Source organism: Pipra filicauda, unplaced genomic scaffold (genome assembly GCF_003945595.2).
Source record: "Pipra filicauda isolate LSUMZ 115617 unplaced genomic scaffold, ASM394559v2 scaffold344_size1527164_pilon, whole genome shotgun sequence".
NCBI lineage: Eukaryota > Metazoa > Chordata > Aves > Passeriformes > Pipridae > Pipra > Pipra filicauda.
In genome coordinates this window covers 1,148,192-1,292,370 of record NW_024104470.1, presented here as the reverse complement: position 1 = coordinate 1,292,370, position 144,179 = coordinate 1,148,192, and the positions used below count along the sequence as shown (strand labels likewise).

Here is a 144,179-nt window from a genome sequence, read left to right as displayed (position 1 = left end):
AGAACAGGACAAGAGGGCAGGGGAGACTAAACTGCCTGCATATCTTTGAGCCTAAACAAGAAACAGAAAAACACATTGCTCTAGGGAGATGTGCAAAAGAGCCTTAACTACACCAAAGAATGGTTCTAAAAACAGAAAATGAAAGATTGCTTTCATCTGTGAAAGGTTTCAAGAAATAGGGGGAGGGGAAAAGAAGGAAAGAAAATAGCAGGGAAAACTGAAAATGATAGTTCAGGTCAGGTCTAGTCCCCGTCTGTTCGTACCTCCCACCATCACAGCCAAGATGTGCTGCCAGTTGGTGGGCTCCTGAGCATGGAAAACATACAAGCTCCCTCCTTGAAATCACCCCTCCCACAAGGAAGAATTTACTGGACAAAGGTGGGAAGGAGATTGAGGAAGAGATACAGCTTCACTCTGAGCATCAGACCTTCCTCCATACTGTTCCCAGATATGGGATGCATTAATCCAGCTAACCCCGCCACCCCCTCCATTTTTGTCAAAGCTTTGTCTGGTTCTGTCTCTACCCTGTTTCTCCAAAGACTCTCAAGAGCTTTATATGGTCCCCAGACTCCAGCTGCAATGTGGGCTTTCTGGCACCACAAATATGTAAACTGCCTGTTCTCTCCTCCTGCCCTTTGTTTCCCCACCTTCCCTGGACTTCCTCTGCCTGGCTCTTATTTTCATAGATTCTAGAGGTAATATTTTATTGTAATGGATTTTATTATGATGATGTACAACACCCTTAAGTGCTTTGGTGAAGGAAGAAAGAAAGGTTGTGCTATAAATAAAATTCTCATCTGCGATCAAAGGCACACAAATGATGGATGCCTGTGGGTGACTGCACACGTGTACCTACAGGAAAATCCTCCATTGGGTGGGAGCTGCACTGGAAAAAACCAGGGTCATTGTGAAGATGAGGGCATTTGGCAGTGGCTTGCTTCCACGAGGAGTAAGCCAGCTAGTCTGGGAGCCAACAAGTGAACAGGAAGAACCAGCTACAAACAGGCTGTTTGTGGTGCCTTTTCTGCTGGGGATTGACATAAATGTTTCTGTTTCCATGGCATCTTTGAGTCTGTAGTTCACTGGGTTAATTAACTCTTGTCCCCTGTCTGGGTTCTTCTGCCCATTCAAACTGGTCAATACACCTGCTAGAATCATTCCCCAATGTTACACCTCTCAACATGTTTTTTAAAACAGGGGTAACTGGTTTAAGAGATGGAAGAAATTCCTACAGCAAGAGAGGAAGAGAGCAAAGAAAGCTTCCAACTTGTGAAATTGTCCTTTGAGCTACACTATGAATGAAGGGAATGAGGGAAAGATCATGACATGGAAAGGAAACAAAACAAAACAAAGCTAAAATAGATACTTAATAAAGAAAAGAAAGGGTACAGAGAAGAACAGAAGATGGGGAGGGTTATCTATCCTGCAGCTTTACGGACAGTATTAGCATCTTGTTGTCTAATGAGCCATAGATGTAATAGACACACCATGAAAATAAAAGAGGGAGGGAAAAGCAAGCATCAATAACACAGAAAAACAGCCACAGAGGCTGCTGTTAAGCAAATGTCACTTCCCTCACAGTCTCTGAGCCTTCCCAGTCAGCTGCCCTCCTCCCTTCCCAGATGTTTGTTCTCTCTCCTCTAGCACTTTATCTCTGCAACCATTTGCTTTTCATTATGTCCTGGGGCTGGCAGCAGCCAAAAGGCAAAATTCAAGAGCAGCTCCTCAGGGATCCTTTGCAAGTGTTAATGTCTCTTTCTCACAGCGCAGAGGGATGGTCTGGCCTCACTAAAGTTGGGAAGAGGAGGGACTGGAGTGCAGGGACACAGTGATGTTGACCTCTCAGTATGTCATGGGTGGGTTTTCATGCTCAGGAAAAACAAAAAGACCCATCCCTGTCATCTTGGGTCAGCACAACCATGTTTGGTAAGACAACCCTCTGGGTTTGCTAATTCACAGAAGCACCACCAAAGGTTCCAGAACAGCATCCACCATCCTTAGCAGTTATTTTACTGGCACAGTTTTTAGGCAAGAAGCTGGGGCAATGACAGGAGTGCCAGCCAGACAGAGGACTGCCACTGCCCCATCTTCTTACCTAGAAACCTTTGCCAGTAAATTGCACATAAAATGTAGCTGGTTCTCAGTTAAAACTACCTTTGCTGTCTTTTTGGACACAAAAGGATATGCCCTAGCCTGTTTCTTCCCCTTTCCTATTTCTTTCTCCTTCGTTAACCCATCAGTCCCTACTCCTGTCTTCTTTTTCATCTGCAGCTCTTGCACCTGCCTTCAAGGTTTATTCCTTTCCTGCAGGATTATTTGGAAGTTTGCTTGTGCAGGGTGAACAGCATTTCTGTAATAAAGCCTCAGCCACATTCCATTAGTGTCATTTCCATCTGCAGAAGTGAAGTGTCAGCTAATAAAAGGTAGCACAGACCCCTTGGGCAAGATAAAATGAGAGAGCAAGAAAGGGGGGAAAAAAAAATCTACTGTCAGAGATGGAGAAATGATAAATGTCTTTTCAGAAGCAGAAGAACCTGGAATATGAATTAGGGAGCACTGAGGGAAGGGGAGGGGAAAGGAAGAAGGGGGGTATATTACCTTTGCTAAGAAAGCTTTGTTTTTGAAAGGTCTCATTAACTTAAAAATCACCTGCTACCCATCTTCTCTGTATGCCAAGGGCAACATCCAGCCTGGCTGCAGGGAGATGATGATGTTCAATTATTGTTTTCAAGCAGCAAAGGCCTGGGGGAGCCATGGGGGCAGCACAGCAGGGTCCAGCACAGCAGGGTCCAGCACAGCTCCCACAGAATCCACCCAGGCCATGCCCGGGCAGCTCTGCTGAGCCTCGTCCCTCCACGGGGATGAGAGCAGACAGGGGTGTCACTGGCTGTGTCTGAGCTGTGAGACCCAAAGGCATTTCTCAGCAGCCAGATACAAGTTTGTCTGTCTAAGCCGTTCCCTGACCCCACGTCAGATGTCCAACAGGGTCCTCTGTCCAGATGATCTGAGAACAAGCCCCTCAGGGTCCAATCACAGGGTGCACCTCCCCTGCAGCTCAGGGGCACATTTATGACCCATTTGGTCCCTGTCTGCTCCCATTAATCAGAAGGGAGGTGACTGCAATGCTGCTGTGGCCTCAGTGCTGTCCACCAGTCCTCACCAGCCCCACACGCTGTGCAGTGAAGCAGACACATCACCCGTCTCTCCATAGCACCCTTCCCTCTGGACAAGGACAGAGAGGCCCAAATACCACAAGAAGGAAAAAAAAAAAAAGAAAAAAAGAAAAAAAGATCAAGTTTAGTCAGAAACAAGGGCCCATTTTATTCCTGAGACTAGAACTCATCTCCCTGAGCTCAGATTGTCTTTGTCTGGGCTCAGGCTCCAGTTTTGGAGGAGTCTCAAATCTCTGCTGACCTTATCCACAACATACAAGCTTTCCAGGACCAGATCAAGTACTACTCAATGCAAGCAGCTCCCAAATCCATTAGAGAAACACAATCATGAAAGAGCATCTCTAATTAGAGTTATGCCAGTGCAGCAGCTCTTAGTGCCATAATCATGTCAGCACAGGCAAACATGATCCCATGAAAGGGGTCAAGTGTGCCATACCCCAGAGCTGCCAGGTGTCAGTTAGGCCACTGAAGCTGTTGGCAGCTGGATGACAACCTTCAGGCTTTTTCCACTACCCTGAGGAACATGATCAGTCCAGACAAAGCTGAAAGGTTGTGCTCATGAGGGTTTCCTGAGCAGTGATGTGCATGTCAGCCACAAGGCATTTATTTGTTCTAAAATATTCAATACACATGCATGCACATGTGTAGTTTTTCTCCAAGTATGGATGTACCTTGTTCACTTCTGCCCTCTGAAAAGAAGCTATTGCTCAATTTGTTCTTAAACCTACCAGTAGTATGTTATTGTCAACATTTTGGAAAGCAGTCACCTCAAACAAAACCACCACATAGGTAAATACAGAAAGCTGTAGTGTTTACAGTCCTCAGGTTCTCATAGTTGACCACCAAAAAAAATCCCCTAATGATGAATTAATGACTTTCTTTTTTATTTTAAATGGAAATGCTATCACCTGGTAGCCACTGCTCCTCTCCTCACCACTTTGACTACATATGGATTTTTTTCCTGCATCTGTATAGAAGCATCATCCCGGAGGGGCACTAGGAGGGTTTTTAAGCCTGTGACAGATAACCATGTCCCTCCAATTTCCTGGCTAAAAGCTTCCTAAATTCACGTAGCTGAGCACTCCAGGGAGCCAACTGGATAGCAGTTTGCTTAATAAAAGTTGCTTTCATACAAAGATCTAAATCCTATTTTCCAAGAACTGCCAGGGGATTTTCAGGGTGTAATCCACCTACTGCTGACCCTCCACAGCAAAGAAACTTCTCTGTTCCTGGGTGGGATTTTTTTTTTCATTTGAGAACAAAAGAGGCTTTTTCTGGTGGTGCTGGGAGAGGGGAATGTGGGAGCACCTGAGGACTCCCTCAGGCAGAGGAAAAAGGTTGGGCAGTTTTTTCTATGTCTGCTGCGCAGCCAGTTATCAAACAGGATAGAGAAGGGATCGTTGAAGTGGCTGCAATTCTCTGAAATTTTGCTCAGGGAAATGTTTGCCAGGTTCAGTGTGGAAGTTTGAATCAAGAGACAGGTATCTGAAGGACCTCGGGAAGCCCTTTTTGCTGTTTCAGAAGCATTCTCCTATGATCCTATCACTGTACAGAGCATCTGAACTGCTCCCAAGCAAGCCCTGGGGATTCCTACCTGTGCTGAGATGCCTCCATTCTGATGTGAAAGTGCCACTATCTCACCCTCCGGCCACCAGAAACAGCCACCTGGGTAAAAATGAGGCTGCTGAGACAGAAATTATTGAAGCTTGGAGCAAATATCCATCAATGATTCAAAATATTTGAGGAAGATTTGCTCGTCTCTGGGGCCTAGAAAATCGTCTTGTACAAGGCTCCTTTTCCCAAGAAGAAATTCACACTGGGCCTTTAAGCCTTCAAAACCCATGCAATGGATTATTAACAAATGTGAGTGGAAGGGTAGCTCAGTTTAATGTCACCTTTGTATATACACAGGCTTCCATCCTTTCTTCACAGAAAGATTATCCTCCCCACAGATAGATGCTGGCAGTCATCCAAGAGTTTAAGAACATTCTTTCATTCACAGGTGTTTTTGGAGCTTACAGAAGCAGTGCTTATTCTGGAAGATGATGAGGGAGAGAATTGCCTTGGCCCTTCAATCAGCTTTTGCCCATTTCACATTAAATTGCTATCTGATAATACTCAGTACAAACTGGAATACTCTAATGCAAACACAAATGGCTCCAGCAGCCAGAAGAAACACTAATGACACAAATTAAATGGAAATACACTGAAGCATGCAGTGCCCATCACTGTCCTGGGGGACAAGTTGAATGTGAGCCAGCAACGTGCCCCCGTGGCAAGGTAGTCAGCAGCACCATGGGCTGTGCCAGGCAGGGATTGCCAGCAGGTCGAGGCAGATGTGGTCACTCCCTTCTGGTCAGCACTGATGAGACACATCTGGAGTCTTGTGTCAGTGCTGGGCTCGCCAGAACTAGAGAACCAGGAGGGACATATTGGATGGTATCCAGCAAAGTGCCAGGCAAAGGGACCAGAGCACCTGATGCACAGGGAAAGGCTGAGGGAGCTGGATTTGTTTAGCCTGGAGAAGAGAACGCTCAGGGAGACCTTATCAGTGTGTATCGATACCTGATGGAGGTAATAAAGACAAGAGGGCCAAACTCTCCTTGGTGCTGCCCAGAGTCAGGACAAGAGGCAAAGGACACAAATCTAAATGCTGTAAAGGAGCACCTGCTGTGGCTTTGACCTCCTCCCAAAGCAATATCCCGTGTGGCAGCATGATCATGGCATTAGCACTGGAGACAACATCTCCATTTCTCACCAAGCCATTTCCCTGTGCTCAGAGACAGGGATGAGAAAGTCCCTATTCTCCTTGCTCAGAGACCCAAGGCATGAGGTTGAATACACCAACAAAGCTTCAGCAACAGCAGAAAGAGAGGGAGAATATTTGAAAATGCATTTAGCTGCTGACAGCAGCCTAACAAAGGATCACTACAAAGGCATGCAGAGACTGTGACAGGGATGCAGTGAGTTAGTCAGGGACTGAGAGGCCTTAGTTACAACAGTGGGGTGGAGAAGTGGAGCAGGAATCTATAGAAGGAAAAGAAAATATGACCTGACTGAGTGATATCTATTCTGGAGGGACTGAGGAAGGAAAACAAACTACAAAGCTACTTAAAACTGTATCAAACACACAGAATGAGGACCATGAACTTAAAGATGTGGAAAGGTCATGTCACAAAGGAGCAGAGGTGGAAATCAAGAGAAGCAAAAATAAAACAAGTGCAATGGAGAAAGCAATAAGAGAGAGAAGGATAAAAAAGCTGGACAAGAATATTGACAAGTCAAAAACATTGATTTTGTGCTTCCTTAGCCAATAAGGTTGGCACCATGGGATCTGGGGAGATGGAGAAAGTTCAGAGAGGCCATCCACTGCTCCCTCTCTTCCAGACAAAGGCAAGGGATTGCTCACACATATATAAATACTGCAGTGACTCTGCAAACCAACTCAGGTTTCTTACTGTCATGATGACTTTTTAATGGCAAAGAAAGATGGTCTGTGTCAACAGGTTTTTTTGATTTCCTCACTTATTCAGCCCCAGCAGAGCCGCACTCAGTCCAGATACACCCTCAACACCTTTAGCAGCCCATGTTTCCCAAGTGAGTGCCTACACCAAACAAAGAAGAAGAAATCCACAAGATTTTCTTCCCTGGGACAACTATATTGTCTTAAGCCAGTGTTGAGTAAATGACATACGCTGCCTTTTCCAGCCTGAGAGATGACCTCCTCTTTCTTCTTCATTTATTTCATTAGTTCTAAATTATTCCTGTTGCCAAGACATTTGAAAGCAAATTGCCAAAAAGCTTCAACTGCTAACCCCAGCATTTGATTCCCCAATAGGACTCAGTGCCCAGTCTGATTCTCATCAAGACATGACTTGTAGGCACAACATCCTAACCAAGAAACAGTGAGAGGGAGAGGCAGTTCATAATCCAGCAGACAGTTCAGAAAAAAACCCTGACTTAGTAGCGTAAATTCTTTTCATTCAGAGGCAACTTCCATATTCATTTGGACCCAAAAAGTAGATGGGAAGCAGCAAACACAGGGTGTATGCAGGGGGTGAGAACATGTGCGTCTGCTATCATCCCATGTCAGTGTCTTTGACAGGACAAAACTTTGGAGAGAGTTTTAGCCACAGCTGGAGAAAATGCTGCCCCAGCAAATCCCAGCACTGGGAAAAATTAATTAGCTACTGTTAAGTCAGCTATAAGCACACATGGCCCCATGCACACCCAGCCTTCTATCATTATTACTGAATCACAGCATAATCTGCCACCATAGTCTTCCCAGACCAAGGCCAGGACTGAAATAGTAGGGCCTCTGGCTGTGGCAACTGAGCTGCCACTGTGAATGTGCACAAGGAGGCTGAGACAGCCAAGAGGAAACTCCACAGCCTGGTCAGAGGGATCACTGCTTCCAGAGAAGGTTTTTGACTGGAGTAGGTGCAATGGAAGGACTGTGAGGGCAAGAGGTATCCAGTGTGGAATAGTGAGAAGGAGATGAGTTTCAGGTTGAACAGAGTATATTTTCAGGAGAGCCAAAGTCAGAAGAGCCATACATGCAGGTCAAACCCAGAGGACAGTAACTGAGCTGCAGGCTGGCTTTGACTTGCAGATGCCCCAGGCTGGAGCTGAGACATATTTGCAGACTTGATCATGAGGTCAGAGCACACTGAGAACTTGGCTCAAGCCCTTTTCAGCTAAGGGAAGATAAATCTCTCTTGCCTATGACAGTACACTACATGCTATAGTTTTGAGCCTGACTACAGAAATGCCTCCTCTTTAGAAGAGAGAGACTGACAGTCCTTCTGATTTGGACTGCACTGGATGGGGATCACCTGGCTGTTCCCACCCACTGGCAGCCTGGACTGCACAGTACCAGGATGTGTGTCCATTCACTGTTGGGTAACGTGAATGTTGCTCTACCTGGAATTACCTCCAAGATCATCATGTCCAATCTTTGACCAAACACCACCATGCCACTAAACCACAGCACTGAGTGCCACATCCAGTCATTTCTTGAACACTTCCAGGGACGATGACTCTACCACCTCCCTTGGAAGCCCGTTCCAATGCTTAACCACCCTCTCAAGTGCAGAAATTCTTACTGATGTTCAACCTGAACTTCCCTTGGACATCTTGACACGCATCAGGAGTCTTCCAGACTCACAGTACATTACTATTGGGCCCATGGAATCATAGAATCATAGAATCAGTCGGGTTGGAAGGAACCCCTGAGATCATCAAGTTCAACCCAAATTTCCAGCTTTTTCCTGTTGTGTTACTGAGGGCATCTAGTTGAAAAGTTGTTTGGGGTTTTTTTAACGCTTCCTAGGCAGGTAAAGATGGGCTTCAGGAACAGCAGTTCACCATGCCCTGCCCTGCCCCTCTTCTTCCCTTGCCGTCTAACTCCGTGCACCTCCGTTGGAGGCAGCCATCCAGCTCGGCCCTCCACCGGTGTGTAAATACGCTGACATGCGAAGTGCACATTCCCCCCGCTCGCAGGAAACATGCTGTGTAATGAAAGAGTCTCCCAGCAGGAGGAACAGAACTTGCCAATTACCTTGGCACGCACCATGGGATCAAACGGGGCAGGAGCATAGCGGTAGGTACAGCGAAGCTGAGCTCTCCTGCCAGCCCCTGTGCTCCGCTGGCTGCTGCCTTGTAATGAAGTCATTTTGGCCTGCAAGACACGCAGCAGATGGGCTGTCATTCAGGGGCTGCCGTCTGCACCATCCGTTCCTTGGGGTTTGAACTTATTAAGGTCGGTGTTTTACAAACGCAATCAAGGCAGCGAGCTCGAGAGGTATTATGACAGCAATAAAAGTGTGTCCTGCCTCATCAGCACTTTTGAAAAATTACTTTAAAATGTCCTCAGCGGCAAACAGCGTTTAGTGCTGCTCAGTGGAAGGAGAGAGAGGCAGGAAAAAGAGACTACACAGGATTTTTAAAAATAAAACTCAGAGTAAGTTTGGCACAACGAGTAAATCACAAGCAACTGTCTTCCCACAGTGCCCCACTGCATGAAACTCCTTCCTGAGATAAATCAGTGCCATATCTAGGCAAATACAAAAGCTGTGCCAGCTCTTGCTGCAGAGTGTACCTTACTCCAAGATATTAGAACCAGTACCTCCATCTCTTCAGAGAATTGCAGTATCTCACCTTACACTGCACCATGCAGACACAGTGGGTTTGTTGCTTGCAACACAACCACAGCCACCCACCATATTCCAAAGTGCCTGATATCACTGTATCATCATTCCTATTTTGCATCTTTTTTCCCTGCTCCTCTCAAGCCCTCACTGCAGTGCAAACTCCATGGTAAACCTTAAAAATCAATTCCAATTATAGAACTTCATTCTCCCTCCACCCAAAATATTTTGTTACCAGATAGACATTCAAATTCTGCTCCAAAGCCTTTTTTCTCTTCCTTTCTTCTTCCAAACAAAATTGTATCAGATGATTTACAAATCTATATAAGGGTCTGGGAAAGAAGGAGAGAGGAACAATATCTATTCTCACAACTTTTCTTAAAATAGCAAAACAGACAAGAAATTAATAAACTAAATAGCATCATGCAGTGAGAAAAATACCTTGAGGCTTGAAACTAAGCAGTATGGCCACAAAATACCAGTTTGATTTGGCTGGGAAAAAAAGAGCAGCTGAAACACAGAGAAAATAATTCTGCATCAGGTCTCCAGAGCATCCTTCCACAGCAACTGATCCAGTTCCCTTCTTGCAGGGAGGAGAAATCACACCCCCATATTGACCTCACTGTACACTCTCCCTGCCAGCCCTTATAAGTTCATGGTCTACTGTCCCTGGGCTGCTGCTGGGCCAATTTGCATGAGGCAAACTGTAAATGTCACACAGAAACACTCACAGTGGTATTCTCCCAAAGCAAATAAAGCATAGGACCAGTAAGCAGAGAAAATTACGCCCACAGAGCAATCATAAATCAGCCACGTTCCAGACCTTTTGCAAGCTTTATTGCCTTACAAGTATTTCACAGATTCAAAGGTTTGCTTTAGACAAAATCTAGTGTTTTCTTACCTCCCCACCATGAAGTTAAAACCCTCGTGGTACAAAGGATACTGTCACCCTGATAACACAGGACAAGGGACACCTCCCTCTTGAGGTGGAAAATAAAAGGATCCCCTTCCCTCTCAGTAGTAAAAGGCTGGAAAGTTACATAATCACAGAATATTCTGAGTTGGAAGGGACCCACAAGGATCATGGGGTCCAACTCTTAAGTGAATGGCCCACAAAGACTGAAACTCTCTCACAGTGGCTCAGGTAAGGGAGAGTAAGAAGGGAAAACTGTGTATCAATGCCTTGTGACCAGTCTCTCAAGACTACACACAGCCAGAAAGAAAGAAGGTGTTTAATATGACTCTGCCAAGGGTCAAAACTACCTTTGATAAATCCTTTATTCACCTGCTTCCTGGAAGTTGTTCTTCCAGATTGGTGATGTTCTGAGTGAGGTTTACAGTGGATATTTTTTCCCTCTCAGTGCAAGATCAGCCAGCTCTGCCAGACAACTCCAATAAAAGACACAGAGCTAAGGAGGTGGATGCACTACAAACTTCAGCCTGGTGGTCTCAGGAACAGGCTGAGACAGTGAAAGGACAAGCTGGAGTATGGTAGGATGGGTTCACACCATCCCTCATACAACAGACTAATTTCCCTCTATGCATCTGAGCAAGCCCAGAATGTTAATCAGCTTATCTTCTCATCCATTTCTTCATTAGTCTTTTTCCTCAAAAAAATCAACTCTACCTCTTTCATACCAGCCTTCCTTGCTCTGCTGTCCCAAGGCTCAGTGTGTACCTAAGCTAAAAGCCCCTGGGAGCACATAAAGGCACAGGATTAGATTTCAGCAAGCAGTAAACAGAGATTGCGACCAAGATGCTCCACTTTATGCAACATATACTGCTGTATAAGTGATCACACAAAGCCAATCCCACACTATAGTGCATATTATGACAGTGCTATTCGGGTAATGTTCTGCTTTTATGGCCTTTCCCTCCACAGTATTCTGATGTCCAAGCTAAAGAAACAACACAGACAATAGGAAAGTGAATTTCAGGGTAACTGGACAACAAAAGAAATAAAGAAGAGGGAAATATGTATATGTGGCTTGGAAGCTGCTCACCAACCCTTCAATCTTTTTGGTGTGCCTGAGGTTCCCAAATATTTATTTCAGGAAAACAAACAAACAAACAAAAAACAGAGAGCAACTAATCCATTCCATTTTCCCCAGAAATTCCCAACATATAAATTTGGCACAAACCCTCTTCATGGAGCTACTGTACTGCCTTCAGCAACCTCCTCCTGTCTCTGGAGACATTCAGCTGCACCAAGGCTCTTCCAGCACAAGAGCCTCAGCCAAGGAAAAATAATTTCCTTGTGTCCTTCCTATCCCTCACTGTCACACTCCAAGCAAGCAAAAGCTTGGCCCAGAAGATGTTGCTGTGAGGAAGGAGTTTAGGCAATACAAGACTGATTCAGCAGCTTGGCACCTCACACAGAAGTACTGGGCAAACATGACCTGTATTTGTTGGGAGAGAGGAGACTCGGAGGTGAATGAGGTAAAACAAATCTAAAGAGAATTCGTGAGGTGATACAAAACTATTTAGGGCTATGTCAAATGTAGGAAGCGGGTGGCATAAGTGAAAAAGCTCAGGAAAGGTCAAGCCTGGGAGGAATTGCACGAGAATCTCTTCATGTAGGGAAGAACTGATCTGAAACAGGCTCTTGCCAGAGGCAGCAGGGAAGGAAAATCAAGTAAACAGTTTTGAAGGAATTGGAAGATAGAATTCATCTCATTTTAAGCATCAAAAAAATGAAGTATGTACCTAGGCTTGTCATCCAGCCTCTCTCAACAGTAGAGAGAGAGAAAGACACTTTAGAGGGCAAGCAATCCTGGCTACCTGTGAAAGTGCCTGTTAGCATGGATCCAGGAACTGGCTCAGAGATGAGGTGAGGAAAATCCCAACCTTAATCACTGCAGAGCTCCTGAGAAGGTGACAAACATTTGCCAACATGAATTTAATGATGTGTCTCCTTGGAGTGGCACCCCACCAAGCTTTAACAGAGACGGTGTGGATGTGAGGCTGGCCACATGCCAGGTTCAGCTAACTAGGCAAAACTCAACAAAAAACAAAACAAAATGGTCTTTACTAGCCTTTAAATACCTGGGGTTTTATTGAAAAACAGATGGAAAAAATACAAGGAAAGATGATGAATGCTAATGCAATAAATGAAGAAAATATATTATCTTCGATTCCTCTTTGCCTGGATCTATAGTAATTTCAGAAGGAGATTAGGTTATGAGATAAATTTCATTTTATTCCTAATAAAAAAACAATGCTACACTTTTTTTGACAAGTGTTCTTCAATATGCCACCTGGGTAGTTCTAGTAACAGGTAATAAAAATGAAATATGATAGGATTCCTAAGAAGATCCCAGGAGTTAACAAGGGAAACAATTTCATAGCTCTTCCTCAGGAGGTAGCCAGATTTCCCAGGGATAACAAGAAAGCTTTAATCAGTCCCTCTGTGAGTTGTGTGGGGTAAGTTTTCAGGATGTGGCTTTATATCTCTCTTAGCTGTAGCTATTATTTAAGAACCAGCAAAGTAAAATCAGAGCCTATAGTTGAATGAAGGCAAACTGCCTCTAGAGCTGAGCAGCAGTGGGAAGTGATGGAGAGGGGATCACAGAGGGGAAGACAGGGTGACTTTTATTCTGAGCACCAAAGGCTCAGCAGCTGCAGTTATCCTGGGTCCAGTTCTAATTTAATCTACACAGACATAAGCATGGTTTTAGCTCTCTCTGACCCATGGACTGAGCCTGGTTGTAAACCCACACTGTTCCAAAAGCAGCCTGATCTTGCACAGCCTAAATTCCCTGTTCTCCATGGATTTACAGTTGTACAAGGCCTTTTATGGGATGTCATGAAAGCTGGTTGTGAAGAAGCAACATTCTTGTGATGCTCAACCAAACCATCCTTCTGTGTATTGACTCTACATTAAGGCATCAAGCAAATAAAATGCATCAGGTCTGCTATTTCTTCCCCTAGATCAGTTTTTGTTGGCCTCTGCATTTTGTATGGGTTTCTCCCTGCCTTTCAAACATATTTCCACCAACCTAACAGAGCTTCTCCATCACTAAACCCCCAGTGTAATGAGACTGCAAAGGAGCCAGAGGGAACCTCTCTTTGCTGTTATCTGCAGCTAAGAGAATAGAAATGCTGTAGAAAGTGGCAGTGACTATGCAATGCATAAATCATAGGGAAAATATTGTCTCTTTCCTTTGTTCAGATCCCATATATCACCATGACTCAGTGCAGTTTTCCCAGTGGGGACTAATTCCAACTTTTAAATGCACTTTCCATCTGACTCCTCCACGACAACAGATGGGTCGCTGTCCTAAGATATTGCATTTTGAAAATAACATATTAAGCACCTCAGTGTCTTAGAACAATTTGGTTTGGGGACCCACTACTAATCCCATTTCAGTGTTTTGAGTTGTGCCTTTTACCACTGATGAAAGAAAGCCCCTCCAGTCCAATGGCTGTCATCTCCTCCCCACTCCTCTAGTTTTTCTGGTTGTTTCGCCAATCTTCCTAGATGTGATAAATCATGTAAATTTAATTTAGAGATTATACCCCTGGCTTTGAAGGCAGACAAGGTTAGCTCTCTGCTTGTAGCCTGCAGCCTGCTAATCTTATAAAATTCCTCCGTTCCCAGTTGGCTGGAACTGCTGTTGGGGAGTGGAGGGAGAGCAATATCCAGTCTATAAAGCGTTTTGAATTTTTGTTGGGCACTTGCAGATGGTATCCTGGCCACTGTCCAAACTCATACTGCTGCATAAGGATAAATCCTGAAGGTTTTCATAAGCCCACTGTATTACAAACTTTATCTCTCAAAGCTGGTGCTGCCATTTCCAAACTCTTCCTAGTCTTTCTGATCCATTACCAATTTCTCTCAGGTACATTTTTCCAAAGACTGAACAGCTCCCAAGTCTATTGCACTACCTCCTTGTGCATGTTTGTCTGTGATCATTGCTGCCTCCTTTCTGTATGATTGGAGGCCAATACACCTTCCCTAAAGCACTTGCAGATCTGCAGAGGAGATGTAAGAAATAGGGGAATTCCTGCCATCTACAAGAAAGCACCATTCCTTGCCTTCAAGGAGTTTTTGGCCCCAGGCTGAGGGTTGCAAACACTGACCAAGTACATTATCCATGCAATCTTTCCTTTATCTATAAATTCCCTTTCTAAGGAAACATGTAGCACCAGCAGGGGATTAAAATCAGTTGTTTCATGAGCATCCCAGGTGGTTGTCTTTCATCTCCTTTCCTAATATTTCTGTTAGGCTTGGATAGTTTTTATTGGCATTTTTCTCTTTGCTCTTTCACACGCCTGAACAGTTCTTGGCTTCGGCAGGCACAGAAACAGCAGTTTTATGACATGCATTTTTTAATGTATCAAAACATGTTCTTTTGATTCATTTTTTAAAAAGCAAACTCTGCTCACCCAAGGTTAATAACTTTCCCCCATCAGCTGGATGTAAGAGAGTTCCAGATGTTGCTGAGAATTTTTAAATAAAACTCTCATCTTTAGAAATCAGCAGGGTAAAAACAGCAGCTCCTCACATACTGCCTAAGCCACAAGAAATTGCTGGACCCTCTGAGAGCTGGCCCAGTGTTCCATAGTGCTGACAGTTTGGCACATCTGATAGAAGTTTATATGAAGTTATGACAGCCATATGAACTCAATAGCAGCTGCCCAGGCAATTCACATTAGCAGCTTTCTTTAGCTTCCAGTGTCACACACACAGGGAACGTGCTGAAAGCAAACAGACCTCAGACAACAAGCACATAACACTCTCCTTAAGTAGCAACTCAGTATTTGCACATCCAACACAAGGAGGAAATTGTCTCCACTCAAAAGCCTGTGTTCTCTTTGCTGGGAGACTGTCTGAGGTGGCACATATGAAAAACATAAGGGAGGGAGGGAACCATCATTTCAGTCTGCCCTGATTCCCCGGGACTCCTCCAGGTGCCAGGTCAGGGCAGTGCCTACTGCAGCTTTGCACGGATATCAGAGGAACAAGGTGATTTGCAAGCAAATGGCATGATATCTTTGGTCTTTCACACAAACTGAGTAATGTCACAGGATTTTAATCAAGTTCTTTAGAACCTTAAATGCCTGATTTTGGCATCCCAGCTTGTTTCAAGCTTTACACAGAAGAAGGTAAAAAATTCCTTACTCATTATTTTTTCCCTTCAATTCGATGAAGAAAATATTGAATGAGCAAAGCACATTTTGTTTTACTGTTCCCAAAGTAGATTTCCCTGGGATCTACCTATCTAATTTCACAGGTATCATGACTTACTTGAATCTGAAAGGAAGGACTTACCAGACAGGACTGGAAGGACCATCCCATGGATGGGAGAAGGTTGTGATGAGAAGCAGTAGATAATTTTGCAGGTTTTGTGACTTGGTAGATTGCAGAGCACCCAAGGAACCCCGGTCAACAGCATCAGTAAAAGAAGAAGGGTGGAGGGCCTAGAAAGCAAGAGGAGGGCATTTTTCATTTAATAACAACAAAGCAGATGGGAACTGGACACATATATCAGAATTTTAAACCAAGCCCAGGACACCACTCATAGAATTGTTCAGGTTGGAAAACACCCTTAATATCATGAAGTCCAACTGTTAACCCAACACCACCAGATCCACCACTAAACCATGTCCTAAGTGCCACATCTACATGTGTTTTAATCCTTCCAAGGATGGTGACTCCACCACTTCCCTGGGCAGCCATTGCATCAGAAAGGCAGCTCCTGACATCTTCACACTGCACAGTGCACAGCACTAGTGATCCAGATGCTCCCTGAACTAGGCTAATCCCAGATTTGTTTCAGAAAAGTTTTATGGATGTTGTAGTTTATTTACTAGCAAGGGAAGGATGATGCAAAAATCCCAATGCCAACAGAGACTGACTGGACACTGCACTACTACCCAAGCATGCCAAGAAATAAACGTGACAATTTTTATCACAGCACGTCATAACTTTTCATGGTAGTGCTTAGAATTCAGCTGGTTTTAGAGCAAAATTGCTCTCAGCTCCTGCTTTCTTGACTCAAAGCAGTTGATCTCTCACAGAATCCTTTGGAAAACCACTCAACCTTGCAGCTCTCACTGCTTCTTCTGTCTTCCATCCTCCTCTCTTTTTCCAGTGAGGAAAGTAAGAGCTTTGCTATCTGGGGAGAGCTTAACCAGATCATACAACTGAGTCAAGTTGTATTCTTTTCCCTTGACTTCACATTCAGCTCACTAGCAGCTGGATATGATGTCACCCATGAGGCAAACTGAGCAACAACTGAAAAGTGGCAGCAAACTGTAAGGAGACCAACAGGGCTGGAAAAGCCACCGTGCCCCAGGCTCAAGGGAGGCTCACAGGGGACTCAGAATTCACTCATGATGCCACCACTCATGTGCAAGGAAAATAACCTTTCTTCTCCTAACAGCCTGAGACTTTTTATTGAATTCAGTGTCAATAGAGGCAGAGAAATGTTTAAAATCAAACCAAAGCAGCCTTGCTGCAAAATGCTGTTTTCTAACACAGCAAATCACAAACTTCACAGGGGACTAAACAAAGGAAAGGTCTCTATAAAGAAAAATATCAGAAAATTGCAAAACCATCCTTTACAAAAATATTGAAAAGAAGACAGCAAATCACATTAAACAGCCAAAAATTACTTTTAGATCCCTTACAGAGAGGGTACCACGACCTCAGCACTAAAGATATCCACAAACCTGAAAGCAAAGTTAATGACTGCATGTTATCCAGCCACACTGAATTCCAAAGGATGTTTGCACAGGTAGATACAGAAGGAAGGGGAACAGCATAAGCAGAAAAGAAATTTCTTGCCTAAAAGGCACCTCATATAGAAATATAATCTTGAAACTAACTCATGTTAATTTTTAAAGTGGACCTTTAAATAAGTCACTTAAAAAGTCTGGCATAAATCTGCCTCTTTCCAATTCAGCATTTAGAGGCTTTCACCTATCAGAAAGCTCTATTTTGAATAGTAGCCCTTACAGCAATGAAGTTGAATAAGGATAAATTTAAATTAGTCAGAAAACCATCATGCCTAGATGAGAACAAGGTCCTCCCAGGAGGTGGTGTTTAACAGCCTCTGAGATTTCTGAAGGAAGGACACTGCTCTGCATTGTTCTTTATAGGAAAGTCAATAGCCCGAAGAAAGGCAGATTATCGTTCGTTACATGTATAAGAGCTTTTACTTTAAAAGTATCATATTCACAGGGTATTTCAGGGTAAGTTGATGGTTTTAATTTCCCCTCTAACTTATTTCCAATTGCTGGTAAAGTGTTTAGAGAATAGTGTACATGTGGGTGCATGAAAGCCGCAGAGCAAAGGAAAGGGAGTAGCACTTTCCCCCTCTGCCTTGAAACGACTCAGCCTTACAAAAAACAGCCTCATCCAGAATCCTGCATATAGCCATGACTTGTCCACTTGCTATCTGATGGGAACAGAGCCTGTTCTAGGGCAAAGCCCACAGAAATCAAGAACACTTTGAAGTTGGGTGTCCAGTGTTTCAGAGAAACCAGCACATGAAAGTGCCAATCTTTCATGCTGTTCATCCCTTCCAAAGAGCTCCCTGTGGCCTTTAATTCCCCAACAAGGAGGTACCAGAGGCTTTGTTTTAGCAATGACACAAACAACTCACCCAGCACAGCAGTTTCAAGCAGAGCTTCAGAGCTTAGAGCCCTCCTGGGAACCGAGAGCAACGCTCTGGACCAGGGGGAGAACAGTACAAAGAGCCAGGTGGATGCTCAGCACAACAGCAGCGAGCAGATGGTGGGTGAGGGAAGGCAAAAGGGCTACATAAGGAAGAGATCACCTTCCTTTTGATTTTATTTTCCACTCAAACTTGCTGAATTTACTGATTTGTCCCATGGCAGAAGGATGCACTGTCCAGGCACAAGCTTCCTCGAGAAGAACTCTTACTGCTGAGAGTCAATTCTGGATGAGGTTATTTAGAAGCCAGCAAAAATTGCCACCCCAATGGCCACACACAATTCCTAAAAACCTCTACTACATACGAACGTTTCAATAACTTAACACGTGATTCTTGTAACAGATCAAAATATTTATTTTGCCAAAAACAATTCCCTCAATTTCTACCCTTAAAACACTGGTGTAAGGAAACAGTGCTTAAAGTGCCTGTAAATGTTTTGTTGGTGGGGAAAACTAATTGCCACAGGAATGAGGTGCAAAAAACCCCTCAGATGTATAGAAAAACTCAGCTCAAAACTGTGATAATTCTTAAAGATACTACAGAAATGTACATTCAAAAAAATGCATTTCTGTAGAAGCTTCTACCCTTATGAACAGTCACAAATTGAACCCCAAAGTTAAATGGAGGAGATATTTTTATGTATTTTTACTGCTAGGGATGCTGAGGCACAGAGCAGTGAAATGCTCATCATCATATCTTGTTTTCCCTTGTACTCATTTCTTTCCTCTCTAGAAAGCAAGGTGAGGACAAGAAACACTCTTCCCAGGGAGGCTGTGCCTCTGGATCAGTGCAGAATCAGTGAGGCAGAGATATGATGCATGGAGCACAACCAGGAGTCCCACAAGACAGCAGTGAAAGGAAGACAGAAGCCAACAGCTGCTGGGGACAAAGCTCTACATGTGGGAACACACAAAAAATCTGCACAGGGCAAGAGATACGACATGTTCGTTACCCTGGAACACTCTCAAGACATTGTGTTTCAGGAGGAACAAGTCCTTCTTTTTACTTTGTGTGTTGGATGAGACGGAAACGGTTCTGAGAACATAATTATCTGGATCTGGACTCCATGGTGGCATTTATCTCCTAGCCAAGGCACATCGAAGCTCCTCTGCTCAAGTTGAGTAAGAACCAAATATTTTCATTTGAAGTTATCTTATATTCTCCTCTCTCTGATGGCACAGCTCAGTCTCTTAGTCCTCATCTCCACATTCAATGACACAGAGCCCCCTAACAGCCTCCTTAAGGGATCACACCAACTGTGGTCAGCAACACCACATCTCATGTGAGGGTAACAACTTTGCTCTGCCTAACTGCTACGGTTTTAACTCGTGAGACAAAATAATCCCCACAAACTTCATTTTCCTCCATTCCAGGAGGAATTGGTTTGGCCTGGCCTTTTTCTAGCAAATATTTAGCATCCTATGTGCACATATTTAGAAAGAATTCCTAACAAATCACTCGACTGAAAGTAATTTCCCCCGAGGAGGGATGAGAGAACAAACACGTGCCAGCTGTGAGTCACACTGTTCACTGCACTCCTGGAAGGCACAGAGCTCAGCACAGAGCTGAGAACAGCGGAGGAATCAAGGTGGGACACAATTACCCATTTACATTAAATTAATTTTCATTCTGTTTTCCTATCAGGTTCACTGCTGCAAAAACAGAAGGGATGAGGTCTCATGAAGGTGGTTTACAAGGTGAGAGAGGACAGCAGAACAATCTAAAGGGAAGTACTAATACCAGTTTTGTTGTTTATATTCGTCTTTGCTCTGTTTCAAAACTTTTGCATGCCAGCAGCTTTGTACCAGAATTTCTGGTTATGACTATGAAATATTACTGCTACTTTTTCCTACCTAATTTGTGGGAGTTTAGCTGGTCTCAGATAACATTGGCTGCAATATTTTCAATTCAACAGATTCACTATGGGAAAGCTATTTGCACAAAACTGATTTCTATGTCTCAGTAATATTGTGTTAATTTAAATTTTAAAAACACTGAATCTTTTTGGAATTTGTGCTTTTGGATTTTTTTTTTCATTTTGTTTTGGAATGCTGACAGTTAGTTGATTTATATTACTTTCACTTTCCTATTTTCACATGGATATATCGTGAGATCAACTACAAATAAAACTTTTGTTGAAGATGATGATTTGGGACAAATCATGAAGTTGCATTAAAATATTGTTTCATTGTAAATCAAAATTACAGTGCAACAAATTCACAATTGGAAATACCATGGATTAATAAAAAAATGGTAAGAAAACCCGATTGTTTAAAAAAAATAAACTGAAACTCCAAAATGCCTAATTTACTACAAGGAACAATTATAGAAATTATTTCATAGGAATTCAGATAAAAAAAATGAAATGTCAACACTCCCTGAGAAAGAGGCATACTAAAATCATCCATCTCTTCCTTGTGGCATGATAACAGGGAGGGAAGATGTATGTTTGGGCCCTGGCCTGGAATACAGAACATTTCTATTCAAATTCCCAAATGGACAGACATTTCTGGTTAGACTATGGGCTTCTCTGTGTCTCAGCCACTGAAGTGGTGAAATGCAAAAAGAAAACACACCGTCTATGCTCCGACACAGTTACTATGATAATAAGGTGGCATATAAATTCCTTGGATATATGCCAGTTCCTTCTAGCCACACTCACCTGCTCCCAACAGCAAAATGTTTACTGATAATAATTACAAGCTGAGAATATCAAAGCTGCCTGGGGGACTGGGGTGCCCAGGGGAACTGGCAGCACTGAAAATCTCCGCCTATGGATTTTGCTGATACTCCGACTGATTGATTTCTCCCATCACCCCAACATTGCAAGTGCAAGCATGCAGAACAGCAAGAATATTTACAGAAATAGCATCTTCATGTCAGCTAGGCAAAGAATCCCTTTGTGCCAGAGACTCTATGAGCAGGCAGTAAATAAGAATGTCCAGTTTAAAAAAACCCACACTATTGCAGTTCTAGTACACACCTTTGAGGAGGGACAATTCCCCACCACTATGCAGAAAATTTGACATTTGAAAGCACTTGAAGAGTCACACAAATCCAAGAGCCTGCTCACAGGCCCTTTTGCACCTAAGGAAATAACTTCTTCCTGCTCCTTTCCAAAAATCAAATCTCAATCAAAATTCTCTATGCAGAAATATGGCTTTCTAGATTATCCCCTTCCTAGTACAGCATCTTCTCCTCCCTATCAACAGGATTGTTGATGTTGTTTTTGTAGCTGGAAAATAAATCAGTTGCTGTCAAGTCAGATAAGGCTTTCTATCAGGTGGAGGTATGGAGAGTTTTCTAGTGGGGAGTAGAAGTGTGGGAGAGGCAAGGACTCAATGCACTCTTTCTTTTATTTGCTATATTTCTATTTTATTTATTAGAATAAAGGCTTCCTTTAGGAATAAATGTCAAAGACGCCCACAGGTCAGGTGGAGAAAGTATTGTTGCACCTTGTGTTTTTATTCTGACCCTTTAGCCCTCCTTCCCCAAACTCAATGGCTACAGGCAGAGCAGAGTCCGAATAAAATCCTTCCTGGCAGCACTGAAGGGAAGTGCTGAGAGGGGCCAGCAGCACATTCCCAGCTGAGACAGAGATTTTTCACTTTTCACGTGCATGGAACCTGGTTCAAATTTTCAGCAATACTTCAGAGACTGATTTCCTACCAGTCCTAAAAGAAATAAGGATGCTGGGGCCCCTCAGAGAATGAGAGGGTTGCAGGTTTATAAACCCATTAGTTTGCAGGCAGCTTTCACTGCTGTTCCACCAGAGAGCCTCCCAGTCAGGATGACCTGGATGCTACATCAGGTGTAATTAACCCTGTGCCCTGAGCACGGGCACCACCAGTCTCACTATTCACAAAAGCCTTCGTCAACATGAGGCTGATGGAGTTTTGTGCTGCTCTGACTCTCATACGCTTTCACCCTCCTTTTGCACTGTGACTCTTCCAATTTAATGGAGAGGGAAAACGCTCTCCCACAATGGAAGATGTCTTTTGATCCAATTTTTCTTTTTCCTATTCTTTTGGTATTGCTATGGGCTTTGGATGTTTCTTGCTGCAGTTACAGAGTCCTCTGGTTCTGGAGGCAAGAAAACCTTCTCTAGGACAGCAAGCAAACAAATAAATCAAGTGCTTCTTCAGCCAAAGTTGGGGTGAGAGGGAGAAGACTGGAAGGTGTTAGATTGCCCACTCCAGCCTTGTCTCCTTCTTTGCTTCTCCTCCCTCCAAGCCGGATGCCAGGGAAGGCTCGTTCATCATCTCTCCTCTGCTTTTCTTGGAGAACACACAATGGCTACTAGGAAAGGGAAGAAAACCCTCCCCTTCCACATAGGAGAAATTTGCTTTCACTTCCCAGGCTCTCAGAAGGTTGGCAGGGGATGAGACCCTCTCTTTGTTTTTTAGTGCTTGGGACATTGGCATAAAAAGAAACCTCATCTGCTCCCACTGCTCAGTCTCATTTTGAAGTTATAATCCTCTATCAGTTCTGTGAGGAGGGAGGCCTGGAGCTGGACTCTGCAGGGCAAGAGCCCAGGTTTGAGCCTCCATGTGCACGGGAAGCTGCAAGTGTGAAAGTCCTCCCTTTTCCAGGATTTGAAGCCTGGCACCAATGTTGGTTGTGCCAGAGCTAAGAAGGTTGGTGTGGGGGTCAGCAAACCCCCAGAGCTCTGTGGGATTTCATTTTCCTCACAGGTAGGCAGAAAGAGGAGCAACTGCTCTGAAATCAATGGCATGAAGTCAGCCAGAGACACCAATCAGACCCCCTGAGTGCTGATGGAAGGAGCAGAAGTTTCTACATTACCTTTTTAAAATCTAGTAAATATTTATTCTGTATTTCATTTCACACAGGAACACTGAATAAACTTGATTTTCAACATACAGCAGAAACAGACTCAGTCTTGCTAAAAGGAGATGAAAGGGCTTTGTTATTGTATCCAGGATTCCTTTGTTCAACTAAGGAAGGAGCAGAAAACTTAATTAAATGCATTAGTAATCACAAGGTAGTTAAATACCAATTGGTCATTAAAATACAGAGTGCAACCAAAGCCTAAATAATTTCTGAATTATAAACATAAGTGTATGCATCAGAATGGTTAAAGTATTTTCTGTTATAAGATGTCAATTTTCTTCTAGGAAACTACCCCTATTTTATATTTTTCTGGGTTTTTTTCTTTTCACTAGGATTTCTATAGACTTTGGCCAAAACTATTTTCAGAGTCCTGATTTAGCCCCTATAACTTCAGAGCTGTGGATAGCAAGAGGCTCCTAAATGGGGGCTATGGAAATATAGAAAGAAAGGGATTTTAATGACTGATGGATATTCTTTCCTTTACAGTTCTACTATTGACACACAGAGGGGATTTTGAGGAACGGTAAATTAAAAAAAAAACAAAAAAACAAACCAAACAAACAAAAAAAACACCAAAAAAACCCAAAACAACCAACAACCAGAAACATGCTGGCATTTTAGGTGATTTTTAGAACAGAAAAAATATTGCCAGCCTGGAATTGACCTCTTCTAGCACTCTGCAAGCAAGCACAACACGGGAAATGCCAGTACAACACATGGTCCCAAAATGCCCCTTTATCCATGAGTCCAACTTTGTAGAGGACACTTTTCCTCATAAGGGGAGGTACTTGTCTGGTCTGGGTGTCCCCAGGTAACCTCAGAGAAAACACTCCATCCTTGTGGTGGATTTGAACAAGCTGGAGTTGGAGCAATGGTTTAGTAGCACCAGTCAATGAAGAAAACCTGTTCATCCCCTTTCATTTTTGTACTTTAAATTACTTATAATCTTTTGCTGCTTTTTAGTGAATTTGCCATTTGTGAGGACTTATTCCTATTTTCAGGTAGAGTATAAATAACATCTTATTAGAAGGGGTTAGGCAAAAGAATACTTAAGGCAAAAGAATACTTAAAAGACCAGATAAAAGGTACACAACATGTCATGATTTCTGATTCACTATCAGCTGATCTAACCACTCATGTTCACTGCCTCTGAAATACCAAACAAACCATGAAATTAAAAATCCCCTGTGCTCTACCTTTAGTACACTGAAGAAATCAAAGGATCCCGACAGGGGCTTAATTCCTTACTGATAAATGAAAAATTGCCTTTATTCAAAAATTCTTTTTGAAGGAAAAAAATCCTGTATTTGGCATGAGGAGGAAAAAAAAAGAATAGCATTGCTGTTGTGATTTAGCTAAAAATATATTGACTCATAAAAGGTATAAGCTTGGCATTGCTCCTTCAAAAGTTAAATATTTCTGTCCCCAGGGAAAAAAAAATACAATCTAAGAACATCTTGATCCCAAGGTTAGTTCTAAAGTATTTTGAAATTTAAGACTCACATGGTGGCAGTAAATTTCCAATGCTGGAAAGTGTCTAAAATGGAAACTTGAAATATGACTAAATTTCCCATCAGCCAACCCCAGGCAGTCCAGACACAGTCCTTCTTTTTGACAGTGTGGCTTATCCACTTTCATCAGTCATGCCCATTTCCATGTTCAGTCTGGTCCAGTAATGAAGAACAGGTTTCCACCTTCCCACAGTGTTGTTCTGTTTCCCTGCATCTGGTTTCATGCAGGAGGCCCATGTGGTGATGCTGGATGCCAAACCTGTCTAAGTGTGGGGCTGCAGCTGCTTCTATTCTCATTAAGTCAAACCTGTGTCCTGGCCTCTGCTGATGTGCACTGCACACGGGCAGGATGCTCAGTAAACAAAAATAGCCTTTTTTGGTACCTTCTTACATAGAAGGAAATAGAGGGGTTTTTTCACACACACAGAAAAGAAACAATTAACAAGGTAAACCATCTGAGTCCTTTGTGGAAGGTGGCAATAAATGCAGATCTCCAGCATCCTTTTCTGGATGAACAGGTGAAATCAACTACCCACTGAATTTGGAAGTGCCTGTGACTGCTCTGCAAGCTCTGCCTTCCATGCCACCACTAACGACTGACAGGCCGAGTTTCATCTGAACACCCTTTGTCTAACTTCATCTCACTCTCGTCTCTGAATAAAGTAGGACTCTTTAATTTCCCGAGTTCTGCTGCTATTCAGGGCTGGTTCACCACTTTGAGCCTTCAGTTCCATGAGTCTGCATTGTAGGGGCTGGACTTAACACATCTGAACGACACACAGAAACCTGGAAAGGACAAGGCTTCAAAAATATCAGATCAAGCTGATTTAATTGGAAAGGAAAGGGGACACCACCACTAAGTTGAGAAAATTCAGGCACAGAAGCTCAGATGTTGGCCGCACAGTAAGTAAGGATAAAGCAAGCAGCAGAATGGTGGAACTGATGTTTCACAGGTGCCAAGGGAAGAGCCATTGTCTTGCAGATCCTGCCCTGGGATAGCCCTTTCACAGCACTGCTTTATGTGTATCTGTGGGATTTAGCCTGTACATTTAACTGTTTGAAGAGCAGCTTTGGGATCTCCCAGGGAAGTTTCATGACACCAGAAGTCATTTAAAGAACTACTCAGCTCACCACATCTCAGAACTGCACAGTAAAAAGCCCAGTTGAACTATAGACAAGAAAAGAAGACTTACTATAAAACCTTAGTACTTTTTTTTTTATCACAAACACCACACAAATTTGCATGCAGACCTGGCCATTGTCTATTGCAGTTATATTTCCTCCATCCAAGTTTAGGAGATCTATCATGTCGTCCATTTGACAAGTCTGCAGTTTGCTTGTAAACCAGGGTGTGTTTGTGACATGCTTATGATTGAAAAGCAAAACCATAAATCCCCTCTGCTGACCAACTCAGCTAAGCACAAACCAAGCCAAACAACAGGCTCTCCAGAGAACCCCACTGAGCTAAGGACAAGAATTAATACTGAAACAAATAACAGAAGTCTAGTTTAGCTATGTAGTGTTGAAATATTAATATTGTTGGCAGAAAGAGTACATGAACCTATTATTTTGAAAAATGTGGCTGGATATAGTGAAGGCAAACACTGAATAAGTAACTAGAAAATCCAGTTCTTTAACTGGATTTTCTGATGCCTGTAGCCAGACACACAGAGTTTATTCCATTCTGCTTCTATGGCTGGAATGGATTTTCTATTAAAAACTGCCTAACAGGTTTTTTAAGTGTAGAGAAAATGTATTTTAAAAACCTATATAATTTCATTTCCAACTATGAAGGCATATATACTGAGCTGAGAAGTAGGTGACATGGTTGGTATCATCAAGGGGAGAGATTTGACTCAAGGAATTCAGTGAGAGTAAAATATGGCATAATTATTCTGAATTAACTTCTTACAACAGTAATGTCAAGAGAGTTTGAATAGAGACCCTCAAACTAAACTAGTATCAGAGTAGCTCCACTGCTACCATGGCAGAGACTATTTTGCATGTACATCTTCCTGCCTGTACTGCTTGCATATAAAATCTTTCATGAAGGGAATCTCTGCAGAGTATCCAAGAAATAAGGCATGTTTGTCATTCCATTCCCATGTTTTTTGATAATCTATGTTCCTTTAGAGGAGGGAAAGTATCACTTGCAAAACAAGGAAAAGTAGAAAGCCAAATCTCATTATGCAATCACTGAAGAATGTCTCGATCAATGCAACAGAGCCCTAAAAATTGTGTAGAGTTTAATATTGTTCAGCATCTCAGCAACTGCAAATACTGAATTCATTGAAATTAAAAAGGATTCATGAAAGACAAGAACAGACACAACACTGGACACAGCTTCTCAGTTGATCAAGGATTCAAGCCATATCCTTTAGGTAGGCTCTAAAAGCCACATACATCAGACAGTAATGGTAATATTTTCTTTTATGCCCTACACTGCAGGAAAACACTGGGATTCAGCTCCCTATTTTACCTAATGGCATTTGAATTCACATTTCTAGAGACCTGTCAAGTCACCAAACAAGCCAAAAATTCCCCAGGGCTGTTGCCCATCAGATGTGGTACCTGGCCTGCTCAGAATATGCAGGACTGCCCGACATGGGACGGAGACATGCTCTCTACCTTGCTGAATATTGAAGAACTGCACATGAAGTACAGCTACTGAAGCAGTTCTTGCCTTCATGCACACACACAAACCCTGCCTACAACCTTTATTGCCAGGGAAATGTTCTGTGAAACAATTAAAGCAGGTTTGAACCCAGTCAGACAGAGGAAAGGACTGAATTCGAGTCACTCAAATCATAGGCAGGGGGGGCTGTAACAAAAAACTTTTTTTTAAAGTAATATCCTACAACCATGAAGATAAATCCTCAAGTAATTACATTATGATCAAAGTTGCATTTCCATTTTTTCCCCTTTTCTTACAATGACAGTGAATAAAGGAGGATTTTTGTCAAAAGTGGAATTTTGTAAATTTGCATAAGTCTGTAAGAGTACACAGCTGTTTGACCAGGAGGATTTGGCATTTGCTACTACAGAACAGAAGAAAGTTCACTATGTATATATTCACTGTCATATACTTTTATTTTTATAGTTTGCTGCTGACCACAGACAATACCCTACATGGACAGACCTGCAGAATGTCTCTGTATGACCATTTTGATGTTCTTACCTCAGCAGCAAACATGACAGGCTGGGAAATACCAGTAAATTCATATTCACTTCATTTGGAAGATGGAGTTCACAGACCATGATCCTGCCACACAGTGGTAGGGTCATTTCTGCTGCTCACCCTTAATCAGGCTAGGAGTCCACAAAGAAATGTGAGTTGCTTCTAAGTCTCAGAAAGCAACACAAAATGGTTATATTCGATTTTGAGAGGTACAAAGAGCATCTGTGGCTGTTGCTCTTTGAATGCAGGCCACCTACATCCCTCATTTTCACCGTGACAGAGAGGTAAATGGAGTTCCTCCCTCCCTCACACGGGGAAATATAAAGCAGAAGATTACAGTTATTACAACCACCTCTTGTTTGAAACAAAGTTCAAAGGCTTGTCTTCTTTAACCAATCTTTCAGCAGAATAATAGGGCTGTAAATTTCACTTTCATGGAACTAAAGCACTGGGGCTAAATCAGTTTTTCCCTCTGTTCCCCCTTCTCAAAGCAAAGCACAGACAAAGGAGCTCAGCTGAGAAAGTTAACTGAGCTGCCCATACAAGCCACACCACTTTCTCTGAGGAAAGCAAAAGGCAAGAGGTAATAAAGCATCTTGGCTCCCATACCATATGCTGGCGAAGCACTTTGGGCAGTCAGATATAATGAATATTCAGCAGTCTCTGGGTGTTGTGGTATAGCAAAGTGCCTCTGTCAGGGGAGCCATTTCTGTGGCTGAGGTGAGAAAATAATAGATGTCCACTTGGCAGAGGTAGCCACAGACATGTTAACTCAGAGCCCACAGATCTCCCTGGGTAGTGTCCGGCTGGAGATTATTAATGAGTCCATTAATGAGCCTGTTTCCACTGCAACGGAGTAGGGAATACGTGTGCAAGTAACCTTTGGAATTAAAGATTCAAGAAAAAAGAAAAAAAAGAAAAAGAAAAAAAAAAGAGGAAAAAAAAGGAAAGGAACATTCACCAAAAAAAAAAAATAAAAGCACACTCATCCAAATATATTTTGCTATTGAACAGCATCCACAAACATGCTCAGAAATTCTTTTTTTTCCCCAAAGACCCAGGCACAGACTGCAAAGAGCTCACAAATGCACAAACAAAAGATATATTCAGAAGCATTGCTAGTGTGAAGGCGTCTGAAATGTCTAATTTCTTTCACCATCTTCACAATAGTACAGACATAATTTAGTCTGGATTTCTTCCAGTCCAGATTTACTAATGATGCCATGGACTTGAAATGACCCCTGAAACACCAAGAATAATTGAAAGCACAAGATCTAGTCAAAAGGAACAGTTTGCAAACTGTTTGGGGATCTGTGTCAAATTTAAGGGCATATTGTAATAATTTTGGTCATTCACTGAAGTTTTAAAAAAAAACCACACAAGCCAAAACCCCCACAAATAAACAAACAAAACAAAACCAACGACAACAAAACAAACCTTACCTCTAAAAATTTTAAGAAACAAATTGATTCTTTATTTAGTCATGATTTAACCCTCCACACTCTTTTTGTTCCTATTTTTATTTACGTACACAAGTCCCCCCCTCCAGCAAAAGGCACTTATCTAGCTTTGAATTCCCCACAGCACACAGTGATGGTTCATATGTGAATGGAGACTGAAGAGAATCTGTGTTTATCAGTCAGTCTCTGATGGCCTGCAGTGGGAACTTGTTTAGAAAATAACAACTGACACAGTGTCTGGCAGAAGTTCTAACTCAGAGTCCTGTCTCCGGCAGCCAAAGCAGACAAATTTCTGATTCTACAGAAAATCAAAACGTTCAGAACTCAATCACCTTCTCCCCCTCTACAGAGTCACATCATCAGCGTAGATTTCCTGCCATCCCCCTCTGTCCCTTATGATTCCTTTGCATGGTGACTCCATGGCATGGCAGCCTTGGCTGTACCACTGCAATGCTCCTGGTGGTGGTTCAGCCTCTCCCATTTCTAGATTGCTGTTTTGAACTACAAAACCTGTGTTTTCCAGAGGGTGACAAGCCCACTGACTATGGGACACATCCTCTCTAGGTGCTCGACCCAGTAGGTGCAAGAGCAAAAGTTACAGTTTTCCAATGGACAGTCAGCTCTACGAAGTTCAGCACCCAATTTCTGTCGTCCTCTACCCCACTAGTTTGTGCAACCATCTCACAATGTCAGGACGTGGCACTGAGTGCCATGATCTAGTAAATGGACTGGATTTGGACCAAGGGTTGGACTCGATGATCTCGGAGGTCTTTTCCAACCCAACTGATTCTATGATTCTATGATTCTATGACTTTTAGCCTTGCTTGTTTTGCACTGGGTTTTTTTCTTCCTCTTCCTTTCTTTTTCTATAAATCAGCTCTTAACCCTGTTTTCTCTGAAGGAAATATAAGAAAGCACCGAGTCATGCTCTGCTTTCCTAAAGAAAGACATTTTTTGCATTACTCTCCTGACAGTTTTCAAGCTTTGCACAGGAACTGGACCAACATAAACCATTCTTTCACCAGATCAGATACATTCCCAGAGGTTGGGCTATTTGCAGAGTTAAAGGAAGCTGTTATCAATAAGAAGCTTGTCTCCCTTCACTGCACTCTCAGAGTATATCTGGAAAGAGCTCAGTGCTGCAGAGAGACATGACTTCGGAGAGTAAACTGATTAGAAGTAGAAGGAGTTTTGTGTTAAATCAAGGATGGAGAGGAGAGAGACCTGAGGCTGGAGGCAGCTGTAGGATTCTCCTGGGACCACACAAAGGGATGTCTGAGCTAGTGCTGCACCCAGCCCCTGCAGCTGTGCCTCTGCAGAGCGCCAGGTGAGCTCCACAATGCAGCAAAATCCACCCTGCCAAGCCGCCTGCCCGGCAGCTCCCTGCGGCACAGACACGTCTCCAAACAGAAAGATGTGTCCACCACCAGGCAAACCAGCTCCCATCAAGTCTTCCTAATGTTAAGTGGTTGAGGGGTAGAGACAGAAAGCTTTGCCTTGCTTAGACATTTGCTGAGCTACAAGACATCCTGTCCATGGAAGGGGGTTGGAACTAGGTGATCCCTAAGGGCCCTTCCAACCCAAGCATTTCTAGGAAATACCTAACCAGCTAAGCACTCAGCAGAGCAGAAAAGAGAGCACTGAATAGGAGTATGAAGTTTATAATAATAGCAATGGAAAGAGGGAAATTGTTCACCATCTCTCCCAGCATACAAAGTGACATCAAATGGACTAGCAAGCGGCAGGTTCAAAGCTTCACACAGCACTTTGTTAAGCTGTGAAAGTGCTTGCCACAGGAGGTTCAGGATGCCAAATACTTACCAGGATTCTGAAAGCAGCTGGAGAAGTTCAGGGGAAAAAAGTTCCATCAAGTTAAAGATATTATGTGAGGTTTAAGCTGCTGCTAAGCTGAAAACTGCTGGAAATCCTTGCCCTGTTTCTCCAGCTCTCCCAACAAGCATCCATTTCTGATACTGTTGGTGACAAGCATTCCATAGCTGGACCTTTGTCTGGCTCAGAACAACTACAATAGAATCAGCCAAGGAACAGAAAGCACCAGAGCTCTACAGGGGATACCAAACCAGTCTCAGAACAGTTCCTGATGTTCAAACAGGCCAGGGAGAGCTGGCAGACATTTCGAACCACCCTACCCATGGCTGCTGTGGGGCCAAGGCTCTGAGGAGATTTAAACTTGCTGGAAGTAAACATGTAGGAGTAACAAATTTCCACAGAAGGACAGTGTGAGCTAGATTTGCAGGATGAAGAGTACAACTGCATAGTGAGGTAGGCGTAGGAGAGGAGGAATGATACATACCACATTAAGTTTTTATTATATTTGCTTTAAATACATTTTAAACATACACTGCTAAACTCAAGAAGATTTAAACTAAGCTGATTATACTGTGATCAGAATAAAAAAAAAAAAGGTCACATTTAAAGCCAGCTGTGTATTTCCACAGAGACGCTTATACATTTCTGATGAAAGCATTTTAAGTTTGCACTGTGTTTTCGAAGTCCGGGCCACATCCTGGCACGGAGAAGCCTTAAATATCTCTGATGTTTCCTCTCTGCTCAGAGAGTTTTGGATTTCCAGCCCCTGCAAATACACTGCTCAGTCTCCAACTGGCCACCTGCAGCTCAAACACACAACTCCTGCCACTTGAAAGAAGCACACCAAAAAGCCTCTTTCAAAGAAACCCCTCAGGCGGCTGTGTTTGAAGAGACAGAGACAAAAGCTTTTGCAACTAGTGCAGTCTTCAGAGACTCTCCTGGGCAGGCCACAAAACGGCAGTTTTCCCTGGGGAACTCATTTTTTCTCCCTCCTGCATCAGTTTCTGCAAAGGACAACTTTGTTGGCAGCTCAGCCAGGACTCCTCAGCACTGGCAAATGAAGCCCAAACTCCTGTTCCCTGCTATGGGAGGTTCTGCCCCTCTCCTTGCTGCTCCTTACCAGGGCAGTTACCACAGGGCGCTAAGCACTCAACAGAGAAAAACCTCCCTGGCAAGCCGTGTGATATCCAACAGCAGCTGCAGCTGAGGCTTGGGATCACTTCCACACAAGGCTCTTTTTCACAGAGAATGCCCAGCTCTGACCTCTGCCAGCCTGTGAATGATGCCCAGAGCTAGTGTTGCTGCTGGGTCCATATGACCCAATGAAGATGTATATACACCTCACCAGTGCAGGTCCAGGTGTAATCCAAGTCTCGGTGTACAAATGTGTCCAGGCATCCCACCTCTGATCTGTCATGCTCAAACCCCTTTAAACCACCTCCCTCGCAGTGTTTCTGATCTACAGACAGCCTGCAAGCAAAGCACAGGCTCTTTAAGTGAGGAAATACCATTGTGATCTTATTCCCTTCTTGGTGTAAATGTCACATCTCGACTTGAGTAATTATAAATAATTGGCTTTGAACAGACCACATTTTCTCTCTCAGCCCCTGCTTGTACCACACTCCATCCTGTTTTGGCCCTAATTACAGAGAATAATAAATCCAGTTAGACAGTGCTTTTCTGAAGAGCAATTTGGTTTGACTTCTCCCAGCACTAATGAGTTTGTTAATAGAGGGATTTTCCCTCTCCCTCCCTTCTTCTAATCTCTTTCCTTAAATAGCATCACAGACATCAGTAGCAATCCCACTCCGCAGCAGGTGATTCCTCTCCCTGACCCATCTTTTCCTCTCCTCCTAGGAAAGGAAAAGCAGAGTATTGCACCTCCCAACCTTTTTCTTTTTTTAAAGGAGATGGAAAGCGAGCATGATTAATAACTGTTTGTTAACTAGCACCAGGAGGATCGCTCATCAGTTCACAAGCACGGCAGGCAGAAATGCTGGGCTACTACCAGCATTCTGCCTGGTTAGAACAAGCATTGGGGCTTGGAAAGCAGTTAAATGCTGGAGAACAAGTTTAGCTGCTGGCCCAAATAAAAAAAATAAAAAAAAAAAAAAAAAAAAAAAAAAAAAAAAAAAAAAAAAAAAAAAAAAAAAAAAAAAAAAAAAAAAAAAAAAAAAAAAAAAAAGATAGCACACAAATCTGATCAAAACTTCACCTTTTTTTTTTTTTTTTTTTGTTCACCAAAACAAAATTTTAAAGCACCTCATTTATCTGTCAAATTAAATCTTTCAAGTGGCCTACAGGAAAAATGTTCCACCTCAGTCCCTCCTGAGAGAAGCAAAGGGCTGGAAGGGGTAAATGTTCTCAAAAGATCAACAGCTTCTGCCTGTCCCTTTTTCAATAAAAGCCCTGCCAGGAAAGGGGAAATAGAGATTTACTTTCCCCTCTATTTGGAGAAATAAGAACTGTATCATCAGTTCTAAGCAAAAATTTCCTAACAAGTCACAAGGTCAGTGACTTTTTGAAAAAATCTCACCCTCAGTTTTTGTTCCCAGCAAATTTAATCAGCATTTGCAGGGCCAGATCTTAAAATTAAGTTACTATTTACCTGAGCCTTAGAAGAATCCCACTTCTTGGTACTGAAGGGAAATCACTACACAGGTGACTTTGTCTGCACTGTCTCTACAAAATGAGCACCAGACCATGGAATTCCAGATTCCATTTTCTATAAAAGACAAAAAAACTATTTTGTATTTTTCACCTTATAGTTGGAAGTTGTGTCAGAAACAATTTCATAAAATCAACCTAAATTCAGACAGCTCCAGTTCCCCCCACCTCAGAATATTCCTAGAATATTTTCATGCCTATTCTGGATCTGGAGACATATCCACTCTGAAGAACATACAGGAGATCCCCAGGTATTTTCTCTTCTTGGATAATTTACAGTATGAATTGAATCTAAAACAGCAAGTCTGAGAGAAGGAGAGAAGGCCCTTGAGGTGATGTGTGCAGTACAGAGAGAGAACAATGATTCTGAAGATTTCATTTCTGACTTCACGCTCTGCATTTTTTTCCACCCTAACCCCCTTATTTGACAAAACTATTTTCTCATATCTCTCTGCAGCCCATTTATTATCCTCTCTGTTAATAAACCCTCCTCCCCTGATGAATCCCTTCAATTTATCATTAAATTAGGAGATGAAATGGGTCTTTTTCTTTGAACAAGGAGATTATCTACCATCAACAGGCTATTTCTCCATTATAAAATTCTATCTTTTTCACCAAATGTAGAAGTTACACTGTTTAAAGTAGCCCTAAGGTGATGCAAGGTGGAAGGGACAACCAGAAAGGTGACATCCTGCAATATAGATATATGGACTAAAGTGAACATGACTGTGGAAGAAAACACATGGCATTATGACCACAATTTGCTCAGGAGTTTTCTAATAGTATAACTATAAAAAAAAAAATCTTAACTTGTACATAGAGGAGACTTCCAGGACCTGACATGACAAAGGACAGTCTAGATAACAAAACCCATCTCTCCATGCATACACTAGTGATGAACCACACACCAAAAGGCCAGTCAGGAAAAGCATTCAGCTAAACATGAAGCAACTTTCTGCTGGAAACCCATGCCCACCTCTCCTATCCTTTTTGAATCCTGCAGCTTCCAGGAGCTGTCCCTCATCAGACTGCTGAAATTCAACACCATTACAAGCACAGAACATATCCTCAGCTCCACTGTGGCCAGGAAAGCGGGTTTGATCCTTGCAAGCTGCTCTGCATCATTTCACCTTCTGAACACAACCTGTCTGTGAAATCAAAAGTGCATGTACCGTGATGGCTCAGGTATGAACATCTGGGTGAGGGCAGTGGCAAAGCCCCAGTGATTCCTGTCCCAAGAGTGGTGCCAGCAAGAGGTAGATCAGTGTTCGAGAGAGAGAGAGGCCATGCACACCCTACTCTCCTCTCCACTTCACTGCAAGAGCTGCACTTGGCTGCTTGCCTTTACTGCCAAAGTCAGCTTTGGGAGGGTGTAACAAAAGTCAGTCAGCACTAGACATCACAGAAAACAAAAAAATCCAGTATCATTCCCTAACAGTCCCCAGATCCAATCCCTTCACACACCTAGTGGTTTGATTTCTACCTCCAGAATTACAGGAGTTATTTTCTTTCATTCTTGGATGCTAAGAAATAATCAGTCTTCTGCCCCCACAGGTCTGCAGTACATAAAGAAGAAAAACTGAGGATTTTATGCCACTGTCACTGTTTGCCTGTGATGAACTTTCTCCCATAAGGAACACAGGCAAATCAAGGCAAAGACAACCCTGCCAAGCACCTTTCCTATCTGTCAGTGTACTCCTCTCTACAGATGTGATCTCTTTTGGAAAAGCACACTCTGGCTGGGCTATTCACAGGCCCTTGTTAGATTTCTGCAATGAAGGAATCTATTAATTCTAAGAAGGGGCTCATCCTCTAAAGAGCTGCTGATAAAATGGAGGTAATTTAAAGGTCAGATGAAATCCAGCTCATGTTCATCCTGCTTGTAATGGGACATCACCAAGATGCTTCATTGGCAATTTATATGTATTTTTATTTTTTAAGAGAAATTGCTTATCTGTAACAGAGACTCTAAACATCTGATAAGAAGACTTCCCCTATTAATCTGTCCAACAGCTGGCATCCTGCTACTCGCCTGGGTGTCCCTTTCTGGAAATTAAATCTCCTATCATCTTTTTATCACAGTTTGGAGAAGAGGAATGGGAACTGAATGCAGCACTCACATGAGCAGCAGAAGCAGGAGCTGAAACTGATAGGGCAGCATTAATTCAGGCAGGCAAGAGACAAGTCACTGCTACTCTCAGACACATTCCTTCCCCTTTGCTCTGTTCCCATAATGCCTAGTTCCAAAGTGACTCCTGAGAGAGGACAACAGTAACTTTCCTTGGCAAGGCTGTGTGTGTTGAGATACTCTAGAGCCTGAGTAAAAACAGGGATTGTCATGCCATGGAATCAAATCCACACACTTTTTCCTCATCTTTTACACACCCTATTACTTGCAGACTGAACTCAGCAATCTCCAATGAGAGATACACAGAGGAACTGGGTCTGTTTGCAACACATGAAGCTTCTCTGCTGGCAGCAGAATTCAGCTGGTAGGAGGTCCAGATAAGCTTCCCCTTGCTGATGGAAGAGACAGGACTCATCTGGCTGCTCTATTTCCTACTTCTGCAAAAGACTGTTGGATTTGGCATCTCTCCTTTCCTCCAGTCTATTCTCTGCCTCCATCCTTTACATGCTCCTCCCCCATCCCTATAATTAATACTAAACGTTACAGTTTTGTCCTATTAACACAAATTGCCCTTTCCAGAGGCAGATTAAAGAGTTTCCACTGGGGATTTCTTTCCTCCTTTACAATTTTCCTTCTGTGATCTGTGCTGTCTATGTCTCTCACTAGCTCCTAGGGGGAAAGGAGTGGGAGGGAAAGAGAAGACAAACACTTATTAGCAACTCCTTTGAAGAGCTGGAGATTGTGAATTAAACTCATTATTAACTCCTATCATACCAACATGGCAAAATCCCCTTTTCTCCCTCCTGCTTCTCCTCTGGGAACAATAACTGGCAACCACACAAGTTGTGTGCATAACGTTTCACCCGAATCATTTACTGGGCAACAGAAATCAAGAGACTCTCCATTTCTTTGAGGAAGGGGTTGTTGTTGCTCAGTGAGAAATGCATGCATATAACATGGCCATGCAAGTGTGAGGTGCTGGTACATTCCCATTTGCATGACCATTCCAGTGTGGTTCTTAATCCAAGAAAGAAACATATGTTGGCCCTGAGGCAGCTCTGGTTTCATCACTAGCTAGGTCCTCAGTGATATTTTAGTCCTGAATTCTTAAGGGACACATAGGGACAGACTTGACTCATCAGACATATGTCACTTGCAGTCACCATCACCAGGGCTGGCAGAAGTACCCACACCACCAGCTCCAGCACTCACACCACCACAGCCAAACTTCTCCAAGCCCTCATTCTCACTCATTAACACAAGCATCCAGAGGTACCACAAGTTCAAAAGAGCAAGAAATTCTGGTCCCTATTAAAGCCCCCATTCACCACCAAAAATCTTCGGCCACCTATTAATTTGGTAGTCTGTCAAATATTCTCCACACCCACATCACTGGTGCTTTCCCAGAGACACCTGAGATTCTCCTTTAAGAGCATCGGCCCCAGGGAGAGTCCTACCAGCTGACATCATTGAGGGCTTTGGGCAGAAAGTAAAACATTTTTGAGCCTGGAAAGCCAAGTGAAAAGGAGCACACACGTTATCTGGCTTATTAAAACATTTTATAAGTAAAAGACTATTTCTGGGCCTGTGACAGCAAATGGGTAACTGAATTTAGACACAACACCAAGAAAAACCGGCCAATGCCAATTCACTGTGACAGCTCATCATACTAACTAAAAAACAGTAGTATAATGAGATTTACAATCCATGAAATATGAGGCATATTTACAATGAATAAGCGATTTATAATCAAGTTGCATTTACTTAGTGTACAGCAAGTCTCATAAAATCTGAATTAGATGCAGAACTACCTGTAGACACATGGCATTTATTTAAAACGTTTTGGGATGCAGCAGCTTTTTCAGCAAAGAGAACTTAATCAGTCCCTGGAGCTTTCCCTTCCTCTGCTAGGACAAGGCAAGCGCAGTTGTATTGATTTCTAACATACAGCACTGCCACGTGAGGCAGTTTATTGGGCCAACAAACTGTTTAACAGACAAGGTCCCAGAGGTCTGAGGTTTAATCCAGGACTACAGGCACACCCCCTATGGATAGCTGATGTAATGCTAACTGGAATTTACAAGACAATACATCGTATCACATGACCCAGTGCCCAGAGCAGAGCCCACACTCCAGACTGCCCAAAGTCCACTCTAACACCCTGTTTCATTTATTACTTTGTCCATCTTCTATTGTTATGGCAACTTTTATAGTGGATTACTCCTCAGCTTTCCACTGAAACAGTGCAGACTTTCTGAGGAATACAGGTTGTTTTACCAATGCTAAAAAAGCATCCCCTCTTATAATTCATATGGGTACTAACCTGTTCCTACCATGAGACCTACCCAGCTTCAGCCAAGCTGTGAGTCCTTGGAAAGCCTCAGTTCCCATAAGCTCATAGAAGTTCTCACAAATTTCTGCTCAACTGCAATTAGGCAACTGCTTGGGCACATTCTTAGGATAGCAAAGACTAACCCAGAGGTAAGCATTCCTGCACTGTCTTCAAGTTTTCATAGAATCTCCAAGATTTCAGGGTTTTCTCCAGGGCTTGCTACTCACAGAACCACTCTCTTGGCTACATATCACACCACATCGACTGTTATGGTATATATGGGTTACAGACAGAATCACAGGATAATTTATGTTGGAAAAGACCTCCAAGATCATTGAGTCCAACCTTTGATCACCACTGTGTCAAGTAGACCAGAGCATTGAGTGCCACGTCCAGTCATTCCTAGAACACCTCCAGGGACAGGGACTCCACCATCTCCCTCGGCAGCCCCTTCCAATGTCTAATCACCTTTCTGTGAAGAAATTCCTCCATGCTGCCCAGGCTTTGAGAGCTATGAAGTTATGCTGTGTTTCCTCCAACATATGCCAGAAAGACAAAAGATGTTATTATTTCAGCTTATGTCTTCTATCACAGAAGTCCATGCAGGCATATTATATATACACACACAAAAATATATTATTATAACATAAATATATATAAATAATATATTTTGGTGATTCCTTCACAGACAATTCAGCCAGCCCTAAATACCAAGAGAAGTACATCAGAATAGCCAGTGTCTATACAACAAAACCCTCAAAAATTTATTTCTGTAACCAAGCTCTGGGTCTTTGACAAAGTTCTTCCACTTGAAATACTATGAGTGCAAAGGGTGCAATATCAGAAATAACTCCAATGTTTTTGTCCACACGGCCAGCTGATTGTCACCACCATTCTGTTTCTCCCTAATATTGACTTAAACTGCTTCAAACAAGGGTTACTGCCTCCTTTACTCTCCAGTCACAACCCAGGATGTCAAATAGAATTCTCTACCACTTGAAGGGGCTGATTTCCCCATGGATAAGTTATCTGGGAGGAGGAGGGAAAATTTATTTCTATGAGGACAAGTCTGTCCTAGACCATGACACGTTATGTGAAGAGTTAAAAAGTTGAGTTATATTTGCACTTCCATGTGCAAGCAGAAATGTGCATGGAGAGGTTTTAGTGTCTGCTACATTCAGACAATGAGCCAAAGGAGAACAGGACATCACAAGCTTCTTCAGCTCCCATTGAGAGGTGCCCATTGATTTGATTTACTTCCTTTTGTTTCCAGACAGCAGCTTCATAGAGTCAGTAATCAAGCAGCAAATGCAAAGTGAGGCCACGTCTGGTCATAGGCATGGAGATTTAATGAGATGACTGTGATTCCCCATGTCTCAGCCAAGCTGTTTCTCACCCCCAGAGTTTCCACGTCTTCCCTGAAACCTAACAAAGCCTATTCTCTTTACACAGACTACATAAATCACTTTTGTCCAGTTCAATTGCCTTGGTAGAGAACTATTTTCATGGGGAGGGAAAGCTATGTGAAAGAAAATTGCCAGCATGGTGCAACATCATGAATGGGCTGCAATTTCTTTTCTCTGATTTGTCCAAAGGAAATGCAGGCTAACACTTTTTTTGCCATAAAGAATCGTATTGATGCTTGGAAAACAAATCAGAGCTAGCATATTTTTTACCAAAAAAAATCCATTCTGTTGACATCCTGGGTTTTATACTTCCATTCCTTTCAATAAATACAGGCCACTGATACTTACAGGAATTTTCAAAGGCTTTTCAACGTTGGGCTTTGCCAGGCATGCAGCACATAAAGGCAGTAATGGAACCAGTAGAACTTTGGTGGTTTTGTTTTAGTTGAACTGTAGAGACAGAGGTGTCTGCCTGAAGAGTCATTAGAACCCACCATGATTTAAATATTTTGAAGAGGGAAGAAAATTTTGTTTCCAGTAGAAAAAGCAATTTTGGAGGTAAAGCAAAAAAACCACCCCTGTGATCCAGGAGACTCAGTGTCCTTCTCCACCATATGCCTTTAGGAATACTCACTGTGCAAGACAAAGGACACAAATCACTAGTGCCTTAGGAAAATCAAGAGATTCCATTCATTAATGGTGGCTGTCATTTGGAGAAGGAGCTTTATCAAGTGCTGTGATCAAGTACAGCACATACAAGTCTGGGTCATAGAGGAGCATCTCCTCCATTCGCACTTGGCAGAGGACAAGTCAGTGTTGACACCTGCCAAATTCCCTTTGCTCAGCCCAGTGAGTAGCCCGTGCTAATCCCCTTCTCCAACTGGTTGTATCAGACAAAATGTTAAAAACAGGGCTCACTGGACAAACTTTGCAGCCCCTCTGGGGGGGGGGAATTTTGCCTAAGCCCTGAGCAAACACTGGGCTGAGAGAGGGCATGAAAAGAGGGCTCCTACCTGTCACAGGGTTTAGCTCAGCAAGCTGCAAAGAAATACATAGCCCAAGGCAATAACAAGCTACTTAGCAAACATGTTAAAATTGCTGTTCTCTGTTTTCCACCTGAGGCAAGGATTTTAGGTGAGGTAAGAGCACAACTTGCACACAATCCAACTGAGATGTTAGAATGGCACCTTTCAGAAGGACTTTCAGGAACAGTTATCAGTAAACCAGGTGCAGAGAAGTCCTCAGTAACCCAACCCTACATCAGCTCTCTCTGCCTGAAATACAGGAGCAAAAGCAAGATGATTTTATGAAGACCAAACAAGTAGCTCAGGTCAGTGATGCTCAAGGAAATTTCTGCAAGTCCACAGGGCCAGAGTTTCAAATAATAAAATAAAATACAGCTGGGTAATAAATAATTTGCCTAATGACCCTTCAAAATCCCTGCTTACCCCACTAGAGAACAACTGCTTTGGATGGAGATGAAGCAGCCAGAGCTGCCACTCCTCATGAGTAAAATAATCTCAAAGTGCATCAACTAACTTGGACAAATCAAGAGAACTGTGATACTAAAGGAAGAAACACATTCTACCCTACTGATACATTACACCTCAGCAGTGCTATCAAACCCGGAGGCACCTCAGGTGGGTGAAAAGCCCTTTCTTCTGCTAATGCAACGTGAAACCCACCCCACCATCAACCCTTCTGGAAACTGGGATTGCTAACAAGAGCAGTTCCATAGCTCCCTTCAGAGCCAAAAGGCTTCATTGCAGTGGATGGAGGATCAAACCTTCTGTAATGTTTAAAAGAGGAGGGATCCTACAGGGCTTCTTTTTATCCCTTAGATGTCTGACGTGCAAATATTTCTAGCACCAAAAGCTAAAAAAAAAAAAAAAAAAAATATATATAAAGCTGCAGATTGTTTCTTTCACTCCAGAAGATAATTTTTGCTATTTGGTCCTGTGAGTGAATTGGGGTATGTAAGAGGGTGCTTCAGCATCTAAGCACTTGGACACCGAGGGGCCACTTCAGTGTCACTGGCAGTTGTCTCCCAATTTCCTTTCCAAGTCTGCTGCTTGCAGTCAAACTTTTCCTCTAAAGGGTTCCACATACACTCTATTAAATTCACAAGATAAATAAAGCTATGAAAGTATTCAATGTATTTATTTCCATTTATTTCCCTCCTTCTCTTCTTATGTGGCATTTTCTGTTTGGTTTGGGTTTTTTTGAAAGGTGTGGGGGTTTTCCTTGTTTGTTTGTTGTTTTAGTTTGTTTGTTTTTAATCCCAGACAACAGGAGTGAAGAGGGTAATGTGAATAGCTCTAAGTCTGCCTTGTATTCTTCTATACCTCTGTGTAAACATTTCTCAAAACCTGGTACCTGCTCACCTCAAAACAAATAGATGGTTTCTTTCATTTACAAGCAAAACACAGAGTAGAAAAGTTCAATTTCCCACAGCACTCAAGGGCTGCTAAGGCAGGAGAAATGGGTTTCACAACATTAAAAGCTAAGAGAATATTTCCAACAGCTGCTTGATGCTCAGCACCTGACAACCCTGGCAAGACTGGTTGTAAAAGTAACTGGATTATTCTTCATTCACATAGTAGTGTAGCCAAAAATTTTTATTGGTCAAGACCTTTGAAAGAAATAGTACTTTTGGCTTCTCTGGGATCGCCTGGCAATTATTCTGTACAGGTCAGAAAATAATTAGCTTATGACCTACAAATCACACTTCTAGTGGAAGCAGTAGTGTAATTTTTGTAAGGCTACAAGGTCCATGCTACTTTCTTACTACAGAACACTACATAAATTGTGACAGTGACAAGCCTATGATATGCAGCAAGGCTACTCACAGCTCAAGTGTCATTATATGACATATGAGACATGGAAATTTATTAATAAATCAGCACTCCTAGGGGGAAAACGATCATCCATTCTTCTTTATTTCCTCTTCTTCAGGTACTACTGCCTTAACCTGATTCATGCACCTGACATGAGGGAGCAGACACACACTCAGGTCAGGAAAACCAGGATGTTGCACTTGGCAAGATCTTCACTTGGCCTCCTGCAAACTTATAGTCTGTCTTGAAGTCATCCTAGCACAGGGTTTCATTCCACTTCCAAAGAGTCCGTGATCACAGACTAAATGTCATCAGACTCATGGGGGCCATGTTTGCCATGATGAGAAATCAATGCAGCCCCTAATCTACTTGTCAAGCAATATACTGCCCAGGAGTGGGAAGGTCATGGACAATCCATATAACTGCTCTGTTTGCAGAGAAAGATGTAGGGCTGAACCTCAAACACAGTTAGAGCTATAATTTTTAAAACACATGAAGTAAAATACCATCAACAGGGATATTTGGTCTGAATTTCAGTCAAAAACATCAATCACCTATACCACAAATCCCTCACCTCCACCCCCACTAGCCTTCCAACCTTAGGCTGCAAGTTTGCTGAATTTCCTATGCAAGACATTCCAGGGGTTGTTTTCCAAAGAGCCAATGCATATCAAAACAGAATTGATCAAACTTTTCATCAGAGTTCAATTTTAAACATATTTTTTGAACTATGGATGGAAGATGGACCTTTACACTAGTTCCAGTGAATTCTCTTTCATCTGTAAATCTTTTCAGTAAAGAATTTTGACTAAGCACTTTAAAAAACATTGCAGAAGCACTTTATGGTGTTATTTTACAGGTAATTATTTTGACTAAAAAAAGTACCCCAGGTTCTCAAGTTTCTAAGAAAATTGTATTTACTTGAACCATCTTGCAGAGAAATAGCTTACTGCACATGGAAATTAGCTGAATAGGAAATTACTTTATAGAACCCTTTGCAAAATTCCCTGAACTTAATTCTAATTTAAAATTTGTTTTTCATTTGTTCAGTGTCAAAAGGCAAGTAGTGCTGCTGTAGCAATTTGAATCTCTGCCTTGAGAAGCACAATCCAAGTTCTTGGGGCACTGTTTCCTCATTAGCCATTCTCCAAAGAACAAACTGACAAGAATGGATTTAGTATTCCCGAGATAGGCTGAGTGTACTTCACTGCTCTGCCAGCCACTTCTTCACCAAAAATCCTGTCATTTATTTGGTGAAGGAAGGCAGTGTGTGTGAATGGCCAACTTGAAGGCGTTTGTCCCCATGAAGAATTTATTATCAGAATGTGAATTTTTAAATGGTAAGTAAAAGAAACTAAAATTTACTCTATCTGCTATAAAATCCAGAGACAAAAAAGAGATCAAGAATGAAATCAACTTCCAGTTGTGAATGAGGCTTTAGGTTAATTCTCAGCATAGGGTCCACGTTCACCTCATTACTGAGTGCTGTCCAAGGCTTTCTGTATTCTCCATGTCTTTAAGTATTCTATCAACTACCAAAACCAAAATAAAGTCACAGACTACCAGGAATATTCATTTTCTCCACAGAGAAGAAATTCATTTGCATTCTTCAAAGGGAAAGGATCAGGGAGGAACCACCTAAAAGAAACTGGAGAAGCAGATATTCCCTGGCTTTTATCACTCCTCATGTACACCCTTTTTTCAGGTGTCCCCAAATTTCACTTGAGTGCTGAAAACAAATTAAAACCATTATCTCTGTGGTGTCTTATGTTGAACAAAATCCATCACTCACAACCCAGAAAGGCAATGACACAGAAGCTTTCCAGACAACTTCACCTACAAGTGAGTTTTACAAGACTCATCTATTCTGAAACTAAAAACAAGATGAACGCACAGCAGGTAATTCTAATTTTAGGAGTTCATTTGACATCATGGTAAGTTATCTTCAACTCTGTCATTTGAACAAGTGCTGCCAAAGAAAGACAAATGCCTTTCAGAAGCATTTGGACTCTGCTTGAAAAATGGGAGAACTGGCAAGTGAACCCTTCCCCCCAAAAAATAAATCACAAAGCACTGCAGCTAAACCAAGCAGAAAGCTAAAACCTGATCTCAGAGCAAGTCAGGACAGATCCAGGGCGAGGAGTACCTGATGACAAGGGTTACTTAAAGTAACGGTGATAAAATTGACTTCCAGGCATTATTAGATCTCCAGTCCTATTTCCAGCTTATCTGCCCTTAGCTTCTTGGAGAACAAAAAAAAAACCTAAACATCTGGCATTGCACAGAACCAACGTGGGTAACTTCACCACGGATATCCCTACTGATGGGTTGCACTGAGAACTGGTTGGCTGTTTCTTGAATCACCTGGGTTAAATCACTGGATGTGAGTTCCAAGGATCTGATGCCACCCTGACCAAGGCCTGACACATTCACAGAGCATGTGCAGGGCACTGCACCAAGACAAGCAACTGAGAGGGAGATACCAGAGCACAGACAAACACGTAATGCAGAAGGTGTGGTTCCTTTGGGGTCATCATGACAAGACATGCAAAACTCATATTCCTTACATTTACATTTCTTTTGTTTTTACTCCTTGGTCTAAATCACCTTGATGCCTTGACCTGTTCCAGATATTATCTGTTGCAACCAGGTTTTGCCTCCATTTTCCCCAATGTCAAAACAAAACAGTGTTCCTGAGTCCCTCCATAAAGAAGTTTGAATATCAGCAGAAGAGTCCCTGGGCCCACACAAATCACTTGGTCGCCATCACCACCAAAAAAAGCAAAAAAGTTCTTTCCCTGGGAAAAGCAGTTCTCAGACCCTTCAACAGGAATAGCTGTGAAGATTCTTTATCTTATATACACACAGATTCATCTGCTTTCTTGATCTTAAGCACAGTCATCCTTCTTCTCTAACCCAAGGTAGTGCCAGGAGAGCAAGTGGGGACAAAATGAGACAAGTCTAGATACTTTTGGTATAAAAAAGATCAATCTTACAGGCAAGGGAAACACCATGTGAGAGAGTCATATCTCTTACAGAGTCCATTTCCATTTCTAAGGGAACCAGGAGGCTGACAGCCTCTAGACTTAACCCATAGATGCCAGGAGATGATTCTGCCTCCTGCTCTTTGTCCTGTTTCCAGCAAAAAAAAAAAAAAAGAAAAAAAAATCAAGGAAACACCATTGCTTTCCTGCTATGTGGGTCCTGTTAACACTCCCAGTCTGGAGCTCCTCCTCTGGTCTGTCAGCACACTGGGGGCTGGAAAAGCACAGTGACAGAGGCTCATCCATGTGGGGATAAATGTCAAGAGGGAAAGTAAAGTGTGGAGCCAGCAAGCAGCAGGCAGGAAACACTGCGGGGAATCATGTCCCCAGGAATCTCCATGAGTTGAAATCAGAGCCTGTTATTAATCTAGCTAGACACTGAGACCCAGGAGCTGGAGTAAATCTGATTAAATTCCCACTGTACCAATGGCTAGAAGCCAAGCAGGTCTTTCTTTTCTTCTGATTGGTAACCCAAAGGATATTTCTGTCTGCTTCACTAAGTAAACATACTGCTTTAAAACAAATAAAAACAGGAGATCGGAAACATCAGGTAAATTTTAGTATGGCAGTAAGGTCCTTTGAGATGCAACCCAAACTAAGAAGAAAAAGTTATTTCCTAGCCTGGTGGGGCTTCAGTAGTGGTGGAGAAAGCAGTACATTCACCTCTACCCTTCCAACATGGGACAGGAGGAGTCCTTGAACAGATTAAAAGCAGCTTAAAAGGGGTTAAAAGTGACTCTTTGCCATGGGGAGTTTTGCAAAGCACAGGACAGGTAAACAAAACAGAACCTAAAGAAGAAAGATCCCATTACACCAGGACAATAGAGAAGAAAACAATATGCTAGATCATTTAGGAGAGCTAAGTTTTCATTTCAATTCTCAGAAGCTGATGAGGAGCTGACAAAGTGCCTGAGACAAAGTGACTGAGACCATTCCTCCCCACCCCGACCACCATGCTCAGCACCCTGTGAGCACAGCTGGAGCTGCAATAAGTAACTACTAAATGCTCCTTACCTGCCCTGGCCTTGATGGCTCTGGTGTTTGCCAAACCTCTTTGCAAAATCAAACGTAAAAAAATAATTAAAAAAAATCAAATAAAACAAAGATAAAAAGGAAAAAATAATAAATCAAAGCCAAACAAACAAACAAAAAAAACCCCCAAAAGCACAGAGATGTTCCTTAAAAGCCAACAGCAACACATATCAACTGCCAGCCAAGCAGATCTTCCACGAGATGGAGATTTAAGGCACGTTACGCTTGCCCTGTCAAGGGAGACGATTTCAGAGACTTCTTAAAAAGACAGCAATTCGGGTTAAAAATATTGAAATAAACAAAAACGTATCAGCGCTTTAAAGGTTAACAGCCTCTGCTGAACAACATGCGTTTATCCAACCACGTCCTAGAGTAGTTTTTTCAGCCTCGAGACCAATGAGCACAGCTAAGAGGAGGGCCTTGGGATGGTGGAGAGGCTGAGTTACCCCCTCCCCTCTGCCTTCCCTCATCTCCACCTCCCCCTCTTTTTTTTTCTTTTTTTTTTCCTTTTTTTTTTAGTTTAGTAAATTAATGCAGCAAGAAACTCCCAAGATCTGGCGAGTCCTAGCAGGGGAGAGAGGGCAGAGGGGAAATGAGATGCATTAGGAGGACAGTGAGCCACTTTCTTTCCGAGCACAATGGAAGTGCTTCCCAAGAAACTTCCCCTTCGCTCCCCTCCGCTCTAGCCCTGAGCAATGGGACACCTTCCCTACAGCAGCAATAACTTATTCGGGAGGAAAAAAGCCCAGGAAGCAGGAATCAACAGCATCCAAACGGCGGGCAGGAAAGCGACACAACCGGGACTGCAGCACGGCTCCACACTGACAAATTCCTGTGGATGTAATTAGGAAGACACCCCGGCCAGCAGCGGAGATTAAACCCTGGGGTTGTTGAGGGTCGTCGCGCCCCCCACCTCCCGTCTCACCCCCGCCACCCCGATGGCAAACCTACACCCGCTGCGCCTCCCGCTCTCGCCAGCCTGATGTCCGGAGCGACATCCCGCTGAAGGGAGGTCTCGGCGCGGGCAGCCCGGTGCTCCGGCCCCAGCAGCACTGCAGTGGCGGTGGCGGGGGCCCCGGCGGAGGAGGGACGAGCCGAGGCGGCGGCGGAGCGGGGCCGCTCTCCGCGGTGCTGGGCGGGCGCGCTCCGGGCGCTGTCCGGGTGCTGAGCGGGGCCCGCCGCTCTCCGCGGTGCTGAGCGGACCCTCCCGGCCGCGCCCCGGCCCCGGCAGGGGTGGTTCGCTTCCCCCCCACCGATTCTTCCCTAAGTGCCGGGTTACTTTATTGGCCAACCCCACCGGCCCACCCCTCACGGAGTACAAAAAAAAAAAAAAAAAAAAAAAAAAGGGCAAACCAAAACAACAACAACAAAAAAACCCCCAACAACAACAACAACAAACAGCGAGAGCTGGAAAAATGTGCAACGTCAACGCGCTCGGAGTCTACGTGTGGGAGACGATCGTTTTCTTCAGGTAAGGCTCGGCTTTACGCGAGGAGTGTGTGCGGGCTGGAGCACCGTGCCCAGCCCGAGCTCGGGGCACAGCCCCCGGGCACAGCCCCGGCTCCGGACAGCCGCGTTCCGCCTTCCCCGAGCTGCCTTTTGGCCTCCCCCCGGTTCCCCCGAGCCTGGCTCACGCACAGCCCCTGGGCTCGGGACTTTCCGCGGCTTTGGGAGTTACTCCGTTTAATTAGCACCGCAATCTCGCCAACCGCAGTGCTGAAAACACCGATCCCGGCTGCTTGCAAAGTGACAGCTAGTGGCGGCTGGCAATGCTGCACTTGAATTTGCCCGGGTAAATACTCCCACCTCGCCCCCTCCCCATTCTTCATATTGCAGGTGAGTTCCGTGGGATGCTTTCACTGCTCATCTGTGAGGGCTCACCCTCTATCCTCAGCTTGCTCTGTTCTAAAGTCACAGAAAGCAAAGAAATAACCTCCTTCCTTCTCAACTTTTTTCCTCTTACATTGCTTTGAGTATTCTTCCCTTGCAGAATATAAGCAAAAGCCAAAGGGGACGTGGGGAGCTTTTTGCAGTTATATTCATTATCGCCCAGCTATATTTTGACCGTGGTTTAGATGTGTTCAGTTTCTCTTTAAGGCTAAGACAGAAGGAATAGCTTTAGTCTTAAAGAACTGTTTCATGTCCATCTATCCTTGCAGTGCTTTTATTAAATGGACAAAAAAAAATATTGGAAGATAGAAGCTCCTATATTTGCACGAAAGATGCAGCCTGCTGTAGCAAGTGAGAGATGCCAAATACTATTGGAGAAAAAATCTCTGTCATGACCTGAACTTGTTCATCAGTCTTAGACTTCATTTCAGTTGTGTGGCTCTTACTTCTGCATTTTTCCAAAGTGTCATGTTGTAGTTTAATGGGAAAACACAGACGTTATTTGCATACACATCACTGGTATAATACTTACCTTATGATTCACAGTAGCAGACCTGCTGATACTGGCCAGACTTTTCTAGCTAGCATTCTCTTTCCTTTTGAACACTAAAGTCTTTCCAGGCATAAAAATCGAGATATCACCACTTTTTCTGTAAGTCCGCAGGAAATCAGAGACAGCAAGATTGCAACATGAACTCAAAGCATTTAATGTTTAGGAAAGCCAAAAAATAAATTCTAGAAATAACTAAAATCATCAATCTCTGAAAAGTAATGTCCAATACCTGACACTTCAGAGCCATCCTTTCTCATCTTGTGACACTCAGACACAAGTGTATCACAGCACTACACAATATAGTGAGGTGGACTGAAAGGGAGAACACGTATGTGGCAATAAACTCTTAGTTAAAAACAGTGTTGAAGCATTGGGTAAAAAAAAAACAACAAACAAACCAAAAAGCCCCCAAACAAACAAACAAGATTAAACAGCACAAAACTAGAAAGCAAAAGGAAAATAAAAGAGTCTTTTCAGGCTTGCATTTCCTATGGCCTTGGTATTGAAGCCTCTGTCCACGTCTCCTCTGAACAGACTGAACAAGTGAAATTGATACCCACTTGTGCATCACTCAACACATGTGAGCACTTACAGGTTCTCAGCACATCAAGTACAGTCCTGGGCACTCAAAACCTTGGTAAACAAGTCACTTCAGATTCTAATGAAAAGGTTCATAGTATCATAAATTATATACATGAATATGTGGTATATATGATTAGGTCATATTGCATACAAAAGGTATTTCTGGAAGTTTAGTTTTCCCAAAATTAACATTTAAGAATATTTGAAAATGCTTTAATTCAATTGCTGGGGGAGGATGAAATCAAATTGCTTTATATATTGCAATAATTTTCCAAGTAGGAAAAAAATAATTAAAAAAAAAAATATCAGTAATTCCTGCTTAGAACTGACTCTACACAATGTTTTTCCCTTTTTTTTTTTCCTCTCCCCCTTTGTGTTATATGTTCAATTTATTACAGGCCAAAAATCTACCAGCCTTTCTGGTCCAGGAATAGCTTTGCTATTTCAGTTTCAGTAAAAGAAGTTTATTCATTAACAGTCATTCATAAATTTAGCATGCCAATTACTCAGTCATACACAATGTTTAACAAACCCAAATCTGATAATCCAATAATCCATAAGAGAAGTATGCATGGCTTTAAATTACAGAGTGCACCACGCTTTACTGTCAGCCTGTCAAAAATATTCTGGAAAGAGAATCCATTATGTCTTAGTACATGTACCACACAAATATAAAAAAAAAAATTAAAAATCCAGTGTTCCAAGGAAAATTATATACAGCCAATATAGGAAATAAGACTAGATTTGTTGCTTAACAAAATCTTCCTCCACCAGCCTTTTAAAAAACAAGACCCTGTGGGAAAGAGTAACAGCTGGTGTGTGAATGCAAACATTATGGTATTGCCAATATGATATTTGTTTCTGTTACAGTTGGGGTGTTTTAGAAGGAGTTTGTGATACGTGGCTTATTCCGACATGCCTTTCTTTATGGAAGAGCACTTCCCATTCTGCTACCTGCCTTCTCAGACTGCAGTCACTTGGCTGTGACTAAGGCATTTACTGAGAACCTGGATAGAGGCAGGGATGGAAGCTGGGTTAGGGTGGGAGATGAAGACTGAGAGGCTGCTTGACCAACCTTTCCTTACAGATATCTCAGTAAGGCAAAATCCTATTTCTTTAAAACAAATTGGACAATATTCACATAGGGATTTCCAGATGTTCTGATTGTATCTGTGGAGACGTACCATCATTCTCCTAAAGTCTAACTACATACACTGCACGTTCAGTTGTGAATTCCTTCACACAGCACAAAATGCTCCCCTATCCCATGATGATCTTGCCTGGACTTTCTGTTGTACCATCACATTTTAATAGCTGCAGTGGTCCAGAAACTCCACTGCATAAGCTGGGGGTAGGAATGCACCTTGTACAAGTTAGGACATAAAAGATATCCCAGAACTGACTCCTTACCCAAGTGGACACTGTTGACATTTGAAATTCTTTGGGCCTGATTTTTGTCCTAATTGCACTTCTGCACATCAGGAATCTGCAGCACGACCTTCACTGAATCAAGATCAGAGTTGGCCCCTTCTGAACAGCAATCTGTCAGCAAGCAGGAGTGATTCAAGGCTACTGCTCCAAGTGAGTCACAGGCTAAAACTTGCTGCCAGCCTCAGTCCCTACTGGATTGCTCCAAGTGGCATGTTTATATTCCCTTCTGTCAGTAATGGAGCTCTTAATTTCCAGTTTTTAAAACAATAAGAAGGTGTCATTGTAAATATGATACCTCAACTTTTGGGAGAGGAAAGACATTCTTTCCTAAGACAGTCTTGACAAGTTAGGGTGACTGAAGAGCTGCTGGTTTCAGCCCCTCAAAAATATCACAAAAGGAAAGGCAAGCAAAGAAACAGGAGAGTAATGTGCACCCCATCTCTAAGGCTCCTGCTACAGCTCTGCAGTGCCAGGTAACATCTCAGAGTTGCCTGAGTGAAGCACCAACCAGAGACTTCCAGAGCCACAAGCGAAACAGCATAGCAGATATTCTCAATACTTAAAGAATATTTTCCTCATGCTTACTAAAATCTATTAGAAGTTGTGCCTTATGACCTGTTGTGCCTCTGCCGAGCCTGTCATCTCCTCCACAAAATAAAAATGATTTAGCAAAGTCTTGGACTAGATGGCTCTAAGGATACTCTTTAGCTGCTTTGGTCTGCAACCTTTAATAGCCTCATTAGAGACCCCACTAAAAGGGTTACATGTCTAAGGTTTGAAAGTGTGACAATAGAGACAATTCTAGAAGCCTTTATAAATCATTCTGGAAAGAAAAATTAATTTGGTGTCATCACAGTAAAAGACAAAATGTCTGGGACTCTGCCTTCTGCAGGGACTTTAATACATCCAGCCAGCCATCCTGATTCTCTTGCATTTTAGGCAATTAAGACAAATCAACATAAAGTATGCAAAACATTTTCTAACAGTCTGACCTTAACCTTCTTCTCCAAACAGCTGTCTTAAACAACTCCAGAACTGCTATTTGGATAGTTCAGAACAAAAGAAAGGCTCCACAAATGTCTGGGCAAAAAACCCAGCCTCCTTCCTTCACCCCTTACGTTTGGTACAAAGAGCAGAAAAACACTAAATAATCAACTTGCTTACCAAAAACATTACAAAACAATGTTGCAGTTTCTCCCACGCACTAATAAAATACACTTTGTGTCCAAGGCACTGGTGCTGTGCAGATTTTAGGTAATACAAACTGGCTGTCCACCTTGGCTCACTCTGAACATTACCCTACACTGCAGCAAGTCCCACTGGCAGAACACAAAATTACTGTGCAAATATCTCAGGGGAGCTGCTTCTGGAAGGAGATTGATATGTGGAGGGAATGGTGGGATCCTGCCCTTACACATAAGGGCACTACAGAGACTTCCTTCAAGAACAAGAATTCAGACATGGGAATTTGGTCCCCCCTTATTTCTCTTCTCTCATGAAAGAGGTGTTGGAGAGCCTTAGGTGTGAAGCAAGTCAGAAGCAAAGGGCCCTCTGACTCTGAGTGCCTCAGATTTAACAGCACAGCCTAAAGGCTACGAAGTTCACTCTGATTCCAGGTAGAGAGGAAAGAACTTGTAAGCAACAGCTCAGGGCAGTTCCCTGGTCTTGGGCAAACACATTTCTTGTTTGCTTATAAAATTCATCTCACCAAATCCTCATGAGCTGACCTGGATAGAAAAGGATCCCAACATCTGAATTAAGAAGTTAATCAATGTCCAAAATTAAATTACTTTATTATCCCAGCCCCGACCAGCAATCATTCATCTGTAATAGAAAACCAGCAGATAGGTCTGTTCTCATTGCATCCCAGCATGCAGGTTAAAAGGACTCTCCCAATTTCAGTGTCAAGAAGATGTCAGACCACTTAATGAATATAATTTTTATTTAGGTACTGATGAAAGACAAGAGTCTTAAAAAGTAACTCGTGCTTTAAAAATCATAACATCCAAATCAAACCCGCAACATTTAATTACGTTAAATCACATCATCTATTTTCACTTGTGCATTTTCTGTAACCTGGAGCTTTTCTGAGAATCCCAAAGTGGCCAGTATTAGGACAGCAGATAAGCTGTTAACAAATTTTTACTTCCATCTGGTTTATTTGCCTGTATCAGCTCTCACTGTTGTGACACACTAAATCAGGGTCTCACTATTTCCAGTAAATTACCCCTTTGCTCTCATTACTGGGCTTACTTTCTACTGACCTTTATCTATCAGCAAGAGCACAAATTATTCTTATGAATTATGGTTATACTTGTGCACATCACACCATTCAAGAAAAAGGGCTCATCATACCCTTTCACCTGCTAAAAATGCCCCTCCAGCATACCCACCCCAACATGGTTTGATTCAATTTTTTGATTGACAAAAGATGTCATTCCAAGAACATTTGATAATTTCAGTTTAAAAAAACAAACAAACAAACAAAAACAAACAAAGAGAAAAACCCAAACAAAACCGATCACCACAATAAAACCCAACACCAACCCGGGATAAATGAAGCAAAAAGGAAGAAGGGAGAAAAGCAGGAAATTTTCCTGCTGCTCCACTGCAAGGATCGTTAGCAGCCATGACCAGACAACTCAACACCAGACTGGTTGCTGACTCCCAGACCTACTTGCACAGCCCAGAAAAGAGCAACTTTTGCATTGAACTCAGCATAATAAAGTCTTGCTAATCCAGCAGGTCAGTTCCCCTTAAAGTGACAAAAATAAAATTGACTTGTTTCCCTCCCCCTTCCCCCAAAGTATCCAAACTATTTACATTTGTGTTTACAAAGCCGGACAACAGAAACCATTTCCCTCCAGCAGAGGTGGTTTGCATTGGTATTTCTTAGTCAAGATGATTGGTTGGTGCAAAATGTTGTTCCCTTCACCTCCTGGGAAACTACTGATGTGCTTTAGCTGATCTAGTCCTGGAGGTCTGCATGGTTTGATCCCACTGGTGCAATAGATCACATACACATCTGCAAGCTGCTCTTAAAACTCTCTGATACCTCAGAAGACTGAGGCACAGAAACTGAAAAATCAGAAATATAGCTTCTGTCCCCTCAGTAAGACCAAAGCCCAGAGAGGGCCTGCAGAGAACAGAAATCGATAGAGACAGATGCACCCATCGTTACACATGCTGAGCACTCCCCATTATGCAGACAATTGTTCCATCCATATATTGCACCATGGTAAGCTGCTGATTTCGGGGCTGCACCACATCTGGCTGGTACACAGACAAAATTGGCATCCTGTAAATACATCTCTGCTGGATCTAAGTGCCCGTGAGAAAAGCAGGGGAAATCTTAATTTATCAAACCCCATGAAATTTGGGCTTTGAAAGGGAGGGGAAAACAAAAGAACACACTTTTACATCCCTGCTTTCCTTATGATTTGTCCCCCTTCATCCTTTCACTAAGGCTCACGGCCCACTAGGAAAAAAAAATTGGGAAAAAAACAACAAGACAGAAAACCCCAAAGCCCGAGCAGACAGCCAGGGAACTCTCTAGTTTTCATCAGTGCCTCCTTGCGGGGTGGGCGAAGAGGGAACACACTACCAAGAGGTTGCCAAGACAAGGAGTGTCGCATGCCTGGAACAGCAGGGCTTGCAGTGCAATCAATCATCGCACAGGCTGCCTTCAGAGCAGAGCCGCCGACAGCAGCTCCCCTCGGTGCCTGCCCTGCCAGCAACGCCTGCGACCACTCGCCCAGAATGCAAATCCCGCCCCCCCACCCCCGCCAGGGCTGGAGCAAACACACAAATCAATTAAACAGCAACAGAAGTGGGATCGGTGGTGGATCAGACCACTATCGCGCGCATGTGGTTCAGCAGCAAAATGCAGCTGAGCCAGGAATCGTGCAGAAAATCCAGCCAAAATCATGGGTTTCTCACCTTTACATGATTTCCCTTGATTTCTTTTTTTATTCTTTTATTTCAGCCGATGCCAGTAAAAAAGATGCATTGTACAAAGCCCCAAGCACAGACCCCCTCCTCCCCTCTTTTATGGGGCAGTTAAAAACCCTGAAAGCACAAAAGGGTCAGTTTTTATCAGCACCCTTTAAAAAATCATTAGCTCCAAATGTCCGTATGGGTGCCAAGAGTCCCCATGCAAGATGGATTCAGTCCCCCATTATAGCAGGATGTGTTCACCACAGGTATTACCCCAGTGGGGAGTAGAGAAGCTCTGCGTTCCTGGATGAGGGACCCTTTTCTTATCTTGTAAGAACTGTGAACCCAGGCTGCAGACAAAAAAGTGACTTTCTATGGGGTATATCCTGTCTTTTGTTTGCTCCCAGTGCTTTCACCCTCTGAGCGGGGCATTAGTTCTTGGCATACCCACACACAACAGAGACTTCTTTGCTGCACCACGTCTCCCAAGATCTCATTTACAAACCAAAATGTGTTATCCCACCTCTCCTGACACCTCATGTGCCTGAGAATTGCAAGCATCGTCCAGCTTCCAGCCCCATCCATCACACCCTGACACAGAGCTCTGGGCTTTGGAATCATCTCCCGGCAGTGTGGCTGACAAAGTACCAGCCTCATCAAACACAACGTGCTCTCTTGCACCAGGGTTGGAAAGATGGAGTTTGTTTGGTCAGGGAGCTGAAGAAACCAAAGAGGGCAGCTGGAGTGGGGAGGAAAAGAGCCCTCCTGGGCAGGGGACCCAAGGCTCAGTCATTAATTCCAGAAGTTATGTTTCATTATAGTTCATGAATAAACTGATAAGTTACACAGGAATCACAGACAGTACAGAGGGAATATTCAACTCTAGCAGGGTATTTGTGTGGCAACGACAACAACTAATTCCATCAGAAAATATCAAAATGAGCTCTCTTGTCACACAACTCATTTTACACAGCACAAAATATGCACATCAGAGAACTCCAGTCTTACTTTGAGACCCACAATTTTGTAGGTAGGTTACAGGGGTTAGCTCAGGTGGCCTTTTCAAAGGATCTGGAGCAAAAAGTTTCACTTCAGAAGATAAAACCCACTCTGCACCGCATGTCATATCTCATCTCTTTTAAAAGAATTTTATTCATACTGCTTCTGATTTAGGAAAAAAAAAAGTTACAATATCCTCACCCAATCTTAACGAGCAGCATAAATCCTTAAACTAAAACTAATTTTTAAAGAGCTGCCGTAGTGAGCTATTTGAACTGATGGAAATGCAACTGATAGTGAGACTGCAGAGCTATAGATAGAAGAGCATCCACGACTTCTTGTAATTCTCTGACACTTGTCTGGTCTGTGATCTAAAACCTTCTGACGTCAATTGAGGTTCCCACCGCAGCTCTCCCTCCAAACACTAAATCAAGAGCACACCAGTAAAGAGAATATTGTTATCTAGATTATGAAGCCTCATCTCGTAAAGACATTTCCCCCCTTTATCTACTGCATTCAGGAGGGCTGTCTATGCATAACTTTAAGTATCTGACTAGCCCCCGACTATAAAAGGAATATTCAGTGCCTGTGAAGCCAGACACATGCTTTTGTCTTTGCAGGGATGTTTTTTTCCCCTTTGTTTTTCAACAAAAAAAATGCAATTATAACTTTCTTTTTCTCTGTAAACCCTTCAGTACATGCACAGGTAAGAGTCAATGCTGGTGTTCACTGGGTCTATTTCTCAAGTGATTAAAACCCAAGCTTTGACTTGTGCTTCTCCATTGTTTGAATTTTGTTTTCAAACCTGTCTCAGTGGTTTAGGATCACACATATCCAGAAAGTCACGACGTGTGCTCTAAAAGCTGTAGATGCTTCTGGAAGAGGGAATTGAGTTGAGAACGTCACTAGAGAGAATGCCTGTGGCTTGAAAACTAATTTAACAAACACTTTATTTATTTTTTTTTTTAATGTGCAATAAGCAAGAATGATCACTCAACAACAATCCTTGTAAGAGCAGAGATCTGCCATGCAACTGAGCACTATTTCCACGCAATTCATTGGTCTCCCTGTGCTCTTCCCATCTCAGCTATACACATTGGGCAGACTTCTCCCCCCTCAGCCAATTGTCTAATCATTTATTTTTTTCTTGTTGCTCTGTCCAGGCAGCGTCAGCAAATGTTCCAAGTGCTGGTGTCTTTCCACAGAGTTAATCAGTGTAATTGGGATGGTTTATAGTTCTGGACAGAGTGTTTTGCCATATGGCATAGGAGCCATGGGCTGCAGGAATGTGGCAGTGGAACACAGAGACATCAGATTGCTGCAGTCTGAAGAGATTTTTCTCACTTCAGTAAAGTTGTTGCAGCTTTCCCTGGATAGGAATGATCACAGAGGGTTAATTCCCTGAGATCCATGGAAAAGTGCCTCCCAGTTCTTCTCCTCCTGTACAGCCACGGGGACCAGTGGCAACATTGGTTGTTCAGGACATTTGAGAGTGCTCTGGGATCCTTTGAGTTAAAACTTTAACTGATTACATCCTGTGACTACTGCAATGCAGTTACTTCTGGTGCAAGAGCTAGAATTGGTTTAAAGAGCTCACAGCAACAGAGCACAACTATCCAGGGCAGAGACATGTAACAAGTCTACTCTTTCCTTCTTGTCACCCCCTCCTGCCATGAATAGGGACAAGTAGTAGTTTACTGCCCATTTCTTTCTCAGAGTGAAATGTCCTCACAGGGTCTCGAATTCTGTAGTTCTCCAGTCTCACTGTACACAGCTATTTTCCTCTCCTGTCTCAACATCCAGGCCTCTTCCATGTGTCTGTTGCATAAACACTCAGTTGAATCAAGAAAACAACCAAGTCCAAATTCCCTCCCAACCTCTGAGAGTTAACTTTGCAACTTCACCCCCATATCACACCCCATGTCCACAGGGCAGGGGCTGTAACTACCAGCAGCTGAGCATGACCACATGGACTGCAACCACTGCTGGGCAACCAGCACATCTGTAACACTCACAGCTCCTTCTACTCGGCACCGTGATGGGCCAAAAATATAGTATTGGGGCTCTCTTCTCCCACACACCCTCCACTGTTCTTTATCCTGCCCACCTCTAATGTTGTAAGCCAGGAATTCAGACAAGGTGATGGAGAGAAACATGCAGGCAATGAGTTTCATCCTTTTTAATTGAATTGCATATCAATATTGATTGTGCTATTAATTTTGATAGTAAATCTAATCATTAAAATAAAAAGTCTGCCTGCAGTCTCTGCCAAGCCTTCCCAGCCAGGGTCTGGCAGCAGTTCCCTCCAGATAACGTGTTGGTGTGCAGGCATAAATAACAGTCTGGGTGCAGAGTTTAGGGCTGCCCCTTTTCATTTCACCAAGACAATCTTCTGTCTGTCCTTCCTGCCTCTCTCCAGCTGCTGAGGACAAGATGGAGACAGGCAGCTCCAGCATTGGCAGAGGTTGAATCCAGGCTGGGCTCTGCTGAGCTCCAGTATCTGCTCAAGGGACCAGGGAGATGGTTCCGGGAGAGTAAGGAGAGAGTTATCCTGGGCACTCCTAGTTAATCATGGACAGCACGATGCCTTTCTGTGCCCAACTATCTGATGTTCTCTTTGCAACTGCACCTCTCGGAGCCTGCTGAAGTCAATAAAGCTGAACTGATGAATTCTCCTGTGTCCCTGAGCCCCCACACTGCTCTAGCCTGGCTTTAAAGGTAACAGGGGAAACAGTTACTCTGCTCACCTTGGCCTGCCTTAGACCTGATGGATATTTCCCTCCCCTGGGATATCTACTTACAGAATACACAGCATTTGAAGGACAAATGTGAGGCAGCTCACCTGAACACTATTCCCAACACATCCCTGCCAAGCTTTCTGGCTTGCTGCATTTCAAAAATAAACTCCCAACAAACCACATCAGAAAGCTTTGCTGAGCAGCACTGAACCAGGGTAAGGGGTTAGGTATCTTTATTTCTTCTGAGAGTCCAACCACAGAAATAAACCCAGTGCTGTTCTCTCAAGCCACTGATGTGGTACCACTTTATCCTCACAGGGACTTAAACCTTTCACACTTGGCAGAGATATTTCCTCTGCAAACACTTGTTTTGCAACAGTTTGTTTCTGCTTCCAGACATGATTTTTTTTTTACATCCAGAATTAATGATTAACAATTAAATTATTTGACAAGGGAATAGAGGCCCTGTGCTAATTAAATTCCTTCATCACTCCTCTTTGCAAACTAAAAAAAAAAATTAAAAAAAAAATATTTCTTAGTATCAGCATTCAATCAGAATAGGGCAGTTTGTGATGTTGGACTTAATTAGATGGACAGCCATGGGCACACCCAAAGAAAAAAAAAAAGGCATGACAATAATGCACAAGGACCATGCAAATGAGAGGAGAAGGAGGAAACAGCCAACTGGGGAGCCAGGAACTGAACAACAGACGTGGCCAGACTGCAGAAGAGCCACTTTCTAAACCAAATAATTGTTTATAAGAATATATCATCTGTTTAGATGAAACAAAATAATGCAGACAGAGTAAACAGTGCCACAGAGAAACCAGTGATAGGTGTCCTGCAAAGCCTGACTGCTCTGTTTTAAGGAATGCAATCCTGAGCAGCTGGGCTGCTCATCTCCATCAGCTTTCACCTTCCTATCCAGCTTGTGGGCTGGACCTCCTGGGGGCTTGCTGGTGTCTGCTTACACACCAGCATTAATATCACAAAAGATTATGCTAGTTCATCGACCCTTTGAAGAGATCCTTCCCCTTGTAGTGGCTGTGATGATTGCCTGATGGCACTTTCTCAGCCAGATCCACTAGGGATTACACCAGCATAAATAAGATAAGCCGCTGTCTGACTGCTATTAAAATGCGCCGAGACACCCAGCTCAGACAACACTCTTACACCAATGCAAACTACAGCCTCGGTGCTTCGGTGCTTTTGTTATGTGCTTTGCCTCCCTTTGTTTATTCACAGAATCAATCTTCTCTCTGAACACCACCACAACCCACTCTAAATTTCCAATTCCCTTCTATTGCCAATAATTTTCAAGTCACTCTCCCTGCCTCTGCTGGGCCAGCAGATGAACAGTCCTGTGGGACTTTCAAGGGTGCTTTTGCAAGAAGTAAAGGCATGGAGAAAATCCCAGAAAGCTCCCAAGGCAGCCCACAGCACTGGTCCAGACAGACCTGGAAGAGAACAGAAGCTAGTAGTATTTTGAGTGCTGTCTGAGCTAAACTGCCATTGCAAAGCTCAGTTGTCACAACCAGAGTGAAGATTTTTGGGGTTCTGTTAGAGAGAAACCATCCATCTAAAGCACAGTGGGGTGGACCAGCCTCTCTGTAGTTTCCAGTGGTGTTTTCTACTATTTCTTCTAAGCTAGAGAGTTGACTCATCTGCCTGCTGCTGGAAAGGCTTTGCTACTCCTTCATCCCCTGCCCTTCTTGCCTTTTCTTGTTAAATCTAGGGGGAAGTTGTTACCAGGTCATTATAGGAAAACATCTAATAACCAAAGAGAAACTAGACAAAACTCAGAACTCATCCTTCCCAGGTCACCTGGGTAACAACACACAGCAGACAAATAGATTTAAAAACACATATTAGGAGGCATTAAACAATGTTTGACAGTTCCAGCACCTCCCCAAAGGTGTTCCCAGGAACTGCTCAGAGATGGGCATGAAGCTGCAGAAAGCAGTGGTGCTGTGAGTCTGATCCTCTCCCAGATGCTTCTGGGATTCAGTTATCTAAATAAATACTTCCATGTAGGAACTGAGCCCATCAAATTCATTTACTTGCAACTTTGACTGGGAAAGAATCAGAAAGTGATACCCAAAGAATACCAGCAGACTCACTCATTGTGAGTGAACATATTCAGTACAGGCTTTCACGCTGAATTCACAGGAAAGCTCAGCACTGATTTCTTTGCCTTTTCACCTCATTTTTTAAAACAAATGCCAGGGGAATTGCAGTTTCTAATTATCTTTTTCCACTTAAAGCTTATTAGATGCTTATTAGATTTGTATTGCCTCATCCCCCCCCCACTTTTCCATTTCCATATACTTCTTCCAGTTAACAGTTAATGAGAAGAAATCAGTGTATTGCAGTATTTGGCATCTTGTTGCTGAAGTGGCAGGAGTCTTTGGTTACCAAGTCATTTGCTGCTTAATTGAAATCTTTTCTCTGGACTCATTGCCATGCAGACACTCCATTGCAATGCAGTAGTCGAGCCCAGTATTGATTGTCCTCCCACCCCCAGCTTTCTTCTGAGTTTGCAAATCAATTGCACCCCATTGCTTTCCTCCTAAAAATAATTAAATTAAAACCATCACCCATTCCACAACCCCATTTACCCCTGAAACACATTGGTTTGGGCTTTGTATAGTTCCTTAGAGCAGAGATAGGGACAAGATAAGAAAGGGCAGTGTGGCTGTAGTAAAAGTGAGATCCACAACTTGTCAGGTCAACACCAAGCATGAGTGTGCATCAGCCTGCTCAGACGTGGCCAGTGTGGCAGTGGATTGTGAATATATGAAGAAGTGGATGAAACCCTAGTTTTAGACTCTCAGTGGAAGTGGCCTGGAATTCATCTCCCCTCTTCATTGTGGGAATTAATCAATTTTTAACTGTTAAAAACCTGGTAATGAGAGTACCCTGTTGCAGCTTACAAAGGAAGCCAGACTGCAGCTGTGAGTTTGCAGGATTGAAAACCAACACTTGGCAAGCCATCACTGCTGACACTAGAAAAGAAAGTCAATGCAATGCAGGGTACTAGATTCCTGATTTTGAAATTATGGGGCCCAAGCACTGTTGAATTCTGTCAGTTTTAATATTCCTGAGGACCTCGATGGCTCAAAATGTTCTTATTTGTGTCTTTGGAGCCTCAGCTCAAACTTGCATTGGATGAACAGGTCTTTGAGGGCAGGATCACATTAATACAACACACAGTCACTGTCCCAAGTTCTTCCCAGAAGACCTTGTGTCAGTACTTAGCACTACTCTTCAAAAAACATCAGGTTTAACTACTGCAAAATTTCCCAAGGTCAGGCCCTCATGCTGTCACTTGTGAGGACACATGTAGCTAAATATCTCGTACCTGTTGCAAACATTCTCAGGCCTCCCAGCTGCTCTGTCAGTGGCTTCTCGCTGTTCCCACACAGCCTTTGTACTTTAAAAAATTCAGGAGTTTTGCAGTGTGAAGCAATGAGCCTCACTTCCTCCTGAGCAGCTTCTTTTGGCTCATGATACATTTGCCTTGCAATCCTTCCTTGCAGGCTCTAACCAGCATCAGGCACTGAGCCCACAGGCAGAGACAGCTCTTGCCCTAAGAACAATGCAAGGGTTGTTTTTTCTTTGGCTAATCTAGGCAATTTTACACCACACTTTCAGCATGGGAACAGACTGGTGTTCAAGTAGAAGCCACATAACCAAAGGGAGGGAACTGTCTTGGAAGTGAAACCATCCTCAAAGTTGAGAATGGGCATGTAGTACCAGGGGTCACTTCTTCCTGTGTAGATGGTAACAACAGACTTCATCAGCCCAAATCATCACCCTGCAGACTCCCATTGAGCCAGAAGGAACATTGCCAGTCATAGGTTTTCATCTTCTACAGATAAATTGGTTATTTCACTCTTTCTGCCTCAGAGGCCATATGGGTCCCAAAACCACCCCATTTGCTTTCATCCTCAACCCAACACGAGTGTGATTTCAGGATCACCGTCCAGACATCTCCCAGTCCAGAGACCGTGTTGCTGAGCTGAACTCAGACCCTGCATTGCAGGTACCAGTAGCAAATGCTGGACTGATCAGCAAGTGGGAAGCACAACCACCTCTCTCCCCTACAGTCCCAAAGGCTCTGCACGAGCTGTACCATCAGGTGATGCTCATTTAAACCTCAAATTCCAGGTTGCTCTGATCCTACCCGCCTTTTGGAAAACTGGGCTGTCAGAGTACCAAATATGCTCCTTGCTATTTGCCATGTAATTAAGCAGTAATTGCAGCCCAAGGCTAATCTCAGAGTGTATTTTACCTGCGGAGCTCAGCGCCAGAGTTCACATTTGTAATTTAGTGGCACGCCAAGGAGCTATACCTAAACTCACAAAAGGATTTTCACTACTCATCATCTCTCTTCTACTTTGGTGGCAGCTGGGATTCTGTATTTGGAGATGTTTGGGCTGGGCAAACAAATTAGCTGAGACCAGCCTCATTAGGAATTCACATGGGTGCCCATCCTGCCTCAGCAGGAATAAGATGCTGACTGCTCTGTTTCTGGACCCCAAACCCTCCTCAGTATGGGATGCACACTAAAACCTCCTCTTTCTTTCTACTCACACAGCCTGGCAGCCTCCAAAGAAGCTGAAGCAGCAGCACGATCTGCCCCCAAACCCATGTCTCCTTCTGATTTCTTGGATAAATTGATGGGGCGAACTTCGGGATACGATGCCAGGATCAGACCAAATTTTAAAGGTATGAAAAAACCCAGCTTTGTTTCATTTTGGGACTGAAAGCTGCATGCAATCCTCCCAAAAACCTCCCTAATTGTATATGGAATATGAACAACCTTTGTGTTCTTAATTATATTTGGCACATGGATCCCTTGTAGATATCTGGGAAGACATGGAGAGATATCCACTCAGAGTAGAAACAACCTTGTAAAAACTTTACACACAGGGAGTGTACACTGAAGTAGGGATCGGGGATCCTGCCAAACCAAGCAGTGAATGGCAGGGAGCTGAACATCTTACAGGTTAAGAGAAAAACTTTCCCCTGAAGTCACTGCCCACAGCACCTTCTAATAGCAGGCAATGTTCCCCCCTTACACCCACTGCAGCCAAGAGGAGTCTCTCCCATCAGCTCCAAAGAAATTCAGTAGGATCCAGGGGCAGCTCAGACCCATCCCTGTCCCCCACAGTAATAGAACTCTTAAGCCCAACACAGCTCCACTGTTTCACACCCAATTTTTACAATCCACCCTGTATTTACTGGTAGCCAGAGAGCACTGAATCAGGCCCTGGCAGAGGCAACAGATCCTCTCTCTTTGCTCCTCAAAACACCTCTTCTAACAGGGGTGGGGTTTGTGTCTTTTTTGTTTGGGTTATTTTGATTGGTTGGTTTTTGTGGTTTGGTTTTGGGGTTTTTTTGTTGGGTTTTCCAGCCTGGCCTAGTGGAGGGTGTCCCCACACACAGGAGAGAAGTTGGCACTAGAGGGTCTTTAAGGACCTTCCAACTCAAACCATTCTATGACTTTTTCATTTTCTTTTTAACTGAGCTCACCTTCCTGGAGCTACTTGGCCTTGAATCACACACAGAGATAATAAAGCAGGATCTGCCCCCCACCCCCAGCCACTGCCCAGCCCTTTTCAATGCTCAGTTCTTTTGTTTCCTCCTACCAATTCCCCCTCTCCCTGGAGTCACTGGCAGTGCTAACACAGGACTCCCAGGACCCATTAATCACAGTGACAGCACCTGCCACCCAGCTTCAAACAGTTAGCTCTGTACTGGGCTTTTAAACCCAAAAAAAGGTGGGAACCTTATGTCCCAGTAATCAACCAGGCAACAGAGAGCACTGCTGTTCTTACCCAAATCACAAAGAGTTAAAACACCACCCTGTAAACCTGCCTACCACTAAATTATGCACACACACAAATTAAACTTTAATATTTAATGAAATGTATACATTAACTTCCTGCTAGAGGCAGCTGTATTGCATTTTTATTTGAGATAATTTAATTTCAGGTTTATTTCAATGAACTACACCTTCCCCCCAGGGCAGTTTTGCTGGCTTAGCCTCCCACACATAAATCAGGCTCCAATTTATATGGGAGGGATAGGAGGTGTTTTACAGAGCTTGGGGTTGTAGCTCTCAAAGCACATCATTTAAATTAACTGCAGTAACTCATAAGGACATTTTAATTGCTTAGATCTAAATGAAAATAATACCAAAGATCCATATCAGATTGATTTTTGGGGAGGGGAAGATTAACAAAAAGAAGATTGCAGCTTTTCCATAAACACTGTAAAGTCTGGACTTAGCTGTGGATTCACATTCTGAGAACAAGAATCTTCTGGGGTTTGACTCAAGTTGGAGAACGAAGTGAGCAACTCAGGCAGGGACAGAGCAGAATGAGGCATTGGGACAAGGGACCCTCACCCAGTCTGTACCCTCAACCCTGCTGCTGGAAAACTGCATTCCTTCACAGCTGCATCCCACTGCAGGGGTGGCACATTTCAGTGGTAGTCAGGGGATTTTCTAGAGCCTTTCACAAGCTAAAAACTACCCAAATCCTGCACAGATTTGGCTCCCCCTGGACATGGTGGGGAGAGCTCAGTGCCCCGACAAGAGCTGCCCCAAGGAGAGTCTTCACATGCACTGGTCTAAACTAACTCCACACTCAACTGCACATCAGCACTGGATCAGGAACAGGAGAACCAAAATACTCCATGCTTGTCAGTCATGAACACATTCAGTCATCCAGAAGATCAGCTCAGTATTTTCCTTATAATGTGCCCTTTGGGAGGGGAATCACATGCACATGGACCTTCCGTGTGGTTCATGAGATGGATCCAAAATAGAAAACCAATGCTCCTGAGCTCAAAAGGAGCACTACAGAAGGGATAAAACAAGTGCTAAAGCCTGATAAACTGTGTGCTTTCAGCTGCTGGCCAAGCTTTCAGATAAAAGGGGTTGGTGAAGGGGAAAAAAAAATATATATAATTTTGTGTCTGATAGTTTAACCCATGCCAGTGTTTAATAGTCTGGAGAAAGAGCTGCACAGATTGAACAGTGTGAGATGCTGCTGAGCTGGCAGTGGTTGTCTGGGAGCTGGTTAGGCAGGAGCCTGCCTGGATTGCCTGGGACTTGTACCAAGGAAATCCCACCCACAGAGCATTACTGCCAAGTGGCTGCAATCCTAATCCCACAGGGGACAGGCACAAAGTTTCAGAAGAGGCTGAAGTAGAAGAGGAGAAAAGGGAAATGAAGTTGAGAAAACCAAGCTCCAAATGTTACTTAGTAATCAGGAAAATCCATTAATTGCCACACAGGAGGACGTTTGCACTGATTAGAGGCACAAGCCTCTCGTTAAAACCAATCCTCCCCCTCCAGTATTTCATCTTGCAGTGAGTGCCAGACTGCAGATGTGACCTTAACAGGAGCATCACTCCCCCAGCAGGCTGAGCCATCAGGCAGCGTTTGAAATGCAGACACCATCCCTGACTTCATAAAGAATGGGGGAACAATCTAAAAATCCACACTCTCCACTTTCACAGATCTTATCTTTCCAGAAGCATCTGTCACAGGGATGATATGAGATTAATTCCTCCAGTGTTAGATGGGGATCTTGGTCCCTGGGGCAGTGTCTGTTCTCTGCCTGAGCTGCCTTTCCCCACTGCACACCAGGCAGCACCTGCAGCAGGTCCTTTGGGAGCTCCCGGAGCAGAGGCCCCTTTTCCTTCTCCCCTCCCCTTATTAAGGCTTTACAGAAATCCTTTTATTACATGTGGGCAAGCCACTGGTTTTGCAGGCACCAGGTATGCTCTGGTTCCAAAATATCCCCCAGCTTTCTGCTTTGTCCCAAACTGCAGCTCTTGGCATCTTCCTCTCTGTAAATGCAACATTTCTGCTTCAGATTTGCCAGGCAATATAGTGAAACGCTTCCAAGCCATACTGATACCTTTGAGCACCAGTACCACACAAACAGACTGACCCCCATGGCCTCTAACCACAATTTTTTCACCCCTTTAACCCTCACTCACTCCTTTGGTGGCCCCTTACCTTTTCCAATATGAGCAGCTAAGCAAAGCTTCAGTCTGAAAGCAAATCAAGGCCAGGAGAGGCACAGCCCAGAGTCTGGGAATACCCTCCACCAAATCAAGACAGCCAGAGAATTTCTGCTGGCAGAGCCCTGCAGTCTCCTATTCAGCTGTGAGGCTTAGCAGACACCACCATCATCTCATGGGGTACTTGTTCCTTCAGCCAACCAGACCCTTACAGCACACTGTGCTGCACTGCCTTTGTAGGGAGCACATCATCCTAGTTCAGCAACATTTAGGTACTTCATATGAATATTTCATCAGTAAGCTCTAAATGAAAGTCAATAGTCTCTCAGCTCTTTTCTGGGTTACTTTGCTATCAGGTTCAAGGTGAGCTTGCCACCCATATAGTCAGGTCAAGCTATCTGGAAAGCTGTCCTGCCTGGCTCTGATCTATTCCCTTTCATCTGAACAGTCCACAGCTGAGATATATAAACATTTCCCCAAACAGGGGAACAGAGGTGAAGCAAAAACACTGCCTGGTGTCAAACTGGCTCAGAACCAAGACCAGACCAAGCCAGGTCATCCAGACCTTACTCCCCTACTTACCCCTCAGTCACCCAGTTCCCACAATCGGTTTTAACTCCACAGAGTGGAAATACCCTGCCTTACAGCACACACTGAACTGCTGTTCCAATCTGTACTTGTCATGCAGGCCCGCCAGTGAACGTCAGCTGCAACATTTTCATCAACAGCTTTGGCTCGATTGCAGAAACAACTATGGTAAGTAAAAATCACAGCACAGCTGCTCAGCTACTGGCTCAGCCTCACTGCACTCCCAGAAAACGCTGCATCACCCTCCTCTTCAGTGTGACCAGGGAAAAATACTGTCTCAGTGCCCCCAGGCTTACCTAAGGTTTGAGCACATTAATGGTCAACACGCAAGACTCACACTGCATGTAGCTGAAGATCACACAGCCTCTGTCTGCCTCTTACAAAAACACTGCACAGGCAAAGGACAATGGTCAAAAAGGGAAGCAAACAGTCTTTTTCTGAAGACTTGCCTGAGGCTCCAAGCTCAGAGGCAGTTGCAGGTACTTCGTGTTTAAGTGGGCATAAATCCAGAATGAATCTGGATTCAAAGAGAAGGAAAATCAGCTGAACTCAAATTTAGTTTCCACCATAGTTCAGATTCCTAAAGTTTATGAGGATTATTAGACTAAAGATTAAGATGATTATTTTCTTGGAGACATTTCTGGTAGAAAATGATTTTTAATAGAAAATCAAAACCAATATTTGTGAGTTAAGGCTCACTTCATACAAAATTAGTGAGTATGGCTAAAGGCTGTATGTAATTGGCAAGGCACTAGGAGCAGAGGATCACTAGAACAGGAGATAATTGCTCCATCTGAAAACTATTAAAGATTGGTTGTGACATAATCAGTGAACAGCAAAGGAAAACTCTGGAGGTACAGTGCCTTACTGCTGTGCTAATTAAAGATAATCCAGAAATATGGTGTTTAATTACCCTTCGGTAATTCTTTTTCTAGAAAAATGCTGAAAGAAGAATGCCAAGCTCCAGCTTCAGGCACTTTGTGCATTCAGGCAGGAGTTTATAGGCTTTACATATAGATCACACCCCTTGACTTGAACAAATTACTTGGCATGCACACCACTGTCAGAGAAGATCCACAGCCATTCACCTGGGGTTATAAGCCTCTTCTGACACTGTACCATTCTGCTGGAAGTGTTTGCATTGGGGGTACTTCAGTTCTGGTAATGGGGGGGGAAGCTGCTATTCTGTCTAAGCACAAGGAAACAGATTTCCTACTTGGATTGCAGAATTTATCAGAGTTCATAGGCAAGAAGTGTATCGTGGATTCATTTGTATGTAAAGCAATAGAGGAAGAACTAGAACTGAAATACACATCTGCTGCTAATTTACTATTTTATTGGATATCTCCTTTGGCCTTACAGGCAAGAAATACTGCTCCTACACAACCAGCAGAGACAATCCAGAGTGCAAGGGAGCAGGGCAGGCCCACAAAGGATCCTTGTGGGATGTACAGAGCACATTCCATTGACATGTTTTTCAGTGCATATGTCCTACATTGTGAGATGCACTGAAGCAGTCATACAAATATGTCACATGATCTCTGTAAGCAGGATGCTCCATAAAATTAGCATAGACTAGCAGGAGAGAGAGCCAGAGATGCAGTTCACCTCCAAGACAGGCTGCAGGGACTTGCTATCCTCTCCAGATGCCACTCATTTCATAGTCTGTGTTCCATAGGAAAAAAAATTCCCATGGGAACCCAAGAACACCCTCTGGGCACATTGCTTTGTCTAGAAATATCCAAGGCAGCTCTGACAAGCTAGTCCAGATGTCAGGCTGACACAGCATTGCACACAGCCTGGTATAATGCACTTCTTGGGGAACAGCAATTCTGCTTGTAAACACCAACCAGAACACAAGCAACACAGGTACTGAAACATTTAAAAAGGAGATCTCAGCAAGCTAGAGGGGTCCTTGGGATTCATAACCTGCAACTTACTCTGCAGAGAAGCCAGTCCCTCCCTGCTGTTTGAGGATGCAGCAGGTCAAACAGGCAGTGTCAGCTCCCCAGTGCAGTTTCTGGGAACAACAGACGGTCCAGTTGTGAAGGGATTTTGGGACAGACTTGGCTACTTTGAATTCAAACAAGTAGAACTTGTTTGGAACGCAGGGGGAGGAGAGGAGGGGTGGAAGTTTTCAGGAGAGAGAGGAGGGCAAATCAATATTTTACCATAAAGAAAGCTGTAGTCTAACATTGACCCCTGTGACTGATGATGACAAAACTCCCCCAGCTGCATTAGGCCTGGTCAGGTTCAGGTCTGAGTATTATGCCAGCTTATATTTAACTGTTGCACTACTACCTGCAAGAGAAGTCATAGGTTTTTATGGATACCACATATGCAGTTGGAGAAGGCTTTCAAACACCTCCTTAGTGGGCTGTTACATCCTATAGAAAATATCACTATCATTTTAGTTTATAATGCTTGAATATCACAAAGCAGTGTAAACTATGAGATCACCATGCAGAGGATTAGAGAAACTGGAGGTCAGTGCTCACTCACAGCTTAAGGCATGATGGAAGATAGAGGAAGAGGAGAAAATACAGAAAAATAGAACAAACCGGGCATTTGATGCAGCCACTCAAGTCTACAAACCTCAGAAGGAAGGAAAATGAGTCGGGGCCAAGAGAAAGCACAGACTCCACTGAGTGGGCAGAAAGCCCCAGAAAGGTTCAAGAGGCAAGAAATGGAGATCTGAAAACTGCTGTAAAGTTAAGGGAAATTAAAAAAAAAAAAAAAAAAAAGAAGGAAAAATCATCCAGCAAATGCAACTCCTAAAGCAGACCTGACTTAGAGAAGGGAAGTAACTCCTTCAAGAATCCTGGAGACTGCACATAAAAGCCTCTAGTGGTGCACATAATTGATTGGACATTTATGTTACGTTGCAGCTCATAGCTTATATCCCTCAGCCTCACCTGTCACGAGCTCTAAGGACAAGGGAACCTGTGACTGGGAACACACCCCTGTGAACCCAACCAGTGCTTCCAGGGGAAAGATATGACCAGCCACAACAGCCAGATAAGTGCAGACTCCTGTCCTAAAGCATTACTGCAACAGTGCATCCAACAGCAAGGGATTCCCGAGGACAAGTGCAAGATGCATCCACCCTTTCCAACTATTTTTATTAAAAACACCAAACAACCCTCAATCGCAAGATGTTAAATCCCTTTTTGCTCTTCAAAAGTATAAACAAATCCCCTCCCCAAGTCATACCAGACCACAAAATCTATAGCAGACATACAAATTCCTCATTCAAAACAAACAGAAGTCAGTCATCTCAGGAACAGGTCTCGGTTTTAAGTGAATAAACTGCACCAGCTCTGGCTTTTCCTTGTAGCATGAGACAACTGGTAGGATTATCTGAGCATTTCATTAACAAATTCCCTACTATAACAGCAAACTTGAAATTAAGTGATACTCTTGGCTCTCTCTTTCAGTGGAAGCCCCAGTTTTATAGTCCTCTCACTGACTCAGGCAGTTGGGAGCATTTTGTACCCAGTGAATGCAGATGGAGAAGGAGGAATATTTTTTTACATCATCACCTAGAGTTCAAGCTGGACTCAAGATCCAGTCCCATGTTTTAAAAAGGACCAACCTGCAGCAAAGTAGAGAGTGAAAAAGAAAGAAAATCACAAAACAGCGCAGGCTCCCCTAGACACAGTATATACATGCAAATTTATTTTTGCTGCTTTCGTGCCATAGTTACCTCATCTGAAAAGAGCAAACCAAAAGTGACCTTCCAGCCAGCTGCAACACAGCCACAGTCGAGCTCCCAGAATCTCCTAAGGACAGGAGAAGCTGGAGGCTGCAACTGTCCAAGTTTTAAGTATGGGCTCAGAGGCAACTGTACATGAGATTTCCAACAAGAAAATAAACCATCCTGCAAAGCAGACCAAAAAGCTCATTCCAGCCTCACAAGCCACAGTGCAGCAGATATGTCTGATGAAGTGTATGGGTCACACATTTAATACCAGCCCCACTCACCCCAAGATCAGCAAAAGATCTGAGTATCAATGCACAAAACCTGTAGCAAAGGTTAGGTTTTGAGCAAAGTTTTCTGCAGTCAGTCAGTCTTAAACCCAGCCATCAGTCCCACAGAGATGATAAGCATATAACAAGTCATGCAGCACAAAATGAAAAGGTTTTCACAACAACACACAGCCTGCTGCCATTTCACTGTTGGAGCTGCAGTGTTTCAGCTGTGTGTGTGGCTGGAGTTTGTCTTTGCATTGAATAAAGAAGGGAGGGGAGAAAAAAAAAAAGAAGCCATGAAATGGGACCATGCAACTCAAATCCAAGGACACAAAAAACCCTCGAGCTGAAGAACAAGACCTCACAACTAAACACACTTGAAATTCAGGATGCTGGATACAATTCACTCACCGGCAGCAGCTCCATCCTTGGCTCACAGAGATAAACCTTCCCCTCCTTTTGTAGGAAGACACAGAAAAACTTTCTGCTTTGGGTTCCAGCACAAAAGAACCCCACACCTATTAAGCACCAGGGTGCTGCTCCCACCCCTCACCAGGCACTGCCCTCTTCTAACTTCCTCCTCAGGGGCACCTCCCTTTGACCTAGGTGTGGTTTCACACCGGGCTTCAATTTGGCTATTTTGCTACAGCTCTGATAAAGTAAGGAGGTTATTAACCTTATTAGCCATATTAACCCTTCCAAGGGCAGCTCCTGGTGTGCTCATTGTTTTTGTGGACAGCTGTAGTGCTTCTTTTGCAAGGCAAGTACCCTTAAAGGTGTTTGCTCATTCCCTTTCTAGAGAATGAACTCCATGCTACTAAAGCCCCTTATGCTCTGCCCAGGTGGGATCACAGAATCCCCTTCTGAGGGAGTTCAGTCTCCACCCTAATAGTTCCATCAGCAAAATGTCAATTTATCAAAGGGAAGCCTCTCACCAAAACTGCTCAGTGCAGAGGCTGCTCTGACAGAACTCTTGAGTCAGGGGCTGAAACCCACTGAGTTCCCTGACAGCCTCCATCCCTTCCTCACAGCACTGCCTGGAGCCTGCCACTGCTTTCAGCAGCAGATGCCAAGGCTGTGGGATCTTGGGAAGGAAAGGTCTCAAATGATCTTCTGTTTCCTTGTCTCCTTGCGAGGTCACTGAGCAGAATTTCATTTCAGCATTATCAAATTGAACTACTTTGATCACTTCAGTTATTTTTTTCTTCCTGCCTTGTGTCATTTCCCCCTTGGGAGTAAAATGCCTTTTGTGCCAAATCGCAAAGCTCCTGAATGCCTTCACTGCACAGAGCTGCTGCTCCCCACTCCCAAGACAGCCAGAGGAGCAGGCTGCACAAGATAATCAATGCCTGGATGTGATTGGCACACAAATGAGGAACTCCAGTCATAAGAAGGATATGGAGAAAGAGATTTTTAATTTTTTTTTTTGGCTGAGTTTGCAGCCCCAGTCAAACCTCTTTTTCCTTTGCTTGAAAGTTCACATCATAAATTGGTCCATTGTGTCCATCATTTAGGAATAACTGTGGACGTCTTCGTGATGCTAATTAAGATCTCATACAGCAGCATCCAGGAGAAATGCTGCATATCTCAAGGTAGCCAGCAAATGAGTGTTGTTTGGCTCATCACCCCTCAGCTTCACTGCAGTGCCCAGGACAAAGCTTTCAGCACACAGGGTTCTTTAGCTGGTGCAGAGTTCTGTAGCCCTTCTCTTAGCTGTGTCACAGCCACAGACATACCCCAATTGCTCTCCATGCCTTCTGCTGGCTCCTCAGGCACTGTCATGTCCAGTTTGCAGCCACAGTGCTTGCTGTTACATTTATGTTCAAATAAGGCTGGACACAAGGAACCTAAAAGGCTGCTCAGAACCTTCCATACCCCAGTGTGATGCAGCTGTCTGACAAGGGAAAAGGCATCTGTGAGAAAACAACATTCTCAGTGGCCAGGCCAGGACTGTGAAGTGAACTCACTGAGTAGGAAGACCTTCATAAAATCACAAGAGAGGTGAAATATTAATGCCATAAAATGGCAAAGCTAGAGAATTGCATTCAGCCCATGTATTATATTTCTTTGTCATTGCCTTTTTTATATCATATATATGATATATATACATAAATGCTTGGTTATCTGTATTCCAAAACAAAAAATATCCACTGTAAACACTTGTCTCCAAAGAAGGAGCACAGAAGTAGCACAACCCTGAGTTACTACACTGCTGCTCATCCCTTGGAGGGAGGTGGTGCAGGCTCTCACACCACACATTCACTACATGGCCCTGCACTGTTTCCACGTAGGACATGAGTACAGGACACCTTGACTCTGGAGATGAGTTAGGAGGGACCTTCTCACAGCCATCTACTGTAAGAAGTTAATTTTCATTTGGCCCATGGCACTTAATTAAGATACCTCATCATGGTGACAAAGACTGTGGCTGTCATTCTGCCTGTGGTCTCTCATGCCTGCTGTGGTGGCAACATAAACCACACTACACCTCTTGTCTCACCCTTTCATTACCTTTTGGCAAGTTTTGAAGGTGATTCAGTGAATTTACTCCAGCAACAAAGCTTATCCACAGTGACACAGACTGTTGCAGGGAGATTGGCTCCATTCCCCCCCGCCTTCCACCACTCCATCAGGCTGAGCACACTTCTGGGCAGCTACCGCTGAAGTTTCTTCCAAACATGAGTTTAATTTGTGTTGTACATGACATAAGTCCCAAACTGGAGCTGACCTGCTCGCATCTACCTTATTTGTAGCTGAATAAGCAAAACAACCTTTTGCTTTCTACCTATTAGGTCAGTGACATTGATTTCCCCTGACTGCAATGGCTGCAGATTTTTACACATAGAAAAGGGAGAATTGAAAACATACACGTTGTTCTGGGAGCTGCTGTGTGCCATGGAAAATGGAAATTCAGGGTTACTCTCCCCTTCCAGGCTTGCGTCATTGGCTGGTCCTGCACTTAGACCCCGGCTCTCAGCTGTCCTCAGCTATTCACATTTTCTCAAGACACATTATCCAGGGTCTACAGAGATGAATAATTAAGTTGGAGGGATGCACTAGGACTTGTGAAGGTGACATTTGGGATATCAGCAGAAAGAAAGAGTGTTGCAAGTCTTTTTCATGTTCAGAGGTCTGCTTCTTTTAGCATCAAGTGCTTGGTTCATTTGCTGTTGTCACAATTATTAATGTCATTAGCAGCTTCTGTGCTCTGAGGACGCAGATGGCACTAAGTGGCCTGAAACAGATTCTAGACCATGTGCTTGGCTATGAACTGCCTCATCCAAAACACAAGGCATCCAACACAATCCTTTCCCAACCCTCCAGTGTGACTGGACACAAAGGAGTCATGTCCTCCTGGACAAGAGGCTGTAGGTTCATAGTCAAGTGAGCAACATGAGAAAGACTCTCCTACATGTGCACCCTTCAACTCCAGAGCTTTGTGTTCTCCAGATGGAAAGAACAGGCACGCTGGTAGAGTCAGGGAGATTCTCTCACCAAGTGCCTGAAGCAGGTAATAGATACCAGCAAGCACATCAGACACATCCCCCATTAACTGCCTCTTAATAAAAGTCTTCAAAGTACATTAGTACTAGAAAGGCACCCAAGAAACCCTTAATCATGAGAGCAACTATTCGTTTGGGCCAGGGCAGTGAAATGGGTTTATTACAGACTGTTCTTCAGACTCAGCCTGCCTCTATACTTAGAAAATGCCAATTAATTTATGGACATGGAGCTTTTATCCCTCTCCTGATAGCTGGCACATCCTCTGCCCATTTCAATTTGTTGGCTCACTTTCTCATGTGAAAGTCAGAAGAAAAGGAGCACGCAGATCACCCAGGGAAGCTATTGGTCAGACAGGGAGAACAGAAACTGCCTTTATTTGTCCAGGAGAGGGTCTGAGCTCAGCCTCAGCAACCAGCCTTGGCCTAGGGAACTTAGGGGAGCTGTAAGACTCGTGGTTATGAAGCAGGTATAATTTTGCATAGTGATGAGGGACTAGTTACAATTAAAGAAGATGACCATCCTATAAAATCTGCAGCATTTATGGCATTTTGAAATTAGAGAGGGGAACCCAGAACACTCACCGAGCATTAGCAGAGCAGACTTCAGGCACATCTTTCTCATGTTCACATACTCTCACCAAAGGCAGCTGCTCCCGTCAGTTCATCCGAGTTACCCTCATATTATTGGACACACAGGAATTTCCCTTCCATGGACTGCCTGTCTCACAGAGCCTTTTCCTTTCCCAAGTCTGGGGAAACCACAGATAGTCACAATATGGGAAGGTTCAGCACTGAAAGGGAGCTGGCTTCAGTTTCCCCTCCCTCTTAATCCTCTGCAACATCATCCTGCTGACAGGGGCCATTGTGACCTCCACAAGTGCCTCTCCAGCCCCAGGGTCCAGACGAGAGGTCCTGACACTTCACACACAGCTGACAATTGCTGTAACACAGGGTTGCAAGGACAGGCAGCTGCTCATGCTATGAAATAGCCGTAAGCTACAAAGCTAAAAATTGATAACAGTTCCTTCAGAAATAACGCCAAAAATGCTTGGCATAGCTAGGCCTGGACATGGTTTGGTTTTGAGAATGATTTTAATAGGTGCTCCCCAGTTCTCAGCGCTTTCAGCCTGCTCTGAGCACTGATTGTGTCTCTCTGCTCACGCCGTGCAGGATTACAGGGTGAACATCTTCCTGAGACAGCAGTGGAACGACCCGCGGCTGGCGTACAACGAGTACCCCGACGACTCCCTGGACCTGGACCCCTCCATGCTGGACTCCATCTGGAAGCCTGACTTGTTCTTTGCTAATGAGAAAGGGGCCCACTTCCATGAGATTACCACAGACAACAAGCTGCTGAGGATCTCCCGAAATGGCAATGTCCTCTACAGCATCAGGTGAGGTGACGCCGTGGGAAGAGTCCCACAAAGGTAGGGGAGGACAGAGCTGAACTCCCACTGTTCAAGCCTAGAGCATGATGATGGATAAAAGAAGTTTAGGGTTTTTTAAGGTGAGAGGTCACACAATTAGCAGTGCCATAGCAATGTGTTGGGAAGGGACCTCTGCCAAAGCATATTGAGACAGAGGGTTGTTCTGGGAAGGAATCTAGCTGATCTTTACATTTCCCAGTCCAAGAACTTGGGCTGCTCTCTAGTAGATTCTGTAACATCCCTAATGTAAAATTACTTGAGATATTTTTATACTAGCACGAGCCTAAAACCAGCTGTACTCTGTGAAAACTAGTAGAAGCTCATAAAAACTCTGCTTTCAAAGCTGCAGCATTTCCTAGCAAAAAAAAAAAAATATAGGGAAAATGCTAAGTAGGCCTCCATGGCTTTGTTGTTTCAACTTAATAGTTATCCCTTTATCACTAGACCCAAGAACCCATCAGTGGAGCTGAACTAATTGCACTGAATTTCCTGCAGGAAATCCATCTGATCCCCCACCTTCACTTCCAACCCAATCCACTCTTTATTTGAAACCCATGAAACTAAGATCAAACTTCATGAGCATAAATAGAGAAAGTTTAACTCTATATTGAAGACTTTTTCACCTCATGTGTAATGTAACTTTGCCTACGATTCACACACCCCATCTCACACTGCAGCTCCCAGTGGCAGCCATGGGGGAAAAAAAGCACCATGGAGCTGTAAAATGGAAAATAAACACCTTAATGCTGCAATTTAGACAACCTCCATCAAACATCAAGGTGGTTCCAGCCCAAAGACCAGCTCCCCGATGGCCAAAACAATAAGAGAATTGCCATGTGTGTTGGCTGAATATGGAAACCTCACATTTCTTAATTTCTATAACCAGGCAGGGAGTAAAACTGCCACCAGCAACCTGGCAGTGAGCATGGCACAGAGTCCTGTTCCACGTGGGTCTGCAGGAGTACAGAGAAGAAATATGGGTCAGCTCAGCCTTAGGGTTTGCTCTGCAAAACAGAGCAATGGCTCAGCAGGGGACATGGCTGAATTGATCACTGTTTCCAAGGCAAAAACTTGAAAACAGCTTCAGTTCTTGTTTAAAAAACCCACACTTTGCTATCTCACTCATCTCCAAATGAAAATATAGGTTTCTTTATATGTAAATTTTTCTATGAAAATGAATGCAAATTTTCCAAAAGGAGAAATAGTCTTTCCCTGTAAAAAAAAAAGCTCTCTTAAGTGCTCTGCCATTCTCTAACTGGCTCTTGGCTACTGGTATTTGCAATAATCAAACTCTAGGCAAGGCATTTACAAGAAGATGGACTTTGTCACATCTTCTGTCCCAACATGCCTCTAAACTCAAGCAGAGAATTTCTTCCACCATAAGGTTTTAAATTAAAGTATCTTTCCCTTCTGATAAGTTTCTTGTAGGTCTGATGATAGAAAAATTCAATTTCTGTCCCCTGGGTAGTTCTGCTATTTCTACATCAAGGCAAAAAGCTGAAAACCCTAAACACTTCAGGGAACAGCATTTTCAACATTATCAAACCAAATAACACAAGTCTAACTATCTGAAGCAAATCATTCAGTATCAGCTTATTGAACCAAAGAAACATTTTAAGCATAGATCATGGTACAGGGCAGCACAGCAATATACCACAGAAAATGCAGCCTGCACCTAGTGGAAAGTGAAGACAGAAGTAGAGGTCTCAAGGGTCTCAGCAGGAATTCAGGAAGATACAGAAGTTCATATTGACTTAGCACAGGGCATTTTCCCTGCAGAAAATCCCACTGAAGTCTCTCTTTCCCCCCACAGAAGCATATGATCTTGAACAAATTTCTTTTTGGTTGGGGTTTTTTTCATTTTTTTTTCTTTTTTTAGGACACAAATGTTCTATTCAGATATTTACAAACAGTCCCAGTCTCTACAAATGTATCTGGGGGCCCATATATTGGGCTTGGGCTTGCTGCTAATCCAGGCTGTTGTGAACCTGGGTCAAGAACTGAAAACTGAAGCAGCAGAAGTGTTTGGTGTGGGAACTCTTTGTTCTGCACAGTCTAAAACAACATTGCAATGAAACACCATCTGCAGCAGGCGACTCTGCTGGGAATCATATCACAGACCCAAATGTTCATCATTTCTGATGCTTTCCAACACCATGTGTGAGAAGACAGGCAGGGAAGTGGCCAATGATCAGTCATTCCCCCCAGCACACCAGTGTGTCTCAGGCAAGGTCCCAGCCTGTTTGCAGCACTGGATGTCTGAGGGGGTTCACTCCTCAGCAGTACCACAAACTGTTTGGCATTCCCTTGTGCTCTCTTCTCTCCTCAGGATCACACTGACTCTGGCCTGCCCCATGGACCTGAAGAACTTCCCCATGGACGTACAGACGTGCATCATGCAGTTAGAAAGCTGTGAGTCCTGTGCACATCCCCATTTTGGAGAGGAGACAACCTGTTTTCCCTCTCTCTCTCCCCTGCCATCTCCTTTCCCAGGTGCAACCTATTCCCAGCCCAGCCTTCACTGGAGTCTTGTTCAAGAACCTCTTGCTCAGGATTTTCCATTCATTCAGCATATGTGACATTTTCTAGAGAAGCCAAAACTTAAAAGATCCCATGCAAGGAGCCCTGGCTTGCTTGTATTTACACTGGCCTTTAACTTTGGGGGAGAGGGGTGAAAGTGCTTTCAGCTGCATTTTGTGTCTCTGGATGAACATCTGCCCCTTGTACATATTGCTTATACCAAAGGAGGGAAAGACGAGGAGCTTCTTCCAGAGAAAGAGGTCGAGTTGGAAAAAGTAGAAAACAAATTCAACAAAGCCCAACTCAAGAAAAAATGTGATTTATTACAGACAATTCATTGCAAACCATTGCAGCTCCACTGCAGCTCATCACCTTGGTTCTCATCACATGCAGTTTTGCCTCAACCCAAATCCCATCCATGACAGCATTGCCAAGGAAGGCCAGGACACACCCCTGCCTCCAAACATAGATCTCTTCTGCAATACTGTCCCTTTATTTAATGTGTTTCACATGGTATCTGTCCTCTCCTCTCAACAGTTGGCTATACAATGAATGACCTCATATTTGAGTGGCAAGAAAAAGGAGCGGTGCAAGTTGCTGACGGGCTGACATTGCCTCAGTTTATCCTCAAAGAAGAAAAAGACTTGAGATACTGCACAAAGCACTACAACACAGGTCAGTGCTGTTTACCCTCATCTGCTGGGTTCAGTAGAGAGGAAGTCAAGATTGTGCATTTGCCGGAGTCTCTTGCTGTGTGTGATGTCACTCAGCTGACACAGGCCTTGTCCTACACATCTAGGGGCAACAGACATACAAATACACATAGGTATTTTGCCAGTAAATATACACATATATAGCTAGTGAAAAGCTAATGGACACAAATGTGTGAAATTCCCTTGTCCCCAGTAACATCTGTATCAGTTCAAGGGTGTTTGGTCTGGACTTTCTCTCCAAGAATCTTCTTTTGTCTTTGAAATTGAAGTGACAAAGGACATACTGCCAAGAGCTTTCCTTGCTATGTTGATGTTCATAGAATCAGAGAATGTTTGGAGTTGGAAGGGACCTTAAAGATCATCCAGTTCCAACTCCCCTGCAGAGACACCTTCCACTAGCCCAGGTTGCTCCAAGCCTCATCCAACCTGGCCTTGAACAATTCCAGCAATGGGGCAGCCACAGCTTCTCTGGGCAACCTGTGCCAGGGCCTCACCACCCTCACAGGGAAGAATTTCTTCCTAATATCTAATCTAAACCTTCTCTCTTTCAGTTTGAAGCCATCTTCCTTTGTCCTGTCACCGCATGCCCTTGCAGAACTGGGCAACAGCTGTTCATTTCCTCCTCTAACAAGACTCTGGTTCTAGGCAATGCAAGGAAAATCCTCAAACATTGGCTGAAAACAGGAGGCTCACCGTGCCTTACCAGTAATCTTCCACGTATCTCCTGTCCTCCTCAGGCAAGTTCACCTGTATAGAAGCTCGTTTCCACCTGGAGAGACAGATGGGCTATTACTTGATCCAGATGTACATCCCCAGCCTCCTTATTGTCATTCTGTCCTGGATCTCGTTCTGGATCAACATGGATGCTGCACCAGCTCGTGTTGGCCTGGGGATCACCACAGTGCTCACTATGACCACACAGAGCTCTGGTTCCCGAGCATCACTGCCCAAGGTAGGGAACAAACTTATCTTCACCAGAGGCAAAACATGCACCTTCTGGGGATAGCATAGAAGTAAATCACCACGCAGATCCTCCTGCTCAACACAAGAGGTATTCTGCTGCCATTGCACTATTCCATCATAAGGGCAAACAGAAAAAATTCCAATCCCATCCTGAAAAGTTTTAGATTCTCTATGACTAGCAGTAAAACTTCCCCTCAAGATTCAGCACTCACCACAGCTCCCAGTAGCCAGGAGCACTGTACCATACAAACCCCTGCAACAAGCCACATGGATATGCCCTGTACATTTTAGCTTTTTAGTCAGTTGACCATCATACTTTTATAATAGTATTGAATTTCCCTTTATGAAGGGCCTCCATTATGATTAGATTGGATTACTAATTTTCTTGCACATAAAAAAGCACATTCAAAACCTGGATAAATTATTGCTGCTTAAGAGACAAGGAGCAGTTTCAGTGAACTGATAATACGCTCATGTTAAGTGAACTAGATTCTGGTATCCAAGAGCAGATGTCAACCTTATCATGGCTTGGTCAACTCCTTCCAAAGACCTTGAAAGTAACACGTAAAATGGCAACAAAAAGGCATTTGGGTGAAGAAGCCATCCCATCTCAGTCTCTTTTTCTAACTCTCAGGTGTCCTACGTGAAGGCCATAGACATCTGGATGGCTGTGTGCTTGCTGTTTGTGTTCTCTGCACTTCTAGAATATGCTGCTGTCAACTTCGTGTCTCGGCAGCACAAAGAGCTGCTCAGGTTCAGAAGGAAGAGAAGGCATCATAAGGTAATACATAAAGCACGAAGGACACAGCTGAAATCTCATGAGCTCCCAGCGAAGTCCTCAGTATGTGATCAGATGTTAGGGGGGGCTCACACATCAAAACCCAGGGTTACCTCAGTTAATTGTGTCTATTCTAACAGCCTGCTGACCCCAGGGGTCCAGCAGGCTGGTTTTTGTTAGCCAGCCAAGTGGTCTAAGCCAAAAGAGTTGTTCACAACAGAACAATTCACATTCTGGTCTGAGTTCTCCTCTTCAGAAGCTGCAACCAGGGCTGGGGGGAGGCAGGCAGGGAGGTGTGAGGGATGTCTATCAGAGAACAGCATCCCCCCAACAAGACAGCCTGCTTTAGCCTGGAGGTAAGTGACACCTCTTTTGTCTCTGTCATCTCCGTGTTCAAAAGCATCTGCTTCTCAGACTGACTGCAAATTCCTCTTGGAAGGAAATAGCTTTATTCTCAGCCTTAGCCTCGCTCCATGCTTACCTGCCATGGCTGATGCCAATCTGAGCGTGCACTGCAATGACATGCATCTCCTGCAGCCAGGGCTCTACTGGCTTTTAGGCTGAGGTGCCACAGCAAAGACTTCACCTCACAGAATACACTAGAAAGAAACACAAAGGTGGCTGTGATTGAAGGCCAAAAACTTAAAGTTGTCCTTAATTAACTGGTAGGATCAGGAAGGCATTAGCAAATTTTCAGCCTGAGAGGCTGTCCTCAGGTTATCATTAAAAAACAGTACGTTTGCTAGGAAAGAAAAAACAAAGAAAATTTTGCTGATGAAAATCTCAAGTGAGCCCCTAGGTGACCACCAAGGTCTGCCTTAAATATTCCTCACAGGTAACAAGGAATATTGTTTATACCTTGTAGGTAAATTTGTCTACCCTCTATTTTTAAAGAGTCCTCCACAATCCATCCCACCCAGAGACCTCCCCCCCTTTCATTGCTTCACTGTCCCAGTCTTTAAAAGTCTTTCCCAAGGTCTAACCTGTCCTGGAGTAGTTCACAGTGTATGCTTGGAGAACTGCCCCCATTCCAGGAGGAACTGAGGGCTGAGGAGCAGGAATCCCTGTATTGTTGTAGGTTTTCCTTTCTCTGCCTCAGTCCTCTGATATGTAAAACAGGACATAATTGTTCACTTGTGTCCAACACAGTCAGGTCCAGGGAGGAAAAATGTGGGACAAACGCAAGGGAAAATAAGTAACAGATGAGACCATCAGCACCCATTGACTTTGTCTGACCAGAACAAGGCCCTGCCATCCCAAAATCAGTGGAGATAGTTTTGGTTCAGAAGGTGCAGCCCGTTGAATTGAACCAAAGCTAAACCCACCCACATGGGTGCCTCATAGTGCATTTATCTCTTCATCTGGATTCAGGCATCCTGTCCCTGGATCTGTGCTGTTGTATGCAGATCAGTCTGTTGATAAAACAATAAAGAGAAAAAAAGCCACTAGTACACAGACGAGTTAAAGAGATACTTGCCAGAACTGTTCTATTGAACACAAGGCTGCTAGTACACTCCCTGCCCAATCTCACAGAAATTTAATTGGAACAAAGCATAAACAAAAACACTTGCAAAATCGAAATGAACAAGGTTTGCAGGCTCATCAGAAAACTAAAATCTGACTGCTAATATGCAAATAGGTTAGTGCAGCTGCCAAAGAGCCTAATTGCTCTGTCCTGATGTCCTGACTTGTCTGGGTAGCTGTGCTTGGTTTAGGCATGACATGCCAGGCTAAAAACAAGTGAGATGTTGTAGTGGTCCATGCTGGTGGAGGCAGCTGGGGAGAGGACAAGCCCATGCCCATACTTATTAGGTCTGCATCAAAACCTACTGGCTATTCTTCACAGCTCAATGTGCCAGACACAGTGCCATGGTCTGGCATTAATACCAGTGAATCCAGAAAAATCTGTTTCTGGCTTTTGCCAGTTAGATGCAAGGTGCTAGCTTATCCTCATCCTTAGGAGTCTTTCTTCCTCTCTAAAAAAAACCCAACAAAACAAATCAACCTGTTGCCAGGTTTCACTTGGCCCTTTCCATTTTTGAGCTACCTCTTAACTTCTTTCCTCTGGATGAGATTAGAGAGATCAGATAGACAGCTCTCTCCAAACTCATTATGCTGTCTGTATTTACTGGGGCACATGGGGAGACATAGGTCCTGGCACATAGGGACTGTAATGGTTACATCCCTGTGTTCAATAAAATAGGGCTAAATCATTCTGAGACACCAGCAAGATTTTCACCAAAAACACCCCAGCAATAACATTCGCCTTTGAATTGGAAAATAAATTATTTTTTCAGTAATTGGCATTACCACAAACAGCCACATCTTAACATCAACCCACAGAAGGGCACTTCTGTTCCTCACCTAAAAGTTGGCTTGTGGGAAGGGCTGTGGGGCTGGAGGGGTCCCGTGGGCAGGCAAGCAGAGGGCTGGTTGCACGCTGGCTGCAGAGCTCTTTTCCTGGTCAGGTCTTGGCTCCTGCACATCCATGTAACTCTGTAGGAAGTCTCACACTGTAGCTTCAACTACGTGAGTTACATGGAGCCCACTCCTTCTGGGCAAGCTGCAACTGCACAGGCAAAGCAAAGAAGGTGCTGATAGGAGGGAGGGGAGGGAGAGGCAGAAGCAAAACAGGGGATGCAATTGGAAAAATTAAAGCAGTACCATAAACCCTTCAATATGTCAAAGAGCTCAATGGGGTGGAAGTCAGTCCTGTTCTCCATGGGGTGCCTGGATCCCCTGATTTGCATCTGTGCATCACACAGCTGGCACCCCTCTATAAGGCTGAACTCCCAAGAGCAGGGGTTTTGTCCAAGGGTGCTGAGGTCAGGGCATGGTGGGAGCATCTTTCCCGTGCAGAGCAGGAACCTGTCAGCGGAGAGCCTTATAGCGAGGGTGCACTGTCTATATCTCATTTTAAGTAGAGTCCCATGCTGAATCTGTTTCAGGAGGATGAAGCTGGTGAGGGCAGGTTCAACTTCACTGCCTACGGCATGGGACCAGCTTGCCTACAAGCCAAGGATGGCATCTCTGTCAAGGGTGCCAACAACAACAACACGGCCAACCCGGTGCCGCCGCCGTCCCGCTCGCCCGAGGAGATGCGGAAGCTCTTCATCCAGCGAGCCAAGAAGATCGACAAGATCTCCCGCATCGGCTTCCCCATGGCATTCCTCATCTTCAACATTTTCTACTGGATCATCTACAAGATCGTCCGCAGAGAGGACGTGCACAACCAGTGAGGGGAGGGGAGCAGCCGGGAGGGAGCGAGCAATCCTTTATATATGTGCAATAGCAATGCAGCAATGCATGAATTTAAGAATGCGGCAATATCTACTAAAAAAAAAACATGGGGAGGGGGGCTGGGAGGGACTTTTAATCATGTGAACTGAGGACAACTGGCACAGGGAGGAGAAAAGAAACTCTTGATCTTGGGAGTGCAGGGTGGGGGTTAGTTTTACAGCATAGGAAGGTTTGGATTGCTCCAGCAATCCAAGCAGTGTAATATAGTAATATATATTCATGCTTAATTATAATGCAAAAAGAAAACAATCAAAAAAAAAAAGAAGAAGATGAACAAAAAAATTCCTTTTTTTTAGCCTATTAACAGCTTAGATTCTCAAGTCACTGGAATGATTCATAATTCCATGTGCAGAAACGACTGCAATTCTGCTTTATCTGACTTTTGCTATAGAAAGGCCATACCAGTCAGGCACATGGGGGAAAAAAGCCCCAACAAAAGGGGAAAAACACCTCAAGAAAATAATTCTATGCTTCTCTAGGTTTTGCACTTTGAAAACTAGATGGGGAAACTTAAGAAAGAGGCTGCAGGTTGTTGTTTATTTTATATATTTACTTTTTTTAGTCATGGGTTTGCCGATCAAACACTTTGTGACTTTTGCATAGAGGAAAGCAAATACATTATCTCTCTCATCCCCATCAGAGAGCTTCCAAAGGAAACACAGGAAGGACATCAGGGCCTTCATCAGAAATCACAGGTACCTTCTGTCCTTTCAAACAACCTGGCAGAATTCGAGCCCCAGGAGGCAGAAATGCTATTCAGAATGCTAGAAATTATGAAGGGTTTTTCAAAATAGGGTTTCTTTCATTTGTTTTGGTTGGTTTTGTTTGTTTTTTTTTCCAAACCCCTTTCTGCCATGTTTGTTTGCAATGGGGGGATGGAAGTGATTGTATTTAAAATATAGAGAAAACAGGCATCTTCTTGCCTTGTTGTGACAGGACCGAGCATGTGGCAATACTGTCAGTAAGGGGGGGGGAAGGTGTGTATAGAGAGAGCAGCTCTTATTTTCAGACATTTCATAGCAGTAATATTAATAGTGAAGCTGGGTCAATGGACCCAAAACTATATTTTTGTATCTATTTTGGTGCTGCATTTACCTTTGACGAGGATGGGAAGATGGAGCAGGCTGCTTTGCCCCTCTCTGCTACCTGGCAGAGGCTGGCACAGCTTGGTGGGGATGGGGAAAGGGTGGAGGGAGGTGGGAATGGGTGAGCAAAGGGGTTTCCCTTTGGCCAAGTGGTAGCACACGTTTGTGTTGGTGTTTGGGGTAGGGGAGAATGTGCCAAACACCTCTAGGGTGTGACTTGAAAGCCTGGCTTGGGGCCAGTGGGCAAGTTAAGGGTTTAGTGTCCCACTTGCCTCTCTGGCACCCTGGGTGTGAGCTGGCTGCAGCACCCAGGGTGACTCAGCTGTGTCTATTTGCACTTTAGTAAGGCAGATAAAAGAGAGCACGAAGGAAGAGACAATCAGTCTGCACTGAAGCACTTGGGGTCAGGTTTGGGTTAGGCACTAAATGAAGGCAGAGAGACAAGTGGCACCCAAGGGAGGTTGGAGTCATGCTCAGCCACGGGTGTCCCAGCCAGCACAGCAAGAGGCAGGCATGAGAGAGGGCAGGGGAGCCGGGGACCTGTGAGCTGTCCTACACAGGGATGGTGCCAAGTGGACAAAGCCCAGAGAAAGCCCCAGGGCTCTCTTGGGCTGGGTAGGGGGACACCCATCTTTGAGGCTGCCAATTCAGCACCTTTCACCAGCACTAAATACACTTTATTTAAAGAGAGAAAAAAAAAATAAAGAAACGAAGAAACAAAGGATAAGAATAGCAAGGGGGAAAAGGGAGAAAAAAGATAAAAACCGTGGTGGTTACTGTGTGGACTAGGGCAAACGGCAGCATTTCCTAATATTCTGGCAAAAGCCAGACAGCTTTCTGAGTCCCTTTGTGCTGCTGAGATAGGGAAAAGTCACACCACACGAGTGTGAATCAGTACATGAGCCCCTTCCCTCCACTGGAGCAGCAGGAAACCCGTGGGCTGAGGATTTCTGCTTCCCCTGGCAGACGGTGCTTTCCCAAGCAGAGAGATCTCAAGCTGTCAAGCAGAGGCGTTTTTTGATGCTAGGACAACGTCCCGAGCCTTGGCTGGAGCCCAAGTCTGCTGCTGGCTCTGGGTTTGCTTGCTGAATTATTGACCTCTCCCGGCGTGCGCGCCGGCCGGCCGTGCCAGCTGCGGTTTGCGCGATCGCTTCAAACGGCGTGTCCTTGTCTGAGATGAAAGGCAAATCCAGGGAATTTCCTCTCCTGCCCGGCAGCAGGGCAGAGTCTTGGCAGCCCATGCACCACGGCTCCTTCCTCACGCAGGTGAATGACTGCAAATTGCTGTCGTTTGGGAAAAAAAAAGGTCCTGCCTGGATGCCCAGACCTCGCACTTTGGAGTCGGGCAATCTGGCCGTGGTTCACACACCTTCAGTCTCCCCTGGCTAGCCGGGGTGGCTCCCAGGGCACAGCCAGCTGCAGTGCTGTGGGTTTCCTTCCTGACTGCAGCTGCCCTAAGGAGTTGCCTGTAGGTTAAGAAATCCCATGCACCATCCTCCCACCCAACCGAGTTTTGATCCTACATCCCGAGGGCAAGAGCAGAGCAAGGAGAAGGAAGACATTTCCACCTCATTTCACTCTGCTCCAGCTCAAGACTGAAGAATCCTGTGTTCATCCTACACCTACTGTTGCAGATGCAGTTACACTCACAGTTGCTGCTTCACTAGAGCTCCAGTGCCACTTCTTGGCATGGAGTAAGGCCAGAGGAAGGCAATTAGGGACTAAAAATCATCAGAAAGATGCTTATGTTTCCTGCCCATACAGAAGCACTTCAGCTGCTAGTAGAGCCCAGGGAGTTTAGGGACTAAAATAAGAAGGCTTACCAGCCTGCCTTTGCTTCCAGTTCAGCTCTGCCAAACACTGGGCACATTTGATGCCCACCACAAGCAGCATTATTTTCTCTTCTTAAGCAGCCAGTTTCCATTTGAGCCATCTTCCATCTCCAGGGCTGCCTGCACAGTGACAGCCAGCAGCACTTACATCCCAACAGGAAACATGCAGGGATCTTGGTAAAGGTGTGACTGTGCTGAGATAACTGTCCCAGGGATGTCCTGCCAGAGAGTTTCACCATAGGCAAGACTTTAGACTGTCCTAGGAGCCCCTGGCAAGTCTGTGCAGTTTTCAAAATCAAACATTTTTCTCCGTTTGTACTAGGTTGTGTTTAGTCTCTGTATTGCAAAAGAACTCACTTTGATAACCTATCTCATCTTCAAAGTAGGCTGCTTGGATAGTGCCAGCAATTATATTTATTAGTTAGAATGCAGGGTAGCTTCCAGGAATATTGATGGAATTTAACTTTGCAATTATTATCTCTTCTTAAGAACAAGGCTCAGAAGAAAAACCTCTGAATAAAACAGAGGTTTGATCTGGCAGTAAAGAGACAAAATCAGGTCCTAATTCAGTTGGATTCTTTGGAAAAAAAGAGCTGTATCCCAAATAATATTATTCCCAGATGTTGCTGGAGGTTTATCACTTCATGAGTAGGAAGTCTTTTTCCTTAGACATAAATATAACTGTTGAGAATAAATTAAAAAAAAGCTGGATAAACTTACTATTTTTTGGTCAGATAGAAGAGTTTTTCCCACTTTAATTCCTGATTAAAGTGGCTTTCCATCTGGGATCACGGTACCATGGAAATCAGAGAGGAGCTGAACAGGGTCCAGGGCAGAGCAGAGAGCACGTGGGCTGCTGCAGATTGCAGGGCTTGGCCTTGACCCTGGCCAAGCACCAGCTGCCTGTGAACAGCTGCTCCGTGGCTCTGGTACTGCCCTAATTCTCCTGTCCTAGAGGCCTTTGCTGGTCAGGGCTGGGGGACTTTGCTCCTAAAAACATCAAACAATTTCAAATGCTGAATATTCTCACAGCCTCTAAACAGGAACATTTTTTGTTTTGTTTTCCTCAGACTTTTCTGAAGTTTTTTCTTATTCTTTTGCCCCTTCTAAGATCTTTAATTTTAAAGCAAATCAAAGACAATTCAAATTACACTGTTGATTGCCCTTTATCTTGACTGCAATTTAAAGACCTTGGTTTCCTAATGCTGGTGGAAAAAAGGTTAGAAACATTTAGAGTGTATATTTTTAAAAAGAAAGGAACATATGAAAGGAGAAAAAGCTATTTTCAGAGGTGCCATATTTTTCACAGATTGTATAGAATCATATTTTTGTACTGTACTACCATTACTTAATAAAACATAGTTCTTATCCCTGTGCCAAAGACAGACAATCTTTTTCAATACTCCATTCTTTACTCCAAAACCTTGCTACTGGCAGCAGTGGATAACACAACATGGACCTCTGCTACCAAAAGCCCCAATCCTACCAGTGCAGCTGCAGGTCTGGGTCTTGCCTCCCACATGGACATTGTGCATCTCCTGTCTGGGTGACTGCAGGCAGCATGTCCTGCCCTGCTGCAGCATCCCACAGAGCTCAGCAAGGGAAGTATCTAATCCATTCCCTGCTTGGAAGCACTTACACACTCCTATCTTCTTCTCAAAAAGAGGTGGATGCAAGGGGCATCTTGTGCTGCTCCTACTTCAATAGATTTCCATCATTTGTATGGAGACAGTACATTAGTAGTTAAATAGAAAATTGAGATACAGGATTGTTCTTCAGGGTGCTAGGATGGGCACCAAAGCAGAAACTCATTAATTTTAGCATCTTAAATTATTTCAGGTTCTTTAAGTCTTCCCATTCCCTTCTCTCTTTCTCCTTAACAATTATTTCTTAAGGGCAGTTACACATCTCTTACTCAAATGAACCTACACAAGCCTCTCACTTCATTCAAGCCTATTGTACTTTTCTGCATTCATCTCCTCTCGTTTACCACCTGAATGTTCACTCCTGTGGGGCTCAGTTCCTCAGCGCTGCAACCTTTGAAGGGCCTGGCACAGATCAGTGTCTTGGGAAATGCAGAGCAAATACAGGACTGAAACCATTCCCCCTAAGCAGGCAGGGTAACAGCTACCAGGGAAGTGCTTTCACAGCCAAGCATGAGGAGGACTCCAAGGGAACGTGAGGGTAGCCAGTAAGGGCTTTTTTTGACTGTGCTCTGTAAAAGCAAAGTAGCATAAGTCAGAGAGAATGCAGTCTTTTGGGCTATTATCCCTCTAGGGCTCCATGTTTTACAGTGATCCAGCTACACAGCAGCTATTTATTGGAAATCAGGTTCTTGTATTCCCAGTCTCCTTCCCCCGTGGTGTGTAGCAAAGGGCCCCACAGGAAATGAGCTGCAGTGAACCAGGCGAGGTGTAAGGAGCTGCTGCACATTTTGCACAGAGCATCCACTCAGAGCTACTCCAGGCTCTGCCTGCAGGTGTTTGCACTGGATGAGACATTCTCCTCTGAGAACTGCTGTGATGAGCAGCCCTTGGGTGATCCCACCCTGCAGGACCATTGAAGTGCACAGCCCAGGCTAGGGGTACTGGAAGTAGCTTAATAGTGGAAAGCACAGGCTGAAACAGGTGAGGACTCCCAACCTGTGAGCTCCCTTGCAGTGGGCATCCCATGCACTGGAATTATGACCCTTTTGTTTGCAGGTTCTACAGCCTTCCTTGTTCATCTTTTCCCTCACTCACCCTACCACATTGTCCCAGCATCATGCTGCCTGCTGCTGTAACATGGGAAAGGACACAAACCACATGTCAGGCTACAAGGAGAAGGATGACTTCAGTCCCTAGCAGAGGAAATTACTGGTTAAATTGCCAAATGAGGATCCTGGCAAAGACCATCAGAGAAGGGAAAGGGAAAGGAAAAGGAAAAGCAATAGGAGAGGTTTGTTTGCATGCCGCATCGCTCCTGGCATTCAAGGCAGACAGTGGTAACAGGTATGGTGCAAGGCAGCAGGAATTATGAGAGCGTATTAAATAATAAGACCATCAAGTTTAGCAAACCCAAGTTGAAGTCCTCATGCACTTTACTGCCAGGTTTCTGAGTAGAAATTATAAGGGAGTCTTATGTTTGTGATATTCCTGCTCCTGGGTCTATCACAGAGAGAGTGCTGAAGCCCACCCTGGGACAGGGCTGGCTCCCAGCAGTGCTGGAGATGGGTCAGCCATGGGTTGACCCAGACCATGCACAGAGAGAGTGAACAGATGGAACAGATTCAGCACAAGGGGATGTTGCCACTTTGGGGAAAGGCAGGGATTGCTTCATGTTGGCTTAACAATCCCTGCAGCACTCAAAGCATTGCTGCCTGTGAGCAGCACCCAAAGCATTGCTGCTCACAGGCTCTGCTTAGTGCTGCCACAAAAAGCACATGGGAGAGGGACCTCAGCAGCCTCCTGAGAGCAGCAGTTCCAGCAAGAGGATACAAATGCTGTTCCCAGCCTGAGGGTCAAACATGTCAGCACTTCCAGTATAAAATCATCCATGTTTTTCTGGGAAGGGGACGACACCAGCATAAATAAGCCATCAGTCTGGTCTGAAATTAGCTTTTATTTATAGACTTGCCACTTGAATTGCATAAGTAGCTCAAGCCAAACAAGGACACCCTCCTCACCTACCCAGGGAACTGGGGCATGAGGTACTGTCATTAACTATGTGCTCAGGCTGCGAGTGTGTCACTGCTGTGGCAGGTGAGTCAAGCTTGGCAGGGACAGGTAGGGCTGCCTGGAGCTGCCAAGTCTGAGGGGCATAGAGCTTGCAAGTAGTTTTTGCTGCTAAGGCTTTTGGGAAGCTGGTCCCAGGACTGTTAGCACTGTAGCAAATCCCCTTCCCCAGAGGATCTGTGGGAAGACGTGTCTGCCTTATCCAGGCACTTGGTGACACTGAGGCACTGCTGGGTTACCTGTGTGACAAAACCATGAATCAGGCTTGAGGCTGCAGACCAGCTGAGCCAGTTGGCCTGGGTTAAATACACCACAGAATTTGGGCACTAAATTACAGCTCCAGGTTCAAGCCTGAATCAACCTTGCAGTGATGACACCCTCACGGTCACAATTACAGTGGACGCCTGATAATTGCTTAAGTCAGCATTGCCCTGTCATAACCCTGCAGAGATCAACAGGGTATGACTTCCAATGATAGCAGAACTGGGGGCAGGGCTCCAGTGTTTCTTGCTTGACACCTAGTCCCCAAACACTGACTTTTACTGAACTAAAACTATGCAACATTGAAGAGATTGTGCCACGGGCGGTGCCTTAGCCACCTCTCCTGGATATGCACGTACACGCGTTCAGAAGTATCCTCTTCACAGTTACTTGTGATGGGCTAAAGAACCAACACGAGTTCCTGAAGAGCAGGACCAGCTCTGGAGCTTGTGCTGTGCCACAGGAGGACACAACTGTGTTGTGACCACAGCTTCTCAGCCAGGTCTGCTCTGCTGAGGCTGCAGTGTTAGAGAGCAGAGGAGTTCTAACAGTTCAACTCCCTAGCCAAGAGTAGAGTGAAGGCAGGGATCTGAAATGAGAAAGGAAGAACAGATCATGGCTTCTGTAAGGCAGAGGAGCCTGTAGTACTTACTCCTTGCTGTAGTTAAGTGCAGTCACAATTGCAACCTGTCCATATGGTCTTCCCGGGAGTCAAGGCTCTAAATACTGCTGCTTATTCCTTGAGGGGTTGGAAAGAATTCACGAGGCTTGACTTGTCCCATGGAAGAAGAGATATGGTACAGCATGGGCAGTGTCACCTCTAAAAACAGAGCTTGAGAGACCAGCAAATAAAGACAGGAAGTGGAGAAGGGGCAGCCTCTGTAACATAGAAGTGGTGCTGGAAATGCATCTCACTGAACAACTGCACACCAGGGTACATCCCTCACAGGCAGGAGTAGAATGAACAATCCTGGCAAGTCCTTGATCAGATGCATGCCTCCACTTGCCATCAATCCCGCTTTTGATCAGGAAAAATAGAATAAATATAAAACCTCAAACAAATAAAAAACCATCACTAATGAATTAGCTATTGATACACCCTCTCCTTACCATTTTGTTTAAGTGACCATGGCCAGTCCTACTGGTCACAGCAGTAGAGCTCAGCTGTACAAGAGATGCTCAGCTAGAGCCTGACCCAAAAAAATCTTAGCAGAAGGGAGCAGAAGTTTCTTTGCCTTGTGCTTGTCTAGTCCAGGAAAGAACTGAACCAGGGCTTTGAAACACTCTGTCCTGCCTACATTGAATTAATATCTTTCTGTCCCACTCTTCCCAAATCTGCTTATGTTTCTATTCAAAACACTTGCATTCTTCCAATTCCAGGGTTAGATCAGAAGAGAAAATAAGCTCAGAAACAGCATGGACCAAACTGACAAATCCCCAAGTTAACCTACTCAAAGTGGAAAACTGTACAAACAGCATCTCCACCCCCAGGCTGATGTTCCACACTCCTCCACCCCCTTCACAGCCCTCCAGCCCTGAGCAAGGTAACTAAACTTGACAGGGTTGTTGGAAAAACACACAGTTCGGAACCATAATTGATACATCCCTCCTTAAATCAGCTCAGAGCAGCAGGTTAATCTGGGGATCTGTCAGCTTTGGGAGTGCCCAAATTGTAACTTTTGGGAAGCAAACATTAAGATCCAAACAGTGATGTTGTGTGAGAATTTGAGAAACAGGTAAGCAATCCCTTCCCCTCGCTGGGAAGAGTGACCTGAGTGACCTGTTGTGCTTGAACTCTGCCTCTGAGCTCCATCTCGCTGCTCGGTGCAAGGTCAGAGCATCTCACTGTACAAGCAGCACGGCGCTCCCTGGGACTGGGGCGGGAGGTCAGGGGACACCAGCAGCTCCAGAGGCACAGGAGATGCTATTAAGGCACAAAGGCCAAGGGACTTAACTCACCACATGCATGTGGAATTAATTATCCTGAAAAATGCACCGCTTGGAGCATCTCAAGCCTACTGTGAAATCGAATTCGTACATAAAAAGATAAGTCTGTGTGGTTCCCAAGTCTGGTCACGACACGCTGCCAGCACTAATCATGGCCAGAGCTCACCTCTTCTTTATGGACTTACCAAGCTGCAGCAAAGAGATGACTGTTTCAAAAGAACTGAAACAGAAGGCAACTGTGCTAAAAGCCATTCACATGTCTGTGTGTGAGATACAGCGAAACTTCCGCCAATTAAGAGACTAACAGAGAGATGTAAAGGCGAAGCAACACACTACGGACTTCAGCCAAAAATGGCCTGACATGCAAAGGTCACTGCATTTCATCGCAGTTTACCATCCCTGCAGCATTGGTGACACCCTCCTGGAAGCAGCCTTTGAATCCTGATGATGCACAAGCCTGTCCGAAGCTGCTGTTTGTGACCACCCACCCGAGATCAAACCACAGCCACGGGCAGGCTAAACACCATCGTGGACAGGGACATTTTATGGACTGTTCTCCCTCACATTCTACCACAGTGTACAGCATATCATGCTTATTATATTACAAGTGATGAGTAATGAAAAACTTACACTTAAGTGATATAAAAAAAGAGGGGAGGACCCAGGAATTTCTCCCGTCCAACTATAAACGCACATCCATTTACATTGTTTTGTAAATGAATTTAGAAGAAAAATAAAAATACTAAGATATTTCCCTTCAGGACAACCATTGCACATTTGGTTTTACTTTGGAGGGAAGATACAAACACACACAGCAGGAATACTTTCCAGTTGAAAACATGCAAAATAAATAGAAGTGGGAACAGTTCAGCACCTAGAGAGTGTTTTCCTTGTGTCCTTGATAAACATTTTCCCAGCTTCCCTCAGCATTCACCTCACAAGTCCAACCCTCAAAATCTGCTATCTAGGAAGAACATCTCCCAAAAATACCTTTTGAAAGAAAGCCTATTAAGCAGTGGCATTGTTCTGCCCCGTTTTCTGTATCACTCCTATCTGCAAGCCATTTGTATGAGGAAAATCTTTGTTTCCAAAGCTTGGCTTACTGAGGCTCATTTGTTCCAAAACACAACAGCGTCTTGACGCTGTTTATACCAAGGACAGCCAAGGGCTGGGCTGGCTCAGTGTGAGACGTTACTGGGTGCCCCATCCCTCTGCCAGCAGTCACTGTCCCCCCCGGGAGAGCAATGCCAGTCACCCTCCACTCAGGGTAAGAACGTGGGGTTTGCCAGCACAGACCCAGACGTGGGCTGTGGGACAGACCCTCTTGCAAAGGGGGAGGACAGACCACCGAGGATTAGACCCTCTTGACATGTCCACCGTGGCCCATTTGTCAGTGCTCTTTTGTAAATACTAGATCCACATCTGAACGATTTATGTGGGGTTTTGTGTGCTTGCTAAAAAAAGATAAATCAGGATACAGATATTTTCTCAAGCTCGTTCATAATCAGGAAAGGATGGCAACAAGGTTGGAGTGTTTTCCTTCTTCAATCTTATTAAGACCTCAGAAGGAAGGGGTGGCACTAAACTGGCCTAATTTGATCAACTTTTCGGCATAGAAAAAAGGAGCAGCTGCTGTTAATAGAACAAAACTCATCTCCCTCTAACTTCACATAAGCCTCTTAAAAACAGACAATGAAATAGTTGATATTCAGCTGTTTTCATCTTCTGCCTTGCAAGGTGGGTGCCAAAATATCCACATCTCACAGGAGATAATCAGAAAAGTATTCACAGAGTAAGAATTAATCCTTGGAGTTAGGGAGAAGGGAGAGAGAAGTGGGCAATTCAAGTGCTCTCTGAGTGCCTCTATTAGTTCACTAACACAGGTTTCAAAAAAGAATGGAAAAGTCAATGCTTATTAATTTTCATGCTACTTTCCCTTCAAGAATAGAGGAGAGACTAGAGAAATACAAAATATAAAGTGCACCTATGCTTAAGACTTAGGATGTAAAATTCTTCAAAAGGAATAAACTAGATTAATCATGAAGTACTTACACGTCTTCTCCCTGTCCACCTTAAAAAGGGACCTCCCTGTCTTTTCTATATGGATTTATTATATATAGCTACATATAAATATATACATACACAAAATTGGTATGGCCTTACACTCCATTTAAGGATATTTTGCTACACTGGTCAGAGTGCAGAGCAATTGCTTCCTTCAAATCAGTATTTTTACATCATGATGAAATAAATCTGTAACTTAGACCATTTGCATGACCACACAGACACTGTGGCAGATTATTTTTCTGGCTTGTAAAAAAGATTTTAAAACAGAAGTTCTATTTCAGCAGTTTGAAGATGGAATGTAAAGTTTCTGCCGTTAAATGTATATAAAATATATTTATTGAATCATACATTCATGCTGATTCTAATAAAAAAAAAAATTAAAGATTTTTCTGAAATTCTCTCCATGGATTTTTAGTGCTGGAGGTTCCACACTGCAGCCCACACTGCTGCTATATTAGTGCTAACACATTTCATGAAAATATGGCAAAAGACCAGTTTTATCATTAAGCCTTTTATTTTGAAGAATAATCTCTCCAATCTGTGACCTCCTGAGCTCCACCCCACAGAGGAATTCTTCCAGCAGCAGCCACAGCAGCCAGGCTCCTGCACTGCTCCTTGCTGTTTCAGACTTGCAGGGCTAACCCAGTTGCCAACACACAGTTGTTCTTCCTTTCTCAGGATTCCAGATCAACTCCAGGCAGCAGAAGCAAGTTTTCCACAAGAGGGACATACCACAACTCTGGTCTTTCACACAGTAAACCAACAGAAAGTTCATAGAACCACAGAATAGTTAGGGTTGGAAGGGACTGGACTAGATGATCTCCAGAGGTCCATGTTTGTCTTGTTTTGACAATATCCTGGATTTTAAAGTCAGGTCCAAAGGAACAGTATTTTCAATAGAGACAAAATATGCCTTAAATACTCCTGCAAGTTGAAACAGCTTCTAGCCAGGAGTTTAACTGGGCCTAAGGTCCATATAAGACAAAAACCCCAAATTTTTTGTACTATTTTGCAAGCTAGGATGTGGCATTATTTTTACTTAGCCAAAAAATTCTTTGGTAGATGAACTGACCTTAGTGCAGACACAGAAAATGACATTTCAGAATGCTAAAGGGACTGCCTCTCACACTGAATCTTAAAGATGGACACGATAAAAGTATTTTTCCTTCCACAGTCAGGTGCTTTGTCAGGTTTGAAATATCATCAGTGGAACAGCAGATCCCTCTTGGCGTGGCAGGTGGCATTTTGTGACAGAAAACAGAAGGGCAACATCCTGCCCTTCAAATCTATTCTGAGAACATGCCATTACTCTAAAATCTGCTGTCTTTAAGGAATGATGGAGTTTGAAAGAATTTTACACAGCTGTTTCACGTCTCAAAACCAGATAAGCTATTAACAACCCCCTTGCCCCATTCTTCCATATAACATGTAAACGATGATAAAGATCTTAGGAGAGCAGTTTTTCAAGTTACCAGCCAAGGTAATAATGGCATTGCTGGGAAATGAAATCTTCACTGAGATAATTCCTTCCTGCTAGAGCACACATAGCTTAAGACTGGTCGTGTGTGCTGTGTGCTCCCAGCCCCAGGCAGCACTTTTGTAAGGGACGAGAGAAACAATTAGAATACAGTTTGTTCAAAAATACGTCCCTTCATGATGTGCAGAATAAGCAGCCGCAGAGATCAGCTCGAAACCTTCGTATCTGCACCCAGAAGCGTCCTTTTCATCCAGGAAAGCGAACTCCCCGGTCTCAAGGACATTCCTGCCATGTGGCCCCACCGAGGAGGTACCGAGAGACTTGTGTGGGGCTGTTGTGTAAAACTGAACCGAAATTTCGGTGTGTTCGGGACTGTGGGTGCTGGTTTTGCAGTGCAGGACTGAGACCAGAATCACCCGCTCTGCAGGGCCCCCGGCTTCTGTTTTTCTTTCTTTTTTTTTTTTCTTTCATTTTAAATTTAACATATTCGTAAATATCACAAATTACTCATTTCAACACCCACATTCGCGTAAAGAAACTCAAACGCCACAGAAACCCTGGGAGTTGCAATGAACTCTGTTTCTCCGGCTGCACAAGCGCCAAGTTCACCGCTCCGCCTGCTTTCCTTTCCCAGAAATACACGGAGAAAACGACATGAAATTGCCGCTTAATTCTGCTTGAAGTCAGCTGGAAGCACTGGGGCCAGAAGGCTGTTCGGAGCTCCGGGCTGGGCGGGCAGAGGCTGGGGCCGAGCCGCCGCCTTTCCCCGCCGCCCTCCCTCAGCCCCGCGCCCGCAGCCGCCCCTTTTGCGCCAGCACCGGGCGGAGCTCCCGTCACAGCCCGCCCTGCCCGCGCCACGCAGAGGTTGCTGGTGTTGCTCCCGCAGTACCCGCAGCGCTGTCCATCCTCCCCGCCGAAGAACACTTCGGCGGCGCTCGGGGAGCCGCCGTCCCCGCGGTGCCCGCCCGCCTCAGGCAGGAACCGGCCGCCGCCGCCATGTCTGCGCGCAGGAAGCGGCGCCGCCGCCATGTTTCCGGCGCGGCGGCTCCTCCGCGCTGTGACTGCGATAAAACATCGCGCTCGGTTCTGTTTCGGTGCTCACACTCTTTGATTTCGCACACCCTCCTGGCCCGAGCAGCCTCTCACCCCTAGACAGACGCTCTAAAAGGTGCCAAGACCAGGGCAGTTCGCTGTCTACCCACCCCGCCAGCTGCTGAAAGGATGGAAGGAACCCCGAAGGCTCCAGGGACAGTGCTGCTCCACACAGCGTTTTCTGGAAGTGGAGCTAGACTTTTCTTATTGTCACTGAAATCGTGTCCTGGCGTCTTACAGCTGGCCTGCCTGAGTTGCCAAACCAGACATAGGTGATGGACTTTGGAAAGGGGAATGGCATAGCTGAGCCCAGCGATGGAGCACTCCTCTTAGGAGGACTCCTCAAGGGCTTCCGTGGGCTGGAAATCGGTGAAGCAGCAGGAGAGACCAAAAAAAAAAAATAAAATAGCTTCATCATCAGTCAGGCAATTAAATCTGATAGTGTATTGGTTCTAAAGGAAGTTCTCTTACACGGGATTCACAGTTTCAACACCACATCTTCCAAGTGATTCTTCTTGAGACTGTTACTGTTATGTTCATATAACAAGTTAGAAAGAGAAGGCATTCTATCTATAATGAACACAAGCATCAGAGGAGAGTTTTAAATTTAGGAATCTTTCATGTTATCAACACCGGATACACTTTCTATTACAGAAAAGGCATTGGGATGAAGTATTTCGTAATTTTAATAAAAAGTAAGAGTCGTTTTATTAAGAGGGTAGATCATTAACAAAGAAACCACTGTTACTTGCACTGACGAATCCCAAATTTTTTAAAAGAACACATAAAATAGCAGGGATTTCCATCTCTCTAGGGTCCAAAACCACCATCTTCTTTTCTTCACAGTGCATGTCATTCAATACCAAATTTTCTTACACATTCATAATTTAGTAGAACATTAATCTAGAGGTTTGTTGGGTTCTCCTGAGAACTTAACATGCTTGTGAAATCCAAATGCAAGACTTTAAGCAAGTTGCTACAGTTAATATGAAACTTTTTTCACAGAAGCTCTGATCCATGCAAAGATATTGCCTATCAAAATGAATTCCTTGTGTCAATCCAGACTCAACAAAACTATCCTAAAGGATTATTTTAACCAATATGTTGTTTCAAAAACAAGAGATGCCACTTAATATAACTCCAACTTATCAATATAAAAGTTTTATTATAATACATTATTAGAATATCAATGTAGTACATTAGAAGTTGATTTCTAGGCACTTTCCTAATAACATATTAAAATAGTATCTTTTCATTGCAAGGCGTCTAGGAATGTATTTGCAGCTTTTACTGCTTAATTTTCAATTTCAAATTTCAAATTCAAATTCTGAAAAATATAAAAAATATTTAAATAATATATATAAAATTCTGAAAAATATAAATCCAACACTTCATTGTGTGATTAACAGTATTGTGTTTCTCTAATTATTGTGGTGGTTTTTAGAAGTATTTTTAGCAGTATTTTCTAAAACATCTTCATAGATCAGCTTGATTCTACAGATGTAGATCTACTTTGGCTTCCCCAAACCCAAACTATGGCTGCAACTATGCATAAGCTATCTTTTGAAATATATGTTTGAAATAATTAATTCTTGAGTAGAAAATTAATGAATTATATTTGGACTCTTGAACAATTTTCTATTCTTACGCTCTGTGTGACTGGCAGAGTGCTGTCACATTTGCGTTGCAAATTCAATATGAGTAATTCGCTTCTGGATGATGAAACAAAAAGGCTCAAGAGAGGATCCAAACGAGACTGGGGTCCATTGTACAATGCAGTGCACCAACACAGTAAGAAATATTCCCTGTTCCACAGACTTTGCAATGCAGTGCAAAATGTAAAATGCTGAGCTGGGTGGGAGGCAGAAGGGTCAATATTCAGTGAAAGATTTAATCTCTCACTGAGGAAATCTTGTTGTATCCAGTCTCACACAGACACTAATCTTGCATTTCTCAAGGTAATGGTGCTTCCTCAAAACCTCTGTTTGACATTTCTTGGTGCTTAGACAAGCAGGGCCTTTTTACTCAACAGGTTCAAGACCAAAATATCCCACAGACTGCTCTTTGTCTCAAATATACAATATAGTAGCACAAAGTGATCTTAAAGAGGCAAGCCACATTGCCCAAAAATTAAACACAAAATAGCACAGTAGTACAACAAAACCCCATACAGCATATAAATTCACTTTTAAAGTATTCTGCACAGTAAAAGAATTTCAACAATTCCTGTCACATTCCTACAGTGGCTTGTATTTGTATGGGAATGACCACTGCACATAGGTAAGTAGAGTTTAATCTGGTTTTAGTTTTCAGTTTCACCACAAAAACCTCTTTTACTGGAGCTACACACATCACTTGAAAGCGGTAGGAATGACAGGGAAAGCCTGCTCCTGCTGTTCCTGTGCACCAGTCTCACAGCACACACCATGCAGCTGTGTGCGAGACAGAAGGGGGGATGCTGCCAGGACTCCCAGTTCCTATTATTCCATCTGGTTGCAGGGAACAGAGTGGCAGTGTCAGGCACCATAACCAAGAGTCATTGGGGGTCATCTGGAGAAACTGCCTCTGGGAGCAGGGAGTGTAAATGTGTAACTGCATCTTTCTGCAGGAGGGCAGAATTTCGGGGGTGAGAGCATCAGCCAGCACAACCCTCTTGTGACAGGAGGGTGACACAGAGCCACTGTGCCAGCACTGCATATCCTGCATGGAGGTGGGCACAGACCTCCCAGACCTGCCTTCAATCTACAGAGATATCTTGGTTCTTGACTCCTGCTGATTTCCATAGGAAGAAGTGCCTAAGTTGTGCAGTAACTAGATCCTGTATTTCCAGCTTTTACTGTAACATTTGCCATAAACTGTCTTACTGAGTGAATGACTTTCAACTGGTGCTGGAGCAGTGTTGTGGGAAGAGCAGGATGAGCTAAACCCAGTGTTTCAGGCTACAGGACAGGTGTGAGGAACTCTTACCTGTCTCAGCTGCAGCAAGAGCACAGTGTGCGTTACTCAAGAGGATGTGCAGCAGTGTTCCCCTCCCATTCAGTGATATGGCATCCCAATGACAATTATTTTCTTAGGAAAACATGAGCAGATTCTACAGTAAGCCAATTTTCAAATAGTGTAACATCTAGAAGCCAGAAGCATCATGATGCAACCAGCAGGTTCTCTCTCCTATGCCACTCTGAGAATTAAAACACCCATTATTTATCTGAAAATTAAACTTACAGGCAGTATCACCTCTCATGTCCCCAACCCTTCCTGTCAGCTGACCCACAACATACAGCTTCAGAAAAAGAAGAAATACAGGGAATACTGTTGAAAAACTACTCTATGTCATTAATGGCTGTAGAATTTCTCCTCTCTGTGAGTCCAAATGTCAGGATGCAAATACAGGTTTAACAAACGTGAGTTATGCAACTACAGTGGGTTTGGGGGTTGTTTTTTTTGGTTTGTTGGTTAAGGGTTGTTGCTGATTATTTTTGAAGGTTTTTTTTTGGATGGGGGAATGGGAGTCATATCAAAAAAGCTTTTTTTTTGCTCCCCCCCCAAAAAAATTCAGTAGACATAATTATGTTTTTACTTAGGATCACGTTGGTTTGTACAGCAACATCTTCAATAAAAGTAAGCACATATGGGCAGGAAAGTAATAGTCAATTTAGTGATATCTGTTATAATGGAGCAGTTTAGTCAATTAATTAAATCATGGAGCTAACTGATGAAATGGCACATCAATTTAAAGAAGTTGTCAAACCCTAGAACTATTTTTATTTTTTCCATATTTTCACCCAGTTCATATCCTTCTAGTAATTTATTAGGTATTTAGCAGAGGTTAAAATTACAGAGAAAAGATGATGACTTACAGCATTATTTCTGGTTTGATAACATCTTTACTGCCACTATCAGATTACTGCATAATTTGGTTTTGAACACATTCTCTGTCATCTCTTATCTGTTTTAAGATTGTCTCTCATTCACTCTGACTTTGCATGCAGTTAAATGACAAAAAAAAGTAAAAAAAAAAAAGCCAGTGTAAGCAAGGGGAATAGACAAGGAAGAAAATAAGTAGGCAAAACTTTTTTTGCCCCCACTTCCTTTAAAACAAATGCTGCCCCATGATTTACAGCATCCATAAATGATCCTCCTGTAATTATTTACATATCACCACTGACCATTTAAGTCATCTGTAACCAAGGTCACTTAACATGTAGCAAAACCATCTAAGGCTTTTAGTCCTCAGTGGTTTATTTGTCCCTTAAAAAGAATTTATGTTGCACACAGGAAAAACAGCTTGTGTAGGTTTTCTTCTACTTCAAGCTGCTCCTTGTTTTATTTAATAAAGCAGCACTTTGGAAGGCTGGAAACAAAAGCAAAACTGAAACATTCAACTTCCTGATAGTTATTTTAACTTTGGTCTCACCCAAATTGCACATTACATGTTATGGAGGAAGAAAACCACTTAGAAAGTGAGGTATCAGGTAAAGAGACCTGGGCATCTGCCCTCCAGAAAAAGAGGTCTCTTGGGTGAGCAGCCTCCCCCCAAGGCATAAAGGGATGTCAGCCGGTACATCAGCCTGGGGCAGAAGTGAACAAGTAAAACAGCAACTTACAGAGAAAACACTGAACTGCCAGGTCCAGGAACTCTTGTTCTCTCCAAGCAAGCACCTGGAGTGGGTGACATGGAGGCATTTCCCACCTTGAGTCCAGGAGGGTGAGCAAAGGTTCCATGGTAGGAGGCAACAGCAAAAGGATATTGTCAGTACATCTACTGAGCAGCTGTCAACACCACCCAGGCATCAGTCAGTAAATTACAGTGATTCAGTTTTCTGGGGATTTAACAGTGGTTTTCTGAAAGGCACATGGGTGCTTTATATTCAGTATCAGTGCATAAACCTTTCAGACATTGTACATATTTGAAATATATGAAATGTACAGGTTTTTTTGAGACAAAGAATGCAAGTACCATTACAGAAAGCAACCTCTTTCCTGTTTGGAATTTTTAAAAAAAAAACCTAACTCTATTTTTAAAATGTACTGAATCATTTTTAGAAAGAGGGAGTAAATTACTGTGATTGAGCTGCAGAATTTCCAGAATGCTGGCTGTGAGAGCACACCACACTCACACTGCACTCTCCCCCAGTTCACTAAGCTATTTAAATCCTCAGGTACAGATGGTAAGCAGGCTAAGCTAAGACACATTTGTAAGGAGGGAAGGGACAAACAGTGCACCAACTCTGAAGAGAAAGATAAAACAGAAACCAACACTCTACCAACATATAGTACAACCAGGTTCAACCACTAAGTTTGGCAAGTCAAAGGCAAAAAATGACTGTTCAGAACAGGTAATAGCGAGGGCAGCTCTGCTCCAGCTTTACAGCAAGCACAGGTCAAGAGACAACACACTGCATGTGCACAGTCATAGTAATAAACCAAGGAAACATGGACACAATGAAACCTGACACAGATAAGTAAGCAGCTCTTCTGTACTACCAAGAGATCTGAAGGTCTGGTGTAGACACAAAACTGCTGTTTTCATCCGGATGTTTAACACCACGCACTGCATAAATAGTGCTTTGTGCAGCACAATCTCATAGCATCTCCTGAATTGGAATTACCCAGTTCTGTATTTTACTTTCAGTTTCATCTTCTTTCAGAGGCAGTGGAGACCATTCGACATCTTGACACCAGGACAGACAGGCACCTTCTGTACTTCTGACAAAAATGCCATCTGATCCACTTCAGGTCTGGCAGAAGCAAGGAATGAAGTACTGCAAAAATAACTCTACTGCATACAACAGGTGGAACTGTAAAGGATGTGACAGAGGTGTTTCTTCTTCCGTTGTATTTCTGCAACATTTGTAACACGACCTGCCCAGCCTCGAGTTCAAGTTATTAAATTCTGCATCCAAAAAAGGCTTGTTTTCAATTACTTAAATGCAGCTAAGCTGATGCACAGAAGGTATTAAAAACTTTAGCTATAACCACCTCCACCTAGTAGACCTAGTGACTGAAGGAAGAACTTCTTCCCCTTGGAAAAACTCCAACATACTCTTGACTTGATAAAGCAAATCTAGACCTTTTTTATTTTTATTTTTTAAAACAATTTGCCAAAACTGGAATGAGAGATAAATAGAAGGCACAACAATTTTGCTTTTTTTTTTTATACAAATACAAACTAAACATGAAAAAAACTCCCTATTTCAATAAAAAATTTCACAAGTTCAGGAAAAGTGTTTGAAGAGTCAAGTTCTAGACATTTAAAAGCTATCCCACAATCCAAAATTTCAAAGTGGTAAAACAGTAGTTCGAATTCCTTTCTGTGATCATGTATCAAAAGAAAAAGAGATTCTACAGATACCCATTATTCCACTCTTACAGCGCCACAAAGAGAAAGGTGAAAGTCAATTTTTCAAGTGGCAATATCTCCACACCAGAGGATGTTCATATGACCCTCAAAGAAACATCAATAGTTTTTTTTTTTTCTGCCCTTGAAATACTTGCCAAGTACTATGTTTTCCTATAGGCTCTTGAACGCATGCACGTGAAATACGATTCCACTGACTGAAATGCACCCAAACTCAGTAGAAAGGGGAGAGAAAAAAAAAAAAAAAAGAAAAAAAGTAGAGACATTCCTTTAGGAAAAACCACTGGTACCAAAAAAATTCAGTCCGTAAGTTTGAGGTGAACAAGAAAACTCAGTTCTTCTCTTTTTAAAATCCACTTTTCCTAAAACGTTGTTCCACAAAGCTGGAATCTGGGACAAGGACTAGAAAAAAAATAAATCACAGAACCATAACACAAACAAAAAGGGGCCAAAATAGTATCAAACGTAGCAGTCTATAACAGGCTAGGGCCACATTCCAAGATACCCAAGGCTGAAATTCACAAATCTGCAGGAAAAAGGGTTTGCGCCTCCGTGTCAACATCCTCGATGCCTTCACTGGCGTTGCCCAATCCCCCTTCCAGCTCCAAATCCTGGCTTCTGGGACATTCCTCCACGTGGAGGCCCTCGAATCCCACCTCCCAGCCCCCCACGAGTGCCTCCGGGTCCACGAGGTCTGTTATCTCTGCGGTCACCCTCCCTGGCAGCTCGTGTCTTCTTCTCCTCCACGTTCAGGCGCACCTCTCCCCTGAACATGATGGGCTGCAATGAAAGCAGAGAAGGGACTTTCAGTAATGACTCACCAGTAGCTCTTCAAGGTCAAGCAGATTCCTGCAACCTTGTCTCATATCCTCTCCATGAAAGACTGAAGTGTTTTAGGATTGCTTACTAAACAATGGCAATAGTCAAACTAGGCATCCAGTCTTGCGGCTTTACTGGAGAAGGTATAAAGATGCAAAGGAGTGACATTGAAAAAGCAATCTCAGGCTTAACACTGAGCATTCTGACATGTTTTAGAAAAGGACTTGCACTATTAACAGCAATCTCCTTTCATTACTATTGGCAACTGAGTCTACCACCATGCAGAGTCCCAGATGATTTTTCCCATGGCATGAAGAATGTCAGATCTCTCTGCCACCTTGCTGCACAGGCCAGTCAAGTCCTTCACTTCGGTCAAGCTAATGTTTTTAGAACTGCAGTGACAAGTGGCTGGTTGATCGAGAAACCTCAGTGAAGCAAAACCAAAGAGGAGCAGGACTGCAACATCCCACAAATCTCATTTGCAACCAGACAAAAAGTTGAAGTCTGCAAGAATCCACCAACTACAGGACTAAGGACTCGCTTGTTTCAAATTATTCCACACAAGAACATGAAAAATATGACCCAACCTTGCTACAGGCACAATGCTTTCTCATCCAATGGAAAGACAAGCCATTCACATCTGCTGAACTAACTGTAGAAGAACAGACTGAAGGATGGAACACATTGTGCAGCACAGTTGATGGCTTGAGGAGGGCAAAGACCAGCACACCATGTTTCGTGTAAACACCCACATTTCACATCAGGCAGCAGACATCAAGTTTAGCTTTACTGGCTGGCTGTCTACCAAGGCCTTATCCTGAAAAAAACTCCTTGAGTTTCCAGACATGTTTGCTCAAAGCACTGAGCCTATCTGCAAGGTAATTCCCACAGTGGATACTACAAAGAGAATTCAGTGCTGTTCCAAGCAGGGTAGGAGGTGTGTTAAACTGCCGTGTGCTTGCTTACAGCCCAGATCTTCACCAAGGACATCCTTTCTTCTCTGCTTCCTCACTGCACAGAAGCATAGCCAGTAAATTTCTGTGCTTAAGGTGAAAGGCAACTTGGGTGCAGATTTTTAAGCCTTGAGATTTGATCTGAGCTTGGGATGTTTCATGTGGGCAGACACCTTTCATTGTGGGATGCCAGCAGCGGTCGTGGCAGTGCTGATGAGTCAGTGTACATGAAGCCCAGCAGCCCTAGGACTCTTGCAGGGGTAAATCAAGATCAGGATGCTCATAGGGGTGCTTCCTTAAGTGTGTCCAGACTCATTGCCTACCATGCAGTCATGGGTGCACACTCTGCATTAGCAATCACTGCTGACAGGCTGAGCAGGTACCTCCTGCCTTTGTTAGCACAATTGTTTTCAGCCTACACACCAGTACAGCTTCTTCCTTTCGACCTCTTTGACAAACAAGATTCTACTTGTCCATAGAATCAGACTCTTCTCTACCTTCCTGAAAGCTATTTAGCTGCTTCCTGTGTTCAGCAACTTCCCCTTAGAAAAAGGCTCTGTAATGAATAAATTCATGTTGACCTAAGTTGTTACAACCTACTTCAATGACAAAAGACTCCATCTGTACAAATGCTGCACAAACCTTGGTAACAAGAGAGACAGACATCACACCTACTTTAATATGCACTAGAAAGGCCAGCGGGACCAAGTACAATCTTTCCCTGTTAATCTGAAAAACACAGTCTGTTGTCAACACACCAAAAAGCACTGACTAGAAGTTTATTTACCCTGTTACTAAGGATCTTCTGAACTGGTTCAGGATCATCAAACACCACAAACCCAAAATTGGGGAGCTTTCCGCCACTGTTGATGCGGAGTTCAACAACATTGCCATAGCCTGCAAGAGAAAAGCCAAGTTCTTGGGTCATACATTAGAATGCTCTGTTGACCACACCTATGGCTGCAACCCCCAACCCCCTCAGGGCAGCAAAGCAACCAGCTTACTTTGGAAAAAGTCTTTAAGTTCAGATTTGTCCACATCATGGGGAAGGTTCCCAACAAAAAGCTGATGACTGTCTGGGTATCTCACAATCCGTCTGGTTTCCACATCGCCTTGTTCACCCTCGCGAACTTGAACAGAAAAGTGAAACTTATTTAAGAAAAGCCACTCCCCAGAACAAAGAGAAAAGCAAGCCATGGTCAGGATTAGCACCACATACAAGAATCAGAATTCACACTACTTATCCATTCATATATATAAAAAGGTAAGCATGCTATACTAGCAAGTTTGTAACTGTTTGCTTTCTATCACCTGAAGGAGGCCAAACACTTGAAGTCATTTGCCTAGTAACAAAAATAATGAGGTTTCAAAAGCTTTAAACATCCCATTGCTTCCCCAAAACCCTTTAAACAGTAGAAAACATCTTGTTCTTTGTAGCTTCTCTTACTTGGCCTAGGACCCCTCTGCGGTGGGATGCTTGTTCGCTGCTCCCTCACTCGCTGATCCCTCTGAGGTCTCTGAGGTGGGGTCTGAGACTCGGGCTTTGCCTCAGGGCGGGGCTGTATGGATTCAAAAAGCAGTGAGCAGTTGAGTGTCAGACAGACATACCAGTAGGGTTCAGCTGTTAAGAGCTGTCAAGTTTTTGATAGAATACAGGAAAAAATAATAGTTCTTTACACCTGTGAAAAAAATACAGGTTAGCTCCCACTGGCTTATATGCTAAAAGCAAGCAGCACTCATATGAACATTCCTTGGTTTTCCTCCAGGAGAAACAACTACTTCTCAACCCAAAAGCCAGAGAATAACATCTTTAACAAGTCTATCAGGAACCACAGAATTTTAAAGTCTCTGGAGTCTGAGAAGTCAGATCCATAAGCAAGTAGATTTCACTATATTTTTCCCCACCTCCATTTACTGTCAGCCAGTTCAGCACAAACTTCTCCAGGTGCTGGATTCTTACCTGGGAGACTGGTACTTTCACAACATGAGGTGGTATTCCCGATACTGGAACAGCCCCACTGGGAGGAAGGTTCTTGCTGGTTACTGATGCCCAGGAAAATGTCTTAAAGAAAAAGATAATAATACAACTACATCTCCTTTTGAAATATAGTCCTGATAGTACAGCTAACAGACACAGGATAACAAATTTTAACCTATCCTTGAAATTCAGGATCCAGCCACTAGTTTCCCTGCAACTTCCTTCAAATCATTTAAATTCAAAAGACTTTGTGTAATGACAATGGAGTCACACTTCCACCCTACTTCTAAATTCTACATAGAGTTGAAATAGGACACAGCAGTGGCCCAAGACCAAGCAGCACATCAAGGTTAACCAAAGTATTGGTTTCACGAGTCACAATCTCTCCACTTCTGCCTCCCTTAACACTGAGGAGCGACAAATATCCCCAGGTAGAAATAAAGTCACATTTCACCCATTTTCCTGACTCAGCATGTTGGTTACAATCTGTTCAGAATTTCAGCAGCTCTGTTTACAAACAAGCAATCTGAGCCTCTCCCTGCTGCCACACAGTTCCCATACCTACCAAATACACAAAGCCTGACCTTAGCTCCTGGTGTTTTAACCAACTATTACCAACTACAGTTTCAACCTGCTATCATATACAAACAAATAGGAAGGAGGCAATTGGTCACAAGCAGAGTAATTAGGGGGGGTGAGGAATTAGAGCATTCAAACACTTAATTCCAGATATATTTCTCTTGACAGAGAGAGGATGCTCTGAAAAAAGACAGGAGAGCCAAACATACTGATGAAGCGACCATATCATGGAAATGACTCATCCATTGTCATTACCCTTGAGTCCTCTTGCACTGCAGGAGCTGGATCAGCAGGAGCTGGAGAAGGACTCTTTTCCACAGTCTCTTCTGGAGCTGACTCCTCTAATACTGGCTCAGACTTTTCTTCCTGTGCCTCTGGTTCAGGTTCCTGTTCAGGTTCTGCCTCTGGCTCAGGCTCTGCCTCTGCAGTCGTCTCTTCCAGGTGTTCCTCAATGTCATTGCTATTATACAGCAGCACAAAAAGCAAGAAAGAGGTGGCATTGTATTTATTCTATTACTGGTGCTAAGGAATCCTACTTGTCCAATAGAAAAGTCAGGCACATGAGAGAAGAACAAGGCTAATCTAAATAAGGCCACATTGCACAGGGATGCAAATCTGCATTGTTATGCTGTAAAGAGCGAAAAAAACCCAGTCTCCATGTTCAGCCTAACAGCATATTGGTTTCAGCTGACCAATAAACAGAAATCTTTGACTCCAAAAGGAAAACCATGAATAGCAATAAATTCATTTGACCTGTTCTACAAGCAGCCTGTCTTACACAACATCTGGCTTCACCTATAAATATACTATTACCTGACAGCCTGCTCGTAGTAAGCACCAGTATCATCAGGAACAGCCTCAGGTGTCTGCTGTCTTTCCTCAGGTTCCTCCCCTTCCTCTTCTGATTCTAAATAAGGTTAGAAAAGCAAAACAATACATCACACACATCTTCACTGTGAGGTTCAGAGACAAGGCACCTACCACAACATGCAGGTGAAGTCTCTGCCAAAGAGCACATGGGAAGCACTACCAAGATGTGACATGGAACAGGCATTTCCTTATATTTCCACTATCACTTTGGTTACTCAGTTTTGACCAAGTTTAAACAACATGTTCCAAATACTTCAGAGAACCAGATTTATAGCCTACAAATCTGACTGCAACTGCCAAAATAAGTCTTACAATTCTTTTAATAGAAACAGAATATGCCAGAAAAATAATCATCTGCATGTCACAACTCCCTGCTGGAGTGTAAAGAAACTACAGGGAAGGAAAAAAAAAACACCTACAAGCACACAAAAGTTAACACCGATCTGTCTTCTCCAGCAAGGTAATTTCCTTTGGTCAGGGTATAGAATGTTGATATAGATACAGAAACAAACTAAACAACAGAACCATCCAAAAATTTCTGCTACTTACCCTCTGGAGGCTCGGTGTCAGAGTCCCCAAAAACCTCATCCTGGTAGCGGAAGATATCATTGTGGACATAGAACTTGTTTGCAACAGAACCCTAGAAGCAAAATTGATTCAATTACATCCATTCAGTAATGCAAGAACTGAAATAAAGTGAAAACAAGAAACAAATCATCCTTCCCACCTAAGATTAATCCAAATTTGCCTCTTTTGACAAAATATGTTATGTGAGGCAGGAAAACAAGACAGACACATGACACTAACAACTTTGCATGAAACAGTGGAAAAAAATTGTATTAGTGCTTTAATTCCAATAGCTCACAACACTGAAAAAGCATGAATGACAACTTCCTACTGTCAAAAGTATCAATTCTTATGTCCAAGTCATATTGGAATATAACCTTGCAACATTCCTTTTTCATTATCATTTTCAATTCTGTGAACTACTTTGTTAAAAAATGTTGACTATTTAAAAATGCCACTTCAAATGCTAAATCAGCACTTTATACAACAAGGAAATCTGGAACCCATGTTTTCAAATGACAGGAAACATTCCCCTTTTTCTACTAGTTCTTTTCAGTGACCAGTTGCTAGGAGAGCAAAGCAAAGATAACATAACTTTAATATGCTCAAGAAAAAATACGCATTGCACACTAGGAGTCAAAAGTCAGGATATTTACAACTCTAATTTTGATATCCAAGGTTAATGTACAATCATACAGAAGTAGCATAATTCCCAAAGGAATTTTCAGAACGCTACTGCTGAGTTTAGTGGCAAGCTACGTCCCCAGCCTAACCCTGCAGATTCCAACACTGAACCAGACAGAGCTCACGGATCCTGGCAGGGTTCCAGAAGCACTGTAACACCCCAGGCCCTCAGGACAACGTACCTCAGGTGCGAGCACAAAGGTTTGCATGAACCTGCGCACAGGCTGCATGTTGTTGGAGAGCTCCCCCATCACCTGCACCACAACACCATCGTTGAGGGTGGCGTGAGCATCCACGTGACGGATCTTTGTGTGGCAATCCTTGAAGTTTAATGACAGCACCTTCTTGTGGATGTCCTGGGAAAGGATGGTTACAGATGGGTTACACTGCAGAAGCCACTTCTGCTTGTTAACAGTTTTCAAAGAAAGCAAAACCATAAAATACTAGTTTAGAATATATTCCCTAAGTCGGGAGAGAAAGCTTGGCAGCATCCTTTCTAAGTTTGCTTTGCAAGCAATTTTACATTATGAGCTTCCCAATAAATCTTGCCTAACTATTGCTGTTTACAGTTAAGACAGTTTATTTTGTTTGGGTTTTTTTTTTCCAGAAAGCACTTGGACAGAGGGAGGATGAATCACAGCTGGATATATTTCTCTTGTCAACCACAAAGGTGACAAAACAGAAGGAAAGAACAGCCTTTTTTTTTTTTTAAGTACTTACAGATTGCCCATAGACTGCATCAGCTGGTTTTCCATTGGAATCCAAGCCACCATGGACATAGGAAGAGTTCTTTCCATAAAACCTGTTGTAAAGAAATATTTAAACGCTAAGCTTTGCTATGTAAGAACGTTAAGCCTCTACATTACAGTACACTATGAATAATACACTCTCAAGCAAGTTTTCTGTCTGAATCGCTGGAATAGACCCATACAATCCCATAATCCTGCTAGCAATTTGAGGGTGGGAGGAAAATGCAAAGTTCTCCCATGTAAGCTGAGAGACCCATGTACTAACAGCCAAAACCAAAGTCTCACAGGAGCTAACGATCCATTCCCATCATCCCCTTTCTGTACAAGGTCCCCAAAGTAACATAAAACCCTCAACACCCGGAGTGCTGAAAGGCTTCCCCTCAAGTTCTATTTCAGGTTTGAGCAAGGAGCAGTGGCACTGTTTTGCTCGTGTACAGTAAAGCACTGCAGGTCAATCCTCCTTTCTGTAACTGAGGGATTATGAGCTAAAATGCCATAAGCATCACAGGGCTGCACTCTGCCAGCAGATAAAAGACTAGAACTGAATTCCATGGCACACTGTGAACTTTCCTCTGACCCAAATGGACAAGGTCAGCTGTCCACCTAAGCAGAGAAACACTCTGAATAAGTGATTGGAAGGAAGAAGGTTTTAGAAATTGTCTGGCTATTGAAAGCACATCAAAACAAAGCACATCTTCATAAACGAGGTTAGTTCCAGAACATAGGATACCTGTCAAATCAAAGGGGATTGATTTGTTTAGATAACAGACTGTAGTTTGCTGTATATTCCTCATTTCCCTGACTTTCCTTTAAGAAAGAGCTGCTGGTACGAATCCTGAGAGATACCACTACACAAGCATACAACATTTTCCTTGTTTCCTCGTAGTCTGGGGGCATTGTATCAAGGCAAAACTAGAGAAATGCTTAACTAAATAATGTTTATCCAACTTCGATTTATATTGATTACAACCAGAAGAAGCAAGCAACACGTTTTTGATTTACATTTTCTTCTTTTCTGCTTAGAATACATGTCTAGCAGCATTTCAATAACAGCCAGAACTCAGATATTTAAAGAACTCCTGTAATCTTTATTATTCCTGTTTTAATCCAGCTGATCAAAACCGAAAGCAAACTACACCCAGAGTCTGGCTCAAATAAATCAGATTTTAAGTGTCCAAATTCAGCAAGCCAAGACACGGTGATAAGCTCATTCACCACTTTTAACACACAAACTGAGAAATCCACACAGAAAAAGAGATCAAAGTGAAGCAGAGCTTTACCTGTGCAAATAGTCAGGTGCTTGGTTCAGCAGGGTATAGTACTGCCTCACGAATTCCCGCCCGACCAGCAGGGGACTTGGCTTCTCCATCACCATTTCTTTGGTCAACTGAAAACTGTGGAAAAAACAAAAGCTCCATAAACCGTGAGCCTTTCAAACCGCTGTTCACATCCTGCCCGCGTAAGCCACAGAATCACAGCGGAAAGCACACACACCAGAACTGTTCTACCCCAGTAAGCAGTTTAACCAACGTGCTTTCAGAGTCATCAGTGTTTTGGTGCTGGGGAGAGGATTCCTGGGTACCAAACCAGTGGTGAGAGAGGCTGCCTGGGTGAGGGACATCACCTCATAACACGCCAGTAATCATCCCACATATCCTCAGTAAAAAGCAGGTGGCAAGCAAGTATGGTTCTTCAAGAGGATTTGCTAAGTGGCTAAGACATTTACAGTCGATCCCAATTCTACTTACCTCACTTGACTTCACAATCAGAATTAAAAGTCAGATGTTCTAAGGCAAAGCCTGTGCTACTGTATTAGGAGCATTTTTAAAAGGTCATGGTAAGTCCAATCTATTTTTACCAGCAGCGCAGCACTGCTTGCTGTGAGTGTCAGGCACTGTAGAGGAATATCGGATTATATTAAAATTACTATGCCACAAACAAATACACGCTGCTCTTCCCCTGCTTCCATCAAATGGAGCAAGTCACTTTTTACTTAAATTCAGAGCACCAGTGAAGTGAACAGCACCACCCATACCCAGGGACAAATCCATCTAGGTACCTTCTACCTAATTTCCATGTTACAAAAATAAAGTCTTTGCAGGTAGCTTACACAATGCATGCATCTTCAGGACAGGTCAGCCCAAACCAAAGCACATTCTCACATGTCCTTATTATCAAACACTCATACAAAATAGGTTCAAACTCATAGGGATAAATACCAATACAGATATTTATACCAATACACCAATACGAGGGCATATTCTTGGTACCTTATACAGAAACAAAAGTAGATTTTCTGTTTCACACTAAATTGTACCAATCGGTAGCAGAACGGGGGCTTAGACAGTTTTGTTGCTGAAAGAACTTTCTCCCCACTACTGACCCCCAATCTCTTCTGCTACAAACTCCTTTCCAAACACATCATATGCAAATTCCACAGGTAAATACTACAGGTGTGTAGTGCAACTCAAACCCAACATACTACTCAGCAGAGCCCTCTAAAAAGCAATTCAGGAGCCATCATTTAATTACCTTTTATTTAATATTGCATAACTATAAACAGCTCCAAGAAGTGGTGACATCAAACAATGGGGGAAACCAGGACCAAATTGGGCATGGAATCTGGAATGGGGGGGGAAAGGAAGCCAAACTAGCAGAGCCTAATCCAGATGGAGTCTGCAAAGTTCATGCCAAGGCAGTTACATTAGGATAGGCTTTCTCTTGTCAGAACACCCAACAGCATCCTGTATCCCAGGAAAACTAAGCTGACCAAAACTATCCTTCGAACAAAGCAAAAGGAAAAAAAAAGATGACTCTCCCATATACTTGTACTAAGCCTTGTACCAGCTCATCCAAGGATCTTAGATGTTTGACACTTTCATTATATTTAATGGATTTCAAAGAAGTCGTCCTTCAGGTGCCAAGAAGGACAACAGACCAGAGCTCCAAAAGACAGAGGTGACCTGCCTCTGTGTGTTACTACAGTGACAATTTCAAACACACAACATATAGAGAGCTGCAAAGAAGTCACAACCAGATGGATCAGGAATGCAAAACAAAAGCCTTAAGCCCCAAAGAGATGAACAGACATAAAAAGATGACACGGAAGCTGGTATTTTGGACAAAGCTAAGTCCAAATGAACCTGACAAATTCCACACATATCAAACAATGGTCAAACACCCAACACACCATAATCAAAACACACAAGGCAGTGTTTAACCACACTGGCAGAACAAGCAGACAATATATCCAAGGATGTGATTACACCCCAGCTCCCAGAAATGGTCAGCACGCACTGCATCCAGTTTTGTTGGAGATACACAAATTCCTGCACTGGGAGGCATGCACTAAGGGTTCAATCCAGAAGATGTAACAAGAAAGCTAATAATGACAAGAAAGAGAGCTATAATTTCACATAAATTGATGTGTTTTGCTCTGCTTTTAATACAACCACACACAGGTACTTTTTTCTCTTTGTAAGTTTAAAAATAAAAAAAGAAGTCTTCCCATCCTATTTCTAAAATGCACTTTGTTAGGTTTAAACACAGGGAAAAAGATCTGATGGGCTCCAGAGGATGAATACACAAATGCCCTCTCTTCCAGTAGGACATGTGTGTCCCACCACCATACAAGGAGATATTATTTACATGATAATGTCCAGAAAGAATAAGACCAAATATGACCTAGAACTGAAAAAGGCTTTTCTAGACATTCAGAAGCTTTCAGCTGTTTGAAGATATTTTCAAGAGCTAACCACGAAGAAAGAAAGCGATAGTCCCTGGTTGGGCCTGGCCCGCAGGAAATGCTCAGATTCTGCAAACCACTTTCATTTCAGGAAGGTTCCACTATCTGTGGTTATGAAGCAGATTTTGAACTCTAAGCATAATGTATTACAGACTTCCAACACCCAGCACAGTCTGAAGTGACAAACACCTCCAAGATAAGAACTCGCCTTCTAGTGCATGTTAAATTAGATCCTCATAAAATATTATCAGACAATAAGAAAAAAACAGTAAAGCTAAAGTAAGGCTAAATGGTGGATACCACTTTGTTTCCTCTCACTTGTGAAGCTCTACCAGTACTAGGAGCAGGCCAACCCTAAAGCAGTAGGAGTGGAAATGGCAGACAGAGAAGACTTGCACAGTTTACATCCAGTCAACTGAACTGACAGTGCAAGATCTATTTGCTCCACAACAGTAAAAAACTTGCTTCTGTGCTGTGAAATGATTGGAGGTACACTTAATTTCTTCGTAAAGACTCATTTCCCTGGAATTCAAGCTTATTTCTGTAGATGTCAACAGGTAGGTTTTCTACTCAATTCTGATAAGAAATGAGGCTCTTCTGATAATTATTTTCAATTGCTTCTAGAATATGAACATACAAAGCTTGACATCCTCACATAAAGGCAAACTGTAGCACTCAACTCTCAACAGCTCATTTACCAACAGCTCTTCCAGACTCCTGTTCTTCAGTGAGAGTCCTCACCTGTATTAACCCACAGGCACATCATCCTCCATGCTGATCTGGAGAAAAACTGAAAGTGAAGTTGCTTGTGTTGATCATGTGTGTCATACACACTTTAAAAAAATACATAAATGAACTTCCCTACTGCTAAGGGTGAAAAATCCACGAGAACTAACTCCTAACATGCAAAGAGGAATAGCAGAGTGCCCAGTCATCATCAAGGAAATCTGAAAAGAAATGGTAAAAACCTTGACATGACCTAATCAGAGGACAACAGTCTGGTTTTACTGCTGCTGCACCTGCTGCTACGCTGCCAGCTGCCATCTGTTCTTGTTCTCCAGCCAGCACAACCTGAATGACAGAAGCCAAGCATCTCCTGAGAGAATATTTGCTCCCTACCATTCAAGAGCAATTTACTACTCCACTACTCCCCAGTCCAAGAAAAATTGCAAATACTTTATACTACATTTCTATTGCACGGCACATAATAGCACCAAATGCTTGAACTGTCACTACGTTACTCCTGACAGAAGCTTATCCACACATTTTCCTGTCAATTGACATAATGATGAAAGGGTGAAAATTGACAGGAAAAGCTGAAAATCAGATTATTTAAGATTCATTCATAATCATGCATTCATATTACTCCATATGACAACAAATTGGATAAGTTAAATTGTAAAAAATACTCTAGGACAATTCTGCAGCATAACCAAACCTCTTCCTTAAGCCAAGGACTTACAGGAAGACAAATACCTCCTTTACAGTGGTTATCACCTGGCTGGTGGAAAATTCCACCATCTGTTACAATGCTCCCACTTGGCAGAAAATCAATGTCAGGCACTGAATTTCTAAAATACTGTTATGTAAATTAGAGCCATTTATGTAAATTCCATATTAGCAAATTCAGATTTAGGTCCACAAAACCTATTAGTATATTAGCATGCAGAAAAATGGACTCAACATCCAACAGCTAGCACTGGGCAGTATTTTCTTACCGAACTGCAACACAGTGAAAGCAAACTAATCATTGCTGTCCCAAATCCATTTTTTAGTTGTTGGTTTTGTTTTGTTTTTTTAATTTTTAAACCAGACAAGGAGTTTAGTCTGAATCTGTTTCTTCTAGACTTCCTACACAACAGAAGCCTGTCTTATGCACATCACAGGATGTTCAAGCTCTCAGGACAACTTGGCCCAAGACTCGGGCAAACCCCCCTTGGCCTGATACAACAAGCCAAAGGACCAAAAGACATTGAAATAAAACATGGAAGTTAGAAAATCCCAAATTTCACGTCCCAAAGTGTGTAGCAATTTTAAACATCTTCTGTCAAGAAAAACATCAGAAATAAAACGACAAGTTAAAACTGAATCATAATGTCAACAGGCTCTGGAGTGTTTTTAACATTATCCTTATGTCTTTGTTCTCTGCCACCTTCAATTCTGTAGTTTTGACTTGCATTTCAATTCAAAAAACAGTCTCAAAAAAAAAGTTACCACAGTGCATCATAGTTCTGACTGTAATATTACACAGCAGTTCACTGTGGCCTTTGGCTGTTCAGTGCTATAAGGTGAAATTTGATACTCCATTCCTTCCCATCTCTATAAACTGCAGTTTACAAGTTACCAAAACAATCATGTTGCCCCCTCACTCTTTAATTACAGGTTTAATCAATTAAGATATTCTCTTAGAGCTGTTACACTATTTCCAACAACTTCATCAATTTTCTATCAAATATAATTCAGATTGTTCATTTCTAGAACTTTACCACTGACTATTCAAAAGCAATTCTGACAGTATGACTGATGTATTACACAGATGAAGGTATCTTTCCCCTCTAAACCAGAATGTCAAACTTTTCACATAACTTTATACTCTCATTCTGGTATCAGTGAGTTCCTTAACTTAAAAATGTTTTCTGAAAATGAAAAAACACCCAGAGAAGCTCACAAACAAAAGAGATGTCTGTATCCAAACACAACACACTACAAGTCAGACAAACAGCAGTTTTGCCTGAAATTAAAGGTCTGGTCAATAGTTAACAGGATTGCCTAATTAAGTGTCATTTGGGATTTCTCCAAGTTGCTTAGCAACAGGTGAACAAGTTCAAAGCCACAAACCATTTATCTAGACAGAATAACCAGCACTAGAAGCAGTTACTACTGCTGTTTTGGCCAAAAAAAAAATTGCCAGTACAAATAAAGTCATGAAGAAAATGCCTATTATGCCTGTAAGAAGCATGATGTAGATTGAAAGTTCAACAACAAAAGGAAATCAATTCCAGCTAATTCCAACTCTCCATACATTTTACATGGCTAGCAGCTGCTCTTGCTGCTGACTAAGCAACAAAAGAGAAGCTGGTACCTGTGTGAACCACAATTTAAAACATTACGGCATGAAGAGTGAAACACCAACAAGCTAAACTTGCACCCTTAGGCAAATTCCAGGGCCCATCTCAATTGGGGATTTATACCATCACACCACCTTGCTCTCAAGTAAGAAAAGTGATGTTAACCTTCCCAAGCAAATGTGTATTTAAAAGTACTACAAGATTCAAGATACACCAAGATACCCTTATTTTAATACAGCCTTAACTATCCAAGGGGAACAAGAGAAACCCAAAACAATCCAGTTGTTGACCCAAGCCTAGATTATGGAGAGCTGAAAATGCACCTCAAATAAGTGGGCAGCTGAAGTCCCAAAACACTAATGTGTTTTAAAAAAAAAAAAGGTCTCATTATTGCCTCCCTCTGGATGCAGAGGTAGACAATGTCACAGGGAACAGTGTCACAGCAACACAGCCTGTATTTTGTACAGAAACCATTACAGCTGCCTACCTGTAACCAGTTCGTCTTTTTTCCATTTTGACTGATCCAGAGGGAAAGTATTTTCTGCCTGGAAGAAATTATCTTAAAGGCAGAACTATTTCACAGGAGGCAAGATGCTTGAAAGCCACAGTCTGAAAGCTCAGTGATGGGGTAACTTACCCAATAAATAATGAAATATTTGAGGATCAAACTGGAGCAAGTTGTGAGGTTACCAGCATCCAACTCTAACTAGTATCTCCTGGAAACATTAAGATAGTCCATAACATAAACATATTCACTAGGAACTTCCAGAAGCAGGCACTTCAGAGCAGTGTGAAGTGCCAGACATATCATGCAGACAGGGAAGCCTTTAATAATCTTCAAAAACAACACCTAATAGAACATGGAACTGGACCATCAAACTTAGCACAGCCCTTTCTCCATTCACGAGTGACTCATGACCACTGTATGACCCACACGACCTACACAGGCAGGCAGTGCCTACATTCATTAGATACTTGAGCTGTTACAGGGAGCTGGATCCTGAAAAAATAATCACACAGCAACCAGAATCATCAGGCAAACAGCTTTCTCTGTGCTTAAATTATCCAGATGCAGCAGAAAGGCAGAGCCCCTTCTGAAGCTCTTTGAGACACATTGATGAGGGACACTCTACAGAAGCTACATATTACACCAACATGTGGACAAGAAAAACTAAGTTAGAAGCTTAACTATTTTCTAATGAAAGCATCCAAGCAATCAAACCAAATTTAAGCACAAGAAAAACATCACAAGATTAAAAAATAATTCAGAACTGCATTCAGCACTGCCCATTCTAGTACTGAAAAACCCCTCTGCTTGCCAGTGGCAGATGGGAAGCCTTACTCAGCAGCAATGCACAGCCCTTCAAACACTGTGAGAATACAAATAAACAAACCAGCAACTGCTGAAGAGCTGTCACTGTAGAAGTCTGCCTGTGTTTTTGCTAACAAACCTAAGTGTGATCCACAAGTTGATGGATACGATGGAGTCCGCCATTTTTTAGACAAAAATTCAGAGCTCCTTGGATTTTTCAGCTCTACCAAGCAAGAGAGAGACAAACTGAAAATTTCTAATGCTATTATTTGGAATCTAAAAGAACAGAGACCATTTTGGAGAAATGCATCTTCTAGAGCACTACATTCAAAAGCAGAGGTAAAAAATACTAAGACTACCTAAAGTGTAATTTAGGGTAGTTGAGATCAGCATCTATACATATACAGTAAGGAATGGACATTCATCTGGGTAAGGAAAATGATATCAGACACTATTCCTGTAGTTAAGAGCAAAAAGGTCCGAAGACAAACAGCAAAATAGGCCCTGTTTACAAGGGGAGGAAAAAGAAAAAGAATCCAACCTAAAAGAATCTTGAAATTTTCCTATTAAAAGTGATATGATAAGAATTTCTCACCAAATTGGTGGGGTTTTTTTTATTCTTCCCTCCAAAACACTTTGCTTTCTCTGAGTGCTGAGCCTAATTTGGTGAGGGTTTGTTTTTTCTTTCTTCCTTTTTAAAGCTATTTCACCTGGCTTCCAAATTCCTACATAATCCTCACTTCTATCCAGCAGTTACCTGCTGTAACATTAAGCCAAAGAGATCTGCCCTGAGCCCAAATAGCAATACTTCATATCCTCAAGAAAAGAGAGCTCTGTTGCATTTAGTATTACAGAAGAACACATGGCCCTTGTGATTTGACAGAAGTCCAAAATGAACTCCTCCTAAAAATCTGAGTTCTCTGAAAACTCAAAGCCTTGAGAATTTACAAAGATATTCCACATTTTTAATAATCCTAAAATCAGATTCTCCTAAATATGCTCTCTCAAACCTAGGTGAAAGACTTGCCTTTCTAACTGGACCTATTCCAACCTTATTTACCCTACAACTAGAAATAATGTTTTTCTGCAAAATTACATTTTAAATGCAAATCTCATCCTAAAGGGTGGGAGGATAGTGCTAGTCTGAATGGTTTGTTTACTCTTTTTAAATGAAAAATAACAGTCGGCTTTCAGCCTGTACTGCTCTCCAGCCTGCTTCACGATAAAGCAGCTACTTAGACCCTGTGATTTTGCCATTAGAACAGGTTTTGTTTTGACATCCAAGAGCTGCTCCAACATCTCGATGAAGTTGGCAGCAGGTCCAGTCGTCTTCTCTTAGGTCTGCAAATTTTCCATTTGGCTCCACTGCAGCTTCTTAAAGTAAAAAAGCAAAAGTTACTCATCAGCAGTCGGAAGAGGCAGATCAGAACACCGAGCTACACAGTAATTTCATTACAGTGAAATTCAAGCTCACTCCCACTTGGATTAAAACCACCAGGATTAAGATTTAACAAAATATTTTCTGCATGCCAACCAACAGATAACTGTAAAGAGAGTCAACTCTTTCACCTCTACCCACTTAAGTCACAGAGGAGTTTAACTTCATAGATCAACTGTATCCTAGCACTCAGGACTGATCCATCATGGCACTGTTACATTGAAAACAAAACAAAGTCAGTCCTAGAGCAGTCCTGAAACGAGAAAAAACAGTACAAGGCAGAGCACAGGAAAATGGAAGACAGCCACCAGCATTTTAGAAGGCAGCACTGCACGTTTGCCTCAGCAAGGAGTCAGGTTCATCACAGATTATTCGTACATGACTGACAGCTCCCAGCTCCTGCTCTGAAAGCAGCACTCCAACAGCCATGTCTTCCTGGAAGAGGCCCAGACTTCATACAGCAAAACTAGGACCTCAGGCCAGCGTAACATTCACTGCCTGCAAAGTCTTAAGGATTCTTTTACAGAATCTTACCTAAAGATCAGAATTTTTAAGGTTTTTCTCTAATTACTCAATGAGATAGTTTCAGATTATCAAGTCTATCAGCAGTTACACCAAGAAGTTAATAATTACTTCAACTCTGCAGATTTTATATGACTACCTGTAAAAAAGCATCCAGTCTCCTAGACCAAATTATCACTTTTACTTTTGGTTTGTTCTAAGCAGACTACGGCCAGCACAGCAACAAGCACCACCCTGCTAAAGTCCTGCTCCACTTTGATTTCCTCTTTGGTTCTTTATTCATCACCTTCCTCAGTCAGACAACAAGGAAAGCCCAGCTGCTAATATTAAAAATTAGAATAATCAACTCAAATGTTTTCTAACTCACACAGGCCATTTATGCTCATCTTATGAGTGCTCTCTCATCAGCTACTGTTGTTATGAACAGAAATATCAACACGTACTTACAGAAACACCACCTTCACTTTATTTTACTTCATAAAAAGTGTTGGTTGGTATGTCTGCCTTACAACTGCAAGGTGAAAAATAAAGCACTAATGTTCTAACTAAAGAGTTTGCCGTTTCATGGGGTGCACAAAGATTCTGTTTATAACTAAGACATTCAAAATTCATCAGTTGTGTGTATTGTGATTGCAGGACCACTGCTCTGCTGCTCACTTTGCTGCTGGCACAGTGGCAAAGATTCTGTTTATAACTAAGATGTTCAAACTTCATCAGTTATGTTGAACTCCACCAGTGCCACTGTGCCAGCAGCAAAGTGAGCAGCAGAGCAGTGGTCCTGCAATCACAATATACACAAGTATTCTTGTACATTTTGTTGTTTCTTAGACTGCAAATGCAAAGGATCTCTACAGAAGATCCTGATGTGTGCACTTGATCCACATAGACAAAGTCTTGTCCACCAGGTCTACAACTTTGATTTCAATTATCAGAGTCTTCAATTTAAGGAGTTCACGCTTAAAAGAACAAAACCTACCAAAAAAGGCAGTTGCCCAATTACCACCAGTCAAGAACTGGAGGCCACTGTTTACCATCTAATGCATACAAGATTTTTTAAGATTTTAAAAAATATTTACTGTATTTAATGTATAAAAATAAGATACGCATTTGCGAAGGTTCCAAAGTTGCTTTAATTATTTTTCTAACAGACTTTATACAGTTACATTTTCTAGCAGGTTTTAACGCTGCCTTTCAGGCAAACTAGTCCCTGGAACACGTGGTGATGCTATCAAAAAGGTCGTGAGATCTCCATCATAAAGACAAGGATTTAAGATCCTATGCATGTGAATATGTACAGCCAGCCTTCAATTTAGCTATATATGCCATCCACTAATCTTTTTTCTTTTAAAACTAGACTCACAGCTTTACAACATTACATATACTGACTGAAACATCTCAAAAAAGGTGAGTTCGATTCACAGGCTGAGAATATGCCACCAGCCAGCATCACTGAAGTATCACAGAGCTCTAGCAAAATCATTTGGCTTATTCTTTACAGAGAGTGAATAAGAAAAGTGAAAATTTAGTCAAAGGGAAGACTTCAGAAAAGGTGAGATGCAGTTTTCGTCTAACTTCTGCACTTCCCTTTATGACATCAATCTAAAAAGTCTTCTTGGCTAAGAACAATCCAGCACACACGCACTCCCCACGTTTGATTTATGGCACCTGGAAGCATCAGCTTCCAAAGCTTGGTAGCAGTGTCCACATTTCCTAAAGCTGTCACTCCTGGCTGTGAGAGCACGGGCTCGCCAAAAATAGCACACACTGGAAACATGGCGGCTCTCTGCAAATGCTGCTTTCACCCGATTGTAGGGGAAAAAACCCGTTTTCTTTGTAAAGAAAACTTATTATGTGCGTGCAAGCCTTAATATAAAAGACCACCAGGTAAGCTCGTGGAGAAAGTGGAACACATCGGATCATCCAAATCAACACTAAGAGGTACTGGAAAGTATACTGAAGCCTTTTCTCTGGTTTTTCTCCAGCAAGTGTATCTGGGGCCTTACAAGAGGCTGGGAGAATGTTCATACAAGAACTACTTCGCATTTAAATCTTGGCTTAAGCTCGGATTCAGCCAAGGTCATGCGGTAATTCAGGTTAAAACACACGCTCTCCTGGGTCGATTTATTGACTCCCTTCACCTACAAAGTTCCAGCAAGGGAGACCCCCCGAGCTGACAAACAGAGCCGGGGCCGTGCGAGCGCCCAGCGCTGCCCATCGATCCCCACATGGAACGGGAACCCCTCGGCCGGCCCTGGGTGGGCCCCTCCCCGACCCCACCTCTGCGAAGGAAAACCCAAAAGAAAACCCAAAGGCGGAGGGCGAGGCGCCCCCGCGCCCGCACATCCGAGAACAAAGCTGGCCCCGCACAGCCCGCCGCGCACAATGCGGGCCCGCGAGAGCCGACCTCCCTCCGCCCCCCCCAGCCCCGCACCATCGCACCGCTCCCGCCGGGAGTCCCGCGGCACCGGGACGGCTCCGGAGCCCCGCGGGGGCCGCGGCCCGGGACGGGGAGAGCGCTCGGCACAAAGCGCGGCGGGGACCGGGTGGGAGGGCGGGGGGGGGGGGGGTGTTGGCGCGCCAGCAGCGCCGGCCCGCGGCCTACAGGGGCGGGGGGCGCCTCCGCCCAGGGCGTGCGGCCCGCGGCCCCCACGGGAAGGCGCGGCCGCGCCGGTGACCCCCCATATCGACCTCCCGCCCCCCTCACCTGCGGGCGGAGCGGGACGGGAGCGGGAGGCGCCGCTTCACCACAGGCCGGCCCGGCGGACGAGAAGCGCCTCACGCAGCGGCGTGCTCTGCCGCCGGCTACATATATCCGGCGCGCAGCCTATCCCGGCGGGAGCGCCCCGGCCAATCGCAGCGCGGCGGCCTCCCTCACTCGGATGCCGGTTGGCCCGCGGCGGGAAAGAGGCGGGCGGAGCGCTGAGAGGCAGCGCAGCCAGCCAACCACGCGGCGGAGCTGGGCGGGGCGGTAGGAGTGACTGACAGCCAGCCGAGCCAATGGGCGGCGGCGGAAATCTGATTGATTTCCCCTTCAGCCAATAGAACGACGCTCCGGGCGCCCCCAGGCGCCGCAGTGTGGTTGAGCCGCAGTGCAGCGCCCTTGAGAAGCCGCTGGTAAACCCCGTTATGGGCGGGGGCGGGCCCCGCGGGGCGCAGGGACCAATTAGAGGGCGCGGTGGGCGCTGATTGACAGGCCCCCGCCAGCCGCCTTAAAGGGGCAGCGGCCACCACGCGGGGCTCCGCACCGCCCCCTGCTGGAGGGAGGGGGACGGCGCCCAACATGGCGGCGGGGGGAGCCATGTGCTGAGGGTCGGGGTCACCCAGTGCTGGGAGGGCTGCGGACCCCTAACAGCGAACAGCCAGCGGCCTCTCGCCTGTGGCTGCGTCTCCTTGGGCTGTCACAGGCTCGCCGGTGCTCACCTGGCTCCACACACGTGAAGGAAATCCCCAGTGGGGGTGGGTGAAGGGAACTTCTCACACCAAGGCACCTCTGCCAGACACGGCCCCGGCAGCTCCGCAGGGGCATTCTCTAACACACCTTGAGGGCCAAGTCCTGCAAAGGAGGAGAAAGGCCTGGAAGTTCTCAGATCCTTCCTCCCCAGCAGGTGCTGGTGCAGGGAGCCCCAGGAGAGCCAGGAGGGAGCGGGAGCAGCCGTTTTGGGCCAGGCAGCCATAGCTTTCCATTTGTTTGTGTAACGCTCATCCCGCATGTATCTATGACACGGAGCAGTCAGAGATGGATTTCACCCTGTAAAAATGACTTCCTCCCCACCACCACATCCCTGAACGCTGCCTAACCCCTTCCCTGCTATGCCTTGCAGCTAAAGATACAGACAGTGGATTGGCATAGGGCCACACTCAGCATTAATATCCTTCCCCCCACACCCCCGGCTATTTATAGCCTGAGCCACGCTGCAATCTGACAGTTCATAAATCAGTACTGCAGACTTACAAAGTTTAACATAAGCCCAGTGACCCAGCATGAAAGCCCATCCAAAATAAACTCTGCAAAGGGGATCCTGGACATCTCTCCACAAAGCAATAGCGGGGCAGGTAATTCCTCTTTTATAAAAACATCACTACAGCAGCAGCATCCTTTGCACCTCAAAACAGATGCCCTCACCCCCAGCTGGTGTGGTAGCAACCAGAAACACCCTGGCTATTTTTCCTGCTGCAGGTTGGGGTTCTGAACAGGAAGATACTGAAGCCCAGCACGTGGTCAGGAAGTATCACACACACAGCTCTTCCCAGCCCTGACTGTACTGCTGTCCCCTCTCCAGGTTCCCTGCCAGAGCACCTGAGCTGCTCCCAGCCCCTGCCACAACCTCCTCCACCCGGGACTCAAGTTTTTCAGAGAAGGGCTCATTTTCTTTCAAGAGGCTATACAGCCAGGGAATTAAAAAAACCCAACCTAATGCAAACAAAAAAACCCCAACCGAACAAAAAAAAAAAAAAAAAAAACCAAACAAAACTAAAACCAACAACAAAACGAAAACAAAACAAAAAACAAAACCACAACAAAACCCAAAACAACAACAAAACATAAACAAGCAACAACAAAAACAAACAAACAAAAAAACCCCCCAAACCAACCAAACAAACAAAAAAAACAAAGCAGCAAAGCACCCCAAAGCAGGCACACCTTCAGGGACCAGCATCCTGCCTCTCAACCTACTCTGAAGTTAGAGACTCCCCCCAAACCTCCCTCGTTTAATATCCAGTCTACCAGAACTCTCCTAAGCCAATTAAGCCCCCACACCTTCAAAGTCAAGGGAGGAAGGAGCTTTCTGAAGCAGCCCGGCCCCACCTCATGGCTCTTCCCACCTCCCTCTGTCCCTGCGCTGATGCTTCGCCTGGGAGCGGGCAGAGCACCATAGCGGGGTGCACATGGATCGGCTATGACCCAAACCCCCCCACAGCTTTCTCCTTAACCCTCTCCTGGCTCCTCGCGCCTCCCGATGGCCTCAGCCCCGGAGCGGGCACGGACCGCCCCTTCCTCCGCGTCGCGGCCGCCGCCGGGATCCGGGATCCGGGATCTCCGCCATGCCGGTGGGTGCGGGCCGGGGCCGCGGGCGGGGGGCTCCGGGGGCCGGCAGGGACATGGGGGGCCGGGGAGGCTCTATGGGGACCGGGGACGTGGCGGGGCGGCGGGACAAGGAGGACGCTGCCCGGTGCCGGGACAGCCGCGGGAGTCCCGCAGCCCCCCGGGCTCCCCCAGTCCCCGAAACTCCCGCAGCCCCCAGAGGGGGAGCGGCGGTGGGACCCTCCTGCCCACCTCCCCCGCCCCATGCACCACCCCAGAGCGCGCAGGGCCTTCTTGGGGAATAAAAAATGAAGAAAATGGCAACGACACTGAAAAAAAAAAATCCCAGTGGGATCTGCTGTCCCGAGCTGCCTCCGCGGTGGATGATCCTAAGAGGGTTTTAGCCCTACAGGGGCGGGGGGGGGGGAAACACGTGGTTATGAATAGGTGGAAATATGGGTTGTAGGTAACAAATGATATGTGAATTGTAGGTACTAAATGAAATATAGGTGGCAGGTAACAACTGAAAAACGGTGTTGCTTTTCTTTTTTAAGGAAAGCAAAAAGCACGTGCGAGAGAAGGAAATTAGGACCCGTCTGGTGCCAAAGGTTGAAGGCAAATGATTAGTTACAGCCAAGCACGTTTGTGTTGACCCAGTGTCTCTCACAGGTAGCGAAGTTATGACTGGGGCCCCAGTGGAGTGGAAGGATGAAAAAACATCACTAATGCTCCTTAAATTTCTATTTTGTTTATATTTTTATTATGCTGGGGAGCAGAGGCCTTGTAGACACAAGAAGAATAAGGGTGAGGAAGCAATGCAAACCTCGCAGACTAAGGACAGTGAGTAGTTGGAGGCAGGAGATTTGCTTCTCCTGGGCTCCCCTGGGCAAGTGGAGTGAATCCAGCAGAGGCCACAGAGATGGCAACCTGTGCTGACCCTGGAGGTAGCCAGCCAGACAGTCTCCAAAGTTCCCTCAGGATTATGCTGTGAGGGACAGCGCAAGGACACCCTAAGGAGGAGTATCAAGAGCTCTCTGTTCCCTGTGGATCCCTTAGTGGCATGTGTGGACCTTTTGGCTGGGGAGGCTTTGAACCCACCTCCTCAAGGGAAAAGGCAAGTGTGGAGGACGAGAGTGTTCATGGTGTGTTGCCAGCTGTGCCCTCCCTGACCCCTCGTCTGCCTCTTTTCAGAAACACGAGTTCTTTGTGGACATGACCTGCGAAGGCTGCTCCAAGGCGGTCACCCGTGTCCTGGACAGGCTGGGAGGTGAGTCAGTGCTGGGTGTGGTGTGGGACAGCCAGCTCTCTAGAGCAACACCAGCTCCAGAGCAGGATGGCAGTGCCCTGGGATCCTCCGTCTTGAAGAGGAATGCCATGGGTAAAAGCTGGAAGTTGGAAACTTCTGCCCGCTCTGCTCTGGGCCTGCTCCTTAGTCAGTAACTAGTCACTGGTTGGTTGCAGGTCTGTGTGACCCTTGGAGAAATGTCAAGGGAGGGAGGAGCTGTCGTGGCTGCAGGTGGCTCTGAATCACCGGGGCCTTACCCTGAACCCTCTGGGAAGGACACTGGTAGACCCCTGCTCAGGCTGCCAGAAGGAAGGGAGGTGCCTGGCATTGTTTCCAAGGAGGCCTGGGGTATCTGTGATGCTTCCCTAGATGTATCATCAGCAAGTCACAGTGAAGAGCTGCTGAGCAGAGTGTTTGGTGGTTGTCTGTATAGCCTGTTTTTAATACCACCTGGAAAATTATAACCCATGTCTCCTGTATGCTGGCATTTCCAAGAGAGAAAGATTTAGGCTGCACTCACTGTTTGTGAGGACTTGCTCCCCTCCAAGGGAGAACAGCTTTCAGTCACCAAGGCAAAGGTCTTGCAAGTTCTTCCAGACCCCATTACCAGCCTGTGGCAATCTCACCTTGTCCATGTGTGGTTGTCACCACCTCCATCACTCTTCAACATGCTGGGCAATATCAGCCTCATGTGATGTAGTGGCAGAGCTCTCAAAGCTGATACATACCGACAAGTTTTGTGAAAATAAGTGACTAGATAGAGACTTCCTGTCCATTTGTTTTCAATGGGCTGAGAAGGCTCACCCTTATTAGCCACTGGGAAATCCACGTGGGAAAATGCCTTTTCCTTCCTTCTACTTAGAGCTGTTAGGAACCCCCACCACTGAGGAAACCTGTCCTGACCCTGTCTTAACCATGTCCATGCTAAACCACAGCACAGGCTGAGCTGGGTGGAGATTGTTGTTTTAAACTCAGTTTTATTCTGGTTACTGCATGAGTGCTTGTGTTGGTCCAAGGTGGGGTGAGCAGATTAAAGCAGTTGAGAAGCCGTGGTGCTCAGTGCAGAGTTATAGCAGATCTGGCTCCCTTTGTACCGTTGCTGGCAGGACACCATTTTCATTTTGCTGTCTGGTGGTGGTATCAGGGTTTGCTGGCAGGAGATAAATGTCCATTTGACTGATGGCCTGGGGAGCACAGATAGGAAGCTGAGCTTTCCCTGTGTTCACACCATTTGGCTGCTTCTAGCTGTGCAAAACTTTCTTTCCTCATAGGTGTCCAGTTTGATATTGACCTGCCCAACAAGAAGGTGTTCATCGACTCGGAGCACAACGTTGACACCCTGTTGGAAACCCTGAAGAAGACTGGAAAGAACACTTCCTACCTCGGGGAGAAGTCTGCACAGTAGCCTTGCCTGGTGTGAGGAGGTTAGGCATATACCAGGTGTATTCAATGTGGAAGAGAGAGAGCTGAGCTTTTTCCAGCTCTCCCAGTTAAACAGGCTTCTTCCTGGGAAACACAAATGAAAAAAGACCTGCAGATCCAGCTTCAGCAAACCCCTCATACCAGAGAAGCAGCTGGACCACACACAGCCAGCACCATTTCTGTGTGGAACCCCCTTAGCTACGCTGCAAAGCCCATCTGTAGTGGAGAGGTAGAATGCAGCCTCTCTGCCATCTCCAGGTGAACCTGGAGTTTGCCAGAGCATATCATGCATGAAAACAAATCCCAAAGATGTTCAACAGCTGACCAGAGAGAGTGGTGGGCCCCAACAATAGCAGGGAGAGTGATGGGACACAAAGAGCCCTGTGGGTATGTGGTGTGGTGGGTTGGTGCTTAGCACAAGGACCTCCAACAGCTGATTCTCCTGATAACGCTGTTAATCCTCCACTAAACTCAGGGATGGAAAAACAGCAGCACCCTGGCACCCTCATGGATGTAAAATGTTGGGGTTTGAATAGCTCCCAGTGCACAAAGCCCCTGGCCAACTGGACATCTGTCCCAGTGACAACCTGATTGTTGCAGCCTGTCGGTTTTCCCAGAGTTCCAGTGCTATGAGGATGTGTACAAAACTCTCCTGACTGTAAAATATTTTTGCAGACGAGGTTTAATTTCAGTGAAAGAGAATAAAGTGGGAGGAGGGGGGCTGCCCACTCACTGCATGTGCTGTTCTTTAGTGTGCAAGGTTATTAAATTGCATCTCTTAAGAGCTTGTTTCTGTCAGTGGAGCTTTCTGATCCAATGACATTTTTTAAATAGTCTGGTTGGATCATCACAAATACCCAGCACAGATGCGCTGAAACCAGTTCATGCTGATTTAATTCCCAGTCAGTAAATTAAATCAGGGATTTACACCAGCAGGAATTAAACTGATAAAAGAAAGAGTTGAGCTGGTAGTGATGTGTGTGCAATAGATCTGCATTGTTTTAATAGAGTGACTTGACAGATGTAAAATCTGCAGTTTGTTTCATTTGAGTAGGCTCTCAGTGCTTCATAGAAATTGTTTAAAATCATAGCTCTAATCAAATAACATCTCCACTTAGAGAGAAACATGCTCTGAATTGATTAGTGCCTCAAATAGTTTTCGGCTTGTGGTATTGACTGCAAGGGGTTTTTTAACTTGCAGGGACTTGTGGATTATGTCTCAAGTGCCTGAAGAATTTAACTATTACAGGAAAGCCAGTCTCAAAAAATGTGAATGTGTCCCTTTTCCTGGCCCAGTTTTCTCACCATTTTCCTTACATTACATCAAGGCAGCCAGGGAGTCGGTTTGGCTGACCAGCCTGGCAGAACTTTTGTTTTCCTGTTGCATTTTAACTGACTTAGAAGCTCTTTGACTTACCCAAGGATTGTAAGATCCAAAACAAAGGAGAGGGGTGGCTGAACAGCCCTTGCAAGTAGTTTGCTGCTAAATCACTTCAGCAGTCAGGGGAAAAAACCAGTACTTTAAATTTTACACACCACATTTCCCTCCATAGAGAATATTTTTAGGGGCTAATCTATAAAAGGAGGGAGGGAAGTTGCAAATCCTTGGCGTAGATCTCTGGTGGATGAATTTCTCTTGGCTTGTGACCGGCAGAGGGCGTCTCTGTATAAGGTTGTCTCCTCTGGGCCTTGGTATTTTTCCCATTTATTTATTTATTTATTTGTGTATTTATTTATTTTGCAGGAACTCAAACATGGCTTCAGCAAAAAGATGGCTTAACTGTTTGCATGTCTCCCAGCTTGCTGTGTCATTTGACCTGTGCCAGATGTCATAAAGCAGAAGGCTGGCAGGAGGAGACAGCTGCATCTTGGGCTTTAGAAATCCAGAGGAGGAGGTTATGTTTTGTTTCTAGTCCCACAGTAAATCGAGGCGCTGCTTTTAACTTTCAGTGCATGTCTGTGTGTCCTGTGTGTCTTTGTACTGCTTTGAATGGTTTTCTGTAAAAGAGGTGGCTTTTAGGGATGGGAAACTACCCATTACATGCAAGACAGGTCTCCCAGGAAATTGCACCTATCCTTAGAAGCTGACTGCAACCTCTGCCTGAGAGACATGTCTCAGGAGAACTGTGTTTGAATGTCACTTAGATGCTGAGGATCTGTGTCTTGGCAGCTGTTTTTTCCTCACAGAACAGACAAACTTTCTGTTTGGGATGCAAGTTCTGAGAAGAAGGGACTCTGGTAGCCGCTGTAAATCAAGGATAACCACGTGGCCTTTTGAGCTCAATGGGGCCATGAGGCACAAAGTGTGCAGAAGAGTGCCTGAGCTGATGGGAAATACAGAAGGGATGGAGGAAGGAGAAGGGTGTGGGAATCTCCAAGGTCCCTTATTTCCTGGCCCAGTGACCAGTGTTCTGTGCTGTACTGTTGCTTCCTTTTAATTCAGGTTTTCAGCCCAGTGACAGGATTACATGCCTGTCCCAGTCTGCTGTCTCTCGTTTCACCTGGGAGATGTCTCCCATGCCTACCTGTCATATGGGACTTGTTCTACAGAAAGGAAAACCAACCAAAGTTTGGAGAAGAAGTTTATATTTAGAGATTTTTCACACTTGTACATTAAGGTTACTTTTGACATAGTTGCAATTTATTCTTTCCTAGAGTGGTGTACTGCTTCAAAGTCCCCCTTACCTTTGATCTAGAGCATGATTAATTGGTGTAGATGCACTTGCAGGGGGCTGGAGAGAGACACATCAAGGAATGTGTTGCAGACACTTTTTATTACTTTTTAATTTAAGGGAAGCTAAAGGCTACAGTGTAACATCACTGCATTATTTTCTTGCATTAAAATCTCCCAGTGGCAAGAAATTTCCAGAGCCAAGGCCCAGAACCACAACCTATTTCTGCTTTGTGCCTGTGCACTCAGATGCCCAGCAGGACCCGTCCAGGGTCCCAGGGAGCGAGTGAACCCCTTTCCCTAGCCCACCCTTGCTGCTCTGAGCTGATGTTTACCAGTCTTGGTTATCATTTATTGCTTTCAGCTTCCTCCCAGGCATGGCTGTTGCTTTGGCATGGAGCTGGATGGCACGTGGTGGCATGGCTGGCCTTGGAGCCAGTAGTCCTTGTGGCCCTTGCTGTCTGCCAGACTGGCAGTGCCCACAGAGGATAACTCCAGTCTGTCTTGCTGTAAACCAGGCTGCTCCTCCTTGATGTCTGGGCTGCAGCCCATGCTACCCACACTCCCCTCGCTGCTCTGCTCCCCTCTCCCTGCTCTGTTTTGGTTAAAGCTTGCTTATCTCTGAGCCAGACAAGGAAAGGTTCCTACCCACAGCCATCCAGGAGGTTCATGCAGATACCTGAAGTGTGTGTGCAGGGTTTGCAGGCTTTCATACCTGATGGCTCATGGCATTTGATGTCCTTCTCCTCACTCCCTGTTCCAGAGCAGAGGGATCAGGAGTGACAAGTCTGCATAGGCCACCTCTCTGTGGTGCCACACCCTGAGGATGCTGATGGGAACAAACCGCTGGGAAGGCACCAAGGGTTCCCCTGAGCTCTGCCTCATCCTTCCTTCGGTGGGCCTAGTCTCATTGCATCCCCCTTCCTTTCCCCTGGCCCTGTGGAGAAGGGAAGGGAGCTGCTAGGGGTTCTTCTCCAGCCTCCAGAGAAGCACTGTGATGGTCACTAACCCCAGCACTCTGGGCATGTTCAGTGAAAGTACCAAAGAACCAGAACAACTCCTGTTAGAACAGGGCTGGAGGATGACTCCCAAGCTGCTCCTTGTTTTCTCCACCAAGACCCCAGCAGGACAGCATCCTGTGTGCTCCCCCATCAACCTTGCAGGCTTATCAGGGGACCAGGGCATTGCAAACAGAGCAGGCAATCTGCAGAACACTTTTTCTGCTTGTTTCCTTTTCCTCTGGATAAGATAAGGTGTTTGGGGAAGATGACCTGGTCCTGCCTCCAGGAGAGTGAGTGCAGGAGGCTCTGCAGCAGCACTCCTGGAGCAGTGGCTCTGCAGGAGCACAGGATCCTCCCAAAAGGCCACTTCTCCCACGAGCATGCAGCCAGAGCTGAGTAATGACACCCTGAGACAGTTCTTGCTTTGGGGTGTGGGCTGTGCTTGGGCTGACTACAGCTGGGATAGGGGAGTTGGGGAAGGATGGTTGAGTCTGAATGGAGCAGCAGACCTTGTGGGGTGGCTGGCTTATGGAGAAGCTCTTAGAGAAAAAACAACTTCATAGACTAAAAGGGTATGAGAAGTCAGTACCTAAGCAGAGTCTCTTTGTTCCACCACTGCCCAACTTCAAGATCTTCAAAATCTTCGTTGATCAGGTTGGCCTGAAGTTGGCTGCATGTCATGGGAAGAGACCCCAACAAGCCCACAAAGATAATGTCACAATATTTTCCACAGGAAACAATATACCAGACACTGAGGCTGTGAGGCTGTTTTCAGACAAGGAAATGCTCAGTTTGCAATGCAAACAGGAAAGGGTGGCACTTGGAAAATGAGCTTTCCTGTACCACAGACACCTTGGCTCTGCAGGACAATCCAGTGACCTGCTGGAAGAGGGATGTGTCAGTGGGATGAGCAGCTGATGAGGTCTGTGGTGCATTGCCATGCATGAATATGTCCTCCCAGCAGCAGGGAGACTTCTGGTTTCTTCACTTCTTTTTTGGGTTTTTTTCCATTTTTTTTCTTCACTTCTGGTTTCTTCACAAGGTTTCAGTCCAGCTCCAGCTCAACTGTGAGAATCCATGAACTGCCTGTAGCTGCAGCACCAGTAAGATCTGGACAAACCCAGAGGGGTGGGCTTTGAAAGTTCTTTTGTTTCCTCTGCCTCAAAATTATCTTTGCATTCCCACCCCCCCCTCCCCCTCTGCCCCGTAGTGTTTACAGCAGATGTTTGCTTTTCTCACCCACCTCGCTGTGTTTGCAGTATTGCCCTTCTTGTGCTTCTGGGTGTCATTTTTTCACCCAGTGTTACCTTACCCCACTTTTCAAACCAAAATCTGATTTCAGTGGAAAAGTCTACAGCCTCCAAAGCCCAGTCCTTTATCCACAAAAGAAAAAGCTGCCGTGGTTATCCCAGGGCTGTCTTAAGCACCGCTGGCTTTTTGGTGCTTTCTAATTACGTGATGACGGGCGGGGGATGGTTTTAGCCAAAGGAGCAGTTGTACTCAGTCGAACCACCCAGTAAATGAGAGAATTTCCAAAATAGCACCGCAGGCTGCAGAAAGCAGAGAAGGGACTGGAGATCCCCCTCAGTGCCTGCAAATGGTGATCCCTGATGGCTTGTAGAGTTAAATTGCTGAGAAATTTTAGGGTGGCAAAGAAGGGTTCAGTTTGCAACAATCTCAGGAATTCCACAGGCGTGTTGTGTCTGGGTGTTAAAACTGTTACACGGAGGATTCATTACCAAAGGATGGGGATTTTCTAGTCTTACTGTGCTTTTAAATGTTTGCTGTAAGAAAATCCACCTCGGGCTTCCACCGTCTCTCACCTGCCTGTTCCCAGCCCAGGCACGGCAGTGGCAGAGCTGGGACCTGGATGAGCACCATGACTGATGTTTGACTTGCAGGCAGGATTATACCCCCATGCTTCTGGGGTCAACATTAGCAACACTGGCCTGACCAGCTGCTCTTTGAGCTAAAGCTGTGCAGCTGAACCTGGAGTTTGCACTGGGCTGGGGGTTTGTAGCCATGAGCATCACCTGAAGTGAATGTGCTCTGAACTAAATGTGCTGCTCTTGAATCTTTTCAGTAAGGTCTGCAAAGCCCGGTCTGCCTTGTCCTGAGGCCACAGCTGAGCTGAGGCCACTCTGTGCTGGGTGATGTGCAGAGCTGTCCCAATGCTGTACTGTGACAAACAGAGCAATGCCAAAGGCCCTGGCTGGTTCCCACTCCCCTGTGAATACATGCAGACTTCCTGTGTGACCACCACAGGCAGCTTTCCACACTGCAGTTTCCAAAACAGCAAAACACACGGACCTGACACACTCCCCTCCAAAACAGCAAAACACATGGGCTTCTGACACACTCCCCCTCCAAGACTGTGGCAGCATAAATAGAAAAAAAACACCACCAAACCAACCAAACAAAAAACAGGCTTAATTAAGGACTTCAAGAGCAGGAAATGTGCACACGTGTGCTTGCCAGAGCACAAATATTTTCTTTTGGAGCTGCTTTCTCCAAGGGTTCAGTAAGGTGATCAAGGCTGGGTTACAGAGCGAGGGTAGCAAACAGTTCCCAGCCCCTCCGGAAGGCAGCGGCCACAGGGCACTGCTGTTTTGCATCCTTCCCCGTGCTCCAGCCTTTGGCTTTAGCCTCCCACAGTATATACTGAAGCTATTCAACCATTTGGCTAAAAGCAGATGGGGAGAGAGAGAAAACAAAGTCAGATGAGAGGGAGAAAGGCAGCTTTTGTGCTGCCTCTGTTTGCAAAAGACAGCCCAAGCCCCTTTTGGACTGAGGTTTAATTTACTGGACTCTGGAGAGCTGAGATTCACAGCCCCACAGCTGCTACAGGTGGTGGCACGTTGGGGCAGTGATAGGGAGTGGGTGTGGAGCCAGCTCTCATGGGTGAGCAGCTCCCTCAGAGGGGCTGTGGGACACGCAGGACACAATGCAGGGTCCCCGGCTGCTCTGGGGAGAGCAGATCTCCTCTGTGACTCTTCTGCTACATGGACCTGTCCCAGGTCACCTGGAAGGGACAAGGGAAACTGGTCTGTGTAGACAGGAGCCTTCAGCCTGGCCCTTCCTGCTATTGTCCCTCTGCTCATCATGTCTGTTCCTGAGCACCTTCTGAAAGACTGCTGGGTGCTGCACAGCTGGGTTCATGTTTCCTGTTCCCCAGTCCAGACCAGTGGGTTGCTGTGCTGTCACTGGGAGAGAGATGCTGCAGCATTTCAGACTTCCCCACAGTTCCCAGATGGTATGAAATTCCCCGGGTAGGAGCATCTCTTTCAGCCCCAGACCTGCTCACCCGTTTTCAACAGATGGATGAGATAACGTTAAAACAACAAACACAGCTCATTCCCTTGCAAATGAAAGGAGACGCTCGAATAGAGCAGGAATCCACTGTGCCCAAGTACCCTCCTGCCCCATTTCAGAGGGACCAAGTCCCCCCACTCCGAAGCTCCTGCTGGGCTGTGGGCAGAGCTTGGCCCGCAGAAGTCAGTGTCAGCAGGGTGCACAATGCCCAGCAATCACAACAGGGGCCGCAGGCTTAATCTGTTTTGCACAGCTTCAAAAAACCCAGCCCACACAGCTATTGTCAGGGTGATCCCACCGATTGCATCAGAAGTCTGCATGGGACACGGGGCTGTCTCCAGGGCTCAGTGGGGGTTGCCTGGGGCATTGTGGGGAGCAGCCCTGGTGTCCCGGGGCTGTCCCGGGCTCTGCAGACAAACCACAGCACAGGTTTGTGCTGTGCTGCTCCACAAACAGAGCCTAAGGTCCTTTGGCTTTTGCCTTGCCTCTGGGTCTCCACTGAGCTGGGGAGGGTTGGTTATTATTATTATTATATATTATCCCCACAAAGGCATGGGACAAAGGCAAAGAGTCTTTCTTTGGTGGACAAAATCCTCATACCAGTATTTGCATATATATTTCTCTTTATTTTTTCCTTCCCCTGCATCTGTCCAGTGCTACATGCTTGTGCCTTCCCAGGAGCAGCCAGCAAAGCAGGCAGCTCGGTGGGCATGATCCAATTTCCAGGGCAACTGGGACGGGACTGAGTCCAGAGTGTCCTCGACTTACAGTGCTGCTCTTATTTTTCCACGGTTTCCTCTCCATTTGCTTTCTTAATTCAGCCTGTCTTTTGCCAGGGAAGAGGCCAAAAAAGCAGACATGTGGCACATCCAGAGTCCTCCCCGTTGGCTTTACAACTGCTGGGGGATTTCTAGCTTTCCAGTTTCAGGAGCAGACCTCCAAGCTTGCCTTGCCCTGAGGTCAAAATATGTCAAAGTACGGTCAAAGCAAGAGCACAGGAAGGCAGGAGGCCAGCTCTGACTCTAAAGGCTCTGCTGTGCTGAGCTGTTGTCTCAGCAAGAGTCCATCTGAGGAAGACAGGGACATGTATCCTCAGGTATGGATCATCATCCTTTGCCACTTGTCCTGCTCACCTCCACTATGAGCACTATGAACCTGTTGAAGCTACAAGTGCTGGTGTGTCCAGAGAAAAACCAGAAAGGTGGGATCTCATTTCAGCTCAAGTGTCTCCAGAAATCATCTCAGCTTCCTTCCTGCCATCCCTTCCTGCCATCCACTTGCTTTCCTTCTCCTTGGCAGAGCCAGTCTCTCCACAGCTCTTCTGAACAGGGTCTCAGCATGCCAGTGGAATGGTGGGGCTCAGCTGCACCCTAGGCATTAGCAAGAAGCCAACAAACCTTCCCCGTGAGCCACTCAGAGATCCAGTGAACAGCAGGAGCTGCGCTTGGGATCAATGCTGAAGAGTCAGAGGCAAACGGAGCTGGGCATGAACTGCTTTTTGCCATGGAAAACAATAGACCCAACCCAATGCAAGAGGGTTTTAAAATTCATCCCTAGAGTGGGATAACACTGAAAACCTCCAGCTGTTATTTCCAGATTTGCAAACCCCACAGAGAAGCTGCCAATTCCTGCCAGAGAAGCAAACTTGCTCGCGTGTCTGCACAAAACTGAAAGCCAGGCGTTGCTCCCCAGGCCTGGCATTGTCCCTCTGCCCCCTCTGTCTCGGCCCTGCAGCGCACGGGGAGCAGGGGGGAAAGTGTCCCTGTCCCAAGGGAAATGGGCCCTCCCAGGTTTGCAGGACAGAGCTTGCTCCTGGCCTAGGGGTGAGTGGCTGGAGCCATGAGTGGTCAGCCTGGGACCACCCTCCAGGCACAGGCAGGAGCCAAGCAGGAGCCAAGCTCTCTCAGCAGCTGCCCAGATGCCTTCACTGTTCACAGCTTCATCAGCCTCTGTGTGCATTGGAGAAGGGAATAGATGAACATTCTGACAGCAGGTTTGGTGTGAGCTACCCAGATCCAGGCAGGTGACCATCAATAATCCCAAAGCATAGTGAGGTCTCCCTCCTGTTTTGCAGCTGAGTATCTCCAGAGGGGCCCAGACAATTCCCTGCACCATCCAACTCATCAGGAAAGCTGGTATTTCCCTCATTTCCCAGTTCCTCCCTTTCCCCCCTGAGTGAACAACAGAATATTTTGAACATTCATGCCATTAAAAATCCATTCCAGTAATCCTGATAAAAAATCCTGGGTGATCTTACTCCCTGGGGTAGCATGGGCAGGCTAGCACAGGAGAGAGGATGTGATGGGTACCTTTGTGCACATGTGAAATTAAGGGATTGGGGAGGTGACATCACTTCTGTAATTTTCTGTTTAGCCTTTGTAGATTCCTGATACAATTAATGTTCATTAACAGTCTTAGCATCACACAGCAATAAGTCCAGGGGCCTCTCCCTCAGAGCTCCAATTTCAGGGAAGAATTTTTTCTCTGTGTTTTTCCCATGAAAGAGAATCTTAAAAGAGAGTTCTCCAAATCTGATTTTTTTTTTAAATGTGATTCTCATCCCTCCCATCTCCTTAAACAGCTGCCCATAACATATGGAGGGCACAGGGAAACACTGCTAATTTTAGTAGCAGGTCCCGAGGGAGGGACCCAGCTCTGGGCCAGGCACAGGATGGAAAGTCACAGCGTTCGCTCGGGGCCCCACATGACCTCGCTATTTTGGGGCTGCCCACGTCCCACCTTGCCCCAAGCCCACAGACATGGTGCAGCATCAGCCCTGAGCCTTCCCACAGCCCAGCTATTCCTGCCCACAGCATCTCTCCTGCCCACAGTGACAGCTCCTGCCAAACCCCGGGCAAATGGGATGGGTTTTGAAGGGAAGTAAACAGGCTTCAGGGCTAAACTGAGATCCCCAGAACTCATCACGCTGAAGCAATGATGGATGAGGTATTTTCTGCCCACATATGTCCGCTGTATTTTCAACCAGCTAAAGGGTTGATCAGTGAAATTCCATCAAGCTCCACACAGATGATGCAAGTGATTCCCCCACCGACTGGCCCTTGCAAGGAACAGAATATTTATGCGTGGCCATAAAGATATGAATTAGCCAGGGTAGGAAGATTTTGAGGAACTTGAACTCCACAGAGTAAAATCCAAGCTGGGCAGGGAAGTTTAGAGGGTCTCAAAAGTGAACGCAGAGATGATTTGGAGGGAGCCAGGAAGCAGAGATGGTGGGGAGGTCAGTGCTTCCACTTGGTGTCAGCCTGGAGTGGTCATGTTTGTAAATCACAGAATCATGAGATGCTAAAGTCCCAGAGCACTGTCAGCACTGCCCCTACCAGCCCAACCCACCCTGTCCCAACAGCTCTTCATGTGGCTGCTGCACAGCAGGGACAGCTCAGGTTCCTAAGACATCCTGCCCAAAGTCTTGCCGTCAAAAAATATTTCCTACTGTCTCCCCTATATCTTCTTTTCCAGTTTCTAAGGCTGCCTGTGACTGGCTGTTGTGGTGTAACCCCAGTTGGCAACTAAGCATCACACAGCCTCTCACTTTTTCCTCTGTACAGGGTCTTTCCAAATGCATCTTGCCAAAATCAATCCCATTTTGTCTCCTTTAAGGGACACCCTGTTTATGGAGCCTCCTGCATCTGGCAGCCTGGCTCGTTCGTCTGGTACATCTCAAGCCAGGGCTTGTTCTGAAGTGAGCTCAGCTCAAGCAGAAGGTGTCAGAGTAAGAGATAGAAAAATGTGGATTCTCAGGGTGGATACATGCTGGCTCAGCCGGGAGTGAGGCACCCTGGCACCCCCCAGGCACCCCAGGCATCCCAGCCACCCCCACACTGTGCCCTGCCCGCTGAGCTGGATGCGGCCACAGCTCCAGCATGGCCCATGAGCAGTGCTAGAGGGAATGTGGCCACTTGGGATCCCTCTGTCCTGTGTGAAGCCTCCTTTCCTGGCTTATGTCACAGCAGGACACCGGGGCTGTGCAGCTGGCAGGGAATGGGATGGAGCTGGGAACATCGAGCCCTATACAGACTGAATTACTGCGGGGTGGGGCTGGCCAGGAGGGGGGATATTTTGATAGGGTTTTGCCAGCAGTGAGGGTTAATAGGAGGACAGTAAAGTCCTGTTCTTCAGCCTCCACAGGGAACTGCTAAACTTTCCAGACTTTAACATACAGCCGAGCTTCCTTGTCACCAGCAAGCCTTGCCCTCCCCAAGTCCATCGTTCCCTCCTCCTCTTTGCCTCCATCAGCACACAAGCCTGGAGCAAAAGCAGCCCTCACTCAAAGTTCTCACTGCTGGGCTCCTGGGGACAGCGAGTTATGCTGAGGTCACCAAACCCTGCTGCCTGCTTTGCCTCAGCTGCAATCCCAATCCATGACAGCTCTGCCTCATCACTTCTTGGCCCTCCTGAACACTCACCAGCCTCCCCAGTGCATCACATTACCAAGGGGGAGCCTTCTAATGGGCTCCCAACAAACCACCAAGGGACTCCCAGCATAGACATGACTCAGGAAAAACACTGCTTTCAAAGCCAAGATATAAGGTTGTGGGGTTGATTAAATTAAGAATGGTCTAATTATCAGTGGTTATAGCGTAAGTAGCCAGCTCATCTGAGAATCAAGCTTCCCTTAGAGGATCTCACACTCATGACCCAAAAAATCAATTGCAGCTGGCTCCAGAGAGCCTTGTGAACCCTGGGATTTGCCTTTCTGATCTTTTCCTCACTCATGATTATTGCTGCTGCTTTCCAGATGGCATTTGGATGTTCTGGAGCTGGCACAGCTTCACCTGGGTTCTCCCATCAAGGCTCCCTTTTAGGCTATGTTTCTCTGTGAAAAAGAGCTGCCACTGCAGCCCAGGAGCTTCTCTCTCCCCACATGTCCCAGGGGCTCGAAAGTGGATTCCTGTTTATTTCCTCAAGCAGTTTTATTCATATCCTTCAAAAGGTGCCAAACCGCATCTGTCAGGCCCAAGAGGACTCAAAAGTGCATCGTAGGTAAACACCAGGAGCAAGGTGGGACTGCCTGGAGTTCACAGCTGGAAGTTTTATTGCACCTTCTGCAAGTCACAGGCACATCTCTGGCACGAGTTCTCAAGCAAAAGCAGAGTCAGGCACACAACATCCCTGTGTTCAGGACTGATAGAGAACAGCCCCCAGCAGCGAGGAAGAATCCTTTCAGGACAAGAATGAGTTTCTTTGGATACTGTAGGCGTTGAACTGGGGCCAAGCTCAGCCAGGCTGGATGTGCCCAGACTGTGCATGGGAGCTTCAAATGGGTGAGGATCTGTCCTGTCTGCTGGTGCCTGGTGTGATGACTCCAGGCAGGGCTATGGGGACTCTGCCACAGGGACATAGTGGGGGGCTCCAGCCAGAGGGGTCAATATCTACCACCCATGCTGGGTGTAGCTGGAGACAGGCACAGCTGTGATGTTCAGATCTGATGGCCATGAGCAGCACAGAGGGCAGTGTAGGGCCAGCTTCAGTACACAGAGCTCCCTACTTGCACCACAGCTGAGGACAGTGATGGATTTTTCCCCCTCTGTTTCTTTGGGCTCAGTTTGGTTTCAGGGAGGACAGACAGGCTTCTCCCAAGCCTGCAGCCCCACACATTTCCAAGCCAGTGAGATGATAATTGCAGGGGCAGCTTGAAAGAGGTAGAGATCCTTCCCATGGGGCATGGAAGTGCCTTCCACCAGAGACCCCTGGGGCAGCCGTGAAAGCCCACACACACCATGGAAAGAACAAGACATCCCACAGTGTGTCCTGCTTTCTAGCTCCACAGCCTGCTCCCAGGCTGTGACTCACTGCAGAGCCATGCACAGCTGGCTTCCCACCCCCTGCCCTGCTGGCCTCTGGTTTACAGAGGATCTGCAATGACATCAACTGCTCCTTCTCAATCTGCTTCTGACAGAGCCAGCACCCCACTTGCCTGCATCACCCCATGAGCCAGCTCAGCCCCAGTCCATCAGCAGCACACTGAGGCTCAGGATCTCCTGGTCCAGGAATTGGAAGAGACATTGGCTGGGTGTCAGTCTGCTCCATCTGAACGAGGCATCAGTCCTACTGCTGAGCCCAGGGGAGGGTCCCATCCCACTGGGAAGAATGTCTTACCCCACATAGGACAGACAGCCCTCCTGGGCACATTCCCAGGACAGTTTGGGTTCGTCCTGCCATGTGCAGATTGTTCTTCCAGTGGCCAAGGATCTGCTTAGTGTGAGGCTAGAGAGCACAGCCCTTTTGCTTCTGATCTGCTTCTGAAATGGAAAAAAACAGAAACCCTCCAGCAGAACCTGCTGACACGCTCCCAGAGAGCAGAAGAGCTGGGACATTCCTGGGATAAGCAGATTCCTGTCTGCTCTGCTCGTACTGGTCTTTCTTGACTTTTCTTGAGCTGGGTGCTGGGCTCCCACACCAGCAGCCATTGCCTTTCCACACACTGCCCCACTCATGTGAGGAGCACAGCTCCAGCCACACACTCAGGGATGAAGACTTAGTAAATTACATTCCTGCAGTGGTTCCAGGGCATCCTGTTTATTATGTGCACTCCAGGCTCATTGTTTTGCAGCAATTAATGCAGAAACATCCTCTAGAGAAAAACTCATTAGAGAATCCCTCCCAGAGCAGAGAGAAGGAAAGGCTCCTCAGACAGACAGATTTGTGAGCAGGACACAACAGGATTATTAATCCACACTTGTATCTCTCCAACCAATGCTCACTCACATTTTTCTTCATTTCTTGCAGCAGACTTGTTCCCCTCTTGGAGAGCACTGGGGTTTTCTCAGCTGTAACAGCCCAGATCTGCCCAACCTGGCTTAAAACGGGATGAAGAAATTTGGATTTTGAACTAGGGTTAGCTGGAGTTCAAACCTCATCCCTGCAGATCTCTTGGCTTTGCTGTAAAATAAGCTCAAGCCGCAAAGGGTCTTGCCCTGTTTGCTGTTTCCATCGGAGTTTGTGCAGTCACCTGATCTAGGAGCGAGTGCCAGGAGTCCTGGGGTGCATCCAGAGGGGTGCCCTGCTGGCATCTGGTCAGGGAGCCCGACCTGGACCTGTGAGGCTGCAGCTCTGTGAGGTCTCCCAGGGCTGATGAGGCCCCTCAGGCAATTTCCTGCCCATCCAGTGCCCCAGATGGCAAAGACAACCTTCTAAACATGTGTGAGGTCCAGTTTTCCTCCTGGCAGCCTGACACCAAAATGTCCTCTTTGATGACCCCACTAAGCTGTACAAGAGTGTAAAGGACTTTCCAGGACTTCTTTTGCAATCTCTCAATCATTTATGGAGCTTTTTAAAGCTGCTGAGTCTAAAGAGTCAGGGAGTTGCTCCAGGCTCTTGTTTCCCCCTCTGTGTGATCCCCCTCCATCCCACTGCTGATGCCTGGCAGTGTGTCCCTCACAAGATGCAGGACCTGGCTGTCCCCACCGTGTGTGCAGAGGACTGTGAGGTCCCCTCACTCTCACCCAACTCCAGGCTCACAAGCATGAGCCTGGGGTGGGTGAGAGCATGAGCTTGGGGTATGTTTACAGATGTGACTGCGTCACTGCTTTCTGCTTTCACTCTAAACCAGTGGGTCTAACCCACCACATATATAAAGAAATCCCTGTTATAATTATCTCCCTGGCACTATCATTTGTCTAAGCCCTTAGTAGAGGGCTTAGCTTCAGGCCCACAGTGCAGAGCACTAAGCAATTGCCACGTTGTCAGTTAGAAAAGTCGTGGTTTCTTTTCTCTTCTTTTTTTTTTTTCTCCCTAAAATTTTTTCCAGATGTCTTTTTTTTTTTTTTTCCTTAGGAGAAGAACCAGCAGCTGTGCAATTTCAATGCGAGCCGTGACTAATCCACCGCAGAGAGCATTCAACGACAGCGTTCAGCTCCTTGGGATATGAATCAAACAAATGATACTTTGGCTTAGGGGATGTGTGGCCTCTGGAGCCAAACTGGGCCTACAAGTAGCACTGGGCTGCACCTGGGAGCTACGGACACTTGCAGTGGGAGAAGATGCTCCAGATTCCACAGGTGGTTGGTTGTATTAGAAGGACCCATGGGGTCTTAGACACCATCCCAAATCTGGCCCCCACATGGACCTGAGAGGGTTGTGTGAAGAATTTATGGATGTCCCTGTGAGTAAT

General features: G+C 44.5%; 3 protein-coding genes across 6 annotated transcripts; 2 read left to right on the top strand and 1 right to left on the bottom strand.

Annotated features, from left to right (window-relative positions):
• The first annotated feature begins 46,767 nt into the window (after positions 1-46,767).
• Positions 46,768-84,265, top strand: GLRA1 (glycine receptor alpha 1). 2 transcript variants are annotated; one of them, XM_027718266.2, is made up of 9 exons: positions 46,768-47,753; positions 63,012-63,142; positions 67,143-67,210; positions 75,688-75,911; positions 78,274-78,356; positions 79,002-79,139; positions 79,915-80,129; positions 80,775-80,921; positions 83,843-84,265. In XM_027718266.2, the coding sequence occupies exons 1-9, from the start codon at positions 47,698-47,700 to the stop codon at positions 84,155-84,157; spliced, it is 1,377 nt and encodes a 458-aa protein (XP_027574067.1). In that variant the 5' UTR covers positions 46,768-47,697; the 3' UTR covers positions 84,158-84,265. The 2 variants fall into 2 exon arrangements, with proteins under 2 accessions (XP_027574067.1, XP_027574068.1); XM_027718267.2 differs by having other exon boundaries at positions 46,769-47,753; positions 83,867-84,265.
• A 19,472-nt stretch (positions 84,266-103,737) lies between these two features.
• Positions 103,738-124,139, bottom strand: G3BP1 (G3BP stress granule assembly factor 1). Of its 2 annotated transcripts, none has more exons than XM_027718252.2 (12): positions 124,039-124,139; positions 112,530-112,643; positions 111,221-111,302; positions 110,683-110,856; positions 109,799-109,889; positions 109,193-109,286; positions 108,635-108,839; positions 107,783-107,884; positions 107,270-107,381; positions 106,827-106,952; positions 106,610-106,740; positions 103,738-104,830 (listed from the first exon to the last, which is right to left on the bottom strand). In XM_027718252.2, the coding sequence occupies exons 2-12, from the start codon at positions 112,622-112,624 to the stop codon at positions 104,624-104,626; spliced, it is 1,419 nt and encodes a 472-aa protein (XP_027574053.1). In that variant the 5' UTR covers positions 112,625-112,643; positions 124,039-124,139; the 3' UTR covers positions 103,738-104,623. The 2 variants fall into 2 exon arrangements, with proteins under 2 accessions (XP_027574053.1, XP_027574054.1); XM_027718253.2 differs by having other exon boundaries at positions 106,610-106,719.
• A 1,786-nt stretch (positions 124,140-125,925) lies between these two features.
• ATOX1 (antioxidant 1 copper chaperone) lies at positions 125,926-131,013 on the top strand. Of its 2 annotated transcripts, XM_039384289.1 has the most exons (6): positions 125,926-126,383; positions 126,912-127,026; positions 127,134-127,471; positions 127,549-127,624; positions 128,914-129,066; positions 130,809-131,013. In XM_039384289.1, exons 3-5 carry the CDS (start codon positions 127,418-127,420, stop codon positions 129,045-129,047), a joined length of 264 nt encoding a protein of 87 aa, XP_039240223.1. In that variant the 5' UTR covers positions 125,926-126,383; positions 126,912-127,026; positions 127,134-127,417; the 3' UTR covers positions 129,048-129,066; positions 130,809-131,013. The 2 variants fall into 2 exon arrangements, with proteins under 2 accessions (XP_039240223.1, XP_027574081.1); XM_027718280.2 differs by lacking the exons at positions 126,912-127,026; positions 127,134-127,471 and having other exon boundaries at positions 125,935-126,383.
• The last annotated feature ends 13,166 nt before the right edge of the window (positions 131,014-144,179 follow it).

Excerpts from the sequence above, each read along its gene's own strand:
- G3BP1 (XM_027718252.2), bottom strand. The coding sequence starts at position 112,624 with ATGGTGATGGAGAAGCCAAGTCCCCTGCTGGTCGGGCGGGAATTCGTG. Across the intron at positions 109,287-109,798 it reads TGACACCGAGCCTCCAGAGG|AATCAGAAGAGGAAGGGGAG; the intron begins GTAAGTAGCAGA and ends AACCTTATTTAG. Across the intron at positions 104,831-106,609 it reads AGAAGATCCTTAGTAACAGG|CCCATCATGTTCAGGGGAGA; the intron begins GTAAATAAACTT and ends CTTTCATTGCAG.
- ATOX1 (XM_039384289.1), top strand. The coding sequence starts at position 127,418 with ATGTGTGGACCTTTTGGCTGGGGAGGCTTTGAACCCACCTCCTCAAGG. Across the intron at positions 127,472-127,548 it reads CCACCTCCTCAAGGGAAAAG|AAACACGAGTTCTTTGTGGA; the intron begins GCAAGTGTGGAG and ends GCCTCTTTTCAG. Across the intron at positions 127,625-128,913 it reads TGTCCTGGACAGGCTGGGAG|GTGTCCAGTTTGATATTGAC; the intron begins GTGAGTCAGTGC and ends CTTTCCTCATAG.
- GLRA1 (XM_027718266.2), top strand. The coding sequence starts at position 47,698 with ATGTGCAACGTCAACGCGCTCGGAGTCTACGTGTGGGAGACGATCGTT. Across the intron at positions 63,143-67,142 it reads GATCAGACCAAATTTTAAAG|GCCCGCCAGTGAACGTCAGC; the intron begins GTATGAAAAAAC and ends CTTGTCATGCAG. Across the intron at positions 80,922-83,842 it reads GGAAGAGAAGGCATCATAAG|AGTCCCATGCTGAATCTGTT; the intron begins GTAATACATAAA and ends CATTTTAAGTAG.